The 112,684-nt window shown below is 38.0% G+C and overlaps 1 protein-coding gene across 2 annotated transcripts; it reads right to left on the bottom strand.

Moving 5' to 3' along the window:
* Window positions 1-31,123: 31,123 nt before the first annotated feature.
* LOC128613375 (NT-3 growth factor receptor-like) lies at window positions 31,124-112,182 on the bottom strand. 2 transcript variants are annotated; one of them, XM_053634083.1, is made up of 9 exons: window positions 110,784-110,810; window positions 92,048-92,187; window positions 73,149-73,223; window positions 68,378-68,449; window positions 48,605-48,673; window positions 42,227-42,381; window positions 40,928-41,070; window positions 40,678-40,819; window positions 31,124-31,763 (listed from the first exon to the last, which is right to left on the bottom strand). In XM_053634083.1, the coding sequence occupies exons 3-9, from the start codon at window positions 73,175-73,177 to the stop codon at window positions 31,390-31,392; spliced, it is 984 nt and encodes a 327-aa protein (XP_053490058.1). In that variant the 5' UTR covers window positions 73,178-73,223; window positions 92,048-92,187; window positions 110,784-110,810; the 3' UTR covers window positions 31,124-31,389. The 2 variants fall into 2 exon arrangements, with proteins under 2 accessions (XP_053490058.1, XP_053490057.1); XM_053634082.1 differs by lacking the exon at window positions 92,048-92,187 and having other exon boundaries at window positions 110,784-112,182.
* Between the last annotated feature and the right edge of the window lie 502 nt (window positions 112,183-112,684).

The raw sequence follows: 112,684 nt of genomic DNA, 5'->3' as shown, positions 1-112,684 counted from the left end.
TATTTTCAAAAATAAATGAAATCCACAAAGTAAAACATTAAATAATGTGTTAATAATGTGTTTTCAGTATAGTACCGGGTGAATAGAATTTTCAAATGAGTCTTTTTTTTTTTTTTTTTTGTATTTTCCATACTGTTCCACTTTTTTCAGAAGTGGGGTTGTAAATAAAAATATAGGAAGCATGAATAGTGTTGCCTTAATGTCTTTCAATAAAAGATAAATGAAGTGTGTCTGTTCCTGACATACATACTGTAGTAGTTTTATGAATACACTATGAGACCCCCTGAAGTAGAATTTGTTTTGGTCGCATCATTCAGTATCATGACCAGCCATGACCATCACTTAACAGTAGCAAAAACTTTTAATTACCTGAACATGTTCTCTGTAATGTGTTTGTACACTGGAAATTTAGCACTTCACTCAGAATTAACTGAGTTACACATTTGGACAGAGAAATGAAAGTGCTGTGTAGCTGACTTACGGGTGGTCGGTTTGTTACAGTTGTGTCCATGCCGGAAGTACTGAGGGTTCTCCAGCACAGGAATACGGCTCATTCCGATCACCACAGCATCAGGACCAGCGTCCAGAGTACAGGGCGTGATGATTCCATGATTAACGTGATGAAGTGGACTGGCAGAGTCTTCCTCCCCACTGATCACTGCTACAGGACCTGCAGGCAGAAGGCAGAACAGTTAAAACAAATTACAGAAGGACACTGAAGGCAATAAAATATGTGATAGTGGCAAGCAAAGAATAAAATATGATGTTGCATGTCTCTATAGGAAAATAATTAACAGTGGAATGGACTGACAGTTTGACACAATTTGACAGTCATTACAATTTTTTATTTATTAATGAACAACATCATACATGCTGTATTTCCCCTTTATAATTACATTTAATCTGGTGGAATAGCCACGAAATAAATTAGTATCACTTTTTAGTATTACAAATTAGTATCAGCAGCTGCAAATACCCTAACTAGCCTTTCTTTTCTCTGTCTCCTGTAGTTAATAAGATGAAACACAGCTGGTCATGTTACAAAGAAAACCTCAAAGGAAAATCCTTCATCCTTCCAGCTTCTGCAAACCTAAAGTTACAGCTTTACATTTAACTAGTACAAAGTACTGACACTCGAGACGCTTTCCAAAATGCACATTCTAAATCCAATATGCACATTTTTAAATCCATTGATTTAGACTTTAGATTTTATTGTCACATCACAATTTACACAGTTCACCAAGTTTAAAAAAAGTATATATAAAAATGAGTGAAATTCTAATGTTACAAATAAAGCAGTCAGTCAAAATAGATCTAGGTAATATTGTGCATGGTAGAGAAGTGTGTATAATAAATAAAATATAATGTGTGCATAATGTATAAAATATAAGATATATATATATATATATATATATATATATATATATATATATATATATATATATATATATGTGTGTGTGTGTGTATATATGTGTATATATATATATATATATATATATATATATATATATATATTGCACTATATAATAATAGTAATAATACAATTTATAATTTTAATAATATTATTTATTATTATTATTATTATTATTATTATTATTATTATTATTATTATTATTATTATTATTATTATTAAGTGTGTATTGTAGAAATGATAGAATGAAGACGTTAATATAAAGTCTTTCGGATTAGACATTAAACTGAGGTCCTGTCTCTCTGTGGTCATTAAAAATCCCAGGACACTTATAGTAAAAGAGTAGGCATATAACCCCAGTGTCCTGGCCAAATTCCCCAATTGGCCTTCTCTATCATGGTCCCCTAATAATCTCCATCTCTGAATTGGCTATATCACTCTCCTCTCCTCTCCACTAAGAGCTGGTGTGTGGTGGGTGTTCTGGCGCACTATGGCTGCCGTCGCATCATCGAGGTGGATGCTACACACTGGTGGTGATTGACCAGATCCCCCCATACAATGTAAAGCACTTTGAGTGCCTAGAAAAGCGCTATATAAATCTAAGGAATTATTATTATTATTATAAAGCTTGCAGCCAGAACTGCTGACAGGACTATAAATTAATTTAAATCTTCTGACCAATCAGAATCAAAAATTCAACACTACTGTGATATAATCTGAAATATTCTATGGTTAGGTTATGATGGTACACACACTATCTCTCTCTCTCTCTCTCTCTCTCTCTCTTTCTCTCTCTCTCTCTTACAAATATTCTTCAAGGTGGCTGTTTTTTCAGAGAGAAAATCAGAGAAGTTGATTTACAAAAAATGTTCTAGAAGATAAATAATGCTATGCCTGCATACATTGCTGCATATGTTGTTTAACTGTTGTTGATTTTGTTATGTGCTGTGTTTAATGTTGTTGTTTTTCAAAAAATATGAAATCCCCTGAATTTTTCATTCTCTTCCAGCCCTTTATACAGTAGCTGTTAAGCAGCTTTAACCTCAAGTGAAATTTGGACCTGGTCCTTGTAAGCTGACAGTTTTCCCTCAAAAACCTACTGCAGTGATTTGACTGACTATTTGATTGACTATCTTTTTCATGGACCACACTGAGATTGAGAGTGAGTTTAAATGGAAAGTCCTCCACTCCTTTGCCACACTCATTCTGTGGCCTTTATAGCACCAAAAGCCTTCAAACCATTTGAAAGATTTCCATGCAATCTGTAGCCAAGAGGCACATGTTGATTCATGCAAACCCACTGGTTCTCATCTATGTTTACTGCTAAGCACAACTGTAAATTGCAGCTTCTTCACAGGGGACAATATAACCATGGTGAGGCAAACCAATTACAGAAACAAAACTGGAGAATAAAAATTTTTTAATCAATTTTGCCCACTGACTTTTTGTTGCCTGCTTTGCTTTGTGAAAAAAAAAGATGGTATAAATTGATACAGATGAAGAAAAAAAAAACTGGATATTAATAAGTGGTATAAGGCAATATTCAATGGCTCTTACAGTGTACAGTAAGTACTTTTAATTTGTTGGGGATCTTCAGGAACCTCATCTCAGGAAACTGCATGCCTACCATTTCCTGCTTTGTTTACATGATCCGTGATGCCGCATGGCTGCAGCCTGAGGAATAGAGGATAGTCCAAGTTCTCAAATGGGCTCTACAACACTCTGACCTTGTCCCAGTGAAATGGCAGTTCTACAGCACTTGCCCTCGCATAGGTCACTGCCCTTGAGAAAACCACTTAACCCGGGTAACTCCAGGAGTGAAGTAACTTCGCACTCAATGTTCCTCTCTGCTCTTATCAGGGTGGCCTTAAAATTGAGAACCCAGTTCGCAGTGGACTCACCCTTAATTAAATGGGGGAAGCAAATGACATGTATTGGTATTCATAGCAACTCAGGTCATTAATAAGTAAAAACTCAGTGGTGAATTCCTGGTGTGAATAATGGTGCCAGACAATTCTCACTGATCTTGACCTTCATTAAAACAAGGGGAACAAATAAACCATTCTAGTGTTATTAGTTCCATTGTGCTTTAAAATCTATACCATAGGCATTCATGAGAATACTCACTTTTGATTGGAATGTCACTGTGCATAAAAAATTACCCAAATAAAACAAAGAACATATTTCTAAAAAGCCTATTTTGAAAAAAAAAAAAAAACCAAACAAACAAAAAAAAACTGGTAGTAAGTAGCCATAGTATAAGCGAGATCAGAAAGGTCCGCTCTGCAGTGTGTTATTCTTTGGCTCTGCCTCTTCTGTCAATTAGGACACATTGTTGGCCATTATTTGTTTTGAGTCTCAATTAGCTTGAAATTTTATAGTAACTTACTACACCAGCTATAACAAAGTAAAAACAACAAATTAATTTATAGTGTCCTGGTGAATTTGTGGCCATGTTGGAGTGCATGCAAGCTAGTGCATTGTATCATTTGTTTCCTAATAGTGCCATCCAATCAAAAGCCTCACCCTTAAATCAATTAAGAAAGTAAATAACCCTTTTTAGTAAATCTGGCCAAAGGTTTGCTTAGAATTGGTTCATTCAAGGTTATTTGCATAGTTTATGGGAATCCCATTCTCTAAGGTAACAGAGGTGTTAATTAATTAATTTATTTTTTTAATTAAAGTGTTCATAATTGAACTAGTTGGTAGTGTAAATGCACTGTCAGTGGTTTAAACTCATAATTCACAAACTGGGGTCTGTAAAGCATAACCAGGGAGTCTGTGATTTCTTAATGTTGTTACACTGATGGAAGCCACAACCCACTATTATTAGAGTTATTATGACTATAAATTAAGGGGATCTGTATTCAGATTATAATGTGAGGTCTGTATGGCCTGACTTGTAAGGATCCTACTGTATCACTATGCCCCCCCACTGAACCATGATGTAGTCCGTATTGTTTGTGGAAACACTGCATACTGTCTAATGTGATTGGTTCAACTTAATTTTAATTATATAAGATGAACAGACGGCCCTTGTTGGTCTTCCTAGTAATTATGGATCTTAGTAAACAAAAAGTCATTTGTGATAAAATTGTTTTTTGTTGGTTTATTCTAGTATTATATTTCCCTGAAGATACAGCACATTCCTTGGCATTGCAGAATCAGGGCAGTTGAGTGTTCTTTCCTACCTGGGATGTAAATATCAAAGTAAACATCTAGGTCATATATTATAGTATACAGTATTTTTCAGTTTACCGTTATACTAACTGTTCCTCTGTTTACGGTTAGACGACTTGGGAGGACATCAATATTTATGATCCTTCATGAAAGAGGCCTCGAAAAATTTATGTTTTGTCCATCAGTGCAATTGTTCAATTGTGTTTATGGGGGTGTAAAATGCATCAGAGACATAAGGGAGGGCAAGGAGCACATATCTGTTCATATAAAATCTAAATCTAAATCTGGCATGCATAGATTTCAGCTATTACTGGTTTGTCTCAGAAGTGTTGCGCAATCGCCTTATGGGTGCCATGTAAATTAGATGAATAAAACCAAAGGTGAAAATATATATACCTTTCATCAGAGGGAATAAGGACAAAAGAATTCACAATGGCATATACATGTGTTACACTATTCAAGTGGCATAGTTAAAAACCGGCTGTAGATCATAATATGATAATGAGAGAGTGAAGTCAAGCAGAAATAAAAGGAGTCGAATGTAACTAAAAAGGGTTAAATATAAGTATATACTGTATGCAAAATCACACGCAATGTACAGTAAATTCTATGAAAGTATATCGAGTTGCTAGAAAGCAAGAACTTTTTCTTTGGCAGAAGTGTGACTCGAGTCTTCCGTCTCTGCCGGCATTAAAGTGATGGAGGTTATGTTCAGGTGTCATCAGTCACTCGGCGGCCAGCAGAACAGAAAGGTGCTAGAAACCTGATAATACAGCATCACTCTAGGCAGCTGGGTGGTGTATGCCGATTGAGCTCAGGGCATTAAACATTTACCTTTTATTACCAGCTCGGAGGGAAAGAGAGAGAAAATGAATGAGATAGTTGTGCTGGCCACTGTAAAGCCACCATCGATCAGACCTTGGAAATGCCCTGAAACTCAGCTGCTCCAGCAGAGCGGAGCAAACTCCCTTCACTGAGTCACACTCAAAGGCCACAATACAAGGTCCACAACAATACACGCACAGGTTTAGGAGATTGTGTGCTTAAACTGTAGACAAATATGGTGCCGATGGAGCTATTTCTACAAATAGCAGGGAGGAAATCATGCATCAGGATTTTACATTGCACATTCCAGAGGCATAGTCAGGCTCATTCAATCAGAAAGCTCATTTTCACTGGTATTATCATTGGAATGTGTATTTGATCTGTAGGCAGCAAAGAGCGTCATTTCAAATCAAGAATCATATCCTGTGAAATAATAAGAGGACTTATTATTACAGGAAATGTTTTTTTTTTTTTAAGCAGTGATGAGAACAGGATGTATTTAAAGAACCAAAACGGGCTCTTTCTCTCTCTTAGCACTAGAGATACTCTGAGTTTATTTGATGATTTGACCAAAAATGATTTCATTCAGTTGATTTCTTTAGTTGCCGCTGCTTCATAAAAGTTTGTTATTGCCTTATCCTTTCAGTAAATCAAATATTTATTCATCACATATCAGGAACTCATGTGTTTATCCAATATACAAATATGCTGTAATAGTAGCATACATGATCTCAGAATTGTTACTGTATAATCCAACTGATTGGTGACAATTGCACACTGGAACTGTCACATTTTTCAAAATGTAGGTACATGATTCCATTGTGAGACAGTGCAAGTGCTGGCAGTTTTCATATTATTTATTGTTTGTTCTTGCATCAGCTCTCTTTATGAATTTTAAGAATGCAAAATGTAGAAAAACTGTGTCTTCAGCAGTTCGGAACACTTAGTGCCAGGGGCTGATACTTTGTTTCTCTGAAAATCCAGCAATTTCAAAACCTAGGCAAAAACTTATTTGCAAGTTTTATTTTTTTTTTATTTTTCAGGTTGAGAGCTTAAGGCAGGTTCATTCTGCATGTAGCACTCATTTGGCATGAAATAAGTCTGACTGCCATGCCAATGCCAATCAAAATGTATTTGGATGCTGTTGTCATCTTTAAAATTGCCATGATTTTGGATGAGGTGCACATCTAAAGCGAGAAGGTGTTGTAATGCTCCATCTGAACCAGCAGGATGGTATGATATGTGCATTTCATGCTGTTATTTCCTCTGACTATAAATATTGCTTGAGGTTTTTAGAAATGTGAGCGTATGCTACAGTCTTCTGTTGCCATGCAGGCCAAGCAGGGTATTTGTTCACTATGTTTTCTAAATGTTTTAGCTTTGCATACTGGCTGCTATTTGGGCAAATAATCATCTCTTTAATGATTAGAAAGGGGCATCTTGGAACGCTGTGTCTCTAACACACTCTGAGGAAGGCTGTATGCCGAAACACATCAGTGTGGCTTTTAATTTTTGTATGTCCTAATGTGACTAGCCAAATAACAATAAAGGTCTTTTAACTTTTGTACCAGAAGAAGTGCCTTGGATTTTTCCTTCTTTGCATTTTTAATCATCTCTTTAATGTTAATTAAGGTAACAATGTAGCAGAATAACAAATGATATACATTTACAGTCCATATGCCATAGGACTATATAAATAATTCATGTTTCATATAAGACAAATATTCAAATGTGAAAGTGAGTCAGGATTGAGTAGTTTTAAAGCTATTTTCTATACATTAAGTTAACAATCCCATGCATTATTGAATGTTATATCAGTAGCTTTGTTAGCTGCACTCTAGGCCATTCAACTGCATAAAACCCAGGTTATAACACTATAAACACGTGAATTTAGACTGAAGATTTACACTGAAGACAAATGTTCTGGATTCAAATCCTGTTTTCCCAGTAGCCCATAAACAACAATGTGGACATCAATGTGGACCAGGACCAACCACCATAATCAATGCACCTCTATTTATGGGCTGATATACAGTATGTCAGGCCAGTGTGGATCAGTATTAGACGCCTTTGGATGAGTTCTGTGAGATAACTAGTTTAGAGTGGAGTTTTTTGTCCAATCACAGGCAAGAAAGCACATAACTTATATGACATCCTTTAACAGCTATAGATGCTTGAACATGGATTCAGCATCTAAGTCGATTTTGATCAAAGTTCTGCTAAATATGTTAATGTCTGTAGTATGAGATCAGTATCACATCTGGGAGAACATTAAACAGTCTTGTGTAACTTCCAGGACTCCATCTCCAACAAAAGCTTAGGTCTGTGGCTTTTTATTGTCCTTACATTGTTTGACTGTTTCGTATTCCACTGGCAATTAATCCTCTGACACAGTTTTGCAGTATTCATTTAATCAAGATCCTCACCAATGTGTAGTTAATTGAATCATGTGCAATCATGTGAATCATGTCTGTGGTAAAAGAAAATGCTTCAGGTAGGAGGACCTGAAGACACTGGTGCAAATTCCATTGAAGAGATATGGGAATTTAATTACTTATCATTTAATTATACTAGCTTTTAAACTTTTAATACTATTAAAATATTCTTTAAAAAAATAAATAAATAAGGGTAAATACTTCTCCTAGGCTCGTTAATCCTAGTCAGGTATGCACCCATTCACTCTCATGCTCATACTTGCATATTTGTGAGCCAGTTACACTTTTAATTAAACCTGACTGCAACAAGTTTCTTCCAGAACTGCAAATATTTCCAGATCAATACCAGGTACCGCAAATTCATTTACCATTTAAACCTGTATTACACAGAATAAATATGGCATCCATACTTACTCTGTACGTGTATTTTAATTTGCCATGTGCCCACTGTTTCTGGGTGCAGGATCACACTAGGTTGGCGGCTGAGTTGGCTTTTGAATGGTGTGCTATCCTTTATCTGCTATCCAGTTATTTGCATGCTGATTAATTCAATATTATGGATGATGTATATTCACACACTACATACAAGCTACATTCCATCAGCCTTGGACCCACACAGAGTTTCAGATGACCTTGGCTAGTGCCACAACCAGGAGGATGTAAGTGGTTTATTTCAATTCAATTAAATTATATTTGTTTATATATGTCACTTTTAACAATAGACACTGTAACCAAATAGCTTTATAGAACCCAATCCTTGGTCTTCTTGAAAATGGTGGTCTGTAACTCACTTCCATGAACCATGATGCAATCCATCGTGTATGGAAACTATCTGCTCTCAGCACTGCATGCTGTCTAATGTGATTGGTTCAACTTGTCACATTGCTTCCTTGTCACAATGTTTCGTGATGGTGTGGAAAGGGTTGTTATGGTCAGCTTACTGATACATAAAGCTACACTTTCATAGGACTGGAGTGCTGTAATTAGCTGACCATTGTGGTGTCAGTGCTTGCACTGACAATATCACAAAAAAAACAACAAAAAAAACCAAACAACTTTTATCCAGAAAGTGCTGTTCCTCATTGCTTGGGAGCTGGTACCAAATGAAACAGCCAATAGATTAACCTAGTGCCTACTATTTGTCAAACCTGCATCACAAAAGTGACATCTGGATTGTTGATCAATGGTTTGGAAGAAATTCTCCAATGTGAAAGCATCCACACTCCAGAATTGGGCCTGGGCTCAGACACCTGTATTCAAGTCAAGTGTAAAAATGCCCTTAGACACACTTCTTCCTCATTTAATGCCCTCTCAAATCCAATCATGTTCTATAAATCAGACATACTGTATTAGGTCAATTGAATAGCAGATGAGGGAAACCTAATCACTGCCTTGGTGTGATGAAATAAGATTGTAGGTCTTCCAGACTGAAAGAAAAATCACTCTCTAAGAAAAAAAAAACACAAACAAACACGCACAGCACATGCGCACACAGCCAAATAAAATTCCCCAGTACCCACATGGCCAAAAGCTGCGTGGAAAGGTCTAAAAATATAGCTGTAGCAGATCCAATCGGCAAGGTGAGCCAGTGTCATGCTGAATCTGGGTTAGGATAATGGGCTCAATCAGTCGTCAAGCCGAAAGCAAATGTAATTATTGTTTGAGTCTACTCAAGTAGCAGTGCAGATGGCTGCAGGAACCATTGTCTCAGCATTTTTTGCTTCAGAGGATGGAGCTGTAGTAAAAGATATGCGGCTAGAACATTGTTAGTCCTTTAACTGGGTTGCACTGAGACTTTGGGAAGCAAACACACACACAGACACACACACACACTCACACACTTAAACCCTCATATTTGCAAACTGTACAGAGGTGATAAGCAATTAAAATAAGGGACATGTAAAAGCTCATATAAGCTTGGTCATAATCCGAATGTCTCAGATCTTTAAATGGTCACATTACTCAACAGGCAAACAGCAAAGGTTTCCATTTTGCTTAACCAAGAAAGCCAGATCTAGCCAGGTCTTTTTGAACTAATTAAGTGCAAGCCTGCTGTCAAGTCAATTTCAGTGCAAGTTTTATCAGTACAGCTTCATTAATTACTTGCTCATATAATACTTTTTACAGATTTGTATATTTAAGATTTGAGACATCATGTCCAAAAGATGATTTCATTTCTCTACATCTGGTTATGTAATGGTGGTGGGGGGTGACTGGGTGGCTACTCTATCATTATTGGGTTATTATTATTATTATTCAATATGTTGTACAAAAGAGTCAATGGAAAGCATCTTTCAAACACAAATAAGTCATCTTTTAAGCATTAATCTGTAATCGAACGTAACCATCCAGAGGGAGTTGACTGATTTTATTGATATCCCACACAAGCTTTTCCAGAAATCACGGAAAATCATCAATCAGCTTCACACATCCAGATGGTTCTGAAGAAATATGACTGGAGGCAACACTACGGTAGGACGTGATAGTCTAAGTCCATTACTAAGAACAGATTTTTTACCACATAAATGATTTTTTTTTCCCTAATAATACTCCTCAGGCAAAATCCTACCCATGCTTCACTAATGTAGTACAAACACTATTACTGACTGAAAACAATAGCAAAAACAGTATGGAGGAACCTATTAGACCCTCTAAAAATAGATTCCTCCCAGCACCCTTACCTTTAAGAGTTATTTGGTTTATCATGGTCTATCATCTAGGAACTCTGTTGAGCTACGACAGAGGTTTTTCCTTTTACAGGGGATTCTTAGAAGGTAATTTGGTTGATTTGTCTGGGAAACCCTTAAAGGGTCTCTGTAGAAAAGGGGTTCTTAGAGCCATCAACCAACCAAAACCCTCTAGAAACCATTTTAAATATGCATAGTTATCAACCCCAAGTGTTAGTTGCTGAGAGAACATGAACAATTAACTCTATGTGTTAAGAGTATACATGTATTACTGTTATATGTCATCACAATATTTTTTTAAATGAAGCAAATAATATATTCCCAAAGAAAGTTTCCATTGCACAGGTCTAATCCATCACATGCCTGTTGCCTGACTGGTATTCCACATGGCCCAGTCACCATCTGAGAATAAGATCCCCAGGCCTGGTTTGAGGGGTGGGTCTTGGTAATCCTAATTCAGCCAGGGAACACTTTGCCTTTTTCGTATCTTTCATAGGGGTCTTTAGGATCATTGTTTGTCTAACACCTTCCCTCAGATCTGTTCACCAAGGGTGGCCATACTAGGAGGTTTTACATTCATTGATGAGCTGATAACTGAAGAAAGACAAAAAGTAGTTGAATTCTGGACTAATATTAGTAGATCCCAGTTTTACCTCTGACATGCTGCTTATATTAAGCCTTAATGTTCATTTTCAGTGCTTTTGATCTTTGGTGCTTTTAAAACAGCCCTACCTATGCAGTGTCACGCACTCATGCAACCCTGCACTCCCTCTCGTTCAGTAAGGTCTGTGAATGAGCTGTATTTCCTGTATTCCCTGCTGAAAAATCCAACTTGGTCTAGCTAGCTACCATCTATCAAAACACATGTTTCATTGGTCAATGTAGTAGACCGTCAATGCTAGCTATTTTGCAGTTTCCTTTTTTATTTGACTTGTCTAAATATCTCCCTGCCATGTTATTTTTAAAAAAAAAAACAATTTGTTGCTGTGGGAAAAGGAAGCTGTCGAGTAATAGATAAGCTGGAAAATAATTAACTAGCTGGCCAAGATGACCATCCAGCTTGACCCTTGGAGCTGATGAGAACAAATTGGTCTTTTTCAGCAGGGAACATGGTTTAATGTCCTTCTAGATTAGTTCTTATACATGGTTCCTGGGAGCTAAAACAAACTCCTGAAACTCCACCCATCTTGTAGAGACTCTTGCAACATTCAAGAATCATGTCAAGACTCATCTGATCTCCATATCTTACTACATCGTAGTGCCAGAAGTTGCATATTCATGACATTTTAGTTTTTTATCTCCTTCATTATGTTTGTCCTTCAATTGTACAGTCTGAGCTTACTGTATTTTGTTAGCTCGTGGCATTGAAATGGAGTTTCCTCTCTTAACTCATACAGCTGTCTTGTGCTATTTCTGAAAGGCAAGCATAGTCATGTAATTCCTGCATCAATATTGGCTCTTGTCGTAGCTCTATATTTGGATTGTACTTACTACTTGTGTAAGCTACTTCGAACATAAGCATCTGCTGAATGAATAAATGTAAAAAAATATCTAGCAAATAAAGTCACATTTGAATAATCAAAAATGGCAAGTCCTTAAATGCAAACTGGCCTGTCCAAAAGTCCTGCAAAAAAAAAACAACAAAAAAAAAAAAACATTCACACCAATTTGTGATTATATAAATATTCAATGTGCAGGCTGCGGAACATTGCCTCGGGCTTATCTGCATTTGAGAGAAAGCAAACAGCTATAGTTTGCTGTTTCAATAAAGCCCTAACCAGCATCCTTTTCTGTATCATATTTTGCATGAACACCTTCCAGCTTTCCTTTACTATCATTTTTTTAAAGTTTTTTTTTTTTTTTGCCTCTTTGGTCTATTTTGCGATGCATAAACCGAGACAAATAACTTCATCATCTGAACTGTAACTAAAAACTGAGTTTTTTGTTTGTTTGTTTGTTTGTTGTTTTGTTTTTTTTTTGTTTTTTTTAGCAATGTGGCTTCATTCCTAATGACTCATGTTTCAAAATGAAAGATTTCATATCCACTGTCCTATTACAAGAAAGTATTAAGATAGTTGGGGAAAAAAGGCTTGTTCAATCACATTTAAAAAATAATAATCCAAATATTTTGGGTATTTAAGTGAGAAGAAATAAAGTACTCTTTTATTTGTTGCCTACCACTGATTAATGAAAGTCTGGAAACTCTGGCACGATAAACCATATTTGTGCATTAGCAGTTCTCAGTTTTGGGAATTTGTGAGAATTTCTTTTCACATTTTCCAAGTCACAGGATGTCTCCATAGGAGGTGTCTTTTTTTTCTCTCCAACACCAAGAGAATCGACATGTTTCAGCCTGAGAATTGATCAGACTGTCTCACAAGTGGCTCCCTCAGTTCTGAATGTCAGAAGTATACATGATGCACATACCAAATATGTCTGGCTTTTCTCTTCCAATTATACTGAAATCTTAAAATAGTGTGTGTGTATATATAAAGATAATAGAGTCCTAACCCTAAGTATTCATTAGAAATTTATGAGATTATGTGTCATGAATCTGCAGAAAATAGCCCGTAATATGAAAGTTGAGAGAAAACTGTACAGTCATGTGAAAAAATAAGTGTACCCCATGGATACAGTGGCTATTAATAAAGTGGATACACTCTATCAAATGACAGATAAAATCAACATTTTGTAGTAATTTTGACCATTTTAAAAACAGATCAGTCACATGGAAAAAGTAAGTACACCCCTACACTTATCACATCTTCAAATCCATAAAATTAGAATCAGGTGTTGAAGATTGGATGCCAGTGTTGAAGATTGGATGCCAGTAAGTAAACTTGCTTAGGGAGTGCAGGTGGAACCTGTCTTATTTAAACCCCTCTCATATCTAGTGTCTGGGGTTCCCTTTGCTATTGAGGTGTCATCATGCCAAGATTTAAAGAGCTCTGTAAGGCCTTCAGAAAAAAAGTTTGTTGATGCCTACAGTATGAGTCTGGTAAGGGATCTAAAAAGATCTCCAAATTATTTGAAATACATTATTCCACTGTAAGGAAGATAATCTACAAATGCAACAATCTATAAATTGCAACTGACAGCCTTTGCTGTCTAAAAAAACATTAAAGCAAGACTACAGTTTGCCAATGAGCATATAGGCAAAGACCAGGCCTTTTGGAATAATGTGCACTGGACAGATGAATCAAAGATAGAGTTGTTTGGCCACAGTAACAGCAGACATGTTTGGTGCAGCCCAAAGACTGCTTTTTAGGAGAAGCACCTCATACCAACTGTGAAGCACGGTGGTGTAAATGTTATGGTTTGCGGTTGCTTCACTGCCTCAGGGACTGGACAGCTTGCATTCATTAATTCAACTATGAATTCTGCATCATATCAAAGAGTGCTTGAAGATAATGTGAGGCCATCTGTCCAAAAGTTAAAGTTGAACCGAAAGTGGACCTTTCAACAGGATAATCATACTAATCACACTAACAAATCCACCAAGGAATGGCTCAAAAGGAAGAAATGAAGGGTTATGGAATGGCCTGGTTTTGAATCCCATTTAAATGTTGTGGGGGGATTTGAAACAGGTAGTACACGCAAGAAAACTCTCAAACATCTTGCAAGAATGAATATTGCATGGACGAGTGGTCAAAAATTCCAGCAAGCCGATGCCAGAGACTGGTGGACAATTATGTAAAATGCCTACAAGAAGTTATTTCTGCTAAAGGAGTCAATAATAGCTTCTGAGGCCAAGCGCGTACTTAGTTTTTCCACAGAAGAATATCACGTCTATTGATATTTCTGTTGAATAAATGGTTGAAAAAGCGATTTTTTCCTTGTGGTTTTGTTCAAGTATATCAACTTCATTAATAGGCACTGTTTCAATGATGATCAAATGTTTGCTTGTCCAAATATGTCAAATAAGCCAACAATTTCAATGGGGTGCACTTATTTTTTCACATGAGTGTATGTGGTTTGCAAAATTATTTACAAATAAATGACATAAAAGTTGTGATTGCATAACATCCAGTGAGCATCCTTTCTGCGGATAGAAACACCATGTTGAGGATAGAGGTCAGTGGAGAATGACCAGACGGGTCTAAGCTGACAGAAAATCTACGGTAACTCAAATAAACACTCTTTACAACTGTGGTGAGCAGAAAAGCATTACAGACCACACAGCACATCAAACCATGAGGTGGATGGACAATAGCAGCAGAAGACCACATCATGGTCCACTCCTGACAGCCAAGAAGACTGCAAAAAGGCCAAACAATGTTGTCTTTTGCTTGTCAAGAATTCAGAATACAAGAACTTCTGGATCTCTAAAGAAGATGAATGTAATGGATATGGATAATGAACACATCTTGGTCTTTTATATGCTATTGCTCATGATGTAGTCCAAAATCAAAATAGAATATATAAGAAGAAATTTTGCAGTAGTGCTCTTAATAGCCACAAGCTCATTTACCCGAAACCTCTGTCAAACACTCAGCTATTTCCTTTTCCTCTAAAAAGGGAAAGAATTTCTCAAAGGATTCAGAGGAAGAGGCAACCACCCACGAAAAGCAACCACCCATTTTATATTAACAATTTTGATTATGAAAAATGATTATCCCACCAGTTCTCTTCATTTCACATCTCATATTTTCGTTGAATTATAATTCAACACCCCCCTGAAGATCAAAATGAGGCAAATGAAAGCGCTTAGACATTAAGAAAAAAAAAAATTGCCTGAATTGTACATGTATTCCCATAGGAAGAGGGGGCTAATCAAAAAGAGGTCGACTAACAATCAGTACAATCCTTTTGTTTGTTCCCTAAGGGAGAAAAGCAGGAGCTGTGAGCCCTCTCTCTCTCACACACACACACACACACACACTCGTCGTGCGATGACATCTTTTCTGTGATATAAAAAAAAAAAATTTGACTTCCACCCACATCTGGGATTCAAACAATTAGAGCTATTTTCAGGAAGCGTGTTTGGTACAGTAGCGCTCAACAAACACTACAGCATTTGTGTTAAATAAGAGCTGTGATTTGCATCTGCCCCTGTGCCAATGTGTCGTGTTCTTTTTCAGGATCACAGTTTGCGTTCAGAGCCTGCTAGATTTGTAATTTGTGTTTGCACACATACAGTATGGACCACTTCTCCTGCAGACTAAAAGTCAATATGCTGTTAACAAAATGTCAATAACTGAAATCAGGAAAAGTGAAAATGGTTGCTATTTGGTAAATACTGCATACATGTGATAAAGAAGTCCAGGAGCGTTAATTTGGAGCATTATTATGTAGCCATGTAAGCTATTTGACGTGTCCTATTTTCCTGTCCCATTTGGGGACTGTTTTCATTTGATCGGACTTCCTTGACTGACATCTCAATTGACCTCTGCTGTGTCGCTTTTCCTGTTCATATTAGCTTCTTAAATTAACTGGCATCATTTTCTAGGTTGCTTGATTTGGTTACTACTTTTACTACAGGTGCTAATCATAGCTCTAAGTGGGAGCAGAAAGGAAGAACTGCACGTAGGGCTGAATTATAACTAATTAGAACTGAGACTTAAAATGAAAGCAAGAATTAATGAGCAATTAAATTACACTGCCCCTTTTAAAAACCATCTCCCCTGTGCTCTGTAATTCACCAAGTAACAATCCGCTGCCATTTTAATGCAAAGCATCACTAAGGGCCTTTATTGTGAAAGAAAGTACCAGACATTTTGGCACCGGTGAAGTGAAATTATGCTTTATGCATCGGCCACAAGTCCAGAACCAAAAGTGTTGTGTCCAGTTGTGTTGAGTTTGATGCCTGGTCAATACTGGCACCAACAGCATATTTTAATACTGGTTGATTGTGTACTGGTTACATACTGGGTACTAGTTGATTGGTAATTGGTTACATATACTGCGTTGTGAACACCAGATACATAGGCAAATGTCAAATAATGCTCTGCCAATTCCAGATGCATAGGAAAAGATGAAAAAAATAAAGACTAAATAACAGAAAATTTATTAATTTAGCATAAAATGTAACCTTTGCAAGAAATTATAAAAGTTGTATAAAAAAATGTTTTGTGTGTCAGAAATAATGCATTAACAGATTGATTTTTTTTTTTAATTTGCGTGTTTGTTTGTTTTAAATGAAGCTGCATAAAATGTACATTTTGCAAGACATACCACTACATTGTTGTGTAGCACAAATAATGCATTAACATATGGGATTTATTTGTTTATTTGTTTCTCAACCTGCATAAAATGCAACATTTGCAGGAAATTCTACCAGTACCATGTTCCGCATGGCACAAATCATCTATTAACAAACAGAAAGTTTTTGTTTCTTTCCTGCATAAAATGTAACTTTTGCAAGAAATGATACCATTTTGTGCGGCACACATAATGATAATGAGTCTTTATTGATCACATATACATTACAGCACAGTGAAGTTCTTTTCTTTGCATACACCAGCATGCCAGGAAGTTGGGGTCAGAGTGCAGGTTCGGCCATGGTACAGCACCACTGGAGCAGAGAGGGTTAAGGGCCTTGTTCAAGGGCCCAACAGTGGCAGCGCTGGGACTTGAACCTCGATCTTCCGATCAGTAACCCAGAGAACTGCCAAGCCATCACTGCCCCCCATACTACATACTGCATTAATGGACAGAATATTTAATTTTATTTACATTATTTTCATTTCCTCATATTTTCTCCAACAGCTGATTGAGATTAAAGTCATTTTCATTTTGTCTTCATGTATATTTTTCACCCTTAGAATGTTTTTGTCATTAGACTCTGTTGTCTGAAGCCTGGGCTAGGGCTGCAATAAACGAGGCTTGTATTGGCTCCATTAAATCAAGTGGCCAGTTGCTGCATACCAGCCAGGAGTGTGTGGGAGAGTCCTGATGTAGCATGGAAGTAAAAAGAATTTCTCACTCCCTCTAGCACTCTCGTCGGCCGCAGCCACATCTCCTGTGACAGCCGTGACAACACACCATGATGATCACAGAAATTGCCTATTATAGATGACAGTTCCGCTACAGCCCCCACGTTTTTTAATGCAGTGTACAGGTGGCGTCAGCACGCTTTAGGAACCTCTGAGCTTGAGACATAAGCACTCACACGTGCGCTGATTATTAATTGTTTCTTCTTGGCATTGTTTCGATTTCCAAAAAAAATCTGCTCATATCTCATCTGATCTCCCCGGCCCTTTAGCTAGTTACCGAAGCAGCAAACATGAAAATAAAATCAAATGTGCTTGCATTGAGAATCTTACCCAGAGGGTGTGGGCAAATTAGCCATTACGGGAGCGTTCTGTAACATTTGCCACGATCTTAGCAAGGGGTAGGAGGTATTTTTGCATCATGTGAAAAGAGTGTGAAAAAAATTATTTCCTGACAAACTTGTTCTCAGCATCTGTCACAGAGGCGTAAATCTCCGAAGGGTGGTGTTGAGATGTCTGCATACCATCACGCCCATCATTATCAAAGCATGTGCGCATTATGCCGCTCTAAATCATGTTTAATGGCATTGTGGCAGTGGAGATCAGGCCGTTTTGCAGTCATTAAATTGATTTACTGCGCTTGCTTTGAGCAGCCAGTAATGACCACTCATCTTTACCACGAAACACACCTCAATCTCCATCTCAAACACTTTTAGGATGAAAAGGACGGCCTTGACACCCTCTCGGAGACTGTTTTCTAGTATCCCCTACTCTCATGTAATGAGGTCAGCTGCAGTACATTCTTAGCAAGATCGGCACCGAAGAGTGGGGTATTGTTAGGAGACCGTGCTGTGTTAGTGAACAGAGAACGTTTATATTGGCTTCACAAGATTATAATGACTGACTGCAGAAAATATAACAGTATCTCATTTTCTGGGCGTTTATTAATGCTCACATTTTATTAAGTTCCATTGTAAGCACTGAAATATAGGTGAGCCTGGGAGAACCATTAGAAGCTCCATTGATTGATTTGACTTGTGATCTGTAGCACAGAGACAAAGACACATCTGAGACTGAAGAATAGAACAAAGCCTACATGCAGCTGAACATTTAATAGACTGGTTTTTGGATACAGAATGAGGTTATCACTAGAATGTTGAGGGTTTTATAACCAATTAAAAATCTATTGATGTTTTAAATTAGGTGGAATTCAGGTAATTTATGTGAGATGTTAAGAAAGTTTTACTTCTTTGTCTGAATGATGTCTGTGAAATACACAATTGAAAGTGTTGCATAAACAGCTTCTGACTAATAAAACATATACTGTATCTAATGATACCAGAGAGGATGGGGCAAACATCAAAGCGTAGAGAGTGTTTCATTTTATTTCATATGTTTGAATTGTATTTATTTAGTAGTTTATTTAACAGGGACAATGGAGAGTCCATGACTGCCCCAGAATTAGCTACAGAGATAAATTTCATCTGTAGTCCCCAGGCAGGAAGTATATAAAAGAGGACAAATAAATAAATAAATAAATAAATAATGATACTACTACTACTACTACTACTAATAATAATAATAATAATAATTAAAGCATTAGTCAATAAACAACAGACATGAAACAGGAAAATGAAGTTCATTGCGAAGAAAGGTATACTATAATAAATAAAGTTACATATCTAAGATACATGAGTGTAAGAAAGACTACTAGATTGGAAAATGCTCAGGAATATAATGGGTTATTAGAGGTGTTCAGTGATTACATATTTGGCTTGTCGTTAACCATGTTTTCAGTTGTGACTTAAATAATGCAAAGGTGGGGCATTGTCTAATTTTAGTTGGTAGCATGTTCCAAGTATTGGCGGCTCTTATAGAGAAAGCTGAACAACCAAATTCTGTGGCCCTGTAGCCACATTCTGTGTGGCTCTATATAAGCATTTTATTGACTGGTTTGAGCTGACAACTCAAATAACAACTCTTTACAACCATCGTGAGTTGAAACGCATCTCCAGAATGCACAACATGTCAAAACCTGAGGTGGATGGGCAGGAATAGAAAACCATTCCTGAAACTGAGGCTTCAGTGACACAAGCTCACTGAAACCATTATTTGAAGACTGGAGGAAGACTAGGAAACATAATGATAATATAACATGATATTGGTCAGCAAAAATACCTGAATTGGCAGTACTTGAGTGCAGGCATGGTATTTTTTCTTGCACTCCTGACAAGCCACTTCAGTCTGAATACCTGACCAATGCCCTTCCCAACTGTTTTTATTGCCATTTCAGAGCAATTTTCTGATCTGGCTAAAAATTCTCACAATGTGTTGTGACTGCAGAAAAGCAGACAGGATCAGAATCAAGAAAGAAGAGGCTCAGTTTAATATCCACCTGCAGCAAAGTGAGGCACTTATCTTTTCAAAATTGCAAAATGGAGAGGTACAACACCAAAGAGAAAGCTGTATTTATCCAGTGACGCTGATGTGCCAAATGCAGAATCGTTTCTTTATCCACCGTGCAGTCAGTTTATTTTTGCCTCTTTCTTCCAGCCCATCTGTTGATGAAACTACATGTCACGTTAGCCTCAAAAGCAAGCGTCTCTGTGAGCAGCTCTGCTATGTTCTGTGTGAACTGTACCAGCAGCTGACACTAAGCCACTTGCAGCCAGGAAATGCTTTGGTTAACTGGTGAGTGCAAAATAGCCTATGGCTTATTTGCAGTTCTATAGTGCAAAGTTGGCTAACCTCGCATGACAGCAGTGATATGATGTTGAAAGGCTGCTTTCACTGGTGACAGTGAAAATATTCTTACAGTATTTGACCAGAGCATGGTTCTCATCATTATAGTTCAGCAACACAGTTTCACCCTTAACCCAAATGTAGTCATGTTCAGTATGTGAAGTTTGCTTCTTTTGTTTTGTACCGGATTTACAAGACTACTGTATAGCTTGCCAAGCAAGTCTTAAATCAACTCACAGTTTTCTTCAAAAGGCACAATGTCCATCCATCCATCCATCCACGTTCTGTACCGCTTATCCTACACAGGGTCACGGGGAGCCTGAAGCCTATCCCAGGAGACTCAGGGCACAAGGCGGAGGACACCCTGGACAGGGTGCCATCACATCGCAGGGCACAATCACACACTGTCACACACTATGGACAATTTGGAAATACCAATCATGCTACAACATATGCCTTTGCTGTGGGAGGAAGCCGGAGTACCCAGAGAAAACCCCCGAAGAACGGGATGAACATGCAAACTCCGCATACACAGGAAAGAAGCAAGAATCAAACAAACAAATCAAATAAAATAGCAGAATAAGTGTGCATTTTAAAAGAATTATTATAAAACACAACCTTCTAACTTTGGGACACCTCCTACATGAATGTCAGCCAATCAATTGTCCTGTACTAAGAGAGCTAATAGGACTTGTTTTTGCTCCCTGAATTCTGAATTTAAATCTTGGGTGTTGGTCTGTCCCAAGGTGGTGGTGTTTAACTTTTCTAAAATCAAGTCGACAACATTAGAAGTGTCAGCAGAAGTAGCAGCTAGGCTGCTAGCTGAAGAATGTACTGATAGCCAAGCATTTCAGACTGGCAGCAATATGTTTACGTTTGAGATGTCAGTCATGTTCATTACCGTTTCAGTGACTGGTGATTAGTTATAAGTTCTAAGAGATTTGAGACATCACCCAATCATCACTGGAAAATCTTCACCCAATCATAAAGAAAAGCCATGTGTCCAAGTAGGACAAGTGAGGAGTGAACAGTTTTTCTATGGAAACCCACTCATCCACACTTTTGTTCATTCCCTGAGATGCACAGCTTCCAGGTGGGATTAAAATAATAAAAACCAGTTGTCCAATAAGTGTTAATCTTTGCTCCCATTAAAACACATTGCACTTAAATATGCCATACTGTAGATGGCCATAGAAGTACGGCTTCTCAGGGTTTCTATCAGCACAGTGTCAGTGGCATCGAAGGAGATTTTCATGCGGGCTGTGCCGTCCACTGAAACCATTTAGCTTTAAATGAATGAACAGTGTAATATTGCTTGAAGTATTTGATCATTTGATTTGCTAAAATACTGAATTTAACCAAAAGTGATGAATAACATAGACACCATAGACACTTTGGGAAACATTTAATTGCCACATTTCAATGAAATTTTAAGGTAAGCTGGGCTTCCCAAGCCTGTGGATATACATTATAAGCAAGTTTATTTGAGATACTGAACAACGTAACAGGGTTGAGGTGACTGTTTTTGTTGTAATTGTATATATGTTTTTCAAAGAAATGGCTTAAAGAATCATGATATGACATTTTTGTCATATTGCCAACTCCTAAAAGCTAAGCTCTTGCTTCAGTGGTTAAGGCTTTAGGTTACTAATTGGGTTGTGAGTTCAATTCCCAGCATTGCCAACATGCCAAGGTCCTTGAGCAAGGCACTTATTCTGTCACTCAGTTGTATCCTGTCTCAGTTGTAAGTTGCTTTATAAAAGTGCCAGCCCAATCTGTAAATGTAAATAGCTATAAGCGTTCCATAATTATTAGCTACGTTACACTTGAAGCTCCAGTACAAAACTAAAAAAGATACTTCTGACACTAAAGATGTCTTGGCTGATGGAGGACATTTATACTAAATTTGAACAAGTTTCATTCCTGGACTGTTATTTTAATATTTGGCCACTACATGTTTGAGCTAGTGTGGACAGCTCAACAATACAGATTCAGCATCCTACTCAATTCTCTATCCCATGTCTATAATGACACATTGCACACTGCTCACACTATCCCCTTACAAACAAGCAAAAGGAAAAAAAAAACATAGTTGTGAGAAAATAATGGTCTCATCGGGTCAGGAGAGACATCATCTGGCACCCATTAATATTAGCATAGAAAAGCAACATCTATCCAGTACTGAAAAACCATCTCACAGTTTCTAATGTGCTAGCCGTGAGTCACTACTAGATAGTTTCTGCTTCCACATTTATGGGACAAAAAGCTCTGCTTCCTGGGATTGCAATATTACTCCAGGCTTGAGATATTATCTAGACTCAGTTCTGCTAGCTATAAAGGAAACTCTCATGTCTCTTTATGACCACAGCTTCAAAATCATGCAATGATCAAGCAATGAGATTGAATTAAAGAGAAGAAACAGGGCCAAAGGATTGGATTCTAATTCAATTCAACGGCAGCCCACACCAGGCATATAAGGAAGATGTAGCCTGAAGCTCCTTGAAATAAAAATAATAATATCCATCCCTGGTAATGGTAGAATGAATTATATGGAAAGCACTCCAGCAAAGCCTTCCATATGGGAGGAAATCAGTGTAATATACTGGAGGAATTGTGCATTAAGATAATTAGCCTGTGTCCTGTTTGAATTAGTTTTTTTTTGTTGTTGTTTTTTTTACTTATTGCTTTATGTTTTCTCTGGACTCTGGGTGAACGGGATGTAGCCAAGATGAACAAAGGCCAGATTTAAAAATACATTTTTCTATATGAAGGAGATACATCAAAATGTAAAATGTGAAATGTTTTTGAATCAAGACCAATGAGTACTGATAATGAGTAAACCAGGTGGGAAAATAAATGAATATCATTACGCCAAACAGTATGAAAATCATACAAGCTTAATACTTGCTTTTTTATATAAATTTGCTGATTCAAATTGGGGGTTAGCATAGTGACCTAGTGGTTAGCACTGTTGCCTCGCATCTCCTGGGTTGCCTCCGGCCTGTGTGTACGGAGTCTGCATGTTGTCCCCATGCCTCAGGGGTTTCCTTTGTGTACGCTGGTTTCCAACCCCCATGTCCAAAGACACATGCTTATTAACATTTCCAAATTGTCCGTAGTGTGTGAATGTGAATGTGCCCTGCAATAGGTTGGCACCTCTTCCAAGGTGACCCCAAACTGTGCCCAGACTTCCCTAGGATAGGCTCTCTCGTGACCCTGTGTAGGATAAGCAGCATAGAAAATGGATGGATAGATGGATTGATTAAATTTGGCTCAAATCTATGTGTTTTAAAAAAAAACAACATATTTTAAACCAATACAAATTTCATCAATAATTTCCGCTGTCATTTTGCACATGGAAGACAACTGAGAACTAGCAGCTAGTTGGAAACCTTTTTTTAAAAAAATAAACATTTTAAACTGTAGCACATGGTACTAGCAACATTTTCCTAACAGATTTTTGTAAATGTCTGTGACAATGTGACAAAGACAGTCAAAAGTGTAAGCTTAATCTGGACAATCCTGTTGTCTAGCTAACCAAAGCCTTAAATATTCTCTTTATTCTGATACTGAAATGTCTCACATGTACACAAAATCCCATGAAGAAAATGTGTATATAATACTGTTTTAAATACCTATAATGCTTTATAACCGTGACATGGAGGTAATAATACATACATTTCTATTGCTAAGGCTGTTTTCATATACAAGGTGATGTAGTTAAGATGCTGATTTAAACATTAGTGGGGGAAATATGTATTGGATGCATCAATACTTTTTTCAGTAAATATATATCCAATGAGGCTAGTCACATGAAACTTTCACCAGACATCAGTATTAACTCAAGAAATCTGGAAATATAAAGAATTCACAACATTAAAGTCCATAAATAAAGTTATGTGTAATAAAGTGGAATGACACAGGAAAAAAGTATTGAACACGCTAAGAAAAAGCAGTTCTCCAAGGCAAGGTAAGGCAAGGAACCAGCTGAAATCTGTAAGTAATTATACCCCTATCTGTGCAAATTAATATCAGCTGGGTTAGTAAATTGATGGTCTATAAAAAGGCTTTTCTTTACCAAGGTGTCACACAAGAAACATCTCATGATGGGTAAAAGCAAAGAGCTCTCCCAAGACCTTCGGAGCCTTATTGTTGCAAAACATATTGATGGAATCGGATACAGACGTATTTCAAAACTTCTGAATCCTCTAGTAAGCACTATTGGGGTCATTATCCACAAGTGGAAGCAACATCACTCTGTCATCAACCAGTCATGCACATGCACACTCCTCGCAAGATTTCTGACCAGAGAGTTAGAAGAATAGTCAGAAGAGTAGCCCAAGAGCCAAGGACCACTCGGAAAGAGCTCCAGAAACACTTGGAGGCAGCAGGTACCATTGTCATAGAGAAAACAATAGGCAATGCACGCCACTGCTCACGCTCACCCTGCAAGACTCCATTACTAAAGAAAAGGCATGTCGAAGCGCGTTTAAAGTTTGCTACAACTCATTTGAACAAGCCTGTGAAATACCCGGAGAGTGTAGTCTGGTCAGATGAGAGCAAAATGTAACTTTTTGGTTGTACACACCATGTTTGGAGCAGAAATGGCACTGCACATCACCCTGAAAACACTACACCAACAGTGAAGTTTTAAGGTGTTCAAGGTGTTAGAGCAGCCCAGTGAATCATCTGACTTGAATCCAATTAAACAAGATTTAAAGACAATATGTTTAGAAGAATGGGCCAAAATCACACCTGAATACTGCGGCCAATTAATTTCATCATACAGTTAGCGTCTTGAAGCTGTCATTACAAACAAAGGCTTCTCCACTAAGTATTAAATAAATTTCAGTTAGTGTGTTCAATACTTTTTTCCTGTGTCATTCAATTTTATTACACATAATTTCACTTTTGGACTTTAATGTTGTGAATTCTTTATATTTGTGGATTTCTTGAGTTAATACTGATGTCTGGTGGAAATTTCATGTGAAAAGTCTGGTTGGAAATACATTTACTGAAAAAAATGTTGATGCATCCAATACTTATATCCCCAACTGTATAACAATTCTGAGTGAAACATATTTGTGTAACAAAATGTGGCATGCTGTTGTAGGAAAACAATCAATGATGGAGTTGTTTATTTTCCAAATCCAGGAAACCTGAAGTGTTTTATTATGCTTATACTACAGCAATTTACCCCTGATTAAAATAATTTTAAAAATATATATATTTATTGTTAGCCTTACATCATGTGAAATTGCTGCCGTATAAGTCCCTTTGAAGGAGTGGTTAATATGAAAAAACAAACTTGGATTGCAGCCGGCGCTGCTGTTATAGAAAATAGACACCATCTAACCAGATGTGAGAATTTAACAGCACTATTCTATCAAAACTAGGAATATTTTGTACAGTATATTCCATCCCCAAGACATTCTTATTGTAATATATCCTGAGAAAAATTACCTTATATCTAATATTAGATAAATAATATGAAAATTTGAGTAAGAAATCAATGCTACAACGTGGAAAAAAAACCTTTAACAAGACTAATTTTCCTGTACTTAGCCTTCTAAGGATAATCTTAGTGATCATATTGTTATTGACAAGCATGGACACCTTTTTTCTCTAGTCTTATGATTCACATACAAGCTGCTATTATAATCAAACCCCCAGACACTCAGCACAACAAAATTAAAGCAGCAGCACAATCATTAAAATGGCAGACGTTAGACGGCAGCTATGTTTGAATGGCAGGTAAATCAGTCGTATGTAAAGCTGCATGCAACCCTGTAACGTTTTAATTGCAATCTGGGGGTCTCACCAGGAGAAAAAAACACAGCCACACACCCTGTGTACACACTGTGATTATCTTTGGCACCTAGGAATAGGCTGTGATCAAACTCCAGTCGCCAAAAACACGGCCCCAGAGCGCCTGAGACAGGCACAAATCGGCTTCATACAGCCTCGGGTAATGACTGCCTAAGATCTCCAGCTGATGTGAGGAGAAAAAACAGGACAAGTGGGTCTATTATTGGAGTGAGGGGATGCTGAAAAAGGCCCTATATTAACGTCACAGACTGAACACCGCCTCCTTTATGGCTCTTCAACCTTGTTGATCATGATGAAGTGTGGTGTAATGAGGCGCTGTGTGTTTTCCACTTAAAACACACAGAAGGAGCTCATATTCTGCAGATTGAACAGGAATGCGTCACAACTTATGAAACAATGGTGTCTGATGGGTGCAAAAAATATTTAAGGGCAGTGAAGCTCATTTCGTGCAGTCTTTTTTAAAGGGAGAAAAAAAGATGATGGATGAAGCATTTGCCAAGATAAGCCAAACAACAACTGCAACTTTGCTCAAGATTACTTTTACATTGATCCATTCTTTTTTCAAGATTTATTAAGCAATTTGGGGGAGGGGGCATTGTGGCTTAGTGATAAGCGTGTTTGCCTCACACCTCCAGGGTTGGGAGTTCAAATCCAGCCTCAACCCTGCATGTGCAGAGTTTGCATGTTCTCAAGTGCTTCAGGGGTTTCCTCTGGGTACCCTAGTTTCCTCCCCAGTACAAAGACATGTGTTGTAGGCTGACTGGCATTTCCAAATTGTCCATAGTGTATGAATGTGTGTGGGGTTGTGCCCTGGGTTGGCACCCCATACAGAGTGTGCCCTGCCTTGTGCCCTGAGTTCCCTGGGACCAGGCTCCCCCGCGACCCTGTGTACGATACCCGGTATGGAAAATGGATGGAATAAGCAATTAATATTATCATTGGTGAGCAGATTTAAAGGTGACACTGAAATGTCCTCTTGTTCTTTTATGAGAAATCTCAGACAAAGATGGTTGTAAATGACCTCAAGTTCCATAGCTCATATTGAGACTTGGCTATTCAAGATAAAAAGACATGTTGCTAGATACAAAGTAAATATTCTCTGTATTCAGACTTGTTCCAAGCACATGCTTAACTTGATTTTTTAATTTTTTTTATTTTTAGACACCTCTCTGAGATTTCTATTTGTATTGAGTAGCACTCTTGGGACATAAGGTTTTTTTTTTTATTACATTTTATTCTCTACTTCAGCCTCAGCCAGCCTACTGTATATCCACTGTGCACTTATCTGGCCATAAGCTTCAGAATCTTGAAATTTTAATCTGATTGGCTGCCTGCACACACTTCTCTTTACATGCACTTTTGTGCACCTGTTTGTAATGGGAAAATAACTTCTGAACACTACAGCCCTTTGAGCGTTTCAGAACAAGATACAGTCACACAGTATCTTGTCTTTAAAAGCAATTCCAAAGTTTCATTTGAAGCACTTGTGAGTGAACAAAATGTGTTTGCCAAATATAGGTGGTTCTTAGCCACCACATTTTGTCACATTTAGTGACAAAAATGAACAGACTCTCCAGCCACAGTCTGGCTGAATAGACTAATTGCATATAGTCTGTCACTTTCAAGCAAAAACCTATCTTTTAAGTCTGAAAAAAATAATCTAGTGATTTGAATGCAAATTAGAATCAAGCTTCCACCCACTAGTGCCTTAATTTATACGGCATATGCATAAGACACGTTCCAAGTTACCCTCCTATCCATCTCATGTATATGAAAAACACACTAATTTATGCAGGTGTTGTGATAAACAACAGATGTGAGCCAATAAAAGGAGGCTATCCAAGATCTCAGGAATAGAAATCTAAGAGTAATCCAAGATCCTAGGAAAGAAGGAAACATGGACAGTAGAAATAAATACATTTCAGTGAAGCCTCAATTAAAAAGACAGATGTGGAAGTGAACTCTATTTTTTAAAAAGCTGTTTACGGTGATAATCTGATAGCAAACAAAACACTCAGACCAGATACAGTAAGTTTGATCAAATAAATAGACCAAAGATAAAACTGATAAATAAAGAAAATCTTGGTGGAATTTGGGTAGATTCACTTTACAATTGGACTTGACCGTACACAAGTTCGATAAATGACGGCTCCTGTCCTGTACATTTTAGTATTTCCCCTCTCCCAACATAACTGATTCACCAAATCAGCTAATAAAAAAACTTTACTGCATTTAAGGTTGTTTTCACACTGGCCATGTTTACTGCAGTCCAAATCCGAGTCTGATTGTTCCCTCTGCCCCCCGCAGCGTTGGTCTGGTTTCAGACTCACTTGATTCTATCGAACCACGGTGCATTTGCGTTCATTTTACGTCATCACAAGTGTGCATGGAGAACACAATGCAACTCAGCATATTTTTTTATTATTACTTTGGTGCTATTATGTGCAACAGATATTATGCACAGCAGTGGACCTTCTCTGTGTCCTACAGCGTTCCCCTGCCACTCATGGCACACGGGTGTTGTGGAAACGAATGATGTTGTCATTGGCGAAAAACACATGCGCAAGTGCGGACCCGAGTACGAGTTGCGTTCACACTCATGGGAATCGTGGCTCAGTTCCAGTGCAACCGAACTCGAAGCACCTCCTACAAGTAGTCTCAGGTTTGGTACCACATGTGCTTCCTGGTCCGCATAACAGCTTTCCTGCTCTATTTCTGTTTCGGACTAAACTGCCACTGTGAAAACCCCCTTATTAGAAAACACTAAATTGTGCAGGATAGGGGTAATCCAGGAGAAGGTTCAGCAACCTGTAGTTCAAGACATTCATTTAAGATGAAATACTGTCACAACAATCTTTTAAACAGTGGTACTAGGCTTAATAAAGCATCACAAATCCATACATAATTCTGAGGTCTAAATAAGGCCAGAGCCATTTTTCATCAAGCCTCTTAATCCAGCAGTCACTGAGCAATCACTTGGGTGCAAGCTGTGATATTACCATAAGGTCTAAGGTAATCTTAAAGAGATTGGGTAAGGCTGTGCAAGGAGAAGCATTTGCCTTCACCAAACCAGGCCACCCGTCTCAACAATGTGTTATACCGCGGATCAAATATGAAGTCTGAGCACAATCTACTGTAAATTTCACATAGCAAAATCAACATTCAGCATCTTCCAAATGGCAACAAAGACTGGAAGGAGAAATCTCTGCTAAGTTTGATTTCTGGGATTTATTTTAAATGAAAGATAACCTATGTCCTTTGATATGTCTAAACGTTTTTCATCTCTGGAAGGCTTTCTTTTTGAGCCATTTAACAAGCCTTGCTTACTAGAACCTCATTACAGAAGGACAAGAATTGAATGTCATTCAATTCAAGAAAAAACAATGAGCTGATTTGGTTTAGAACAAATATGGTAAATGGTCTGCACTAATATAGTGCATTTTTAACCTTAGCGGTTCCAAACTGCTGTACACTTTGTCTCATTCACACACCAATGGTAGCAGAGCTGCCCTGCAAGGCGCTAACTTGCCATCGGGAGCAACTTGGGGTTCAGTGTCTTGCCCAAGGACAGTTCGGTATGTGGAGTCACGTGGGCCAGGAATTGAACCGCCAACCCTACGATTAGTGGACAACCCGCTCTACCACCTGAGCCACAGCCACCCATATAAACAAAACAAACCAAGTTCCTCATACCTTTCATTCCGTACTTGTTGCGTCTGCCATACTTGTTGATCAGCACAAACATCACGATGAGAAACACGCAGCCAAAAGCAGCCAATCCAACAGCTATAGACATCTACAGGAACAGAGGGAGCAGCAGAGCGGGTAATTAAGAACAGCATGGCGTTAACACAGAGCAGAATATAGAAAATGCTTGGGGTGTGACTCGGAAAGAACACTGAACGGCGCTGAGCTGTAAATAAATGTAACACATAAATGTAACACATGTCTCACCCCAAATGAGTCCTCATCTGGCCTGTTCACATTGTTCCCAGGTGTAGGCTCTCCTAGAAAAAAAAGCAGGCTTTTAAATGGTGTCAAGAGAAAAATATGCAAGTGATATCTGGCTTTGTCCTTTTGTTAAAACCTTCATTATATAACACGGAAAATGTCATGGTATTAAGGTGAATAATTTTATGCATATGTGACTTTAAGTGAATTTCGCAGGAAGCTGTGGAAATTAATATGAGCACCTGATTAATTAAACAGGAAGAAGTACAATGCAATCACAAGCTGGAACCAGGTTCATTTTGGCTCGGGAGAAGTGCATTTTGTAGTCTAGCGACTTCGGCACTTGAGATCAAAGGGTAATTCCGAGCTAATTAATTGTCCAATAATGGAATAGGCGCCATGGGTTAAAGTGATATCAATGCAGCTTTAACAGGAAGTGCAGGCCTTCCTCCTCTGGGCTTAAACTATTTGTTCAGTTTCACTCTCCTTTCTATATTCTGAGGTGCACCAGTCTTGAATAGCTTTTAATAAGCAGGGATTTAATGGATTTAAGGCATATCAGCATCCTCTGTAGTGGTAAACAGAAGACAGGACAGAGGCAATGGATACTTTACTATTTACTATAACTTTTCTTATTGCTCACTTGCAACATTTGTGAAAGAACAATAGAAAATGTGTCATTTATCAAATTTAGGCAGTTTTAGATTATCAGGAAGAATTTATATAAAGACTAGAAGATAAAGACTATAGTAACACATGAAGAAGCACTGAATAGCTGGATAATGACTCTCATTTAGTGGTTGAACCATCATACTGATCATTAAAAGTGACTTTAAAAGTATCACATGGGTCAAACACAGTTCACTTCTTAAATTGCTGAGTCACATGATTGTGAAAACGTGCAAAGCCAAAGAAACACTCACCATACTCAATAATTCCTTTTACCACAGAGAAAGAGAAAGAGAAAAAAACATGTTAAATGAGATAACAACCTACATTTACATTTGACATTTACATTTATTCATTTAGCAGACGCTTTTATCCAAAGCGACTTACAAATGAGGAAATACAAGCAAAGCGATATATCAAGCAGAGAACTATACAAGTAGTGATACCATACAAGATCTTTAATTGAGTTCTAGAAAAAGCAGAGTGTGCAGAGTAGAGGTGTAAGAGCCAGAGTAATTTCTTTCTTTCTTTTTTTTTTTTTTTAGGGGTTAGCTACGTGTTCACAGAAGAGGTGGGTCTTTAGCAGTTTTTTGAAGATAGTGACAGATTCTGTGCTCCAGATTGAGGTTGGAAGTTCATTCCACCACTGAGGGACAGGTAGTGTAACTAGAGTATATTTTTCGATTACTACAAGAAGTAATCAATGTATTCACACCGTATCTGAACAACTAACCACTGCCATTGTCAAAAGTACCATGTCTAGATTCGAGACTGATTTTCAAAATAAAAAGCCTACCGTCATCCTCCAAAAATGGTGGTGGCGCCAGGAAATGTCCAAAGACTGTTTTGTTGACCGAGCCGAGCGAGTTGGTGGCTACCAGTGTGTAGTTCCCGTTATTGAGGTGTGTAGGGTTTTCAAAATTTAGGCAGCCTTCCAGGTAGTCCTGGTAAAGCTCCATCTCAGTGTGGATGAATGGGGCCTGGATCTCGTGACCTTTGTAGAGCCACTGTAGTGTGGGATGAGGGAAACCTCGCACGGTGAACTCGATGCAAGTGTGGTGTCTGCGTTCAGGCTCCTCCAACTTTATAATCACTGGGGGAACTGATGGAGAGAGAGGAGGAGAATTACTGGGTAAATACAAATGTTCCTTTAGATCAGAGGGTATTCAATTAAAATTTATGAAGGTCCAGCGACACAAAATTTCCAGATTAGCAGCTGGAATTGGTGATGTCAAATACCTTTTAACCATTAAGCATTAGTGATAGGTTCATGACTATAAATAAATCAATTTGCCACATAAATTCAAAGTGGTTTGATTTTCTCAGTGGTGCTTCACATTATCAATTTTGACTACACACTCAGCACTGATGAGACACCTATTTTGAAGTGGAGAATAAATGCATACTTTTCTGTTAAAACTTTATCTTAATAACCTATGTTGTCACATCACTTATTAGACCAGAGAGGGAAAATGAAAGGCTGTGAAAACTATTTCCTTTCTTAGTGAGCTGCCTTCTGTTAAATAATTTCCATAAATGCATGTGATTGGATGAGACATAACAGAGGATCTGCTACAGAAGACATGATGGTTCGTGTTTAGAAAACTAGAGTTGCTGAACTACGAACAGGTTTTGTTTTTGCTTTGGGGTTTTTTTTCCACATGTTTACTGGCTCTGCTCCAGTAATTTTTCAAGTACTCAGTTTGGTTCCCTTAAATACTTTACTGGGTCTGCATTTGGATTGCACTCCACAATTTTATGACACCTGTTCTAAGCTATTAATTATATTACATAAACAATTATTATATGGACATTTCACTGCATAAAATATTAGACAATTTGAGTGCTGAGAATGATCAAAGTACAAAACATGTCATGGCAGTGATTTTGCTGGTTTCTTTTAAGAAACAGAAAGCACTAAATATCCCATTGGAAAAATGTTGGCAGGTAATTGTTATTACATCATCAAATAGAAGAACCAATCACATTCTAGCATATTGTTATCTTTGTTGTTACACTGCTTTACCAGGGAAAAACAGTAAGGGCATGTAGGTTTGGGGCTGTTTGGGGCATATTCATAGTATTTGGATTTCTCAAGCTGGTATATCATGATTTTTTTCTGCTGATACTGACCTACCCCTATCTTACTTTATCTCTGTTTCATTTCCTTTTCCTGTTTCCCAGCAACATCTAATCATGCAACATTACAATTTATTACATTATTTTCGTAAGTGTCCCTTTTAATTATAATCCTCAAGTGATGCTATGAAAAACACTGACTAATCTTCTAAGCCTCCTGAAATATGAGGAAGCATGTTAATACACCAACACATTTCTAAATTGATCTGCTTTAATACTTCTGCTTAGAATTTTGAAAATTTAAATTAATGGTGCAAACACAAATTAAATTTTAAGCTGGAATTAATATAGTGTACTCGCATATGCAGGTTCTTAACTGCAAGAGAAGAGATGAGGTTAGTCCCAGTGGACTCACAGATCACAGCCATTACTGGATAAAAAAAAAACAAAAAACTATCAAACCTTGAAAGAGTAATAAAATCCACCTTGTATTAAACCTTTCAACATTTTATCAGTCTAGCAAAGGAAAGCTTTTTCGGCTGAATATGCATCACTGAACAACGCTAAATTAGTTCTCCAATGGAAAGGGGTTGTTAAATCTAAGAATGTAATCTTGCTGTCACAAAATATACATTAGTGTTCATTTTTCAGATTAAGGCAGTGTGTGATCTGGCATCAAAATGAGAGAACATCATAGCTGCCAGTCGATCGCTCTCGCCCGCAACTGAATTGATTTGATGTTTTCTTTTTCAGAGGCTTAAACTGATGGGCTGATGATTGATATATGCCTCCCTTTGTGCAGGGATCTGCCCAGTACCAAGCAAATGATGCTCAGCTTAGGGATTTGAAATCAGTATGCTGCAGAATCCTTCACTCACTTTACACGCCCTCTCAACTATATGGGGTGTTATTTACAGAGTCCTGCTGAAGCTCCCAAATACACAGAGAGAGATCCATTTACCTCGTCCAAATGCACAATAGCTGCAGTATCCTTTTATGGATTTTTTTTTATAGCACAGCTCATCTCAGCTAAAAAGAAAATCTCTGGTTGTTGAGTAGCTGTAAGTGAAGGCAGACTTGCAGTATAATGTTCAAGGTGAACTAAAGTGGCCCTTTAGCGGAGAGTTTAAAATGTTTAAAAATCAAGATTACACCATAGATGTAGTGTTCCTGACCTGTTATCAGAAAAATAGTGGAAGGTCAGTAAGACCAAAAAACAAAGGCCCCCCCAACCCCACCCCAAATCTTGTTATTGTTTATGATACATAATACAAAGTAGAGCCAGATTCTAAAAAATGATGACATTAGGAAAAGTAGGGGGAAAAAATAAAACCTGCAACAATGTAGTCTATTGGTGTACAGACAACTGGTCCACTAGTGCCCCTACAAACAAAGGCTCTAATTTACAAAAGGGTTATGAGTATACAATGTGCAAACACCCAGAAAAAAATAGGCAATTTGGATGTTACTACACAATAAGCACAAAATAGTACAGGGTCTATACAAATAGATTAACTTGGAACCTTCAGTGTGATTTACTGCAGCCTGAAAGTCACTTTATGAAGACAAAATAAAACATTCTCAAAATGATGTCTCAGTATCTCAAAATTATGAAATATTACAACGTTAAAGTTGATTTCATATTTGATATTTGCCACATGTTTGCTCCCATGTTGCCAACAGCCATCATGCATATTGCCCAGGTCTGGCACAAACCATTTAAGAATGTACCCTAAGGACACACACACACACACACACACACACACACACACACACACACACCTGGAACCCTTAATATAACTATAACTCATTCTAATGTAATATTCAATATTGCTTACACATACAGACAGTCTTTTTCCCTTTCTTTTCTTTTTTGTGCACCTGACTTATCTTACTGACATCTTAGCAAGCTTGCACAAATGAAAGTAACTAAGATCTAGAGATACTCTACATATGAGAAAATGTCTGTAATTTGCCATAAATATATGTGAAAACTCAGCAGAAACAAACATTTTACAAAACTGGAAATATTAGCTTAACTGAAAGATGCGTAAGCTTGGGCCATCAGAGTTTGATCAAATAGATGAATTTCAGATAGTCCTACTGCATAATTTGTTCTGGATTACTACACCCCTCCTCAGCCCTAGACAGCTTCTCTGGTTGTCCCATAATGACGACAGGGCTGCCAGCAGCATTTAAATAGAGTTTTAAGAAACAGGTTTCTTTACACAGACCTTATGAACAGAACACACTCTTGTCAGCACTCTTTTATTTCGTTCATATCCTATTTTGAATAGTTTCTTAACACCTTGTCACCTTTAATCTGTGTTGTACTTGACAGCACTTATGCAGACATCTGGCAAGTTTCAGTATCTTTGAGAGCAGAACTCAGTATTGCTATTGAGAACCAAAAAGTAATCTCCATGTGGCATCATTTATAGTTATTCATTATTAAGCACCCATAACAAGATAACATGCCCTCCAATTGGACTAGCAATTGATCAGATTACACATGCAAATTACCGATCTTCATTTAAGATCTGCTCTGTGATGGACTGACATCCTATCCAGGGTGTATTCCTATCTCGCACCCATTGTTCCTGGAATAGGTTCTGGATCCACTGCAGCACTGATCATGATAAAGTGGTTACTGAAGATCCATCCATCCATTTTCCGTACCACTTATCCTACTGTGCATAGGGTCATGGGGGGCCTGGGGCCTATCCCAAGGAACTCGGGGCACAAGGCGGGGGACACCCTGAACGGGGTGCCAACCCATCGCAGGGCACAATCGCACACAGATTCATACACTATGGACAACTTGGAAATGCCAGTCAGCCTACAATGCATGTCTTTAGACTGGGGGAGGAACCCAGAGTACCTGGAGAAAAACCTTGAAGCATGTCGAGAACATGCAAACTCTGCCCACACAGGGTGGAGGCAGGATTCGAACCATGGAGGTGCGAGGCAAATGTGCTATCCACTAAGCCACCGTGCATTACTGAAGATGAATGGGAGGTTTCAAGTTTGAATCCCAAGGATTCCTCAAGACAGCATAACTGGCCCTGATCTCTGGCCAGGAAAGATCATTCTCTCTCCTCTGTCAATCAGAGATTATCACGAGAGTGAGATTGTCACTTGATAATTGTGGGAGTCTGCTTATTTATACTGTACTCAGCATTGGTGCTCTACTCCTAGTATGTTTAGCTGCCCTATGTGGTCACAGGAGCAGCAGTTTGAAAAGATGCAGTGGTTGGTCAGGTGACACAGAGTGAAATGCTCCTGAGGTTTGATTTCCATTTGTTGATACATCTGCTTTGTTGATACATCCATAATATGTCATCAGTTATTGAAAAATGACATGAGAAATACAATCGACTTTTCATTTGAAGTAGAAATGACGCATAAGGACAGATGACAGAACTATCAATTGTAGTGATTTTGGCTTGAATGAAAAGGTTACAGTTTTTCCTGTTCATCATGTTCGTATTCAGAGGAAACACAGCATGAACCCAGTAGACCATTAGGGACTTGCGGAAAATGAGAAATCATGATCGCCTATCTGTCTTTAAGTGTGTGTGTGTGTAATAGCTTGCCCCACATCATTCTTATTATGCCATCAATGAGACCTCGAGATATAATGCATTGTTCAGACCTAATAGTTTCATTGTCGCACTATTGATACATAGCCATAACTGCTTAAGATAATTCCTAATTACAGACATCCCAGCACCTTTGGGAGTTGAAGCTGCTGCATGTCATGTAATCATACACTTCAGTCACTCATATCTAAAACTGTCATTCCACAATCATTCCTTAACAAGGAAAGCAATAGCACTCTGCATTGTGTTGTCACAGCTAAACATCCTGAGCGCGCCTCCTTGGGTCGGAGCTGTCATTTCATTTTACCGTCAACGTCGTTCATCAGGGTGGCGATTAAACTAAATGGCTTCCTCTATGCCACGGCTTAAATTCATGTGCTATTTATTAAACATAATGTCTCCTGAGCAGCACACTCTTGCTTTAGTGCCTGAAATGTCTTTGGTGGTGAGAGATACTAGCTCTTATGGAAACTACTGCCAGACTGGACACTCAGTAGGGTCACATCCTGGGCTCAGCTCTCCGGCACACGTAGTGTACAGTGTGTTACTGAAAGCCCGCTACTTATAATGGAGCATTTCCCAAAATGGAACATCTATTTCTGTAATTAAATTCCAACCAGTGTCTTTCTTTTCACCTTCCCTGCCTACTAAGTGTTTCTGATTACACTTACATAAAAGCTTCGGGGTGCTTTCTTGTTAATTGGCTTATCAGTTCATTTGCCATCTTGTCTCCATTTTAAGATAAGATGTACCTTTATTGATCCCCCATAGGGGAAATTAACATTTTGAATAATTCGTTTTTAAACTTCTTGAAGTTGGAACCGTGTGAGGTTTTTTCTATACATACAGTTTGAATCAAAGCATTTCACAGAGTCGGTTCACTCGCAAGGGCGGCATGGTAGCACAGCAGGTAACATTGCTGCCTCACACAGCCAGGGTTCCTGGTTCAAGCCTGAGCTTGGATTACTGTTTGTGGAGTTCTGTATGTTCTCACCATATCTGAAGGTGTGGGGGCTTAATTTGGTTCCCTCACACCTCCTAAAACCTGCTAATAGGTGAATTGGTTAGTCTGAATCATCACTAGGTGTGAATGGGTATGTGATGGACTGGTGTTGGGTTCAAGGTGTATTCAGAGAATAGACTTAAGAACCATGACTAGGATAAAGTAGTTATTAAAGATGAATGAATGGGCTCAGTTTCAAAAATAACATACTGCACAAAAATGGACAACGTTCCCTTATTTTATTATATATTTTGCATAAAAATCAGAAAAGGGATGTTTGTTCTTTGCTCAACAATTACTGGTGGTACATAGTAATTGATATATTAAAAGTTTTTCTTTATCTCATATAATATGGCCTATCTAATTTACACTGGAATGGCAAATAATTAATCATTGTGTTTCGATTAAAGGCACTTAAACCACTCGATTCCTTACTAATATTTTAAAAAGTCATTAAGAGTATTAAACGGTGATCAGACACTAAGTAGATATTGTAAAGACGACGTCGTCAGCAGTGTTGGAATCCAGCCCATTTCATCTAATCTTGATTTCCACATTATGTGGCAGTGTAGAATAAAGTGAATAATCTCCTGTGCTTTTTATTTGTAAATCTGGTTCCAATCCAGTGTCAGATAACTGAAAATTGTGGTAGTGATAATGGTGAGGCAATTTCTTTGCCATTACCTCAATTCAAGCAATTTACATGAGTGCCATAAAAAAAGAAGTAAGCAGCACACAGGTTTAAAATAAAAATGCAAACTCTAGCCAACAAACTGTGGGAAGAGGAAGAAATGAACATTTTACAGGCTAATGCAAGAAACTGAGTAGGAGATGCATTGCTAATCATCATTCATTCATTAACCGCTTTGTACTAGTCGGGGTCGCAGTGGATCTAGCGCCTATTCTGGGCATGTGACAGGAATACACTCTGGATGGGACGCCAGTCCATGGCAGGGCACCACACATACACACATTCACAACTAGGGGCAATTTGGAGTGTCCAAGCTACCTGCCAGAAGGTGTCTGTGAGGTGAGAGGAAATTGGAGAACCCAGAAAAGTGACACATGCTCAGGATCAAACAAGGGACCCTGGAGCTGTTCCAATGATTCCTATAGATATTGAAACATAGTATGTGCTGCACTGTTGCTATCTACTAGAATACGGCAATGCAACAACCACATTAGCAGCCTGAGATTCAACTGTAAAGTATTTGGTGATGCCTTTCACAAAACCAGCCATGTTACTGTAGTCATAAATTTCTGCATATTGCAGTTGTTGTAAATGTTAGTATACAGTGGTGCTTGAAAGTTTGTGAACCCTTTAGATTTTTTTACACGTCAGGCATAAATATGACCTAAAACATCGTCATAAATCTCCTTTGTTCATGCCATAATGCACTTCCACAATCATGTGTTGTGAATATCAGACTTGGATAGATCACTGTACTTTAAATAAAACAAGGTGCTCCCTCAGACCTGAATGTCATCCCATTGATTGAAAACAATTGACTCTAATTTCACCTTCAAATTAAACTGCTAAAACTAGAGATTCACATATTGTTGCTACTCACAGATATGTAATATTGGATCATTTTCCTGAATAAATAAATGACCAAGAATAATATTTTTGTCTCATTTGTTTAACTAGGTCCTCTCAATCTACTTTGAGGACTTGTGTGAAAATCTGATAATGTTTTAGATCATATTTATGCAGATATATAGACAATTGTAGCAACACTGTATATGCACTGACAGTATTTTCATTGAGACTAATTCCTATAAACTGCCAGAAAGTCATTTGAATGGGATACATATACAGATGAACAGAAATATTCATAAACCAATATGAATGATTTACTGCTACTGACACATTTAATTCCCTAACACAGTGGTTAAAGTAACTATCACAGTAGCCCAATAATGATAAAGCAAAGTAGAGATGGCTATTTAGTAGAGATGTGCTTCCTTTGAGCAGCTACTTATAGTAATTCTTCATCTCCCAAACCAGTGGAAAGGTAACATGGTTCTTGTTTTGCTGTTGTGCTGGTGGAAAAGAGGCAATGAAATCTGTATCCAGCACAATTTCCATGAACAAAGAGAACTGGTAGAACTTTGTTTGTCTTGAGTGTTTAACTCTGTTTGTTCTGTTCCAATTTACCGAAATTAAAATGATTTCTCAACTTTTTGTCACTACTGAATTTCTCAAATACCATGTGTATATTTTGGTAGTATTTCTGGCATGGGCCAATAAGGCATACAATTTCTCTGTAATGAACAGGACATAAGAGTAAGTGTGAATTTCACTGTTACCCTTTAAACCAGACACTTTATCCTGACACATTTCCCGAATCATCTTCTCAGACAGTTTTATTTTACTTTCTAATCCAGTGTATTTATAGTAACTACTGTTATCAGTCTGTGGTGCAGATTTTTTTTTTATCACATTAATTTTAGCCCATAATATCATCACTGTGCCAATGCACCTACCAGTCCTAAACTTGGATTGTAGTTACAGACCGTTTGCTAAAGATTTCCACCAGCTAATCTCAGATGACTCTGTGGTCTCCTAATGCATGTAATTATACAGCTGCTTGTCACAACAACTGACTCCTGTGCATATCCTCTGCTTTCCCAAATGGACCCCATCTTTAGAGATGTGTGTAAAAAAAAAACAGTCTCGGGAATGAAACCACTGTGAATCTAAATCTCTACACTGCAGACTGATAACAGTAGTTACTAAATACACCAGATTAAAAAGTAAAAGAAAACTGTTTGAGACGAAGATTTGGAAAGTTATGGAAGGTAGTAAACAAACACATTCAAGCATTGGCCAATGCAATCGTTTGGCAGGTAAAAAACATCTGCTTTGAGCAGAGGTTTATTGCTGGAAGCATCCCTGAGTTTTAAGAGTTTGTGCTATTATGCGGCAGTTATTATGCCGTGTAATTTTATGCTGTCTATTCTTGTGATGGTAAATATTGGACACTGTAATTTATGTCTTTTGCAGTTTAACTGAGATTATATGAATGCAAAACAGTTTTGTAGAATTTTTATGAATTCGCCAAGAGGATGTGTGACGAAAAAAAAACAAAAAAAAAACAGTAGCATTTTCTCATTAAGTAGAGAAAAGCACAATGCTAAGTCTGAGTTGATTTCATATAATAATTACAATCTCTTGGGACTGTTTGAATATAATAATACTTCTAAAGCTATTAACATTTTGACATCTTGAATTAAATATTATAATGCCAATAAAATGATTTCTCTGAAGGCACCTAGCTCAGAAATGCTCAATTCATTATGAATACACCAAACGGGAGAGGGGCACTTACATTGCACAGCCAGCTGAAGAGACATGTTGGTCATGCCGACCACGTTCGCAGAGATGCAGGTGAGGATGAAGCCATTGTCGTCCCGGCTTACGTTGACGAGAGTGAGGTTGATGGAGTGAATGTTCGGCCAGTAAACGTTTGACTAGAGGGTGGAGAAAGAAAATGTAAGATAGCACAATAGGGTTATCAATATATGTGTATATGAGCATCTCTGAGCTCTATGAGCATGTAGCAAGTGAGTGGCCTTCACCTGGTGTGTGTTGATAGAGTGAAGTCCTTTCACGGTCCAGTCCACATCAGGTAATGGAGAACCTGAACCATTACAGCTGACTGTGATGTTGTCTCCCTCCATCACCGTCAGGTTACTGTGAGTTACGTTGATATCAGGGGGGTCTGAATTGGAAAGTAGACAAGATCAAGCTCAGTGTTAGGATTCTTGTAAGAATAATCTAGACACTAGGGGATCATGTTCTGCTTCCAAGAGAACGCTAGCACAGTTCAACTGTAGTGACAAACTCTGAATCGACCCAAAAAATGTAGGAAAGGAACCAAACTTCCCATGTATTTTGGGTTGTGAGTGACATTTATTGTGCAAACGCAACCGTGACTTGCAAACCAAAGAATAGAGCTGTAACCCTGCAGAAATGTCATGTGTTCTGGATATTTGGGCCATCGAACAAAAGGAGAATATAAAAGCTGGATCCAATAGACAAAATGATTTAAACTAGCTGTTTATGTAATGATCTCATTATTCCATGTTATCCATGTATGGGTTATGCCCCAAAGCCATTTTTGCTTTCCACTTGGTTTATTTATGGTCAGTGTGAAACCAAACCAAAATAAACAGCAAACAAAGCAAAAGTATTCATGTCACTCTTATTCAGATTTGGCAAGTAGACTAATAGATATAAAAGCACCCAGAAATATTAGCTAGTGCACTGCAATGGCACATGTAGGATCTCATAATTATAATGAGCAAGATTTTAGACATGACATGGTAATTGTGGATTAAAGATGTAAACTGGATTGAGCAAGTGAGTTCTGGCTAAAAATAAATCTTATCTACAATATGGTAATATGATCCCATTATGATGATCAATTGTCACAGTATATTTTTCACAGTATTAGCAGTTAATTTATAACAGTTCAACTGTTACTTACTGTGATGTTTCCTTTTTTTGTACATTTCATATATTGTGAAAATACCTTCAATTATTATAATATTGTATTGTATTGTATTGTATTGTATTGTATCACCATATCGCTCACCCCAAATACCACCTATTTAGCAGATAAGGCCATCTTGGTTAAGAGTTGCACTTAAAACTGCATGAGCATGAACTTTCGGTGGTACACATTTTGTACAGACTGGTACACTTTAAGCCATACCTCAAGGGTGAGATTAAAGCTAGCCAGATTAAGTTTTTTTTTTTTAAATCAGTTCCTTTCCACACCGTCTACAGAGTGACTCATTTTCGATATACAGTTTTCATATGCAACCACTGTAACAGTTTGCCGACTATTAGAGGTGCCTATAAGGGGTTTATACCACAGTGAGCGATGTTCATTGTACGCAGGCGGATCTTGTTGGCGCCGGTCTTGCAGTAGAGCTGCTGTTTGTGTAAACCTGCTTCCCCTCTCTGCTGCCACAGCTGGATCCAGCGAATCTCACAGCCACAGCTAAACACAATCCCCTCTAGCCGCCTGCACACAGTCAGGCCAAGCAGAGAACAGATAGAAAACATGGTTACATTACACTGTTACTTTATGATGATAGTGTGCAACATGTTACATAAGTAAGGAATAAAACAAGCTTTGGGGAGTGCTGTTATAGGAAAATAATCAACGACGTGGTGGTGTGATCCAGCCCAGAACGTACTGTTACCGTTACCACCCCATAAATAAAGTCTCCTCATGGAAAACTTTACCGTATCTATAATTAACTGTGTTCTTTGTTAAATAACAACAAATTTATTTCATCAGCGTGTCCACCATGCAATTACCTGAAAATGAGCCATTAAAATAAAAATTATAACATGTTAGAATGAGTGCATTTATATAAAACTGGGAATTAATTTGTAGCCAGAACTATTGTCTGAGCCATGCTGTAAAAAAAAAAAAAATCAACACCTTCTGACATTAAATTATCCAACACATGCACACATAAATGTGAATTATGTTTTGGGGGTTTTTTTTGTTGTTTTTTTTTTAAAGAAAGAACAAAAAGGTCACACCAGACTACTCAACAATGAGTTGTTCTGAAACCACCCAAACCATTAGAGACTCTGAAGTACTTTGATTTTATGCGCCTGCACTAATAGAAGACAAAACCATTTCATCTTTGGCTTAGAAGTCAACAAAACAAGTGTGAAAAGCAGGACAGAGAATAATTTGGAAATAAAAAGGGTCTAGACACTAATTCAGTTACCTATTACAAGTATGATATTACATTGATAAAAGGTCTATAAACATAAATATTTTCTTTATTTTACTGGTTATAGTATATTGGCTCCCTTGATGATTTGCAATATTCTATTATCATTCATTCTGCTGTGTCCAATGTTCTATTGTATAATAAATAAGAGTAATTTCCAAGAAAGCACACTGAACAAATAAACAAGTATTTGGACAGTGACTACATCAGTAATTACTGACCTAGAAATTATTAGCATCACAATAGCAGACTTCAACATTGCGACAACAAACAGTACAAACTGCACTGTATATCATTTTACATGGGCTTTCATCTTAGCATGATGCCCTTCTGGTAATCTCTATGCTTGGGACTGAAAACAGTACTTCACTGTATGTTTTTAAACCTTCCATCATTTCACAAACCCTTTCATACAATCTGAACGAATCTGTAGTGTGCCATTTGCTTGATTTAGCCTGCCGACATAGTCTAAAGAACCCAGGCTTTGAAGTGAGCTTGCAGGTTTCTGTGCATTTTCTTTTGTCTTCTTTTGCAACCACTGGAACAACTCTTAAGACACAACATTGCAATGGTGGGATCAGATTAACATTTCTGCCCCTTTGGTTTTGAACTGGTAATGGGAAAATTAGGCATAATTTGAAATAAAACAGAGGTAAAGGATGAAAAGAGATCACTGGACTAGACAAAAAAAATGGTAAAATTGCAACAATCAATCACCTGTCTTCAAAATAAATGCGTTTTATTAAAGTACAGGCGGGTAATTCTTTGTGTGCTAGAAATTCTTGGTTCGGTACGATAAAATAATTTATTCAAATAAAACATTTTTAAATGGGAGAGCCAATAAAATTCTTCTACATTTAAAGACAAATGAAAAACTAAGTACAATAGGGCTATACACACAGTGTTCAATAAAAACAAGGGTCCTCTAAGGATAACTGCTTCTCAGACCAGGAACAGATAACTGCACTGAATGACATGTTCTGTTGGGTAAGTCATATTTTTCCAGTGACCACTTTTGGAGACGTGCCCAAGTATAACAGGGGTAATACTGAGAAATGATTTTTCTGGCAGTGCTCCATGCTTCAAGCTGAAGGCACAGACCAGGACAATGGCAATATGGTGATATATTTTCAGTACATTGTGCACATAATGCGCACTCCCTGAACACACCTGTACATTTGTACGGTCATGCAATTATCCTATCAGCCAATCATCTGGCTGGAGCACAATGCATAAAATCATGCAGATACAGGTCAATTAATGTTCACATCCAACATCAGAATGGGGAAATAATGTGATTTTAGTAACTTTGAAACTGGTATGGTTACTGATGTCAAATGGGCTGGTTTGAGTATTCCAGAAAGTGCTGATCTCCTCGGATTTTCATGCATAGCAGTTTTTAGAGTTGGCGTGAAAAACACCCAGTGAGTGAATTTTGCTGGTGGAAATGCCTTTTTGATGAGAGAGGAGAATGGCTGACAAGAAGGCTACTGTAAGCTGACTCAAATAACCACTCTTTACAACCATGGTGAGTAGAAAAGGATCACAGATTGCAGAAAATATTGAACCTTGAAGCAGAAAAGCAGAAGACCACTTTGGGTTCCACTCATGTCAGCCAAAAACAGTAGTCTGATGGGCACAGGCTCAGCAAAACTGGACAGTTGAAGATTGGAAAAATGTTGCTTGGTCTATGTCCTATTTAAGGCCATATCTCAGACCCATTTTTCCCCCTCACATATATCTTCAATAATATATTTGGATAAACTCTCACAAACACTAAACACATTGGTCGTTTTTTGTGTAGCATTTGGACTTGGCTATTGAACCTCCTAGAGTGAGCTTGAGTATTCTGATGGCAGTTTTAGCCATCGGGGCGCATCATCAAATCCTGCAGATGTGAACGTGCATATAGTGCCTAAGAGCTTAGAGCACTGACAGGGCCTCTTCTGTCAGGAAAGATAAAATGGACTGTGCCGGATTCAGGCGGGGCTAAGAGTGCAGGTGGGGACTTTATCAGCGATTCTCATGCTGAGCTTCACTGAAATAATTACAAACAAACTGCAACACCCACCTGGTAAATAAGCCTAATTCACTGTGACTGATGGCAGCTTCAGGTTGGGCAAAAGAAAAAGTAAAAAAATAAAAAAATTAAAAAAATAAAAAATTTAAAAAACCCTACTTTCAACATCTTACTGCAAAGTCTGGCACATATTTTCCACTCAAATGACTTATTTTTAAAAACTGAGGAAATAATACTGCTAATTTTTCAAACAGCCATACATTCCTGCAAAGAACTGAACATAAACACAGATTTTATTTAAATGTAACCCACCAGCAATAAAAATAAGGCTGTAATTACAGAAGCTATGAGGACACAGGGGTTTGGACCTCAGTAGCTTTAGAAAGGTTTTATCATCTCCAGTTGTCAATTTTAATATTGAAACCCCAACATTCTTATAATGTAGTGGCTATGATATGATAATGTATAGACTATGTAAAACAAAAACCAAAAAAAAAAAAGTTGCATTTCAATACTCAATCAGAGCAAATCTGACATGCAGTATATAGACAAAGGTTTTTTTTGGTTGACTGGACCATCACACCCATACGTTCTTGTTGAACATCCCATTCCACATATTTTCCACCCCCTTTTGCTGTTATAATAACCTCCACTCTTCTGAGAAGGCTTTCCACTAGATTTTGGAGTATGGCTGTGAGGATTTGTGCTCATTCAGTCACAAGAGCAGTAGTGAGGTCATCCAGTTCCAGTTCATCCAAAATGTGCTCTGTGGGGTTGAGGTCAGGGTTCTGTGCAGGCCACTCAAGTTCTTCCACTCCAACCTTGGCAAACCATGTCTTCATGGGGCTCGCTTTGGGCATTGGGGCATTGTCATGCTGGAACAGGTTTGGCCCCTTTAGTCTCAGTAAATGGAAAGCTTAAATCTATAGCATACGAAGACATTGGTGTACAATTGTGTGCTTCAAACTTTGTGACAGCAGTTTGGAGAAGAACAACATATGGGGGTGATAGTCAGGTGACAACATACCTTTGGCCATATAGTATAGATTTGATATAAACATTTGAGTTTATGCAAGAATATACAATATAAATACGATTGATTATGAGGGCAATTGTCCATTTGTAAAATGCAGACTACTTGTATCATTGCAAGCCAAATCAGCTTGCTAGTTGCAGTAACGTTAATGTGCCCTGTTTTAGCTGCAGGATACATGGCACTTTTAATATATAATTTTCCAGTAATAAGTGAGGAGAGAAACCGAGGACAAGCACACACAGAGAAAGAAAAGGAGGTAACTGTAAATTAAAACATTTGACTCAATAAAATAATACAGTCTAACTTGAGTCAGAACAGTTTATGTATGGAATGGAAGTAAGCCTGTGCCGAGTGACGGCTAAACAAGTTACCGTAGTAACAGCTCTCAGAACTTAAAAAAAATAAATTAAAATTTGTTGATTTATTATATGCAAATCATAGTAAGACTAGTATTCCCACACTTGAACATGACTGAACTTTTAAACATGTTGGGTTATGTGACCTCCTACATTAATACCACATTTATTGTACCTAGCATAGATGAGATTGTTCTAGAAATGTGTCTGCTGAGCTGAGCTGGTTGAAACTGTTTGGGTGAGTAAGGCATTGTGTGCTTTTTTGAATAGGCTAGGCATGATATCTGTCCAGCCTATACAAAAAGCATCCTATGTGCTTAAGTAGCGTAGGTTATGCGAACATTAAAAATTTGAAACAAAAAACAACAAAAAAAAACATTTCACAATATTGCCTAGGCTATGGCAACACTATGGCTGACCTGAGCGCACAACAGCTATTAAAAATTAGCAAAAGGTGCCGTGAATTGTGCTCACACAAAGGTATTTGCTAGCATAAAGAGTCTGTCATGAGTGAGAGTGAGCACTTCATGTCTGCAAGCACTGAGCACTGTCATTCGCAATCTTTATTTTATTAGTATTCTGACCATTTGTGTTTAAATAAAAAGTAAAACAAGTTACTTAAAAATGACATGAAACATGTGTTTTTGCAATGATTTTGTACCACCAAAAATGCATATTTTTATAGTAATTTGCTATTATTATTGTTGCTGTTGTATTGTTATTGTTGTTGTTGTTGTTGTTATTTATTTATTTATTTACTTACTTACTTATCTATTTCTTTTCTGGAAATAAAAAAAAAGGTAAACTGAAGGGGAAAAAACATGGCCTTCACGCCTGTTGAAGTCTGCATTAACCTCCTCCTACCAGTATAGTTTAACAATCTACCATGGATATTTTAATCACAAAATAAGATGATTCTTTTACCTTCAAAGGCCTAAATGGAAGTCTAAGATAATAGCTAATTAAGTGGTAATTGATGTAGTACACATTCAGCATTGTGGTATAATAAATATTATTATAATTATTATTATCACAATAATAATAAAAGTAGATCACGTTTGTGCAATGTTGACCTCGGTTACGTTTCTGCAAAGTGGACCTCGCTAAAATTTTGATCCTTGTTCCGGCCCTGAATACATAGAAGAAATTTTGTAATTATCATGTTGTGACTGCCTTGCATGAGAATGTTAATTCACCAGGAGCTGCATTGTTTTACTAATTCCGGCATGGCACGATGACAGCGCCTCCCTCAATGATCTACGAACAAACTGCTTGCTTTATTTAACCACAGAGTGCACAAATATTCATGACAAACAAGAAAATGAGGTCAGGCTCTCACCAGACAAAACCAATACATTTCACTGCCATGTCTTAATTAAGTAGCTCAAATGCATCGCTTGCTTATGGCCGTGTGATGAAGCTCTAAGATCTGATGCAAATACACATTTATATGGGTGAGCCATAGTGCTGATGGTGCTTGTACAACCAGCAAATTGCCTGTGTTGTAATCATGCATAGTAAATTGTCCTTAATCAGCAAGCTGTTGGGCTAGAAATCTAAGGATGACCACTGCAATATGACTAAGGAAAAGTATATGAAATTAATAACAGACTGAAGCAATGTGTGCATCTGCAGAAAGGCTATGTAATAAATCGCAGACAGCAATTGAAACTGCAATTGTCCCCTATGCTGTTAATTAATGGAAGAATTATATTTAGACATATGGACGCTGCGGTACAATCAAACATCTCTAATTGGAAAAGGCACTATTTGTCAAATGCTAAACAATCACAGTAATTTGTGGGACATGTGCTGCTCAGCATCTTGACCTCTGATATCTGTCTCGAATGTTCTGCAAAAGATATGACACATTGCAGGTTCACACATCCTGACCAAATCACAGGATCTTCCAAGGACTACATGGTGACTGTGAAGTCAAACGTGCTAATTACTGCAAATCCCGCCAACTGTTTTACTCATCATGATTGTCTAAAGTTCTTACAGTAGTGCATGAGAAAGATGTTTGAAGCTGTATGATAGAAACCTGATAAAAACACAAGTCAGAGACCTAAAGAACTTACAGTTCGACCAGCTGAAGGTTCTTGAAGAGCTGCCAGGAGAGCGTTGTAAGTGGGTTCTTGGACAGATTTCTGTAAGAGAAGACAAACAATAATAATTAGAGTATGCTCAACAGTGGGGTGTTGAGATGGAGCCCAACATAAAGTGGAGTTACTGTTGTGCTTTATTCCTCAGCAATCTTTACAATTTCACCCCCTTTATATATTCCCTATCATACAACAGTTACCAATCAGAGATCGTAAAGACTGACATGCTTCTTCCGAGACACATAAATCCAGCCAACCACATCTTTTCTAACTGTTGCTCATGTTGCATCACAGTGTAGAGGAAACTGCTATCCCTTTTCTGCATACATGATCTTACAGATGTCCACGATTGGATATTGTCACTTTGATTGACAGGGGAGAGAGCTTATGCCATCCCACCCAGAGACCATAACCAATTTTGCTCCATTGGAGTGGTGAAAAGGAACGCATATCTGTTGTTTCGTTCCGTAGCCCCACCATTATGGTTTTTAATTTACTAAAGAATGACATATCAAACACATCATGACAACTATACTATATATATTAGTATTAATAAATTCATCATATCCTTGGATTATTATACACACACACACTTATAAGAGTGTTTTTATGAAAGTGAAAATTGTATGTGCTACAGCCTTAGTCCAAGTGCTACTAAAGGAGTGTTAACAAAAGCCAGGCAGGCTTTATGCAACAGGAAGTCAGGGAGAGGCTCCATCACTGCCAAGAAGAGCTGAGAGAAAAGGAACACAGCTGCGAGGGACGAAGCCGCTCCGCCAACTCAACAAGGAGAACTCGGGCGCTTCACAGTCGGCAAATTCAAGAGGCAATCAAAAGCTAGGGGTTATAAAAGCCAAAAAGCTTGCCGGGACTCATAACGGTTTCTAACCAATGACACCGGGGTCATGCTTTGTGTAAAGGGGCATTAGTAAATGGATGTTCACAGTATGGAGTGAAAGTTTCTCCTTTCAACAAAAATGGAAGTTATTTACTTGGTTATCTATTCCTGGTGGACCATGGGATATTGGATAGATAGCTATGAATAACATTTGTCTAGATCCTGCTTTTCACAGATGCTTTTACCTTTAGTCATCAGGCAACTGTCCAAATAGTTTTGGACTATATAAAATATATGTTAGAAGTAAACAGATATTCTGTGATTTAACCTCAAATGATGCTGTAAAAAATGATAGCTTAGCAAGAAAATTCTTTATGATATTATTAACCAAATATACGATTGTTTTCGCTAATTTCAGGCTTAAATATTCTTATTCTATTGGCAGATCTTTCTAGAACTAAATGATTTAAATAAACAAAAGGATGGAATAAGACAATTTTGTGCTTGAATTGAGGAAAAATAATTATAAATTATAATATATATATATATATATATATATATATATATATATTTGAAACATTTTCACTTGCTAAAATATATATATTTTCATTGCAGGGATTTGAGTCTTTTGGCTTCGATTCACAGTTCAGTGGGTTTCCATTCAATTAGTACATTAGGGAATATTTCATTCAATTCAATACACTCAGAAATTTGATTCAGTGATTCATCCTTCTTGGAGAAATTTGTATTTGCAATGTCTGCACATTGCTGATGATTTGTTTGGGTGACTCTAAAAACCCCAGACATTTGACTTCATACTGGGAAGTCATTCACGAAACACTTGTTCTGCTTTAGCTGTCATTCATTCTTCTGAATTTATGGCTAGTTCTAGTAAGGGCACTGACATCATTAGATTAATTTTATTTTTTGACCAATGTGCTATTATTTTTATTTCTATTGAGATTGATGCAGGAATTGTGATTGGTGCATCAAAAAAAGGAATAAGTTGGCCTTACCTCGCTTTTATTGTGTTGTTGCAAATCCCAATGAGTATTCCCATAGAGAATACTTAAATACAGTGCTAAAACTGCAAAAATTCACCACCACAAAACAAGCAATTAACATCCTTGTACTAATTTGCTAAACATGCATTTTCTTCCTGTGAATACAAGGAAAATGTACGTGTTCCTACCTAACAGACAGGTCTTCCTGCAACATGCAATTATGCAATTAATCCTATTAAATCCAGCACATGAAGCTAATTGTTCTTTGTCATGTTGGGCTGCGCTTACAAACGCTAAATCCAAACTTATTCTGGTACCACTGAAATGGCTCTCTGTTGCCGACAGTCAATCCAGAGCCAGTGGGTTGGGTTACACATGTATAAATGTTAGTTCATCATATCAGAAGTGATTCTGTATGGTGCCACAGAGGTTGAGGAAGGAAGAGGTGGCGAGGATGCCTTTAGAAAGCCTATTTTGACTACATGACCAGCTCATTTTCAGGGTCGTTGGGAACTCTTATGAGTTTTATAACAAGCACGGCTCACTGCTGAGACCCGTCACCATAGCAACAAGCTCAGCCGATGCAAGCTGATGCAGTGGGAGGAGTTTGCTTGGCTCTGTGCTGGTCTCTGGTGTCATCACCCCCTACACATACACACACACACACACACACACACACACACACACACACACACACTTTCTCACTCGTCAGGAAGTCTGGGTTGTACCTTTTTTGCATTCTGACGCTTTTTACTGACTAAAGAATTTCTGACGGGGGTTATCAAAGCATGTTACATAAATCCCAACATGCAATCGATTTTTCTCTTTTCTAGAACCTCCTAAAGGGAAATGTCAAGCTGTATTTATCAGTAGTGTATTAACAAGTGGGCACTCATGATGGTGGGATTATTCCAAGGTTAGGTTGATGTCTTTAGTCACATATATGCACCCTAGCTTTAAATATATAAATATATATCTACAACACAATAAAACCAAATCATTTCTAACAGTAGAGCTATCAAGAAGTCAGTTTTTCTTTCCGATCAACTCATCACACCCACATCATGAACAGGTAGCCTTTTATTTTTGTAGGTTCACTGAATCAGCGCCTTTCAGAGATCAAGGCCAGTTCGTCAGAGCAAAGCAGGTGACTAAGCAGCGAGAATCATCTGCAGTGTATTCTTGAGCCTCAAGCTAGCAGATCAGCCAAGTAATGGAAACATCAGCACTGTAATCAGACAATTGCCTGGTGAAATGAATATTTTATTACAGGGCTGAGAGAAGAAACATGCTTGCGACAGATGTGAAGCCCATGGTATTTACAGAATTTCCTTTCAGGTGGATGCTCGAGTGCCCTGCTGACCATTAATGTGAAAAATCGTCAATCTTGTCTCGTTTTTGGTTTATTTGTCCAAACCACCTACATATTTAAGGAGATGCTCTTTAAAAAGGTCACCTCTCACCACTGTGAAGAAAAAATGTCAACAAAAAAAAAAAAAAAGAAAAAGAATAATTTGCTGGATGGAAGTTAATAAATTAGGAAATAAATTAATTTGCCATCTGGTGTAAAAAAAAAAAAAAAAAAAAACCTAATGTGAATTTAGAGACCCAGTGAATACTGAAATGGAAAAACTGACAGTGTAGCAGAGGGATAATCGGATAATCAGGTCAGAGATCTCCGAGTCTAAGTGCTACCAACCTGTTGCTCTTGCTCTTGGAATTCTAATTAAAGCATATTTAGGCGCTGAGGGTTTCAAAAGAATTGGCCTTATTACAACAGCTCACATTGTAATTTGCAGAAAATTCACCATTCAATATAAAGAACAAATATAGAAAAAGAAATATTAGTAATAATTGTAGAGAGGCTATTTTAGTCACTTTTGTATAACAGATTCAGTGCATGGTAATTTGCAACAGCTACTAGAACACTCAAGACAACAGCTTTTATACGAAGCTTGAGTAGGCACAAAAATATGCTTCATTCTTGTAATCATTACCTCATTATGGGCCACTGGTTTGGAGCAGAACAGAGGGAGTCATTAATCCCCTTGTGCTATAGGAGAACTATATGAAGTCTGAGTGAATGATTCTGTATGGGAGTTGTTTACTTTACTGACTCAATATACCTGATTTAGTGGAGGAAGTGCTTTGGTATTACTCTTTACTCATAGCTAAATGTGTCAGCTAGGGACATCTGTTGATTCAGTGCTAATTATAGGAATCAGATAGCATGGCAGAGGTGCACTATCGGATGCTTCTGGGTGGATGGATGGATGGATGGACCAAACATACAGTTCTAATGCTTTATTTCTGCTACAGTATGAGCTTTCAGTGATTGTGACTCACCTTCTGCAGTTGTGGATAATCCCAAAAGGATACCCCTTTGGGAAGACTGCATTTACCAAAACCAGTACATGCCCAAGTCTCACTTTTGCTTCAGTAGATAATCATGTCTGCATACCTTAAATTTGCACCTATGAGCTCCTGCTCTAATCATAAAGACTGCCCTCTGCTCATCCCAGGAATCTTATTCACAATATGCTCATCCTGAACATCCTTCAATAAACATAATATCATCTGCCTTTACGCTTCTACACCTCGATACTGTAATGATTTATAATTTCACTATCCACTGTCAGCCTGCACAAAATTGCAAAAAATAATACTGAAAAAGCCCAGAGTACCTAATACTCAACATTAGCTCAGTGTTGAAACTTTGGTTAAAATGGTTGCCCACTTGGTGTCCCGCATCTAAAAACATTCAGAAACATGTCAGGTGCTAGACTGTTAGCTTTTCTTCTTTCCTAAGATTGTCCCATTGTACTTTCAGAGCATAAGGTATTGGTGCTAATCAACTGAATAGGAAATATGATAAAAATGATAATAATAACAATGGTCTTATATTATGGCTCACAAAAATGCTGATGTGGCCCAGGATTAAACCTCTGTTTGAGAGTCTGGTTCGACTCAAGGTTTATTCCTAATGTCATTTTAAGAACAGTGAGTTTTTCCTTGCCACTCTCGCTTACTTGCTAACAACCCTGAACAGTCTAGAAACCCACTGATCCTGATATTGTCCAAGTCTAGCTTCAGTTGAGTTGTACAGTCTGATACCTGTCAGCAGGAATGACTTCCTCTTGCAGTCATTCCTATCATCTTTACTAAAAGGTACTCCACAAACTGACAAGTATGCCCTGGAGGAGGTGGAGATATTATCTGTAATAGTTATCAATTTGGACACCATTCTCAACTCCACCACCACTTCCGAAACTTGCCTTATTGATGAGTTTATCTAGCCTGTTAACCTTTGTCATTTTTATTGCACTACCCCAGCAGACCAGAGCATAGGAAATGACACTCCTGGCACCCTAAAGTCAAGAGATTGCACGTTGAAATCATGACAATGCCACAAATGTGTCTCGCTGGGGGTCTAAGAACGCACAAAGAGCTCTGTCTGTCTGGTTAAGCCAAGTATACAGAATTGGGAATTTAAACAAGGGTAAGTTCAGATGGAAATCCAATTCACTTGATTCACAGTAAAAGGTGCATTTTCTTATGGTCGCAGTTAATTTTTAAAACAAGAGAATAGGCTGTTGACTATGTAGACTTCCATCCATCTCTCCATTTCCTATCCCACTTATCCTACACAAGGTCATGGAGGAACGGATGGCATTGCAGGGCACAATGGGGGCGGCTGTGGCTCAGGTGGTAGAGCAGGTTGTCCACTAATCGTAGGGTTGGCGGTTCGATTCCTGGCCCAAATGACTCCACATGCCGAAGTGTCCTTGGGCAAGACACTGAACCCCAAACTGCTCCCGGTGGCAAGTTAGCGCCTTGCATGGCAGCTCTGCTACCATTGGTGTGTGTGTGAGTGAGTGACATAGTGTAAAGCACTTTGGAACCACTAAGGTAAAAAAAGCGCTATATAAGTGCAGACCATTTACCACAATTGTACACAATCGCTACGGACAATTTAGAGATGCCAATCAGGCAACCACAACGCATGTCTTCGAACTGGGGTAGGAAACCATGGTACCTGGAGGAAACCCCTGAAGCATGGGGAGAAGTATGGTGTTCTTGGGATCATTCACATAATCTTTCTTTCTTTTAAATGTGATGAGCTTAATTATTGCCAAATAGTTCTATTTTTGTTTAATCTGAAGTATATTGTTCCAAAAGAATTCTGATTTGTCTATTTGACTTGTCTATGCTTTTTTTTAGTAGAAGAGTTTTGTGTTAGGTGTAGGAATGGACATGACTGTGGTGCAGTTTATTGCTTATTGTTCCCTCTGTAACTGTTGTTGCTGCTGCTTTGTGAAATATTCTGTTGTTCATGCGCAAGGACGAGGAGTTGTGGTTCCATGAACTTTCCACCTGCATATTATAAAACCAGGTGCAATGGCAGAGATGTTTAAGGTCTTTGTTATGGCTCTGCAGCTTTTTCTATCCGAGTGTTGTTTAATGAGCATGTTGCTGAGAACTTTAGGAGGCTTCATCTCCTTCATTTGAATGCTACATTGGCAGTAAACATTTTATTTTTATATAGATATACAGAGTGTTGAAAAGTCAGGAACCAATGAGAGTAATACCACATATATTTAATTTTGTATTTATTATTTACAAAGTATGCTCTATATGTTCACCCTTAGACTCTATGTATTTTCTATATCATGTTTTTGCTTAACATATTCCCATTTCTTCCTGACTTTTTGGACAACTTGTATTTATTATAGTGTTGGAATTCTTTTTTCCCTTTCCCTTTTTTCCTTTTATCATTTTTTTTAATTAAATATATATTTGATTATACTTATGAATATATACTTTTGTGTTCATATTTCTAAGTACAAAGTCAAAGGACATTACATGTGTAAATTTGAAATATATCTATGGTCTGGAAGTATATTGAATAACACAAAAATATGTCTGAATGCATGTTTCCTCTCACTTCATACTGTAGATTAATACGTTAGGCATGTAACAGTAAACCACATTACATGGACATTTCTGACAAAATGTATATGTAAGGACAGCTCTGAATGTACCAGGGCTACCAAGATCAACTATAAGAGAACTCATAAAACACTGGAGAAATGAAACTGTCACTTTAAAAAAAAATTCTGCAAGAAAGCTAATCATGTCAGATTGCACTTAGACTTGATAAGTGAGAACCCACGTCTTCATTATAAGCTGCATTATCTAACAGTTATTATTCAAACAAATAGATGTTAGATATGCTGCAATCTATTAGTGCTTAATAGTTGTTTATTCACCCATGCATACTAATAAGGTCTTAGAAGTATTAGAGAAGAGTCCTTTTGATCCATGCTAAGGACAATGACTAGCCCTGCATTTGCATGCCAAATAGGGAGGAAAAAAAGAACTGAGACACTGCTCAGTGCCACAGTAAAGGCCATGGCGGCTACACTGTGTATTTCAATAACCTGATGCAATACCACTCCTTGCGCCATCTGTGCTGTCCCATTTTCACTAACTGACTACTATATTATTCAGTCTTTATGTCTGCCCATATTGACTATACAGAGTGTATAGTCTGTGTGTTAAAAATATAATATATACAGTACTGTCCAAAAGTTTTAGGCATACTGGAAAGTCTTAGAAATGCTGTAAAGCAAAGCTGAGTTCAAAAATAATGAAATTGAATATTTTCTACATAAAAAAATCTATTAAGAACAATAAGCCACACTAATCTAAACAAAGTCAGTATCTATTGTGACAACGCTTTTGTCTGTAAAATGCATCAGTAGGCTCAAGTACATTTTGTACAGATTTATAAGGAAACTGGAAATAAGATTTTCTCAGCATTTTGGAGAATCTGCAACAGTTTTTCTAAAGAATTTGGCTGTTGCATTTGCTTCTATTCTTATATGTAAAACCTTTGTTTCTTTACTGAAATACAAATATTTTCTTTAATATTTAATTTTTGTTGGAAAAATACTCTTTAAAACTGTAACCCCATAATGCCGAAGTCATAAAAAAAAAAATTTGGGCACCTAATACTTTTGCACAGTACTGTATAATATTATGCTTTATACCGCAGTGCTGTTTAATTCTTGAATGTGATTAGTCAGAAGATATTAAATAATTATCTATAACAGCACAACACTGACAGTAATTCAAATCACAAGTTTCCATTAATGCTAAACATGTTTGTTCTAATATGTTTAGCATTTCCATAGTAACAATTCAAACACAAAGACTTATATAGCAGACACTACACATGATCAAAGCCTAATCAGAAACAGATTTAAAAACGTGTTGTTGTATAATTGTTGATATGGTGAAGATTTCTGTAAGGAGACATTTATTTAACATTTATGGAAGGAGTTTCTAGTGTCAGCGCTTCATAACTGTCAGTAAGTTTTCCACCATGAGAGTTTCTGCTTTCCGGTAGAACTGCTGAATTTTTCTGTCTTAATAACTTAAAGAGGAAAAAAAACTGGCTAGTGAGGAAATGACTATTTATAGCTGTTGTAATGTAAGACATAATAGGAACTTGTCTTGTGGATTTTCCACAACATTAAATGTACTGTATGTACCATGCAAAATCTCAATGGGTGATTTATTTCGCGTAATCTAAGTGTCATCGTCAAAGTTCATAGTGTGGATCAGCGCACAGAGCACAGGTAGGTAACCAAATCAAAACAAGATCATTCATATTCATAAATTGGGAAAACAGGCAAGAGTCAAAGCAAGAAGTTAACGGAACTAAGAAACAAGACACTGGAAAACAAGAATCGGGTGTAATGCTAGAAATGCACAAGAGGTCATCACAATGAGAAAATGTAACAGCAGGGTCTACATTGACAAACTAATTAAGGACTTAACACAGAAAAGATGGACACAATTGGGTAACCCACCAATGACAGGACAGGGGCGGAGACAAGTTTAGAACAGGAACAAGTACATATGGCATTGTAGGCAAAAAAAAAAAAAAGCATGTCATTAAGCCAAAAAAATTAGCATGAAAGCAGTTGGATATGTCATGCCCTGAGAAGGGAAATTTGTGACAATGACATTTTAAACAATTAAAAATCACGATGTGTTTTGTTTATTATCATTGGCAAACTGCTGTGGTATAAAAGGAATAAAACATTTCTGGACATGATGTTATAGCAAAATAATCACCTTTGGGATGGTAACAGTAACTCCACTTCACATTGCGGCACCATACCACCCTCTTGATTATTTTCCTACAACATCATCATCATTTTCCATCATGTCTTATTCCTTAAATAATAAGTACTATAATAAGGACACATTGAGAAAAATAATCTTGTTCCATCTGTACTTGCACAGGTGTAACAAAACTCATTAGCGAATCTATTTGTGGATAAAAAGAATTACTGCCAAGTGATTTAGAGTTGCTACTACAGTTCAACAGCTTGGCGCAGGTTCAAGTTAGGATGTACTCACGCACTTGAAATCATTTTCGTCATGAATGAGAAATTCATCTGAAAAGATCCCTTTGATCTTAACCTTTGAATGAACCATTTCAATTTGCAGTTCAGATTGTTTCACCCCTTTCCAACGTGAGACGCAAATGCATCCTTTTGCCCATTCATACATGATCAGGCACAGAATTATGTACAAGGCCTCTTCAAACAATTCTCCAAAAGGATGTGACTGTGCCATGAATCAGCCAAAGTGAAACTGCCCACACTGAATGAAATGTCGTCTTTCTGTCATACCATAAGAGCACAAAAATCCTACCAGATAACCTTGGAAAAAGGTAAACACAAAGATGCTGAATAATTGCCTATCTAGGGTTCAAGGGCTGCAAAGATTTCTTCAGAACGTTACAGCTAAGTTTCAAAAGAAGCTTTGGTGCAGGTGCGGTGCCTGCCATCCCACTGATGCCTCTCAATGCACCCAGGCTGAGTCATACAGCTGTCTATTATTCATAGGTGCAGATACCTGCTTTAAATTTAAAAACATAGAAAGTCCTAAAAGGTTTACCATCATGGCTGAAAGATGAAGGGAAACAATATTCTGATGTTGAGCACATGCTGATCTGAACTAATGGGTTATTAAAAGCATTTTAGCACTTCTGGTTCCTTCGTCCCAAAGTCAATGGGCTTTTTGAATGGGTTTATGGTTAAATGCCTGAAATAAGGTCTTTGGTTAACACGAGCTAAAGATATTTACATGTTTTATTCTACAACATAAAATACATCAGTAATGGCAGCTTCAGGGCCGTTTCTAGGCATAGACAAACTAGACGGTCACCTAGGGCGCCACCAGATTGGTGTCACCAACAGGAATTTCGCCTAGAGCTCCACCCCTCATGATTTTGTTAAGCTTTTACGTGTCTTGAAATAGATGATTGCTTACAAGTGGCTTAAAGGGACTACAGAGGTTGTCGTGGACATTAAACGTCATCACACCAAACAGGAAAAATCATCTACTACAGCTTCATTCTGTTTATGCTCTTACTTTTGCAAACTATTTCAATGCAAATGTTCCAACTTGTAGATTTTTTAATATATGGTATTTTCCAATTGTAGTGTTTTTAAAATAAAGATTGAAAGAGTTGTCATAAACTTAGTGGTGGTGATGTTGAAGTCATGCGACCATGATGTAGTTCATTTATAGCCTAACTTTAGCCTTTTACTTCTGGCAGTTGTACAGTTGTACTCATAAATTTACATGCGCCTTGCAGAATCTGAAAAATGTTATTAATTTATATATATATATATATATATATATATATATATATATATATATATATATATATATATATTTATTTATTTATTTATTTTTATTTTTTTTTTTTTAGAATAATACTTGACTGCTTGATATCTTGGTTCCGGAAAAAAAACCACACACACACATTACACAGCAGGAAAAGTTACAGAAGCACCGACAATGTTATCCACATCAAGAACTCTACATTCTTTTACTATGCTAATTATAAATGCCCCTAACCTGCCACACCCACATCCTGCCCCTGGTAAACCAGTGTTGCTTGAGATGCATCTGCATACTGAAACATGATTGGATCTTATTTTTTATGATGCAATAACGTCGCCTGCCTTTTCACATTGAGGAGTCTGTGCAGTCAAATGAATGTCCATAAAAGGATTAATACTGAATAGCATGTTTTATATTTCATTTATAATGTTTTCTAATGATGTACTCTGCTCGCTGTTAGGTGATTGATTTTTTAACTGATTGAACATGCCCTTTATTACACCAAATTATTGTTTTACAGGATGTCTCTTGGAATAGTTTTGCTTTATCGCAGCCTGAGCAATCCACGATAAATGAAGTCACACATGGTAGATATAATTTTGCTCTTTCTGCTGGAAAATGGCAAGAAATGGGGAGCATTTTCCAAAGGGCACACCAGCAAGCAACTCACTATTCAAATGCTCGTTCCTTTGATTGCCTGGCTTTGATAGAACTGGATTTCAATGATTGCAAAACGTCTGAAAGAGATGAATTTAGGACGTTGGACATCACACTTTGAGATATAATCCTGGCAAGAGATGTTTAAAAAGATAGAAAGTGGCAGTGCTGGTGGTGGTGGATGGTGGTAGTGGAGTAATGGAACCCTGGAGGGAACAAAGAATAAAAACATTTCAGATATGAATGATCTGTAGCTTTCAGAGTCTGGGTAAAATGAAGGCTTATCTAAGGTCCTGTTCCTCCAGCTGGTCTCTCCCAGCAGGTCGTCTCTCCACCAGGTCCTCCATATTAAACTCACGGATCAATTCAACCTCTCATCTGTTAATATTGCTGCACCAATAACAGAAGCCCTTAGCTTTTGGTCACATATGGTCTTAGGGTTGAGAATCTGCAGCTGAATTGTTATTTCCCATTGCTTTTTTAGTCTGCATCATCAAAGGCGTTGATTGCAAAACCAAAGCCCAAAGAGATTGTCACCATGCACAGTGAAGGTGTGAGAGGGCAATAATGAACGAAGAACTGTTACTGTGAGCTCAATCTGGCAGAGGGCCAGCACCTCTCAGCAGCAGCTCAAAACTGTCATCTGCCGAGTCGCTATGCCCTGGCACCTGGGCCTGCCATCTTGAGCTGTTCTGATGAACTGGAAGAGGAGGGCAGATGGCAGCAGGAACTGGCAGAGTTCTCTCTTTGGAGAGAAAAGCAGCACACCCGTGCGAAATTCAAACCAGCAGGCTATCTTGACCTTACAGAGCTGCTCTTAATGTTCTCACCTAATGGAAGGCACCAGCCAAGGATCCAATGGAACCTGAGCATGGGTCAAGAAGAGCTAATCATATTCTCCTCTGGAACCATGTGCTTAAATGGCTATAACAATAGACTAATTTAGTTCTCTGAAGAAAGGAGTTTTTCTTTTGTTGATGGAGAAATGTATCACACTTTATTAAGTAGTGCAAGTTTGTTAGGTTTTTATACTAGCATGGTTAAAGAAAAGAGCTCTTACAGACAGCGGATACAGGAAGCTGACCGTATATGTGCAGCATGTGCTTGTGATATTGCACAGGACAAAGATTTGCCTCCTCCGTGTCTCTGGCACTGCCTCCGTGGTGTTGGCTGAAATGTCTCAAGAGCTCATCAGAGTCTCCACAAGCACAGCAGACCCGAGCAGATGTCACTCTGGCTACTAAAATATTATGGTTCTCTTTTAAAACTTCTAGAACTCTGAATTAGATTTCATTATAGGATGCACTGATCAAGTAAGGAATAAAGCAGAACAGGGTGTGCTGTTATAGGAAAATAAACAATGACTTCATGGTGTGATGCAGACAGACACTGTTACCACCCCAGCAAAGTTACTGTTAGCACCCCAGAGTTGATTATTTTTCAATACAAGCACACCATAAGAGTTTTATTCCTCTTAGACCACAGTAATTTGCTAATGATTGCCATTTTAATTTATTAATGGATGATTCATCATATTTTTTATCCAGACGCTGTTAAAGTAAATGAATCAGCACCTTCTATCCAGTCTCATTCAAGAATTTAACAGTGCTCTGGTATCATTTACATTAAACTGGATTCTAATTTATTCAACATGCATGACCAGATTCCCTGAGGGAGGAAATACTTAAGATTCCACAGAATGACACAGATGCGTAAAGATGTAAGAATCATATATCAGTGCTACCCTAATGAACCCAAGCAATTTTAGTTTACTTAGTTTAAATCCTACCTGATTACTAACGAACAGGTACCGTATATGCCTCATTTGCTAATCATACCTATTCTATACTAATTTTAGCTTAAACGGTAGTGGTTTTTCCATGATTTTTTTTGGTCATCAATAAAAAGTGAAATGAACCACAAGGGAAACCGCTGCATTCAAATGAAATCCTTGATTTTTGCCTAAATAGGAAACCTTATTACTAGGTAAACACTCACAAAAGGCATTCATACAGTAGATGAAGCCAGCATATTAAGGGAAAGGATTTTTGAAGGGAGGAAAATCATGATGCTCCAGTCATAATTATACTCAGACAGACAATTACAAAGGACAATATATGACAGAAAAACATAGTGTACCTGTCTACTGAGTGATCTGTAACCCAGTTATACCATGCATCCTCAAAGGCTAAAGGTCCTTAAAAAACAACAATAGCGTTTCCACTCATGGGGCTTTGATGATCTTTTGCATAATTGGCAATGCTGTGTGTCTTGTAGTTGATTTAATGATAGTTAGCTCATGGGACAACAAAATATTCATTAACATGAACATGCAGCACTGAGTGATGCACTCACAACATCCTTATACCTACATGGTCAGTATCATGGTGGTTTAAATTAAGCTACAATTTGTTTATATTTTGGGAAATATAAATTACTAAAATAGTTTTGTTTTGTTTTTTTAAAATAGCATGGCCAGATAAACAAAAATAATAACTCGGTGAACAGGATTAAAGAAAACAGTCCTCTAAAGCATGTCTCTAACACACCAATTATGGTACACAACTGGAACAATGTAGCTGAGGTTGAGGAACTGCTGAGAGTGCTGGTATTTCTACCCCTGATGTGTTTCCTGTGTTTCCAGAGGCATATTGGTAGGGTTCATATTTTAAATTCAAATACTTATAAAGATACTTATATTTGGAGTCACTGCACATATATAGATAGTGTAAATCTTTTGTCCACACAATCCACATCGAATTCTGCAAGCACTGTGGACAGGAACAGAACAACAGTGCACTCCAATTTTAGTATTTCTTGCAATTAAGCATACTTTATCCATGACAGTGCCACCACTGATGAGGGGCTAAATGATCAAATATTGCTCAGGACCGTAAGAGCTGTGGTATTAGCTAAGGCAATGCTTTTACAAGCTAATGTGCATTCTGTGGTAGGTTTATGGAGCAACCAGGAATGCTGATTCAACAGAAGATTTAATTTCCCACATGTACAACAAACTGAATGGAACATTAGAGGGAGATGTTTATTCTGGTTCCTCGTGTTGGTGCAATAAATATCATTATGGGACAAACACAATCAAGGCATTGTGGGATATTATGGGTGATCATTGTGTAAGGTTATAGTTAAAGTTCTGACCAACTACTCAGAGTTCAAATCCCAGTACCACCAAGCTACCACTGTTAGACCCCTGAGCAAGGGTTTTCAATCAGGGGTACCTTGCACCCTGACCCCAGCTCCCTAACAAGCTAGGATATGTGAAGAAAACAATTTCAATGTGCTGTACTTGCTATACTTGGAAGTCAAATGGAAGTCAGTCTATGCTGTAACATCGGTATAGACAATTCAGAAAAACCTGCAGTGTCAATTGGCCATAATACACTACAGAATCCATATGATCTTTTATCCCAGACTGGTTTTGTTAATGCATGACTGGGGACAGTATGTTAAGAACAATTGGCAAAAATGGGTAAACAACTGCCTGTCGACTCATGTACTCAATCAAGCTAATTACTGGAAGGTTGAGTTTCCCCTTAGGGTGCTGACAAAGTTCTTGTGCCTAGACTGAAAGGGAAAGAGAGATGTCCATTATTGACAGAAAGAAGAAAAAGCACACAGGATGCAAGCAGGAGGCACATTGCTCCCTGCACCGCAAAAAAATCGACTCCCAGCCAGAGTCTGATGAACAGGCTGGAACAAGGCCCACCTCACTGGTAATCAGACAAGGTGTGAATGGAAGACATCTTTGCTAGCAACTCCCCAAGGGCTGAGAAAATCTTTTTCCCAGTCTCAGAGTTGAGCTGCAGTATTCTTGCCATCGCCTTCTCCAAGCTGTGTACACAGAGCTCCAGCGGCCGTCTGTCAAATGCAACCTGCCTTCATCTCATCTAGACCTTCAAACGGCACATTGTTATTTCAGCCGACGCTGCCACAAGCAGAATGGGATCTGGAGGGATTGATTCATCTGTCAATTACAGCACGACTGTCGCTGTTCAGTCGGCAGCTAAGCGTGCTGAAAGCTTTCAAACTAGAAAAAAAGCAGGAATGCGTCACCTTGACATGACAAAGAGGGAGAAGTAAATTCACAGGGGATTCCCCGTGTGTAGACGTCTCAGGGTTTATCAGCTCCAGGGAATAAGCATGTCCCCAGAGGCTTGTGCATGGTTCAGCGAATGGGTGTAACACGTGTAAAAGATGCTATTGATCCAAGTACACTGTCAAAGCAGGGAGACGTGTCTTCCTGTGGGAGAGCGGTCTCTTGCTCCTGCAGTTGCAGCTATTAGCCCATCACCCTGCAGCAGCTAAACACAGACTGTGTGTTTACACATTGGGGTCTTTTGATGATGGCCTAGAACACGTTTGCTTTCTTCCGCTTTAACTGCCTGCCGGAGGCCTGATATGAAACCAGTTCAAACAACAGCAATTTGAACGGACCGGGAGTCTGTAGTAAGAAGGTCTCAAGTGTAAAACAAACCATCAGTGTCATTTGAAGAAGATAAAAACAGAATCAATTTTTTTAGCCATTAACCATAAGACCTTCTATATTTTCTGAAATGTCAAACTACTTTACTCTTGTTTTGTGCCCATTCCCAGAACTTCAGAAGTGACATAATTGGTCAAATCTGCTTAAATAGACCCCATGCATCAATTATAAATTGGACACACTGAAACCCCAAACTGTTTTGCTTCCGTTGTCAATGGACGATACACAGAGCCTCCCAGATGGTGTCTGGAGTCTGTCAAAAACACTCAGGAGCAGAAAATAAGGTCATTGAAATCCTTTCCCCTGCAGATTTAGCACCTCGTAGAGTTCAGTTTGATGTGAGACAAAAGTATTACAGTTATATTCTCTCACATCCTTAGTATTTCTCCTATTGATGTGCAGAACGATAACTGCATTGCCATAAAAATGACTCAGTAGCCGTCACTGCGTGTTAAGTTACTGTCTGACCACTGGCCTAAAATGACCACATTTCCTCTGACACAATCCAGATAGTTGGGCTGTGTTCAAGACTTATAATGCCATAGAATCTCACATTATAAGGTCTACTAAACTCTTATTAAAGGAGATACAAATAGATATTAGTGTTTTGCTTGTTATTGCCTATATTTCCACATGACAAAATAAGTTTAACTTACAGTATACAGAGTTGATAGGTGATACTGCATGATCGCTCATTTGTAAACAAAAAAACTTTTTCAAAAGGAAATTCAATTAAAAAATACTTGGATACTATTCTGCTAATAAGGTATATGTGAATGAAAACCTTTACAGCCTCTCTGTGAATGCTGTTTTCATCAGAGGTACAAATGTCATACTTTTGAGAATCTATGATTATCAAAATTATCCCTTAGTATCTCAAAATAAAGTTTCTCATTATTAAGATATTGCATATGTCACAATTTGGTCTTCAACTGGCTGAAGTATCTGCAATTTGTGTTGTTAAATTTGCTTCATCTTCAGCTGTCTAACAGAGACCTGCAGGTTTTGTGCCAAAATAGATTGGTGTTTGGAGATATCCAATGGTTCTCTCTATCTTGACTAGAGTCCCAGTCCCAGCTGAAGAGAAGAAGCCACATAGCCTGATGCTGCCACTATCATGCTTTACTGTGGGTATTACATTCTTTGGGTGAGGAGCTGTCTTAGTTTTGCACCAAGCTTATCTTTTAGAAATATGCCCAAAAATATTATACCTTGGTCTCATCAGACCATAACACATTTTGCCACATCGTTCAAAGTAATTAAGGGAGACTTGGATGTTGTTGAGGTTGTTTTTTTGTGTGAAGAATATGAGAGATTGTTGTCATATGCAGTGAGTGACCAGTACTTGCCAGATATTGCTGCAGCTCCTTGAATGGCAGCCTTGGCAGGGTGCCCTGTTCTTGGTAATGTCACTGTGTTGCCCCATTTTCTCCACTTGTAGATGATGGCTTTCACAGTGTTCCATGGTACATCTAATGATTCAGAAATTCTTTTGTATCCCTCTCCTGATCGATACCTTTCAACAATGAGATCTCATACATGCTTTGTAAGCTCTTTCAGGATCATGGCTTAAGCAGTCAGATAAAACCAAGAAGATGTCAAGAAAATCCTATAAACAGCTGATCTATATTTGGGGTTCATCAGAATCCCTCCCCTGATGACAGGTGTATGATGATTAATTTTGAACATGAGTTTGAATGTGAAACATATGTGTTACATTGCTCATGTGAGAAATTATCCTCCAATAGACCCCAATAGTAAATCAGAGTGCATGTTTTTTTTTTTTTTCCAGGAGTTATAAAGATTGCACAGGTTTTTATGCATGCAAACCTTTAGTAACTCAGGGAAGTGGTGATGCTTTTTAGCTTTGTGCCCTGAGCCTCTGATTGTGTTATGGCAGGTGTCATAGTGTATTAAGCTCATTGCTACATGTCACTGTCAGCCCAACAACAACAACAATGCCAAGTGGAATATTTTCCCTATTGTATATTATAGATGCCATCATACTTTAAAACCTAATCTAAATTCATTGAAATTGCTTGGAAATCCTTCTCATGGGGAATAATGTCGCAGGGGAGTAGGGTGGCAGAGTCAGGTGGGGGTAAACACTTTATAATTGGCCCTGACTGAACGAGGTGACATTGAAAAGGAGTTTCGCTAAAGTGACATTTTCAGACAAAGCATTACGTAGGCTGGGACTGAGTTAATGAGGGACAGACTTTTTTTGTCCCCCCAGAAGGACCTGACCTTTCCTCTTCCCCTAAGACAAGAGGCCCTTATACTGCCTTAGTGTGAGATGGAAGTATGGAGCATAAAAGCTGACAGAAGTATTTGAATATGAATTTCATATATTTAAATGATATATTTCAAATTTCACATTAAATAAGTCTTTTTTTTATCTGTGATGTAGTTAATAAATTAATATTTTTGGCAATGTTTATTTTTTTTTTGTTTTGAACTTGCTAGGAGTAAGATTTGTTTTTAAGAACAACAAAATTCGAAATTATGGGTTATGTTTTTGAGGTTTTTAAACTTAAATCAGATTTTTAGGAAATTAGGACAAGGTGCTGCTTACAGGATTCCCAGGGAAAAGTACTTTTTAGGTTCTACTTAAATAGCTAGTTTTCTATGGTGGTTGATCACCAGTTATGCTTATTCTTAGTATATGCCCAATATACAGTAACTATTTAGGTAACATTCTAGCTAATTAGTCTATGCTAAAGTTATTTAGCAAAAGCTTGCTGGCAGTTATCAGCAGCTAACAGTCACATTCAGAACTGAAATTATTATTGAAATATTATCATTCATTCATTTTCAGTAAATGTTATTTTTAAGTGGAACATAAAAAACTTTAGATGCATAACTGTGGGCAAAACCACTCTGAGTTTGACCACACTGAAAGTGTCTACTTATCCCTGGAAATCATTTGGCCTAATTTACATAAAATCTTTATTCTGAGATTTGAAATTTTGAGATTTGCATTTATTTAAAAAAAAAAAAAAAACATTTAAAAACCAAAGTCAAATCTTACCCCTACAAAATAAAACATAGCCAAAAATGTAAATATATTAAATACACCACAGAAAAATAAATGTATTTAATGTACTGAATATATAATTCAAATATAGTTATTCTTTTGTCCATTTCCAAGCTCCATAGGGAAGGAGATGGAAGGGTTTTAGAAAGAGTCAAGAAACCCATGACAGAGCAACAACTATCAGACTGTTTGTACACCAAAGGATTCAAGTACAAGAGGAATCCTGAGTAGACATGAAGGCTAAAAATTGTTATTGAAACACCATCGACTAATCCACTGATCCATGAAGGTGTGCGCAAGCACAGTTAAAACCATTGATTTTGGGACTGATTGAAAGTCTAAAGCACTGCCAGTGAGCTCAATCATTGCAGTTTAAAGATATATTAGCAGCAAATTAAGCAGTAAGCACATATGTGTTAATAAAATGGTCAAACATATCAAAGTTAAATGTGTTACCACATTCTGTCTTTTAGTACAATAGATTAACTATGACTGTACTTTTCTTAGAAACAATATGTACCTAAAAATTTCACATAGTTCAGAGCGTAACATTTCATGATCCTTATTGTCCTCATTGGCGCCTATTAACTGTGACTCTGACACTTTTGTGCATTTTAAGTGTGCAACTTCAGATGGCATTTCAGAGTCCCTTTAAATCTGTATCGATGAAGCTCCCATCCTCATCCTTAACGACTCCACAATTAGCATGTCCATCTGCTCCATTTGTGACTCAAGTGAAGACAGCCTCTAAATTACTTTTATCCCATTCATTAAATGCTGATGAGCTACTCCAACTCAGCCCGTCCGATTGCTTATAATGGAGGCTGTTACCGCCCACTTGGCGCATAGACATGAACCAGAGAACCAATTAGAATGTGACAGACCAAATGGATCGCCACTATGTACAATCCAGCTCTGCTTGATTTCAATTAACAACCAAAGTTTTGTCATGCTTCCTTTAATCTAAAATCAAAAACAGGGAATTTGAGATAATACTCACATGTAACGGAGATGAGGGTTTTGTGCAAACGCACGCGCTTGAATCGTTCGTAGATTGCAGTTCGTGATAGTCCTGGGGAATATAAACACAACTGGCATCAAAGAAAGAACTTCATATTCATGTCAAATAAGATGTGTAAACAGGTTTCAATTAGATATCCAAAGATAAAAGGAACGCAGATAGAGTATTCATGTTTTTGCCCATATCGCCATCAACACAGCTGTCTGTTCCATCGTTTCATCTGAAGCCCTCTGTTATTGATCATTTGCAGAGGGTACTGCAGGTTAAACATTCAGAAATGAGAATGCCACCAGTTCATTAGGAGCTGCCAGGCTGATTTTCAGGGAATCATTAGAATAATGGTATCATCAGGGGCCACAATTTCACCTTGATGATTTCCTGCAGCAGCTGCAATGAATAGTGTCTCCTGGAGAGCGATAAATTGGCAGTCATGCCGGTGCTTTCATTACAGAAAGATCATGGAGAAATTGACTACACTTAACAAGTGATCGGTAGTCGTTACAGGATTACCCTTATTACCATGGCTGTAATGTCTTATAATAATATAATGTATTATAATGTCCACTTGTGTAGAACATGGTGGATAAGATTTAAAAAGAAGACTTTGCAAACAAGAATGTACTGTAAATCCTAGTTAAGGTGCAGGAATCTCATCAGAAATGGGTACTGGGTGAACGACAGGCATGTGTTATGATGTCATAAGTTATAATATCCTACTGTACCATTTTAGAGGATGCAAATGTTGGAATTGCAAAACATTGCCTCTTCCTGTTATTACCAGGGGCATGAAGGGTTGGTGGTATTTTCATTTCTTTTTCTGTCATTCTAGAATCTGTAAATTTTTCTGTTGTTCTAATGACATTTTTTTGTGGATCTACCATATGAAACAATTTATCAAAGAAAACGAGTCTTCATAATTAGTTCTGGTTGACTGTAAAAGTTTTGAAGGCCTCTTAACAATGTTCCCATTACATATGTGCCACAACATATAAGACCTTGTGAAGATCTCATTTGTCAGAACAGCTTGTTTTTTCAGTCTTTTAGTGGTCTGTACCAAATTTCCACCAGTCTACATCTGAAATGGATCTATCAGGCTGATCTGTGATGGAAAACTATGCTGTCACAGCCTGTCCTAATACAGAAATAATAACATCTCTGTCTGTCTTGGTATAATCTAATGAAAGCTTGGAGATTGAAGATGATGCAGTGACCTCAAGTGGGTTTGGTGGTTGACTCAGATGCAGAAGTGTGAGTCACCCCATGACGTAGGATGCACTAGGAGAGCCCAACAGGGGCAGGTGAAGAGTGCAACGCTAATGAGAAAAATGCAAATCAGAGTGGGGATCCATCACTTGTATTTTCTTGTGAGGGATTAGCAAGAAAAGGGAGGACTGCACCGTTTTTGAGGTGAGGAAAAAACAAGAGAAAAAAGAGAATTGGTGAGGAGGAAGTGGGAGAAGTTGATGGCCGGACGTTGATGACCAGTTGTGGGATTAAGTGGAGGGATAGGAGGGCTCTGCAAAAGGTGTATCGTAATGATGTCTGGTCCATTAAAGTTGTCATAATGTCTTTAGATTTGTATATACTGGTTATTTTCTAAATCAGTTCTCAATTTCTCAAACTTTTTGCACCCAGGAACTATAAAAATCAATTCCCCATCAATATTTATTTTATGAACATATTCCAACCATTCAATTAATTATGAAGCACATTACTCAAACAGAGTTTTCTATTCACATTATATACATGTGATTATTTACAGGCTTGTTTTTGAGTGATTCATTTGGATAAATACCCATAAAACCAAGCTAATAACTATAAAGACTTTGATAATAATTGGCTGTGATTTCCACCATTGTAACAACATAAACATGATGGACCCCTGAGGGTCCTCAGACCGCACTTTAAGAACCACTGTTTTAAATGGCCTGATTAATAAGACCTTGGCATTTCTTAATACAGTACATAACCCACTCAGCCTTAATCAGCCCTTAACTTCCGTAACTGAGGCTAGATCAAATGAGTCCAATCAGTTTTTAAAAGCCATTAGAGTTTTTCCACAATTGAGCTATTTCTGGATGCTATGCCATTTGCACAGCAGGTTCAGTATGCTTGGTTGAGTGTGAAAGCTGTTTTCAAACCCGGATGCTGTCCAGAATAGCAATCTCCCGGCAGCGGCCTGGGGTTCAAAAGAAAGGGCTGGAAGTCGAATCATGTGATTGGTCCACCCTGTCATATTATTTCCTGTTTCACAGTGGTGGGTATCTTGAGAGGAAATTTAATGACTTCCAGATATATGGGGTGAAGCAAACATTTAAGAACAACAAGTAATAATGATCAATTTTGGATACAAGCCAGCATTTCTGACAGACAAGCATAGAAATAAAAGCTTGTTTCAAAGATAAAAATACATAATTACAACAGTTGTTTGTCATGGATTATTTTGGACTTTTGTCGAATCACTTGCAACAGCATTTAAAATGATTTTAAGAAAAGTGCACAGAATGGTAAAGAAGAGAGGCTGATTTCTTTCTAGCAGAGACTGTACATACATAATAATATCTCTCTCTCTCTCTCTCTCTCTCTCTCTCTCTCTATACACATGCATGTACAGTTGAGGTCATAAGTTAACATACGACTTTTAAAATCTGAAAAATGTTTATAAGTTGTTGGGTTTTTTAAATAAGGGGATCATAAAAATTGTGCTTTGTTTTTTATTTAGTACTGCCCTGAATAAGCTATTTATAATAAGATGCTATATGTAAGATGTTTATATATAGTCCACAAGTCACAATAATAACTAAATTTACACAAATGAACCAGTTCAAAAGTTTACATATCCTTGATTCTGATGTTGAGATCCATCTTTTCACACTGAGAACAACTGAGGGATTCATACACATCTATTACAAAAGAGGCAAGCATCCATTGATGCTCAAGTAAGCAACATGACACATTAAGAGCCAGGGGGATGTAAACTTTTGAACAAGATGATCAGTGTAAATATCTTATGTAGCTTCTGAAGGGCAACACTATATGAAAACAAATCTTTACACAAAATAATAACAAATTACACCAATCATCCTGTTCAAAAGTTTATATCCCTCTGGTATTGTGTTGCCTTCTTGAGCATCAGTGAATGTTTACACCTTTGTTTAATAGTTGTGTACGAGTCCTTCAGTTGTCCTCAGTGTGAAAAGATAGATCTCAACATCATATAGCCGCTGTTGGAAAGGGGTCAAATATGCAAAAGATGCTGGAAGACTAAATAATGTGCAGGACCTGGAGGATTTTTCTGAAGAACAGTGGGCAGTTTAACTGCTCAGGACAAACAAGGGACTCATGAACAACTTTCACAAAACATAAAAACAGTCGCTGATCATACAGGTAACGACACACAGTATTAATAATCAATCGTATTTAAACTTTTGAACTGGTTCATTTGTGTAAATTCAGTTATTATTGTGTCTTGTGGACTATATGAGGTGTCCCTCAAGGCTCTGTTCTTGGACCACTTCTGTTCAATATTTATTTATTTGTTACCTCTTGGTCACATTATCCGTAGTCATGGTCTCAGCTATCATTGTTATGCCGATGACTTACAAATTTATATATCAGCTCGCTCCATCAATCAATTCAAGAAATCTGATCACATTACTCCTTTGCTCTACAATCTACACTGGTTATCTGTTTCTGTCCGCATTCAGTATAAAATTCTCTTGTTAACTTTTAAATGTCTTCATGGACTTGCTCCACATTATTTATCTGAATTGCTGCACTATTATTCACCTCCTCGCTCTCTGTAACTCGTTTTCGTCTTTCATCAAAGGGGGTAGATTATTCAGTACTGTGACTCTGGAATTCTCTTCCACTAACTCTTCGTGACACTCTACCATATCTTCATTCAAATCACAACTAAAAACTTATCTTTTCTTACAGTATTTCCAGCCTTCCTCTATATCGTGTTTTGCTGTTTAGTTATTGTGTATATGTATGTGTGTGTATATGTATGTATGCACTGTATGATGCATGTATTTATGTTTGATGCTGTGTTTATGTATTATCTCCTTGTACAGCGACCTTGAGCTTGGGAAAGGCGCCTTATAAATAAAACTGCAAGGCGTTTGCAAAATTACGACCTGTATGAACTGTAGTAGACAGTTATAGAAGGGAACTATTTATAATTGCACTGTTCATCTCTGAGATGAAGATGGGTTCCCTTTTGAGTCTGGGTCCTGGTTTATTCCTCATATCATCTCAGGAAGTTTTTCCTTGCCAGTCACCTCTGGCTTGCACATTGGGGAAAAATGTATAAATTTAACATTTATCTCCTGAATTTATATATTTCTGTGAAGCTGCTTTGTGACAATGTCCATTGTTAAAAGCACTACACAAAATAAAATTGAATTAAATTGAAAAGATTTTGTGTGTATTTGGGCTGAAATTTTCAGCCTGCTTCACTGACACATCCATAACACTCAGCAGTGACGGATGAGGAGCATGTGAAATACAGCCAAATTAAAAGTAGACAGACTAAGCAAACACTGTCCAATTAAAGTACAAATTACATAAAAGGACACAAAACAGAGGTCTAACAACTAGGTATTGACATGACTACTTGGCTACTTGGCTCATCACTTGGCATTCAACTGTAAAAACAAAATTAAATATGATTTTGTAATAGTATACAGTATAGTATACAAGGACTGAACTTGTTGTACTAATGAATTTCAGCTAGTGGTATACTCACAGCCGCTGTAGTCCCGTATATAGTTCCATGTCAACATCCTTCAGGATTTGCAGTCCTGTCCAGTTCTCTATGTGTCTGCAAAAGGAAGAGAGAAAGAAAAAACAGTATTGGATGCCATCGACACCAATTTATTCAGCAGGGGATGGAAATATTTGTGTGCATGTTCCATCAATGCTTGGTGCATTTCTCCAGTGGATGGTCCCTGTGGTTTTGAATAATGCAAAAAAATATAAAAGCCTCAGGAACACCTGTGAAATATATATACAGAATAGAGAACAACAGCTGCAATTCTTCCTGGGTGAAGTACACAGCCTAAGGGAGTGATTGCTAGCAAACCACACAACCACACAAGTAATTAGAGCAAATCAATCAGTTTCCCAGGCACACTGTGAACACTAAGGTCACAATCAAAGCAACAACAAATGCTATATGTTATCAACTGCAGTAAAATGATTGTATTGATTCTTATTCTTCATAAACAACATCTTAAAATGTGCTACTAGATCCAATGAATGTCAGAGGACATAAATGGCTTGACGTTCCAATCGAGTTAAAAGAAACACAACCTAGGCGGGAGCGGAAGTCGTTCCTACAGAGATATCACATATTTTGCTGACAGACGGACTCCACATACCGAATAAAAACCTTCTCAGTTGCATGCACGTGCACACTGCTGTGCTCATCCACTCCCTGGCAAGCCTACGAGCCCCAGAAAGCAGACTCCAGCACAGTGGATCTGGCAGATTTAATGTTTCTGTTTACAGCAGGGAAGAGGGTGACACTTTACAAATGAGTTGCACTGCGGTTAATGTAATACAGGAGAGGCCACCGCGCTTTACTGGCCCTCAGTTTCAGACAGCCTCCTTAGGCCTGTAATTTCCCCAAAGAGCCTTGATGGCAGGCTCACTCTAATATGAGCTCAGCAGTACACTAAGCCACCTGCCTTAAAACCAAATTGCAGTCGATTGCTTGGTCCTTTTTAACAACACACAGTGGTGTATGCGGCTCATCCGAGATGCTCTGGAGATCTGAGTTGGTAAGAAAAGGTCAGTCCGTCACAAAACAGGAAAATCATGATAAATATTCAATTGTTCCCTGAACCTTAAAATGATTTCAGAATGAGCTTAGCTCAGCATGTAACTATTCCTGTAAGACAGTGCAGTAAGTACAAATAAAGCTGCATTTGTTCTTCACATGTAAATGCTTTCGCTAACCCAATGGTAGCTAGTCCACTGAGGCAGAAGCCCCACCATGTATGTCAGCCAGTCATAAAGTTCTTATTCACAAATCCATGCATTTGAATTCAGTCGAAATACTAATGTGACCAAGAGAACAACTTTTTTTTAATGTTGCTATTTGACAGATTTACATTTACAGCATTCATCAGACACTCTTATCCAGGGTGACCTTTATCTCATTTATTAACTGAGTGGTGGAGGGTTAAGGGGCTTGCTCAAGGGCCCAGCAGTGTCAGCTTGGCATTGCTGGGATTTGAACTCACAACTCACAATCAGAAGTCCAACATCTTAACCACTGAGCTACCGCTTTGAGCAGATATAAGCTGATGCTCCATTAATAAGCTCACCTTTCTATATGTTGTGCAATCATGGTGCAGCATGCTCAGCACACCATCTAGGTACTAGGGGTGCTTCTCATTTCTTATTTGTGCATCCTCTTTTCCTTTCCTTGCTTCCTTTTTTTTGTGTCTTAGCTCCACCCCCTTAGGATGCGGGGGAAGGACACAAGGATGAGATGTGAGGAGAGAGGAATCGAAGCAAGTCAAATGGAATATCCTCATTGTTTCAAGAGTCACGTCACAGCGATGTCAATTAATGATGACTGTGCTCAGCTGGATTACTGCACTGATAGTATGTGAAATATCTGCATTATTCCACAATGAATTAATGAACAATACATAATTTATTGCATATTTTGTGCAGCTTTGCATATCCAAACATGCAAGGATCAATTAATTACGATACTCATTGTAAGCATATTATTATTTAATTATATTTCACACAAAATGCCATCACATCATCAAAGGACTTTTTGTTTGAGATTGTGGCAGATGTAAAAGAGGAGAAGAATTTATTCATACGTCAGGTTTTTCGACAAGAAACACTTCCGCACAGGATACACCTGTGTAGTCTCACTCCTGCCTCCTCATGGTGCAATTAGAGAACTGATATGTCCTTTAAGATAGCTGACTTCGATCGATTCCCAGGTCACAGGCTGGAGGACAGAGGAGTGAGGAACCAAGGAAGCATCAATTTGAGTATTAAGAAGCACCCAATGAATTATTATAGTGATGGTCAAAATGGGAAATGCAACAAGTGCTAAAAGGGGTCCACTGGGGAAGGAACCACGTTGCCCCATGCTCATTCTTTAAACATTTTAGTGGAAAAGTTGTTGAGTACAGAACAGTTGCCAGGGTTACAGTTTTTACATGAAATTGGGTTAGTTTACGAAAAATCCTCCACTGCCACCAAAATCTTGTTTTATAGCAAACAATGTGAATTAAAGCTAACATATTTCCACAAACAAAGGCAAAGTGTAAGTGGCAACACTGTATCTATGATTTACATGACCATTTCTGTAAGATATATTTCAAAGATTGGGAGAGGGAAAAAATGGAGTACAGCATGGATAATGTCCTTATATCAGAAATGCATGTGCACCACGGTGACCATGTTTCCCATGCAAAGGCTAAGAAAAGGAAGAAAAAAAATGTCTCCCTTTTCCAAAGTCTCTTTTTCATGTGGTCTTTTGTGTGGTTCTTGAGATTCTTGGGCTGAAACCTGGTTCATGATATTACCTCTTCAGTGCTTATTTCACACCCTGTGACTATGACAACAGGAACACAGTTGAACTTCTAAAACAAACGAACTTCTAAAAAGGTTCAAGACAAGCTGCTAGATTGCATGCCAAAAGACTCTATATTGTCAACTCTCATCTGTCTATTATAGGGTTACTCTAAATATTCACTAGATAATAGATAGTTTTTAGCATAATTGTGATAGCCTCTCGACTTAATTTTGTTTGTTTAATGTCGTTATTAAAGTTGTCCTCACACACCAATATCTATGGACACAAGCTGCTACTGCACTAACCTCCATATTGACTTCCTCACAATACAAGACCACACACAATCCAAGAGTGAGACTAAATGATCAAACCACCCGAATCCAGTTTAATCCCATCTATGATTGTGGTAAAGTATGTCTTCTAGTTCATAACTTCACGTTGTTTGTACCCTGTTATCTTTTCCAATAGTCATGTCTGAACATGATTAACAGCTTTGTTTAAATGATCTATGGCCCAAGTACATGTAACTTGATGGGAGAACATTTAATAAAAACAAACTGTCTGAGAAGCGCTCTGCTGGCATTGATCTATGTTCTTTTCAATCTGAAACCTGGCATTGTGTAGCGCTCTTCCAGGGAGAGAAATTCCCGGATGCTTTGGGGACTGGATGAATTTAGTCTGGAAACATCAGAGTCACTTAGCGGACAAGTATTGTGAAGTGTTTGACATTTTTCCTTGTACTTTTCTACTATAAGAGCCAAGGGTTTAAAATAGAAACTCTGCTCTGTGAAACACTGAAGGACTCAGTACCTGTTCCTAAGGCAGGTTTCATAATTTTCCCATTGCTCAGTCCTGAAACACCATCTAAAGCAGCATGCCTACATGACTTTTACCATTAAAGCAATAGTGTGAGCAAACCATGACTTTTACGCAAACTTTACTTAACCCCAAATGCAGTAAATCAGACAAAGTATGTGTTGAACTTTGCATCTTTCTGCAGTCAAGCTACAAGATTTCAGAGCAAAGAACTATTACTAGAAAAACTACAAAAATGTTGCAGAGCAAAATACTACTCCTTGCTGAAAGTAAGTCTAAGAAATTTGATAACATACCTCCTAAGACTTGTGAACTGTATTTTAAGTAATATTAAAACTCCAGGGTTGGGGGTTTGATTCCCCCCGTATGAGCTTGCATGTTCTCCCCATTCTTTGGGGTATCCTCTTGGTACTCTGGTTTCCTTCCCCAGTCGAAAGTCATGCAATATGCGCATCTCTACATTGTCCGTAGTGTGTGAATGTGTGTGTGATTGTGCCCTGCAGTGGGTTGGCACCCTGTCCAAGGTGTCCCCCACCTTGTGCCCCAAGTCCCCTGGGGTAGGCTCCAGGCTCCTCTGCGGCCATGTGTAGGATATGCGTTATGGAAAATGGATGGATGGATGAATTGAAAGAGCAAAAGCCTTTCCCTTATATGGAGCGTAATATGTCCTGGAACGTTTACGGCATTCAGACACTTCTCCCATTCTCTGATGACATCCACACCCTGGGTACAACTCATGGCTGTGATTGGACAGTGATTGCATTTCAGTGTGGTACAACTGCAGTGCACTGAAAGTGAAGTGCAATGCAATGCAGGATTACATTCACTTCTGATGCAAAGTCAGCATTTTATTTTTTGAAGAAAAGAAAGTGAAGTATGAACAATGCAATGGAGGTTTTGCTTTTCAGGTTTGATTTTTTTATGTCCCCACATCACAAATGAAAATCAATACCATCTGTGTAGTGCAGCTAATGCTTTTCCTTTACTGTGATTGCCTTTCTATCGGGAATCTTCTCGGTATATATACAGAGTGTCTGATATCTTTTCTACACTTTTCTGGCCACAAGCTTCAGAATATTGGTCTCTGCTCTTCCATATTTGTGCACTTCAATGTGCCAGATTCGATCAGGAAAACAAACCTTTGAACCCTGTGGCACAATGAGCTTTTTATTTAGTCACTGGACTGAAAAAAGTTCACAGAATCTATAAAAGTTATTAAAGAGTTTGGTTTGAAGAAGTTAATGGTGAGTAAACAAGCTAATCTGAAACATACCAGACTCTCCAGCAAATGCGAAAGACCTGGCTTGCAATACTAGCTGCCACTTTGAAGCCAGAATCACTTTCTTCCTTAGCACCTAGTTTAGTTTATTTTATTTGGTTTGGTCTAAGCATAAGACTCAGGTAATCTGTGTAGCCCAAAGTTTGAAGGCTGAATTCACAGATGATAATATAGTTCCACTTTCCTCCAGACATAATCCGTACTGTTTCTTTTCTGGTATGTAACTTGAACTATCCTTATAATATATTTTCTATCTTTAATGTAAGTATATAAAACCAAGCTGTACAAACATGTCTGACACATGCATAATTTCTCAAGAATTACTTCATGAAATTGCATCTGCCTTCCATCTTTTCAAGGAGTCATGTTCTGGGACATGTTTTACATTTTCTATGCAAACAAGCAAACAGAGGTAATCTGATAGGCAGTGTTCTAGGTCAGGCTGGTCTCTGTATAATTTATATTAATACATATAGATACAGTATACATCTGTACAATTTATACACATATGCACATTCATGATTAGTGCAAATTTGTACAGATATTTGCATTTACTAAAAGAAGACAGCGTTTTAAAACTTTGATAAACCATTGAGGTATATGATACATTCAAATTATAACTGTTTAAAATTAATAGATATATTCTAAACAGATACAAATACAGATACAAATATGAGGCACACAGGTTTTTTGTTTGTTTGTTTGTTTGTTTGTTTGTTTATTGCCAGAATGGTTCATTAGTTCATTCATCCCATCATCCATCTGGTTAAGACTACAGGTGTGCGTTGGTACTGAAATCCCATGAGACACACAAGTAGGAGGTTTCATTTTATTGCAGGTGCGAGCAAGCAGTCAGAAGCCTCTGGCTTTCTCATTAAGGATAAATTTATACATTTTAAATTTATATCCTGAATTAATATTTCTGTGAAGCTGCTTTGTGACAATAGACAATGGACAAAGCAGCACATTGTATTTACATTATTGCTTCATTCATCCTTAGTTACTGCCTGGTCAGGGTTGTGGCAGTTTAAATTAAGCCATTAGTTTGTTTATATTTTGGGAAATAGCATAAACTAAATTTGTTAGAGATAGGAACAAACAAATATAATGAGTAGGATTTTGAGTCTCATGCATATGAGTTGAGACCAATTCTGAACTCAAGTGATGCAGCCAAGGTTGAGGAACTGTCAGAGACAGAATTCACAGTCCATGCTGAAAGTACTGGCATTTATGTTACTGGGGGTTTTCCCATTGTTTTCCAATGTTTATGAGGGCATAGTGGAAAAAAAAAAAAAAAATCCTTCCATTTAGGCCATGTCCAGTTTTGGTATAAATCTGAATACATATACAGGTATGGGGATGTGGAGCACTAAACAGATACAAATACACATAGTGCCATTGCATTACACTCCTTACAATGTTAAGTTCCCGAAGGAAACTTCACCAACAAGCTGCCAGACGCCGTCTCCCAAGTATTTCCGACCTTCCTCCTCTGTCGTCCCACTCATTTCCTGTGTTTATGCACACCTGTCTTGTGTTCTCCTTGATTAGGTTTCCTATATAAGTTCTGTCTTCCCCGTCCTTCCTTATGCTGCCCTGTGTGTGCGCAGAGTTCGCATGTTCTGCAGGGGTTTCTTCTGGGTACTCCGGTTTCCTCCCCCAAGTCTAAAGACATGCATGGTAGGCTGATTGGCATGTGCAAAGTGTCCATAGTGTATGAATGGGTGAATGTGTATGTGATTGTGCCCTGCAATGGATTGGCACCCCGTCCAGGGTGTACCCCGCCTTGTGCCTGATGCTCCCTGGGATAGGTTCCAAGTTCCCTGTGACCCAGTAGGATAAGCGGTATAGAAAATAGAAAATGGATGGATGCTTTTTTTGTTTCTCTACCTAGTCCTTTACTATATTTATGTTTACTCAGTTTATGTATCTTGTATTGACTTTGTTTGTATAGTTGGTATTTTGGTCTGCACTTGCATCTACCTCCAAATCATTGCATGCATATTCTAGCAGCACTACCACTGCAGTGTTAGGATAGCCAATTGGTGCATTTTTTAATCATTTATGAGTTAGTCTGTGTGGAAGCCTTACCTGTGCAGCACCACACACATTTATCTCACAACAGTAAAGTATAAAGAATGTTTGTGTCAGATTTTGCAACTTTTATAGAGTTCGGTCACAAGTCAATAAATTTTGGACCTGAATATGGCTTTTCTTGTATGGGCCTTAAAATCTTCCTCTTTCAAAATGTGAAGCTGATCTTGTTATATCCTAAAACCTTATATTGGCTTGTACAGTTATGATACTGTGAATTCTTCCATACTATATGGCTTCTACAGTATATCTTATCATATAATTTGTTGGGTTCTACCTTAATATTTTGTGCTTTACTGCCTTTCTAAATCTATTTCTTTAAAAAAATAAAAGAAGCAGAATGAAAGACTGTGGGACAAAAAAATAAATAAATAGAGAACATGAGTTTTCCATTATCTCCACTAGGTGCATGTGATGATAAAATGTCAGCATGACATTGTTCAGTAACTCAGTCACTCTCTCAGTCTCTAGTTTTTCTGACTTCTCTCTCGTCTACTAGAGTTAAAACATGACTAAATAAATAAATAAACTTGGAGCATAGAAAAAAGGTTTCTTTGAAGGAGCAGTCAAAGAGGTGAGAGTTACTGTAAAATGCCAAAAGGGTAGTTTTTGCTCAAAATACTTGATACGGTGTTGTGTAGCCAAAGCTAGGATGGCCGTTCATGGCAGTACACCGAGGGTGCAAATTGGTGGCTTGGTGGTTAAGGCTCTGGGTTACTGATCAGAAGGTTGAGCGTTCAAGCACTGCCAAACTGCCACTGTTGGGCCCTTGAGCAAGGCCCTTAACCCTCTCTGTTCCAGGGGTGCTGTATCATGGCTGACCCTGTGCTCTGACCCCAGCTTCCTGACATGCTGGGGTATGCGAAGAAAAGAATTTCACTATGCATATGTATATGTGATAAATAAAGACTCATTATCATTAAATGAAAGCCTCCAAAAGGTCCTACTTTATAGACTAACTGGTTGACCTTAGCCTCATATTACAGTACATAATGTTTCTGTATGTATTAGTCTGGGGGGCACGGTGGCTTAATGGTTAGCATGTTTGTCTCACACCTCTAGGGCTGGGGGTTTGATTCCCTCCTCTGCCCCGGGTGTGGAGTTTGCATGTCCTCTCCATGTTTCTGAGGTTTCCGCTGGGTACTCCGGGTTCCCAGGCCAAAGACATGTGTTGTAGGCTAATTGTCATCTCTAAATTGTCCGTAGTGTGTGAGTGTGTTTGTGATTGTGCCCTGCAGTGGGTTGGCACCCAATTTTTTTCCCCTGACTTGTGCTCTGAGTCCTCTGGGATAGGCTCCCTGTGACCCTGTGCAGGATAAATGCTACAGAAAATGGATGGATAGGTACCCAAATATTACCAACTATCTATATCAATGACTTGCTTTTCCTGTACAGTAGCAATGACAGTTCTATTAATTCTAGTCTCCAGCAGTAGAACTGCTTAGTTTGTCGTTTTCAGTGATGCTCATTAGAAATCAACAGAAAATAACAGCTAAGTATCTGTATTATTCTAAATACATTATTATGAATGATACAGTTTGCAAATATGCTTATTTTAATTCAGACGCAACAAATGTGCAAAAATTGCAGAAACATTTTTGCTTGCTTGACACGTCAGGCGACAGACACATTGTGTGTCGAGTGAACGTGCTCAATAGGTCACATATCTAATTAATGATTGCAGATACATCTTCCACATTCTGCATCCCCCGCAGTCCTTTTTAATGCAATTACCTGAAGGGCCTTCGACCCAGAAAGGCAGGTAGTAAAATTTTTTTTTGTCATGGTCAGCTTTCTGTTGAAGAAAATCATAATTCTTAATGTTTCTGTAATATGGCATAATAAGTTAAAAATTATAAAGGCTGCCAAGAAATCACAGCAGGCCTTGATAGCTCCTAACAGTCCGACGTTGTGTAATGTACACTGTATATATTCTGTGACCAGCAATACAAGGGGGCCTGCAGCTGGCGATGTTCCCAGCCTCACTCTTTGTGGAGGAAATGATTTAATCAGCTGGCTTGATAGTCGATCTGAGATCTAGATTGTAGATCTGAGGCCTCACGGGTCTCTTTGTGTATTTAGTCTTCACTCCCATACCCTGATGCTACTGTCAGATGAGAATTACCTGCATAGAATAACAAGGCTTGGAACCTGGAGACAACTACAAAACACAACATGACATCTCACTTGCACCTGATAATCCCACAAGAGTAAAGATATACAGTATATACAGCCTACTTTACCATAGTACCTTTGTTACAACTATAAATGAGAACAGCACTACAGAACACAGCACAAAATCCTCAGCAACACTATGAATGGTAAATGGTCTGCACTAATATAGCGCTTTTTCACCTTATCAGTTCTACAACGTGCTTTACACTGTTTCTCGTTCACCTATTCACACACACTCACAGACACACTCACACACCAATGGCAGCAGAGCTACCATGCAAGGTGTTAGCTTGCCATCATGAGCAACTTGGGGTTCAGTGTCCTGCCCAAGGATACTTGGGCATGTAGAGTCATGTGGGCTGGAAATCGAACCACCAACCGTATGATTAATGGACAACCTGCTCTACCACCTGAGCCACAGCTGCCAAAACAAGACCAGAAACCAGGAAGTTTCATCATAATGAGAGGTCAAGTCAAGTGGATTTTTATTGTCATTTCAACCATATATAGCTTGTACAGTACACAGTGAAATGAAACAACGTTCCTACAGGACCAGGGTGTACATAAAACACACTAACCACATGTGATGAAACAGAACTAAATAAAGACCTACACATCCCACATAATGAGCACGTGCAAATGTATGCAAACAACACAAGACAGTACAGTAACTATTAAAACAGGACAATGGGCACAGTAAGTGGCCATTTTTAATTAAAATATTTTAAAATAATAATAAATAAATAAATAAATAATGTTGTGAAAAATAAACATAACATACTGTGACATAGTATTCAGCAGATTAGCGTATACCATATGCCAGACCACAATGATCTTCTCAGCTGTCCTCACTATCTACTGCAGGGTCTTGAGATCCGATACGATGCAATTTCCAAACCAGGCAGTGATGCAGCTGCTCAGGATGCTCTCAGTGGTTCCTCTGTACAATGTGGTAGGGATGAGGGGTGGGAGATGGGCTTTTTTCAGCCTTCGAAGAAAGTAGAGATACTGCTGGGTTTCTTGGTTATGGAGCTGGCATTGAGGGACCAGGTGAGGTTCTCTGCCAGGTGAACACCAAGGAATTTGGTGCTCTAGACAATCTCCATGGAGGAGCTGTCAGTGTTCAGCAAAGAGTGGTTGCTCCACGCTCTCCTGAAGTCAACAACCATCTCTTTTGTTTTTTCCACATTCAAAGATAGGTTGTTGGCTCTACACCAGTCCGTTAACCGCCACACCTCCTCTCTGTATGCCGACTCGTCGTTCTTGCTGATGAGGCCCACTACGGTTGTGCCATCGGCGAACTTGATGATGTGATTTGAGGTGTGCATTGCTGCACAGTCGTGAGTCAGCAGAGTGAACAGCAGTGGACTGGGCACACAGCCTTGGCGGGCCCCAGTGCTCAGTGTGGTGGTGCTGGAGATGCTGTTCCCGATCAAAACTGACTGAGGATTCCCAGTCAGGAAATCCAGGGTCCAGTTGTAGAGGGAGGTGTTCAAGTCCAGCAGGTTCAGCTTTCCAATCAGGTGCTGAGGAATGATTATGTTGAATGCTGAACTGAAGTCTATAAACAGCATTCTAATGTAGGTGTCCTTTTTGTCCAGGTGGGTGAGGGCCAGATGTAGGGTGGTGGCGATGGCATCATCTGCTGAGCGATTGGGACGATATGCAAACTGCAGGGGGTCCAGTGATGGGAGCAGCAGGGTCTTGATGTGTCTCATGGCAAGCATCTCGAAGCACTTCATGATGACGGGTGTGAGTGCAAAGGGACGGTAGTCATTGAGGCAGGACAATGAAGACTTCTTCGACATGGGGACAATGGCAGTGGCTTGAAGCCCGTTGGAACAATGACATTGAACATGGAGATATCAATGAGAACATCTGCCAGCTGGTCTGCACATCCTCTGAGCAGTCTGCCAAGAATGTTGTCTGGCCCAGTGGCTTTCTGTGGGTTGACTCTGCGTAGAGTTTTCCTCACATCAGCCATGGTTAAACACAGCACTTGGTCATTGGGAGCAGGGGTGGTCTTCCTCACCGTCACATAATTTTCTGCCTCAAACAGAGTGTAGAAGTTGTTCAGCACATCTGGAAGGGAGGCATCACTGTCACAGGCGTGTGATGTCCTGTAGTTGCTGATGGACAGAATGCCCTGCCACATGCACCACATGTTGCTGCTGTCCATGAAGTGACTGTGGATTTTCTGGGAGTGTGCATGCTTTGCCTCTCTGATGGCCTGTTTAGCTCTTGCTGTTCTTCGGGCCACCTTGTTAAATGCCCTGAAGGCAGAGCCTTTCTCAATATGTGTTTTATGCGATCTTGCATCATTGTGTACAGTACTCGTTCTACATCATCATCCACTATTCAAAGTTCAATTCGCAAGTACAGGGGACGCATGAAATTACCTGGATGTGTTCTTGATATGGAGGATGCATCAGATGCAAACCTGAGTGCACCAAAAACCCACTTGAATGAAACTTCAAACTTTTGTGGCAAAACAATGACAGATGGCAGAAGCCTGACCCATAACTAAGTTTGAACATTTTTTTAATGACAATAATCTAAATATGCATCTAAAAAGCATGATTTTGATATATGATTTTGATTCAGGTATAAATGAGGTTGTTGAAAAGTCAAATTTATCCCTCAGAAGTATTTTAATTAAACAACACTAGCTTCCATTCTGAGTTAACGGTAAACTCGTTACCTTCGTTTTTAGTTAACGTGAGTTGCAGCCAGAGAGCTCACTACATTAAAACATGGTTGATTAACTTTTGGTTAATCAGCCAGTTAACAGTAAATCTATTAACCAGCTGAAACATATTACTAAGGGAGCACTGAAGCGATGTGTCCTGTGCTGTCTAGAAGGTTCCACTGCTAGTGTGCTGGGATGGTCCATTGCGCAACCGGAAGATCACAGCACATCTCAATTCTTGCAAAGATATGTCCTCCTGTCCTTCCGAGTTCGTTCTTCAAGATCGGTCTCCACAAGAACGCAAGTCCGTTCATTGCGTTCTTAGAATTGTGAAACAGCCATAGAGTGTATCTAGATGCTTGTCTTTGATACAAAAGTTATTGCTAAAATTAGGAAATCTTAAAAGATCAAGTAGCTTGGGACAGTGTATACACTCTTTAAAAAGAAGAAGAATATTAAGGATTGATGAAGAATATTAGAATTGTCGTACGATGATGCGACGTCTATCGGTGGCCAGAGATCCCAGACAGCAAAATTGGCCATGGGTGGTATTCTCTCTCCTGTCAATCAGAGGAACACTAGCCAATCATCTGTGAGCTCATGTATAGGGAAGAGGGCAGTTAGCTCTTTTGTAATAATAAAAGAATGTAAAGAATGTTAGAATTGTTAACTATTTTTTCAGCTTTCTGCCATTTCCCAGTGTTAAAGCCATACAGATAAGAAATCTAGATTAGCTGCTTTTGCAAACTACATTCATTAACAGGGGAGAAAATTACTCATAAGCCAGTGCAAGTCTACCTGAGAGATAGATTCAAGTTCTGAGAGATGCAGCAACACTCTGATAAAATCTGCTGTAACTTGCTTAATACACAACTGGGTTTTTTTTACAGTTCAGATGTCAAACATTTTGCAGGTGATGTAAATGAAAATAAAGATGCACTGCTAATAATTTGATTGCTGGAAACTTTGAGTTGTCGTGAGATGTAGGTTATCATAAACCAACACCTTCCCCCAAGCAAGCGGTTTACTGCTAAAGATACTTTTAACTCTACTATACATTCATTAAAAACAAGTATTATAATAATAGCCTAATAATATGTAATCAGACTAGAGATTTTAAATTCATGTAACAGGAATTAGCAATAACAAGATTGCCTAACACTACAAACCTAATAACTAAAGTAATCTTACTGATCCTCACGTGAGGCACAAAATAACGTGAGTTAAGAGAGCTGACTTTGAATTAAAGAGAAGCTAAACAGTACTAAACACCAATAAGCTGTAAATCCTGCCTCACCAGCCTGCCTTAACCCCTGCATAAAGTCCCTCATAAAATTAAAAAAAAACAAAAAAACACACATACTCTGAGGTTTCTCCTGTGAAAAGTAATCCATTGTTCTCTTGCTTTGAGGTGTTAATGATTCTTACATCCTATTGCTGCATAGTGTTGGAAAAATATTCAATTTATCTGGAAAGTCGGCCATGCCAAGAAGGCAGCACATTTGATGTGCCGTACTTACATACATCTATCTAGGTTTCTTATATCTATGGCTACAGCAGGTTAGCAGTGCATTATGGGTTAGTTATTCTGAGAATAACACCTTATAACACCTTATAAGCTAGCGGCTTATAAGAAATCTTGTTATAATGGATAAAGTTTGGGATAGTTTGGGAAGTATCCTATCTCATTAAACAAATCTGATCAGTTTTGCAAGCATTCAGTTCTTCCTGTTAAGCATGTCCGGACAAACTGCTGTTCTAACAGCAGAAAGTAATCTGAATAAAATCTAAAACACTATATCGGCATGCTAGACTTTCTCATGATTTTTAACATTTTGTGTCATATCCACTATCAAGCATCTGAATATTAACAGACATTGAACCAAACAATTTTAGCATTTCCTTGTGTATCCTGTCGTTCAAGTTTCCTGATCTAATTTTTTTGTATTATTTTAGATTTTGGCTCATGGTTTTAAGCAAAGATCTCACTGTTTGGATTTCCTGAAATAAAACCAGCAGTTTGATCCTTGGTTCCTGCTCACTGCTTTGTCACATTGTGGTGGTCAGGAGAAGTTTCATTGAAAAAAATGTGAAATAATTAGTTGGTCATGTGATTTGCTGCTTTAGAACAGCAAAACAAATACCATTGTTTTACTTATGAATTTAAATATTTTTCAACATGCCATATCAAATCTAACTAGGGTTAGCCACTGCATATATGTTGTATATTCATGAATACTAAAGACAGAAAGCTGAAACTACAGAATGTCGTTAATTTCATGTTGCCTTCTTACAGAAACGTTTCTCTTTCTGCTGCATTGGTGGATTCAAATTAGACAAGAAATACTTCTTGTCTAATATACAGCATGGCTGTTGTGTTACAAGGCTTTTGACAGACAAATCAATCATTGCTAAGTGCTTTCTCCACTAGCATCTTTCCAAAGATAGGCAGGGTATCAGCAAAAATATTGAATAGAATAGAATCAAGGGCAGCATCAGAGCTCTAGAGTCCCCGTTTCAATCACGAGCTTGGTTTACTGTTTGTGTGGCGTGTCACATGTTTTCCCTGTTTACTCTGGGTTCTCCAGTTTCCTCCTACCTCAATAAAACATGCAGCAAATGAATAGGTAACTCTGAATTGCTACTAGGTGTGAATGAGTATGTGAATGTGTGTGTAGATGGTGCGCAAAGATGGACCAGCATCTTCTTCAAAGTGTATCCCTGCCTGTCACCCAGTGTTTCCAGGATAGGCTCCGGATTCACCGTGACCCTGAACAGGATAAATGGTTTATTAAAGATGAATGAATAGAGAATAGAAGAGAGACTTTACTGGGTGTATCCAGAAACAGATCCCATATCCCATAATCCAGTCCATGAAAGAGGCATTACCACAGTGAGGGATATGTTTGTGTACTAATAAAGGTATAATTTGTTATGTATTAATGTTTGATTTTTACGAGACTGAATCTTTGTTCTATTATCCCCCATGGTATTGTATTTCATCTAGTGTAACTTGTGTGGTTGGCAACATTAGCATAAGTCAGTATCAGAGTTGGGTGTAACGTGCTACTTTGTACTGTAATCTAATGACTTTTTATGATAACGCTGTAATGTAATGCATTACATTTTCAATTTATGCAATTTAATGTCAATAAAATTATGTTACTTGGGTCACAATTAAGTAAAATGTATTTTTAAAATTAATCCGTTTTGCTCCGAATAATTCTCCACTTGGAGCGGTTTGTCACTACATAACTGAATGTCAGTAAAAGAAGACCGCCTGTAATTTTATATCTTCAGTGAACGGTGGCGAGACCAATCAGACAGGGTTTACAGGAAAATACGTGGAAACACTCATGTATTATTGGTCACGAGTTGAAACTTGAGTTGACTTAAAGGGTTGAAACTGAAGCACTAACACCCTCTCATGCTGAACATGATGTGATCAGAGCATAAGGAAGGACAATGTACTTTGTATGGCACTGTAGCAGCTAGTAATAGCATGATAGCTTAGTTGTGCCTCCCCTTGGCTAGCGACACCAAACTAGCCTCGTTAGAAAAGTTTGATATTTTATCGGTCTAGTAGTCCTACAAACACTAACAACATCTGAGGCATGCTTTATGATAAATAAAACTTTTTTCTGATCATATTATGATATTGACATTGACGTGCACTAAAATTACTGAAAGAACTATGAGTTTCACTTTGTAGTGTATTTTTGTAGGTCTGATAGGTTGAAAGTAACATGAAAATAAAGTCATTGGTAATCTGTTTACTTTTTACATGCAGTAATCAGTAATGTAATCAGATTACAATTACAAAGTAGTAATTAGTCATCTGTAGTGGATTACTTTTTTTGAGTAACTTACCCAACACTGGTCAGTATCCTGGCAAGGATGTGATGAATCACTGCATTTGAAGCATGTTTTAAACATTTCCTTACAAGTACATTTACAACTCACAAAACACTGCCTTCTAGGACATTGGCTTATGAGATAGTGAAGGCTGCAAGGCAGCGAGCCAGCTGTTTCAAAGACAACCATTGTTCAGTTATGTTGGAAATTTATGTTTGGTCTTACTGCGGAAAACCATATAAACAGACAACACAAATTGTATGCCGTTAGACAAAACATGCATAGCACAGAGTTCAATGACCTTATGATCAAAGGACCTTGTAAATGTTTTTTTCCCCTATCAAATATATGCACCCAAAACATCAATATATAATATAGAGGATATGCATTGATGTCACTTTCCCGTCAGAGCACGCCCCCTCGGCCGGACTGAGTGACAAAACATCCAGCAAAATGGCTGGTTTTAATAGGGGAAGCTGCGAAAATGCTCATATAACTAACGATTATCAGCTTAAATTAAAGGCAGTTGGACTCGACAGTGACCCTTACAACTTGCCCAAGAACCTGTGGTCCATGGACATTGGCATGTGGCCAGAAATCGGTTTTCCCGACATTTATATGTACCTGAAGTCTGAAGGCATACAAAAGCCTTGACGCTTGGTCCTACTTCAAGGCAGGATTTGTTGGAGAAATTAAAGTGACAAGAACACCAATAAACATTCTGGTTTTATGTACAAATATTTTTATTTTATTCTATAATTTTATCAAGTAAGCTAGCTAATCCTAGATTGTTTGTAGCTAACCCTGCTTCCACTTACTAACGTTATATAATTATGAAGGTAAAACATAGTCATTGAATGAATGAGCCCCCATTATTCATCAATTTACATACATATCCTCTATATGAGGGCTACAATTTAGGGTGAGATCAAATTTATAGTGACAGGGATGTACAAACCTTGAACATCAAATCAAACTGCTTTTCCTGCTTGCCTATAAACCTTTCTGGTAAAGTGAGCTTTTGTTTTTGATATTCAGGTTTCAAAACCCAGGTGTAATAATAAAAAAGATGCATTCCACATTGCTGATATAAACCTTTTTTCTTTATGCTTTGTGACACACCAAAAACTTTAAGCTTCCTAATTAAATCAACCTCTGGCTGGCCTTCTTAAAAATGCTTTCTGTATTATCCGTGAAGGTGAGGTTGTCATCTAAAAGCATTGGAGTAATTTACAATTTCCTTTTGTAGGATATAGAGGAGGAAAAGGTCTAACAAGGTTAACTCAATTCCATAAAATACATAGCAGACATTCATATATGTTCAGGAACACGCCTTTATGAATACACATGCACATGTATGTACTAACCAGTATTTTAATTTATTAATAGATAATTGATCCAAATATTGGGGCCAACTCACATGGTTGCCTCGCACCTTTGGGGTGTTTCGGGGGATTCATCCGGGTACTCGAGCTTCCTCCCCAGTCCAAAGACATGTGTTGTTGCCTGATTGACATTTCCAGATTTTCCATAGTGTGTGAATGGGTGTGTGTGATTGTGCCCTGTGATGGGTTGGTACCCTGTCTAGGCTGTCCCTGCTTTGTTACCTGAATTCCCCTGGGATAGGCTATAGGCTCCCCTGCAACCCTGTGTAGGACAAGCGGTATGAAAAATGGATGCATAGACTTGGGTCCAACTCCATCCATGAAATAGCCCTGCTATGAACATTAACATAACTGCACCTCTGAAAATTAACTCCTTGATTCATAAAGTCACAGTTTACAGTTTAAGTCCTCTGATGTGGCCTATTTACTGTTTTATTACAATAATAGCTCTAGGTATGAGTCACTAGGTTTGCTGTGGGTGTCAAACTTGTGCAATAACACTTCATGTTGCATGTACTGTGGCTGGGTATTGTCCATCCTACGTATTAAGAACAGCAGACCATTTCTATCATACACAGTAATGGGCATCACATAGGAAAGCCTGTATTTGGAGCTTAAATACATCACTCAAAAAGGCAGTGTTGAGGTTGAAGTAGTAGGAGTGAGTCAATTGAGTAGTGAGCTATTGAGCAAAAAGCTGATGGATTAAAGGGATCAATCTACAGGAAATATTTAATTTAGAATTGAAGCTCGGTAAGAACTGAAAAGAATTCCTCCAGCATGATAATGTAGTTACTTCTGCAGTGTGGTTGTATATGGCGCAAGGTAATATAGTTTATTTGCCAAATTAGCACCTGCAGCCAGAATAAAACAAAGCACAACACCTTCACCGCCTGCTTGTGCACTGAATTTGTTAATAAGAAATTAAATGCTTATTTTAGTCATTTGTCTTATGAGCCTAAGTAAATTCTGAGTAAATATATGATATGCAGAGCTATGAGATGTGATGACAGGTCTGCCAGATATAGCTAACTGTAGACCAGGAGTGTTAATCTCAGATCTAGCAATGCCACAGCCCTACAGAGATTTGTGATTTGCCTCTTCGAACAGAGTAAATTCAGCTCTCCATAATTAGCTGATGAACAGAATTATATATGGAATTGTGGCTCTGTCACCAAGTTTTTATATGGGAATCAGAGAAGCTCTGGTCATGTCATGAAGGCATGCTTTGGCAAAAGTTATATTATATATATATATATTAAAAGTTGCAATCTATTCACAAATGCTCTTGACTATAGCCTTAGTATGTTAGCATGTACTTAGTATGTTCAAGCTGTGAAGAATGGATGAAATTCCTGGCTGAAAGTGAATCTCAGGCTAAAAACCAAAACCAAAAATGTTTTTTTGTTTTTCTTTTATTTGCCTGTATGAAACTAATGAAAAAAATGATAGTCAGCCTTTTCAATAGGACAATAGGACAGGTTTTACGTTTCTCTTTCTTTGTCACATTATGCTTTCATGTCTCATGTTTATTGTCTTATGATTATGTTTCGTAGTCCTTGTGTTTTGCCACGAGTTCATAGTTCTTTTTTTGTGTGTGTGTTTTCACCTTTATTAAATTTGAATCTGCATTTTCATCCAAGTCGTCTCTCGTTAGCTGACACAATTATTACAAAAAATAATTTTATTTATTACTATGTTCTACTAATTTACTAATTTGGCTTACAAAACTCGCTTTTGAGCCTATTTTTATTCATACCATAGGCAATTCAACAAGATAATTATATAAAGCACTCCTTACCTTAGCCGAAACAGCAGTGTAGCACATGTGCCATATTAGCCTACGATAACCAACATCCTCAGCGAAGGTCATGAATTTCAGTGCAATACTCAGTATGTAGGTCAATACTCTGAGCTTTGGCACATTTGTGAATTTGCTATCTTAAAAAAAAAAAAAAAAAAAAAAAAACAACACTGTGGCTACAGATGAATTAACAGAATTAACATAATTTAAATTATTTAAAGAAAAGAAATTATTTGTAGTGTCAGATTGGACACGTTGTTGTGTGTCTTTTTCTCAGACAAAATCTTGGGCATATTTTATGCTTCCTGTTTTATTGTGTCAGTAGAAAAGAAAAAAATATTTCCACACGCTATTTTTTTCCCCGAAAAAGTTCAATGTTACAGAGAACATCCATCCATCCATCCATCGAGCCATCCATCCATTTTCTGTACTGCTTATCCTACACAGGGTCATAGAGAGCCTGGAGCCTATCCCAGGGAACTCGGGGCACAAGGTGGTGGACACCCTGGACAGGTGGCCAGCCCATTGCAGTAGAGAGAACATTTTGTACTTCACTAAGTAATGGACCACACTTGTGATAGTCTGTTTGGGATTTTACCTGCAGAAACAGAAGAACTATAGAAAGTTCTCCAAGATGTCTGGAACTCTTTAAAAAATCTTTATAATCTTCACCACCAATGCTAGTTAGATGGCTAAAATAAGCTAAGTTGATAGGCTAGCAGAGAAAACCTTGCTTCTTTGAGTGTAAGTGTACCGTACAGTCATAAAACTACTTTTGAGCTCTGGATGCTACTCAGAAACGTTACTCAATGCTCAATGCCAACAAGTCCTCGTCCAAGTTTGCAGCGTTGTGGCCCTCCTGGACTGGAGTCTGACACCTATGCTGATTGTCTGTCCAAATTTGATGTCCCATCTGGCCCTCTGGAACACCTACACTTTGATTTCCTGAACATCCAAGGAAATTGATCTTGGTTTGTGAATACTTCCTGCTGAGAAAAGCTCTTTCCAGAGAGCATAGTGAGGCCCAGTGGTCACCTGTTATGCTCTTTGTGCTCTGGAAAGCTTTCATGTTTATATGAATAAGTCAACGAATCCAGCTGTAACGATTTCTCAGCCATTACTCCTTCAGTCTGTGAATGCACCAGCTTCAGTCTGTAAGTTTACATTTGTCGAGCTTATCAGGACCCTTACGTATATACACATGAATGGACTGTTTTATAAGATAAGCCTTCATATTTTCATCAGTGCGATTTTTCTGCCACTTAACTCTGATTAAAACTTTAAAGTCATTCATACTCTGCGACGTCACACCTAATTGCAACATGATAATGAAAACTTGCTTTGAACTTTTCCGTCTATATTTTGAGTAATGGGTAATATATCTTAGCTGACAGTTCTATCATGTATGGTGTCATCCCAAATCAGGGCATATCATATCACAGAATCACATCTGTGGAAATCAGAGCTAAAATTAAAAATATTACTTCATTGGTTAGATGTACGCTGCTTAGCTATGGTTTTCTCGCTCTGTGATATAAGAGGAAGCTGACAAATCTATTAATTTGCACCTCAGCAAAACCTCACACCTTTTTTTTTTTTAAAGGCTCCTCTTGTGTAAATTCATTTTGACCATGTTGTGGTCCAGCACCCTCAGACTGAGGCTAAACCCCCATGACTTCCAGAAAGAGTAATGACCGAGATATGATTACGCCTGGATACACTGACTTATTCATGTAAACACGAAAGCTTTCCAGAGCACAAAGAGCATAACAGATGACCACTGGGCCTCACTGTGCTCTCTGGAAAGAGCTTTTCTCTGCATGAAGTATTCACAATCCAAACTGCTGCTAGCATGGTCATCAAAGGCAACATATGCAGGCACTTTACCTTGCACGTTCAAGCTCTTCGAGGGGCACATTCTCTTTTTTCTCTCATGTATCAGTAATCAGCAGTGTGAGGAATCAAACTAAGCCTCCCTGCTGTGCTTATGAGCGGTCTTTGGCTGTGGCTTGAATTGGCACTTTAAACGTAGGCACACAGAAGGCCATCCTGAACTGTATCTTCATTTTGTATTCTACGTTCTCTTCCTTCCGCACCCACCATCACATGCCAGAAGCGGAGGCGAGCGTCTGTTTCGAAACCTGCTCCTGCAGGTAAATTAAATATCAGCTTTCAAATCATTTATGTAGGCACCAGAGGTGGTAAAGCACCGAAATTCTTTACTCAAATAAAAGTGTAATTACTCATCCAATAAATCCTCTGTTAAAAGTTGAAGTACAGCGTCAAGTTAAATTAAGTAAAAGAAATTCACAAAAAAATCTCTGCCTCAAATCACACTGATTTTAAATTAACTTAAAGCATGAAAGTAAAAGTACAAGAAATTCACACAAAAAAATAATTTATGACTCTAATCACACTGATTTTAGTTACTGATGGTAAATTAGTGCTTCTTTTTAATGAACCAAGGAGCGTCGGAAAACATTAGCTCAAGCTAAACAGCTTTATTCCTAATCTCTGAAATATCAGCTAGCATGAAAATAACTTTGACGATACACACTATTGAATGCTAAGAGTTAGCTTCCACAATGCAAACCCTCATGATAAGTACAAAGTGTACACAGCAACAATTTGCAGTGATCAGTATTACTCAAGTAAAGTCCAGGCTTAAGTACAGTAACAAAGTCATTGCACTTTGTTACGTCCTACCTCTAAGAGTCATCTACCCTCTATCAACATAATGGCTTTTGATTGTCCTAAAGAAATGCAAGGTATCAGAGAGTCATAGGCAGCTTGTAATTAACATCAGCACTTTCTCAGAGGTTAAATAATTCCAGCAGCAACAGTCAGCGAGAAATTTGTTTGTCTTCCCAAGCTGTTGTTAACTAGTGGAGCCCTGTCAAACATTCACTAACTGAGCATTCACTTCAAAAATCTCTTTTGATCTCATGCTGCATAGTGCTCTCTTTATAATGCTGTGTGCGCCTGTCCTTCAATTTAGAGTGCGGATCAGCAGATTTAAGATTTTTGCAATGTAAACAAGAGATGCCTGCAAGGCCCATCAGTTTTCAAAGGAATTAATTAATAACACTCTATTAAGCTTGCTTATGTGTGACAAATTATAATTGATACTACAATCAAGTGGATCCATGAGCATATAAGATGGGCTTATAGAAAAATCTTTAACATGGGTTGCTCAAGCAGAGTGTATCCTAGGGCCGTCTGGTATAAATGAGCTAGCAAGACAAAGCCCTTCTTTTCCTGAAAGGAAAGCAATAGATAAAAACAAGCCAACTTTGTATTATTTGCTGTTTACAAATAGTTTATCATGGATTATTCTAACTTTTTTTTACAACCAAGAACAGCGCCACCAAGGGTTGTAAGTAAAAATACACAGAATGGCATGAAATAGATGCTGGGGTTGATTTCTTTCTAGTACAGAATGTAGAATTGCACAGCCTATGAGTGGCAGTCATGTCAGGTAACAGTGAACAGACCAAGTAAACATGTTCAGAATTAAAATACGAAAAAGCAAACATGTCAAAACACAAAATTACACAAAGGGACAAACAACAGTAGTATAAGTTTTGTGTGTGTAACAGTTGGCTAATGGCAAATGCAGCCATTATTAGAGACTTGAAACACTTGACTTAATATATCAAATATATAATCACAAATGGTGCTGCCTGTATATCTTTCAATGAGAGTGTTCCTGTTAATTTTGTGCCTATGATGAGACATTAATGCTAGAAGGCTTAACCATAATGGTTTCATACTAGTAATTCTCAGTTACTGAAAGTACTCGTAGTACAATATTTGTCGCTCTCTTTCAATATCATGACCGTATATTAGTCCTAGAACACTAAGACTTCAAATATTTCTCTCAAATATTTCAACAGATTCTATTCCTGTGATTAAATCTATGCAGCAAAAAACCTATTTTGTCTCCACAGAGCAAGTAAAGAAGAGACACATGCTGTGTAAAGCATTTTTGTATATGACAAACAATCACATTCAGCCCGTCCTTCTGTTGTGCTGCGTATTTTCATGTCAGATCTCCTTCACAACAGGCCCTGTGCTGCGTTGAAGTTTTTAATTAAATAAATGGTCATATTGCGCTGGCGTAAGCCCAAAAAGCCTATATAGTATGCAAATCTGTGAAGGGTTAGGGAGTAGAGTGTGGTTAAAGCGCCTCCCATCTGGAAGCCTTATGTAAACATTCAGTGGCATCATCATTTGTACACCAGTGACTACTTCGCAAGCTGCTATACAGTGTAAAGGAGGAAATGCTTAAACATGTGTGACAGAGAGAAATCTAGTAGCCTCTAATGGTACTAATGGTGGGAGGACACCTTCTGATTTTAAACAAGGTGCATTAAAGACACACTTGAAAAATCTTTTGTTAACAACAAAGGAAAGCTAGCAAGGAGCAGTTTGAATTACATACAGGAGCATCTCAAAAAATTTGAATATCTTGGAAAAGTTAATTTTTTCCCGTAATTTAATTCAAAAAGTGGAACTTTCATATATTCTAGATTCATTACACATAGTGTAAAGTGAAATATTTCAAGCCTTTTTTTGTTTTAATCTTGATGATTATGGCTTACGGCTCATGCTAATCAGAACTCCAGTATCAAAAAATATTAGAATAAAAAATGTATAATACAGAAATGTCGCCCTACTGAAAAGTATGTTAATTTATGCACTCAACAGATGCTCGGGGCTCCTTTTGCATGAATTGTTGCATCAATGTTGCGTGGCATGGAGGCAATCAGCCTGTGGCACTGCTGAGGTGTTTTGGAAGCCCAGGTGCTTTGACAGCGGCCCTCAGATCGTCTGTATTGTTGGGTCTGGTGTCTCTCATAGATTCTCTATGGGGTTCAGGTCAGGCGAGTTGTCTGGCCAATCAAGCACAGTAATACCATGGTCAGCAAACTAGTTACTAGTAGTTTTGGCACTGTGGGCAGGTGCCAAGTCCTGCTGGAAAAGGAAATCAGCATCTCTATAAAGCTTGTCAGCAGATGAAAGCATGAAGTGCTCTGAAATCTCCTGGTAGACGCTGCATTGTATCTCGACTTGAGAAAACACAGTGGACCAACACCAGCAGATGACATGGCACCTCAAATCATCACTGACTGTGGAAACTTCACACTGGACTTCAAGCAACTTGGATTCTGTGCCTCTCCACTCTTCCTCCACACTCTGGGACCTTGATTTCCAAATGAAATGCAAAATTTACTTTCATCTGAAAAGAGGACTTTAGACCACTTTGGTCCAGTTCTTTTTCTCCTTAGACCAGGTAAGACACTGCTAACGTTGTCTCTGGTTCAGGAGTGGCTTGACACTAGGAATGTGACACTGCGACATTTCTGTATTATAAATTCATTATTCTAATATTTTGTGATACTGGATTTCTGATTTCCATGAGCTGTAAGACATAATCATCGAGATTAAAGCAAAAAAGGCTTGAAATATTTCACTTTATGTGTAATGAAACTAGAATATATGAAAGTTCCACTTTTTGAATTAAATTATAGGAAAGAATGAACTTTTCCACGATATTCAAATTTTTTGAGCTGCACCTGTAGCTGTGACCTTGCTAAATGGTCCTCAGTCGTGTTTATGTAGTGTTAGCCTCACACATAGATTACACAGCCTCACACATAGATTACACATAGATTACACATTACATAGGCTACATTACACCAAGAAACATGTATCTTATCAAATCAAATCTTTTTACGACAGACATCCATTATCCAACCATTCATCCATTTTCCATACTGCTTACCCTACACAGGGTTCGGGGGAGCCTGGAGCTTATCCCACGGAACTCGTGGCACAAGGCAGAACACCCTGGACAGGGTGTTAACCCATCACATGTCACAATCACACACCCATTCACATACCCACTCACACACTACGGACAATTTGGAAATGCCAATCAGTCTACAATGCATGTCTTTGGACCTGGGGATGAAACCAGAGTACCTGGAGGAAATCCCCGAAGCACCGGAGAACATCATAAAGATAACATCCACTATCATAAAGATTCATTTTTATGTCAAGGTAACATAATTGACATGATGTTCTATTATGACACTTACTTTAGGACATCTTCACAACTGACTTTATCACTCAGTGTACTTCTAGTAGTTTAATTTGACTGTTTTATATGATTTTTTATGAACATCTATGACAAGATCATGACACACTAATGACAGTGTTATGTTTATTTTCCCTTACTCAAGGAAAATGAGTTGGATTTTTAGGCAGTGGTAGCTAAGTGGTTAAGACTTACTGGTTGGTAGGTCATGAGTTCAAATCCCAGAACTGCCAAGTTCTATACAACTGTTCAGTTGTATAAGCGAGATAAGTGTAAGTCGCTCTGGATAAGGGCGTCTGCCAAATGCCGTAAATGTAAATACATGTACTCTTTGTAAAATGTATGTATATGGTTTGGTCCTTAAGCAAAGTGGAATTTATATGGCTTTTTAAAGTGATTTAATGACACTGACAATAATAAACATATGACAATTCCATGACACCATATTGACAGAGTTATGTGTATTTCTTCTGACACAGTAAATTAAAGTGGGTGTGATTTTGTGTGTTCAATACCATGATGAAACTGTCATATCATAGTAGTGTACCAAATCAGCTGTCATGATAATCCATTGTAAGTCAGACCAATCATAACAGAACTTTTTCTCAAGATAAAATTGAGATCAAAAACAGCCTTTATGACATCTTGGAATAAGCTTTAATAAATGTCCAATGTAGGCTTTATGACAGCTTGGAATAAGCTTTAATAAATGTCCAATGTAGGCTTTATGTCAGTTGTGAGGGCATCCTGATATACATCATGCAGCCTTATAAATGCAGCTTTAATTAAAGTATTACCCAGAGCTTTAAAATCTTTATTATTGGAGACTGGGAATTTTTATCACTCAGTAACGGTTCAGATGGTTCGGGCACTTCACAAGGATGCGCCAGGTCTTCTCCCACTAGAGCTGTATTCGGTGCATCTTACTAGATGTGCAGACCCAGGCCCTGCTGGAGAAAATATATCTCATGGTTGGATTGGGAATGTCAGAGGAAACTGGACTCTACAGCTCCAGATAGAGAACTCTAACCTTCTCAGCCTTTGCAGAGACCCTGAACCCTGGGGCATTTTCCTTCTTGGTACACATCTATCACACTCCAATAAAGACCAAAAACAACCATCCTGAGATGGCTTGCAAAAGCTGGTCTTGGAACACTTCCAAATCCTACACTTTTTCAGAAAAAATCTTTTTCACATTCTTTGGATTGGTAGTTTTTGATATTAGTTAGCTTCTGTGCTTCTTAGCTTCAAAAATACCCTATTTCCAGTCACACCTGACAGGGAAAAACTCTGTTGTAAGGTTCTTCTAAGAACCTTATGTGTCCTCCAGGATGCTGTGAACCTCAAAAACTTTTTTTATTTGTTTTTTTTATTTCTATCATACACAATAATGATTTGGAGATGGGATTTTGAACAAGCTGTACAGTGGTGCTGTATTGATCAGTGGTAACATCAACAGAAATTGTGCATGTGATGACTAAGAGAATGTTGTAGATTTATAGCGTATAGTGCAGCTCAATTGTAGGGGGAACACGATTTAACCCTGACTGCAAGGAAGTGAGCAATGACTAAAAGGATTTTTATTCAGGCCAGTATCAACTGCGCTTTGATTCAGACTAGGAAAATGGACTAATACTTGAAAAAGTGCCCTAAGACAGTTTCTTCATTTTAACATGGCCTCTGTTTAATGCTGAAGCTCAAACTCTATAAACGAACACTAAAAAAGTGTTATTCACATATGCAGTGACATTCAAATGTGTGTGGAAAAAAAACAGCCTGGCTTATCTGGCTAGCAAAAAGCTTGCCTGGGGGAAATAAATGAAAGGTTGAAGAGAGTTCCCAATACACTGCAGTAGCACCTGAGTACCTAGGATTGGAGTAAAGGCAATAATGGATTAGCATATTTATATCATCCATGAGAAATTTGGAGATGGGATTTTGAACAAGTTGTGCAGCTGTTTCGCACTCATCCGTTTAGCACTGTTATTATAGAAATTATGTACATGATGACTTTTAAGATTCGGTCTGTAAGAGTGAGGTGGAACGTTCACTGTCCTAAAATGCAAATCAAAGGCAAGCATTAAATCTACAAAATATAACTCTCATTCAATTATCTGTTAGAGCCTGTATGCTACACTTGATAATAATATACTCATCTCGAGTACACAAAAGGAAGCAAAACATATTATTTCACACGTATAATGTTAAAAAAGGAAACCATTTCAAGCATGTCTAATAGAAATCATAACTTTTTTTTCATTTAACACTTTTATCACTGTCGATATCTACTAAAGGTTTTCTACTCCAAATGGTCTGACATTTCATTTCATGGTCTCAGCACCTACGCACATGCACAGTGTGGGCTGCTACCGTAGTCGATTCATACAAGAACACACTTCCCCAGAAGGAGGAGGAGTAGGAGGGGGAGGAAGAGGAGGAAGGTGCTCAGTCCGCTCAGGGAACGTTTCATAATAGACTATCGACTGCAGTTTTTAAATTACAGCCCTTGAGTGATTAGTTGGGGGTTTTTTTTGGTTTTTTTAAATTGTGCTGCCAGCAGTGTGAGCACAAATTAGAGAAAAAAATGAGGGGGGGGGAAATGTGTTTGCATAAGGAGTTTACGTCACACTTGTCTTTTACATGACCTAGAAAAGGAAGATAAAAGGAATTTTGTTCATGGACCCAAAGAGTTCAATATTTTATGGTGGGGGAAAAAAGTTCACTTGAAAGGGGGCTGCAGTGACTCACTGCAAATGCCTTGTTTATTACTATTATACGTAACTATATGTCTTTTGTATTTCAGACAATATATATATATATATATATATATATATATATATATATATATATATATATATATATATATATATATATATTTATTTATTTATTTTTAAATCTCATATTTATGCTTGTTTTCATTCATTCATTTTGAATGATCCTGATTAGTTTTCAGCAATTACTGAGTAGCAAGATTAAAATTATATGCTATATATATATATATTTTTTTTAATGATGGTGAGAGTGAGAGTGATGGTAAATTAGGAAGACATGGCAGCTGAAAAAATCTGCAGGATGGCTTTTTGGGTGATAAAAAGCACCCATATCACCCAAAATGTATGTTCTTCATATGTTGATCCCAGCTTTATCATATGTTTTATAAAACAGGATAAGGGTCCAGACTACACATCCACCAGATAATAGCCTGTAGAATCTCCTACCCTAGTCTGTTCATGCTGCATATTTGGATCCATGAACTTTGTGGGGTAGAACAAGAAGAAACAATAAAAAATATTTTCAATAATTTTTCATTCTAAAAAAAATTCCAAAATACATTTTTCAGAAATGAAAATATAAAGTCAGTATTTTAATTTTTAAAAATATTTTTATGAAAAAATATTTCTTTCCTAGTTTACTGTGTGCCAACAAAAACAAAGATATAATACAGAAAAATGCTGTTTCTTTATTTTGCCATTCTCATTTCAATGCAACACACACTGTCTTTGTGCAAGTCTTGTGACAAACCTATAAAGTAAGACTCTCATGGCTGTCATTTAGAGTTTATTGTTGTTATGTGAGTTAATCATATACGTACATGATAATGCCTTTCCGGTCATTTCCACCTGATAAACAAGCCCACAGCGAAACGCTCCGATGTAATATGGATGTCCTCACTCTCTCCTGGCTCCTCTGTCCCTCTCACTCCATGCATAAACAATTAACCGATGATTATTTCCTGATGTGACCTTTTTATTAGATGTTCTGCACACTTATTTCCATTTTAACTGTCAAATGCTAGCAAAATACATTTTCCTGTTCACTGCCTATGATCTTCTTATATTGCCAGAATTATTCAGAACAACATGACAAGAACAAAAAAAACATTGATACTACAGGGTGCTGATCAGGCAACATGCTGTTGCTCCTAATTGCAAGTGCATGCTGCGTTGTGAATGCTGTTACATGCTATCAGTGCCAATAATGCACCTCCCTGTTCTTTTGAAACCTAGTATTCCTCAATAGAGGTAATGAAACATGGTGGGGATGTCATTATGCACCTGTAATCTGGTAGATAGTGCCTAAGGGCTCTTTGAAATCAACCATGAGTTCAGGAGTCACAAAGTATTAACAGTTATCTCCTTTAAAAAAAGAGTCATGCTAAATGACACTATTTACCACTTTTGTTTCCTCATGTAGTAACCAAAATTTGAGCTTTGAATTAACACCAGTTTTTGTTGTTGTTGTTGTTGTTGTTGTTGTTGCAACCGTGGTGCAACATTCCAATATTGTCACGGACATCCAACAGCGTGGCATACTCTTCCTGCGTCCATGTGGGTTTCCTCTGGTTATTCAAGTTTCTCATATAAACATGATGGTTGGTGGATTGGCTACTCTAAATTGGCCCTAGCTGTGAATGACTGTGAATGTTTGTGTGCAAGGTGCCCTGCAATGAACCAGCATTCCATCCTCGGTGTGTTCCTGCCTTGTGTTCAATGTTTCTGCAATAGGCTCTGTATCTATAATGATCCTGACCATGAATGATGAACGAATGTATCCAGCATCACAGTGGCTCTTGAGCAAACCTGCTATTTAAACTTTTAACCTTTCTATCATTGGAACACAGCAACCCATAAACACTTCCAATATATATAAAAAGAGGCCCATAGTTAAAGGGACAATTTGTAATATTTATCTGCTTATGATATAAATTCCAATAGCTCTCTAATTGACCCAGTGCTCTACCTCTGTCGAAACTACATAGACCTTGAGAGTTGTCATTTTAAGGAAAACAGGCTGAGTTCAGTTCTGTTATAACTGGACTAGAGTCTGTTTCTGGGTCAGAAAAATATAAGCAGAAGGACCCACTGTATGGCAAAAATGACAAACTGCCCCTTTAATCTTCCTTGCCTATTTGTAGTACACAACATATGGTACCTCTGCGCCACTCATGCCATGTGATGACCCTTACCCTGGAAAGTGAGTATACTGCTCCTTTTCTCTGTGAGCAATTAAAGAAGTAGGTATGGCACACAGGAAACATCTGGTAGGGGCATGGGTGTTGACCTAGCTGTCTAGATCATCAGCAAGAATAAGGTAGATGTAGCTTCTCTTTTATACCTACACATATTTAAGACGTCATGTAACATGACCACGTGCTGATCTTTCATCAGGTATCATCTCTCCTTTTTTGTGTTGACTAAGGATAAATCTGTTGCCTTGTAAGTCAAATATGAAGGCTTTTGAACTCTACAGTATGTTTAAGCCAATTGAATACTGAAACTGCAGTTAACAGAGGACATTGTGCTGTGTATATTGTAGGGAGTTAACACAAGACACCGTGTGGTTAAAAATAAAAGCTCCTCAGCTTATGTAACATTTTTCAAATTCATTTGGAACAGATTAGTGTGTTTCCTTGTGCACTGACAGTTTGTGCTTTTTTTTGTACTCCCACCCAGTCTTGCAATAACCCTCACCAAATTATTATTACTTTGGGGTGGCTTAGTAGTGTCAAGGCTAACCAAACTAGAATGTGTAATTAAAAAGTGGCCCGTCACACCTATTTGTAGTCCACAATATACAGTATATTACTTTTGCTACATGAAGAGATTTATTTCCTGAATATTGGGTGAAGGTTGCTTAGATATACAGCATTTTTTTGGGTGTCATCTGTGCTTCTGAGATAAAGTGTACACCATTTCCTGATTTTGGAAAAATATAAAGGCACGACCAATTATGCTTTCTTGGACTCCCAGTCACTTGTGACAAACGCTTCTGTTGCATCACTCTCAAGCCCATCTACAGTTTATTCTTACATGCTGCTATCAGGTGAAATGAAACAAACCTAACTGAATGAAACAACCTGATGAATTAAGCTGAAAAAGGGCAATGTGGTTGGATTTTCTTTGAATTCATATGAAAGTCTAATGCATCTTAACCTAACATGAAACTATGTAGGTTGTTATGTGACTGGAGTCACACCTTTATGAGTGTCAGACCATGTTGAATCACGTTTATAGAGATACCATAGAAACACCAACCAGAAGTAATCACAGCATTAACAAATTGTGCAGGTGGACATGTACCATAGACATGTTTTAAAAGGTTTCCTGTTATGTACCATAGTTAGATATATCTTCTTTTTTTCTTTTTTTGTTCTTCTTTTGTCCAGTGTGTCTGGATACGGCTCTATACTATTGAATGAACAATTGAGAGTCCAAATCCTTGAAATGACAGATGGCCACTGTACAGTTGAAGTGACTCCAGTGGCTTACTCATTATTTCAATGAAATTAAAGCATTCTGTTGTACTGCACATACAGTAAATATAAAAAGTCTACACACTCCTGTTAAAATGGCAGGTTGTTTGTGATGTAAAAAAAAAAATGAAACCAAGATAAATCATGTCAGATCTTTTTTCACCCTTAATGTGATATAGCGACCAACAAAATTCAAGTGAAAAGAAACGAGACAAAATACGTTTTAGGGAAAAAAGAAAAAATGACAACAACTGGGTTGCACAAGTGTGAATATCCAATAACCAATACTTTGTTAAAGCACCTTTTGCTTGTAATACAGCGCTCATTCTTTTTGGGTAAGAGTCTACCAACTTAGCACATCTTCCTTTGGAAATTGTATTTCACTCTTCCTTGCAAAAATGCTCTAAACCAATCAAATTGACCCATAAAATGATGCTGCCATCACCATGCTTTACCATAAGTGTGGTGTTCTTTGGGTGATAAGCTGTCTTGGTTTTGCGGCAAATGTATCTTTTAGAATTATGCCCTAAATATTATACCTTGGTCTCATCAAACCATAACACATTTTGCCAGATGGTTTGGGGTCTTGGATCTTTTTTTTTCACAAGACTCCTGTCTAGCCACCCTACCCCTTAGCCCACATATGTGAAGACAATTAGAGATTGTTGTCACATGCAGGGAGTGACCAGCACTTGCCAGATATTCCTGCAGCTCCTTTAACGTTGCCGTAGGACTCTATGTGTTCCTCTTGTCTTTCCATCAATTTGGCACTGGCGTCCTGTTTTTAGAAATGGCACTTTTTCCCCCTTTTCTCCATTTGCCCCCTTTTCTCCATTTGTTGAAGAGGGCTTCACTGTGTTCTGTGGTACATCTAATGTTTTGGACATTCTTTTGTACCCCTCTCCTAATCAATACCTTTTGAAAATAAAATCCTGCATATGCTTTCTTTTTAGATCATGGCCTCAGCAGTCGGATAAAACCAAGACGATGTAAGAAAATCCTACAGAAACAGCTTTCTTTGGGGTTAATCAGAATTACTTAATTGATTACAGTTGTACGATGATTACTTTTGTACATGAGTTTCAACATGATTGGTTAATTCTGATCATGGTCACATGATCCTTTATAAATGAGTGTGTACACTTATGGAGCAAGGTTATTGTAATTAATTTTTCTTTTCCTTTTTTGTTGGTTTTGTTGGTTGCTATTTCACATTAAAGGTGGAAAAAGATCTGACATGATTTAGCTTAGTTTAATGTTTTACAGCACAAAAACCTGCAATTTAAACGGTGGAGTATAGACTTTTTATATCTTCTCTATGTATATAATGACAACCATTTGAAACACAGTGACATTACTTCAAAAGTGCCAGCCTCATTCTCTGACCATAACCCCTTCCCTCTCAGATTGTGGTTGCTTCCCCTCCGCACAGGTTATCAATGTGTCTTTTGATTGTTGCCTAAGAAGGTTCTTCATTTATATTCCTGAGTAAAAGTGGAGCCTCTGCAGATGGCTCATAGAAGGTCTTTCATACTGACGTAGCACCAGCTTCCACCAGCCACGCTTTTACTTCAGTCAGTATAGCTGAAAATGGTGCTAGGCCAAGTTCATGAAGGCAACTTCTACCAGCACTTTTCAGATGTGTGTGTTTGTGTGTTTGTGTGTTTGTGTTTTTGTGTGTGTGTGTGTGTGTGTGTGTGTGTGTGTGTGTGTGATGATGCATGGGATAAGTAGGGTCACATGCACAGCCAGTTTTTGCTGCAGCTTGGCTTGACATGGAGTTGAGCCCCAATGCTCCTCCTAATTCTCAGATGGCAGCCCTGACCTAGTTAGCAAGATAACACAAAGATCGAGTTGAACAAACTTTTACTTCTACAGGCAGTAGCAAGAGCAGTAATTACTGCACTTGGGTCTGGCTTTCTTTTTGAATTTGACTGTGCTTGTCTCCTAAATTGAATAGTTGATTAACCCCTTAAACTCTGAGCTGATTTCTGTAAAGCTGCTTTTGTGACAATGTGTATTTGTTAAAAGTGCTATTTAAATAAACTTTAATTGAATTATTTAGCTATTCATGTCAAGCATATTATTGGTAATTACTACCAGTGACAATGAAACTAATAACAAATGTATATTAAGGTTTGGGGAACGTACTGTAAGTCTGGACCCACCAAGTTGTAAAGATAGGAAAATGCATGTGTTACTTCCAAAGTAAGAAGTAAAAATATATGCTTGGATGTTTCTTCTTCAATCTGAATCATGAGATTCAGATTGATTCAGCCATATTTTGGTTGGTGTCAATAACAGTGGAATTTTGGTTCTATACACTGTTAAGCACTGAATGCAAGATACTGCAACAATGAGATCTACTTTGGGACTAAAGATGCTGCATAAAGAGTTTATTTTCCAAACAGAAGTGTTCTAAAAGTTTTATTTCTTCAAACATTTCAATGTCTAAAGAGCCTCATCACGAATTAACACATGAATAGGCGAAAGTGTAGACATCTGGGGATGGTGACATACTTGCAGTTTTACAAATTGTTTTATAACTCGCAGGCTGTTGCGTACGATTGCACTCAGCCGTGCCAACACGCCAGACTCTATCATTCTAACACATCATTCTTTATTCTCAAATTCAGCACGGTAGTCCAAAGTGTGTTCACAAGTCACAAGTACATCACTTTCATCATGAAATACTGTACAGCAAGGCACAGTATAGATAGATAGATAGATAGACAGTGTCAGTAGAGGGGAGCTGTCCATGGTGTTGAAAGTACAGACAAGCTCTGATTCTAACCCAGGATAATGTGGCCATTTATTAAAAGATGATTTATTAACAGACAGATTTTCAATGTTCCTTTCACATGTTCATATTAAAAGGCCTAAATTACTCAGGAGCCATTTTGGTGATTTGTCATGACATTCATCAAACCTCTCAGGGAATGACACCCACACAAGAGAACAGCTTTGGTGTTTGTCTTAACATTGCTGTAGATTGTTTTGAACTTAGTAAACACTTTCTGTGCTGAAAGGTGAATTAGTTTCCCATTTGCCATCTAAATAATCAGCAAACTCCAATGACACTTTGTTAGATTTAAACCCATTCCAGTGACTTTGATGATAAATAGATTACTGTTACTTTTTGATCATAATTTACAATAATGAATTAGGCATGCTAGTGGATAGCACTGGAGCACCCGGATTAATTATATGGCTAACAAAAAACAGCACTAACATCATTCATGTTTACATGCCTGGAGAGTATACTGTAGTTGGAGCTCAGTTTTCAACCCAAAGTCACTTAACGTGTAACATGCACAATCAAAGCTGGTCTGGTGAGGATTATATCTTGATTAAGCCATGTTGAATTAGGAAAGTGTTCTTTGACACGGCTGCAGCCCATTACTTCCCCTTTTTTATATTTCTACTATGAAATAGTCATTTAAATAAAGCCTTTTCTAATCATTTCAATTGGAAGTGTGCCATGAATTACCTTTTGTGGATTCAACATTTGGTTAACATTTTGGGTATTAACTTAGTTGTTCAACTCAATTCAATTTTATTTGTTTAGCACTTTTAGGTTTTGTTAGTGTTTCCACACATCACTGTGTGCATTCAAAGCCATAGTTAGCTAGCTAGTAGTACATTTCTGACCAAGAATATTGGGCTTCAGTGATACACTTTCTAACTCAGAAATAAGTGCCATCTCTGTAGTATCTGTAGATCATCCAGTCGCACTCGTAATGCCTTTGTGACCAGTTGGACCACAGTTTTCACCCTTAATGTTACAATAAACTAATCACAAAAAATTAAATGAAGCTTATGGGAGGATTTACGGTTTGTTGTATAGTATTGGACTTCTACAGATGATAAGTGTATTTTATGAAGTTGCGATAAATGTTCATTTACGTATAGTGTATTGTGAAGGGTATATTTTATTGCATAAAGTTATGACAGACCATAGCTATCACTTATCTTTACTGGATGTAGGAATTTTCTAAATACCTCTTAGTACTGCTGTACTAAAACAAGTGTTGTAAGATGTATTTTAAAATGTTGAAAGTTCCTTATTTTCCTTGTTTTACTTCCCTAAGTAACTAATTCTTCTGTTTTTAGTTCAAGACATTAGATTTGACCTTTTCCTTCCTGCTGTGACGGCGATTAGGACTTTCCGTCATCCTGTGTTTTGACCCCAGCCATGCATTATGGCTATGTCTAAAAAAATGCTTCCCAAATGGCTCAGAGCACCTTATTTAAGTGCATTACCCCAGGAATGAAGTAATGGCTTCTACACCATATGTAGCTGACAATATGTCTAGCAGGGAGCCATTTGGGGAGCTATTTCCTTTACCACAGTGGAGAGAAGGACAAAAACAAAAAACGTAAAACAGCCCTATACTGCATGGTATTGCTGACTTACCAAAATGTTCTGCTTATTTGAAAAGTACTCTTGGATAAACCCTAATAAAGAGACTTAGCATTTATGTCTATGCAAGTGTTACAGGTAGACATCCTAACAGAATACACTCAGGCTCCTTTTGTTCTCATGTGGAACTGCACTGACACTGCACATTTAATCAAAATCATTTCAACCTACACCAACAACGTCACAGGCTCTTTCGTGACATATTAGGTATTCACTATTCAGACTTGCCATGTCTCACACTAGAAAGGTATGTATTTTGCATTCCTTGTCTTCTAATGTTGGTCACAATTCTTCAAGACAGCATGCAAATTAAGATGCAGCTGAGAGTCCTGAATACATGTACTGCTTTCTGCTTTCTTGCTGGAGATATATGGGACTTGTTGCTGATTGGAAGAAAAGCAATGTCTACGTGCGGACAGTGAACATTATGTAATGCAGTGCAATTTAACCATCTCAAAGCACATATCTTTCAGCAGATGGTTCTGTTGCTTTAGTGGATTTTTTTTAAAGAGGCTGCATAGAGAAGTTATGGGCTACCATTAAAACAGACATTAACTAATAAAAAGAAGTGACGTGGGATATTTTAGCACATTGTAAAGATTATATACATCTTGGGACATATTCTTGGCTGTGTGGACACCACTGTGCTGCTTTTAACATAAAAAAAAAAATACCTAAATTAATCTAATTTGGGTTGAATATTGGAGTTACAGGAATGGAGAAGATCTCTTTTGTGTCCTGGATTGATGCACATAAAAAGAATAATAATAATAATAATAATAATAATAATAATAATAATAATAATTAAAATAATAATAATAATAATAGTAGTAGTAATAATAATAAATCACTTTAAAAAGGGGGGGGGGGGTAAAAATGTAGTAAGTGCCTATTTGTTTTGTGACATTGACATTAAACATAACCGAAAGCAAAGATAATGCTGTGACCATGCTGTGGTCAACTGGGAATACACAGCAAAAAGCCCAGTGTTAATTTAACACCTACTACTCCCAGCTTGACCCAGACCTTTGAGCAGCAATTACTATCGAATTAACACATTAAATAGCCTAAATTATGGTCAATATTTACTTAATCTCTCACATCTTATCTTTTCATACAACATTCGTACCCGAATCTCAAATAGCTCCTTCCTTTCTATATTTGAGTGCAGTAAACAGGGTACGAAATAATAGTTTCTACATCATACCTAGTGCTCTATACGTGCAACAGACAGACATTTTGGGATTCAGCCCGTGAAATCACTCGGGGTTAGCTATCAGAAGGGATGAGTATTTTTCCGCAGTGGAGAGAAATATAAATAAATAAATAAATAAAAGAAGTAACGGCACGTAGCGTTTATTGTTACCACCAAAAAAAAAAACCCTGTTTCTGTGTGTCAAACTGTTCAGTTTAGACGCTGAATGGTAAGAAACTGAACCTAGCAATAGGATATATTGATAAAATAATGAGCTAGCCAATAACACACTTATGTTTAACAAGTAGTTATTATTTGTTTCATTAATAAATTGTTATAATGATGCTACATTGTTCAACATTTGCTTAGCTAGATGTTAGCGAATAATGATGCTGCTGTTTTTATTCCCCTCAAACACCGCCAAGCTACACGGTATCGATAACCGACCAAAACTCGCTGACGGTTTAACTACTGTATTTTATTTCTCTGGTACTTTCTTTTTTAAGATTTCACTAAAAAAAACAATATTTCAGCATAAATATAAATATATAACTACTTTATGTAAGTAATTCCCCTTGTTGTAGCCCGCAGCAGCAGCCTAAATGTGTTGCTATAGTGACCAACCTATCAGAAAAAGGACGGAAGAGAAGTTAGCAAGCGCGGCCAGAGGAGCCGTTATAACGCCAGTGGAGTTAGTTTTGGTTAGGGCTGGAAAAGAGAATTTCCGTGGAAATGAAATGAAAAGGAGAGCATAATTACATGGTGGTGATGTTTCTGAACAGGTCTTCGATGTCTCCGCCGCCGCTGCTGCCGTTGTTGCTGTCCTGCAGAGCGAGCAGAGGGAAGAAATTCCCCCCGTCCGATTTATTGCAGTAAATGTCGGTGGAGGAACAGGTGCAGGCCGGTGGGCAGTCGAGCACCGAGAACACACAGCCATGAAAGACGCTGGAAAGCAGCAAAATCCTCAAAAGCGGCACGAAACACAGCCCAACATCCATGGTCCAAAACCGAGTTAACGAATCCGGGGGGAAAAAATAGGGGAAAACGTGTGCCGTGTCTGAATGCGGTTTGGGCTACATAAGAGCGCCTGTGTACATGATGAGATGGGGTGAGAAAGATTAGTGGAAGGGGGAAAAAAAATCCTTGATGTTAAAAAAAAAATGTCTTTTGGAAAGTATTCCGTTATGAAGACAAGGTGAAAGAATAGCACCGGCTTTTCTCTCCACAGTCCATGACAGGAGGAGGCTGAGGAGCGCAGTGATGCTGAGAGTACTGACAGCAAGCAAGAGCATGAAGACCCACCTCCTGGACAGAGAGAGAGAGAGAGAGAGAGAGACGGGGTGGAGAGAGAGAGAGTGAGAGAAAAGAGGAAGAGAGAGTGAGAGATGGAAAGAGAGAGAGATGGAGGAAGAGTGAGAGAAAGGAGGAAGAGAGATGGAAGGAAAGGAAAGGAGGAAGAGAGAGAGAAACAGGTGGAGAGAGAGCTGGAAGGAGAGGAATGGAGAAAGAGAGGGGGGAGAGAGAGATGTACGAAGAGAGTGAGAGAAAGAAGGAAGAGAGAGATGGAAGGAGAGGAAAGGACAAAGAGAGAGATGGAAACAGGGTGGAGAGAGAGGGGGAGAAAGAGAGATGGAAGGAGAGTAAATGAGGAAGAGAGAGAAACGGGGTGGAGAGAGGGAGACAAAGAGAGAGAGATGGAGGAAGAGAGCGAGAGAAAAGCGGAAAAAGCATGAGAGATGGAAGGAGAGGAAAGGAGGAAGGGGGAGAGAGAGATGGAGGAAGAGAGTGAGAGAGATCACGACTGACGCCGTGAAGGTCTAAAATAAGCACCGAAGAAAGTAAAAAAAAAATCTCTTTTGTTGAATCAACACCTGCTGTGTATAGAAGTTATAATTTCATATAAGAACACCCACAACCAAGCATAGAGTAAACAGAGTTCAGATATAATCAAGTATTTGGTTTCATTTCCCTCCATCATTTAGTTTTAAACATAGCTTAACAAATTATTGATCATGAACTTGGATCAAAATTGTAGCATCTGATTAAAATCTGTGATTATTAAAGCAACAATTTTACGTTTGAGATAATTTTTTCTAGCATAAAAATGGTTCCACGTTATTTATTTAAACTTGAGTTTGAAGCAGTGATTTGAAGAGGGCTGGTGGTCTCACAATTTTCCTCCGTATCGCAATTGTCCTACCAAGGGTTTCGGCACATAAACACCTCACTACTGCTCTATTGCATAAATTCATAAATTCATAAATATTTTTTATAATTTTAGAGTAAAGAGTTAAATGGATCATTAAGGTCCAATTACTATACGTACCTTGAATTGATGTTAATTAAAGGTATAAGATACTGTAAATGCTGAAGGTACAAAAAAAACTAACTCTTGACGGTATTACCCCAGCAACAAGGACAAGGATAATTTGGTACCTTTTTTTCTGAGAGTGTATTAACACCAGGCTTAAACGATGCTTTAATGCAGTCTTGATCATAAGGTTTAATATTTGGTGCAACCCTGTATATAACAGTAAATTCCTCATGTTGAGAATGAACTTAATCAGGGTCAAGCTTGCTGCCTCAACTCTAACCTCACACTGAATATTAAGGTCTTGGAAAGTTCAGTTACTCCCAGGAGCGTAACCTGTCCTGGGTAT

This window comes from Ictalurus furcatus, chromosome 10 (genome assembly GCF_023375685.1).
Source record: "Ictalurus furcatus strain D&B chromosome 10, Billie_1.0, whole genome shotgun sequence".
Taxonomy (NCBI): domain Eukaryota; kingdom Metazoa; phylum Chordata; class Actinopteri; order Siluriformes; family Ictaluridae; genus Ictalurus; species Ictalurus furcatus.
The sequence above is the reverse complement of the archived record's forward strand: the minus strand, read 5'-3'. Positions and strand labels throughout refer to the sequence as shown.

What these genes read in the sequence shown, in the direction of transcription:
- LOC128613375 (XM_053634082.1), bottom strand. Translation starts at nt 111,022, where the DNA reads ATGGATGTTGGGCTGTGTTTCGTGCCGCTTTTGAGGATTTTGCTGCTT. An exon ending in AACCTTCAGCTGGTCGAACT is followed by an intron (nt 42,382 to 48,604) that starts GTAAGTTCTTTA and finishes GACTGTGTGCAG; the next exon opens with GCGGCTAGAGGGGATTGTGT. An exon ending in AATGAACATCGCTCACTGTG is followed by an intron (nt 41,071 to 42,226) that starts GTATAAACCCCT and finishes TTTCCAATTCAG; the next exon opens with ACCCCCCTGATATCAACGTA.